Source organism: Lonchura striata, chromosome 1, assembly GCF_046129695.1.
Source record: "Lonchura striata isolate bLonStr1 chromosome 1, bLonStr1.mat, whole genome shotgun sequence".
Classification (NCBI taxonomy): Eukaryota; Metazoa; Chordata; class Aves; order Passeriformes; family Estrildidae; genus Lonchura; species Lonchura striata.
In genome coordinates this window covers 33,174,901-33,319,079 of record NC_134603.1, presented here as the reverse complement: position 1 = coordinate 33,319,079, position 144,179 = coordinate 33,174,901, and the positions used below count along the sequence as shown (strand labels likewise).

The window sequence follows — 144,179 nt, the reverse complement described above, 5'->3', positions numbered from 1 at the left end:
CCTGAAGGCACTCGGTGGGGGAACATTTAGAAACTGGGAAATTAACCTGGCAAAAGCAACCTGGATGGTCAACACCCGGGGGTCTGTCAATCGAGCTGGCCCTGCTCAGTCAGAACCCTTACACGCAGTAGATGGAGATAAGGTCCCTGTAGTACATATGAAAGGTATTTTAGGGAAAACTGTTTGGATTAATCCCACCTCAGGCAAAGACCAACCCATTCGTGGGATTGTCTTTGCTCAAGGACCTGGTTACACTTGGTGGGTAATGCAGGAAGATGGGGAGACCCGCTGTGTACCACAGGGAAACTTAGTCTTAAGAGAGAACTGGGTGTAAGATTTCATGGTGTGCAGATGGAAATAGAATAAGGGGTGGATAATGTCCTGGGTTGTAAGATAAGCTTGTATTCCATTTGCCATCTGTCGAAGGCGAACCGGTTGGACAGGTTTTTTGTTATCTCTCTCAGAGACAATGGTTTGTGTATACACCTTTGACTGATTCAATGAAAGGCTGAAAAAATGTAACGCCGTGAGGGGTCCCACCCAGAGGGGGGAAGCAGCTCTCTCGCTCTCTCTTCGCGGGATTCCGAGAGAAGCAGCTCTCCCTCTTCTTTGCGGGATTCCGAGAGAAGCAGCTCTCCCTCTTCTTTGCGGGACTCCGAGAGAAGCAGCTCTCCCTCTTCTTTGCGGGACTCCGAGAGAAGCAGCTCTCTCTCTCTTCGCGGGATTCCCGGGGAAAGCAGCTCCCTCTCGCTCTCTCTTCGGCGGCACCCGCAGCGAAGCAGCCGGCGCGCAGAGGCGACGGCAGCGGAGCTCAGAGGCAACCCCGGCGCAGAGGAAGACCGGCCCCCACTGCCACCAGATCTTCAGAGGAAAATTATACCCTTCTAAAGATCACCACTTCAGCTGCAACTCATCAACTATTGCAAGGGAAAGCAATTGTCCCAGCAAAACCTGATACTGGCATTCCTCAGGTTCTAGACTTTTTCTTTCACTAGTTTTGTTTGTACCGATTGCATTTTCCTTTTTAAATTGTTGTCTAGTTTTCTCCTAGTAAAGAATTGTTACTCCCACTCCCATATCTTTGCCTGAGAGCCTTTTAATTTAAAGATCCTCGTAATTCAGAGGGAGGGGGGTTTGCCGTTCTCCATTGCACAGGAGGCTTTGCCCTCTTTCACAGACTCCTGTCTTGTCTAACGAAGACACCCTACAAGAGCAATTGGCTCCTTTGCAGACCTGCTTACCTCTGGCAATTTATCTGTAATGCCTCAAACCTCCATGTGTTTGAATGATTTGCATGTATTTTGCTCTCTCTGCTCAGGGACTATGTAGAGGATCTGAGAAACATCCAGCAAACTGACAAGTGTAACAAACTTAGTTCTCAGTTTAAGAAATTTGGGGAAAAAAAATTGACTACAGGGTGATTTCAGAGCTGAGCTCATCACACTATGATTGCACACATCTCACAGTAAAATGCACATAAAGACTCAGGCTTCTGCATAAAATTCTTTGGGTCTTGTAATCACATGCTGAAAGCTGAGCCAGGCTACTGACAGAATAGTTTGCTTGCAGCCATAAATAGTCTTATATGGCTTCCTATAGGAGATTCTTTATTACCCACAAAACCTGGACAAATCAGACATGCATATTTTTCAACCACTCCCTCACATACTACAGAAATCAAATCTGTATTATGCATACAGTAAATTTTAATTTAGTACTTAATTATCTCATTATAAGAGAGATATTTCTCTGTCCCCCTTTTTTGGAGGGGGCGTGTGGGGGATGTCTTTTGTAGATAGGTACTCTGATTATGATAATACAAGGTTCTGTTTTATGTGTAGGAACATGTTCATCTACTTTGAGAGACAGTGGCTGCAATTCAGTGGCTTTTCCATTTTGATTTGCATTGGTGAATATTCTTAATGCCAATTTATCTGCAGGCAAAGGTGAATATTGAGGCAATTGTCTTGGAGCTTTATATTTGATAACTTTCATATGTTTCTTCATAGCTTCAAAAATGCTAGTAAGTTTTACAACTTTTCATCCTGCCACTGACCCCAGATTTGCCATCTTGTGCTGTTCATTACTCATGCTAATTAACCCCCTTCTGAGTAAAGGGATTTCTAACCAAGAGGAAGCCTGTGTAATGGTTTTACATTAGGATAGCATTCTTCCAGTCTTCAGGAAAAGACAGCTGAGCTCACACAAATTGGTGGGCACTCCTTTTCTAGTGATTATTTAGCAATACAATGGCTCACCAGCTTATTTTTTTGCTAGTGTAGCTGAGCTCTATTAAAAACAGTTTTCAGTCACCTGAAGCTAACTTGCAGCCTAATTCATAACATTTTTGTGATTAACAGTCTTTGCTGTCTGTCCCCTTTGTTCTGCTTCATCCCTCTCTTTTAATCACTTCTTGAGAACTGAAAAGTCAGTTTATATTGGTGTTTAAGCTAAACTCTCAAACCTATCATGTCCAAATTGGTTTGAAATTGGAAAAAATGAGTTTTTATGGCCCAGCTAACATGCCTACCCTGCAGAAGGGCCTGAAACTACCATGGTAATTGTTTTCATGTTATCTGTACTGTAACTTTCCAGTGATATATTTACTGCCTGTTCTGGCAGAGATACAACAGCTCTAGTGGACAAGTACATGTCAGACATTCCTGTATTTGTAATTATGGTTCCTTGCACATGCCAGATGAACTGAAGCATGGCACAAGTGCCTGTGTGTTTCTTCAGTTTAAATTCATACATTTGCTCTAAGCTTTTACCAGCCTGGCAGAGGAATCTTTTGTATTCAGCCTTTTCTCTTCAGGATATATAAATTTTATTAAATTACAAGAGTGATGAAATGTTGAGACTGTCTTCTGCAAATTTGATACAAACCAGGAGGCCAAATTTTTACTCACATGAACAGTTCAATTACTTTTTGTGGGTATTGCACATAAATATTAGCAAAAATTGAGACTTGAGTTTTTTATTACATTTGCTGTGAATGAATGTGACATAGATAAAAAAACTGGGAAGTGAACTTAGTGAAACTGTTTAGTATCATAAAGAGTAGTATAAGGGAAATCCTTGTTCCAAAGGAATTAATGGGAAGCCTGATGTAAAGGACAAGCATCAGAAATATGGTGTATAACCACAAGAATTCTCAGGCATATGCTCTTAGTTAAACAGTTTAGAAGTTTTACTTCTTACATAAAATCTAATATTAGGAATATTTGTGTTAGTTTAGAACTCAAATAAGTTGAAGAGGGCTTCATTTCAACAGATTACCTTTCACACAGTGGGTTCTCTTATTTGTGGTGGAAGACTAAAATTTGTTTCCACTGGAGAATATAATTGTGTTCTGTGTGAAGTACTGTAGGTGAATTGGGAATATATGATATTTTTTCTAATTAGAGCCAGGTTTTTGCCTAATTAGATCTGAGTAAGGATTTTTAAACTTGGGTCTGACAGACTTTGTGTGTGTGATAATTTTATTGTGGCAAATAAATTAGTTTCAGAGTCATTAAGCTATATTCACTGCAAGAAGATAGAATAGGACAAAGTGATATCTTTGCAACTGCTTACAAAGGAAAATCCTTGTGAAATTTAGTAATCTCAGGTATATTTTGTAAATATAAGACTACAGTAACCTATGAATAATCTAGGAAAAACCTATGAATGCCTGTGTCCATGTTGAGTTGGACGTTGGAGTGGTGGATCAGAGCTGCTCCCAGATTTTCTAGCTATTTCCCTTTTCCAGCTAATCCCCTCAAACTGGATATTTGCTGAAAAGCCCTGGGGGGTCTGGTTTAGAAAAAAACATGTGAAATTCCTATATGTTGGAGTCTTTCCATAAAAAAAATTCCCATTTTCTTATGCTGAATATATATATATATATATATATAAATGTATTCTGATAAGTATTTGAGTTCTCCTTTCCATAACCAGAGAATATTTACAATTATTTTTAGTTCCTCATAGTCTAAACAAATGTACTCATTAGAAACAACTGAGTAATGAAAACAAACATTCCCAATCATGTAAACCAAATGCAAAAAATCTGCCAGCCATTTGTGAAAATGGTTTTCATTTGACTATATCTAAATTGGTGGCAGTATAATTTTCCCTCAGGAACACTGATGTGGTTTTACATGAAGGGTTTAATAAAAGAGGTGGCATTTGAGAAATGCAAAAAAAATGTGTCAGGATTGTTATTTTTCACTTAAAAATATTGAGACAAAAATACAATGGACACTGTGGATTTTATTTTTTTAAAAGTAAATATATTCTGTACTATCTTATGCTAGAGGAAATCCAGACCTACAGGGATAAGTGCTTTAATACTTAAATAAATATTTAACATAAATTTTGCTCTAATACTCTATTTTTCCTGTAGCACACATGCAGCTTACTCCGAGTTGGAGCACACCAAGACCAGACTATGAAGGATTCCAGTGATCTTGATCATGTAAAACATAAATTTTATCCGCATGTTCCACAGGAATCTCTCCTGGAACAAATACCTGGGAGGTTTATTTGGAAATTTTGTTAACAATTTTATCTGTGTGTGAATTGCAATAGAATTCTCTGGTTCATGTCAGAAAGATAATTTGGTTGTTACAACAGGTTCGTTTAAGTGATACCTCTTTATTTGTTATTATTGGACCAAAAGTAAGAATAGCTGAAGTATTTAATGGTATGAAAAGTGCTGAACAATTTGGGCTTTTGATTGTTTGGTCCACCAAGAAGGTGGGCATTTTTATCAGAAGACTACTATGTTCCTAAGTACGACTAACATATTTTGAATTTATAACAAGACCTTGTTTTAGATAACATCAAAGTGCTGCACTTCAAACATTTATTTCAAAACAAATATATTGTCTTCAATTTGCACTGAAAAAATACTATTTAAACATAATGAGTTACAATAATTCCTACTGAGTCATTTTCATTTCAACAAAATACTGTATTCTGTGGAGCAAATGTAATGGTTAAAATATTTGGCTTTTAAACACATTTCCTGCAAAATAAAATGCCAATTTTGCTTGTTCTGTGCCTAGTATCTATATTTCTATAACTTTGTGGCTAGCTTTGATTACAGTTTTCTAGTATTGATGCCACTCAAATTAGAACAAGATTTAATTAAGTATATTAACAAACATAGTGGGACAAGCCTGCACAAATCTGGAACAAGATTGACTGACTTCCAGGAAGTCCATAAGGATTTACACTATTACCAACAGAGCAACATTTGGCCCTGCTTCTTTGCTATATCCACATATACAAATTATAAATCTTAAATCTGGACTCTCACAGTCCTTCCACATATTAATTTCTTTATCTGATCTCATAAAGGTGTCTAAGGCTCCTCATTGTGGATACAGAGAGTTTTCTGATGCAAAGTTTTAAAAGGTTGTGTTTATATCCTTCGGAGGTCTGAAGGGGCATTGCTGCCACTTTGCAAACACAATTCATCTGCAGTGGGACTGAAAACCAGCCCTGCTCTGTTCTGCAGGCTCTTTGTGTCACCATGGCTGTCCCTGGAAAGAACCTTCATCTCCTCTTTCCCTCACACCGTCCCATTTTGCCAGCAGTCAGCACTCAGCAACTCTCCTGCACCCTCAAGACATAACAATTATCATTACCATGTTTTAAGAAGATTTACATGTTATGAAAAAGTGAAATCAGAATATCACATCAGAAAATGGGTAAAATACCACAGCCTGTGAGCCAAACAAATCCTTCCTCCTTCAACGGCATCAATGATTTCCAGCCAAGTTAATGCCCAGTTGCACATGTCTGCAGTAAATCTTCACCTTCTTCAACACCTATGCATGATTTGCTGTCTTTGAGTACACTGACACCTTTTCTCATGTGAGAACTTTATGGCTTGATAACCATAAAGGGACAGCTGGCCCCACAGAGTGGTTACTGCTTACACTCACCTCCTAGTTAGTAGGAATCTAAATATATAGAAATGCATGTACAATTCTCACTTGTAACCTGATCTATGGGAAATGTCTAAGCTTATTACTGCAGGGATATGTGTCTTAGATCAGCAGTGGCTTTGTAAGTCCCTTTGTAATAATATAGCTATGGCTCACTCTGAGCAGCCCCGAGCTCTGAAGGAGGCTGAAGGTAGACCTCAGTCTGAGCCAATGGGTCAGGTCTAATTCCAGCTTTGGCTGCCTCTGTTCATGCTGTACAGAAAAATCAGTCATAGGTAGGTATTATTTAGAAGAAATATCTAAATTCACTGTGCTGAAAATGTGTTTGTGGCTGATTTTGTAAATATGGAAAAAATCAAGACATTAAGAAAGTTCTCTTAATTTCTCCCTCTTTCTTTCTCAGTGTTGTCTTGAAGATGTTAATTTTGGAGGTGATGCATTCAGAGCCCTCTTGCCATGGGGCTGGGATGCCCTGTGATTTCCTGTCTGCAAGAAGAGCAGACTGTCTCATCTTTACAGGCCAGGCAGACCTGTAGGGACAGTGACAAATGACCTTCGTTTATCATGCTTCCTGGCATCCTTTCTGATAATCTGATCAAAATCTCCTACTTGACAGCGTCACAGGAGTCATCAGTTCACAGAAACACCAGAGAAAAGTACTGAGATTTTGGGATCCACTATTGCTCTGGCCAATATGGTATTTAAATACTGCAACACAGAGGGAAAATATTACACATGTGTCAGTTGCTAATAAAACATATATCTTTAGTATTGCCTTTATAAATCCTGAAGTCAAAATAATTCTAGCTTTGTGGTTCCCTCATTTCACTGGTATGGGAAAGAATAGACAATACAGGAGAACAGTTGTTTTCAGGTATCTGGGAAAGAAAGGATGAGGGAGCAAGCATGCATGCCTGAAGCAACCTGTTGCTAAATGAACTGCTTTTCTTTAGTTTTCCATCAAAATTAAGGCATTCTATATATGGCTTTTTCCACAAGGTAATTGTGAAGACCAGACACTAGCTTTTGCCAATGAGATTCTGTTGGAATTTTCCTCCTCTCCTGCCACTGAAGAGAGGTCAGATGGAAGGTGTTCAACAGGGCCATAAAAATTTGCCTTCCTCTCCTGTGGTACATTCATGGGAAAGGCAGATTCACATGGGGATTGTGGCTGAAGAACATCCACAATGGATTCCTTATCATAAGAAAGCTTTTTCCTTATTGCCACCTTTCAGCAGGATGAATCATGGAGAATCTTTGAGAAAAAAAAAAAGAAAATTAGATGGAAGAGCTAAAATCAGAAGTGTTATATTTCTCAGAAATCAGAAAGCCATCACCGTTCCCAGCAATGCAAGGACACACCACAACATGATAATAAAGCTTCCATGACTTGATGGTTTCTGTGGCAAAAATTCCTACAGCTGGACTACCCTGACATTGTTTTGTGAAGTTTCTCAAAAATTACTTTTTTCTGCCAAATTATTTGTACCTCTTCTCAAAGCTTGTCTCATGCCATCATGTTTTCTTTTCAGTTCAAGACATGAGAAATATCCTTCTTTGCTTTTACAAACATTTTATTAAATTCTTCCAAGTTCATGGAACATGCCTTAACTACTGTATATTTGTTTCATTAAAATTTCAGGTGTCGCACTCCTCCCTTAGTAAAAGTTACAATCTTCTATCCATATCCAGATCCTTATTAGGGTTTTTTTCCTTATCTGAATGAAATGTTACCTTGCAATTCCAAGAATCTAAGAAACGTAATTCTGCACTTAACAGAAGACTAGATTAAATTGTGCAGAAGGCATCTTTCCATCTGTTCACAGATCTTTCATTACTTTTTACAAAATTTACCCAAGACAAGAGTCAGTCTTCCTTTAGAGAGAGTTGTATTTTATTGTGCTCATTCTTTATACCATTAATCTCAGCTTTCCCCCTTGTAATCCATTACTTGAACAAAGGACCTTAGCATAGTAAGATACTTATTTTTCAAACATGAAAATGAAATGGTAAAAAATATATTTCCAATTGCAATATTCCACAAGAGAAAAAAACTCAGTAAAATTAATAAGTGTTTTGAGAGATTATACTTTTCTATTTTGCAAATTCTCAAAATGGAAAACGAATCGGTCCATTGACCTAAGATCCAAAATTTCATTTATTTAATCTTCTAGAGCTCTGCTAAATATATCCTCAGCCATGTCAGTAGCAGTGTATGTCTATAATTTTGCAAGTCATGCACTGCATGGTATTATGTTACCTCAGTGCTATATTTTGAATCCCACACACATCTATTACTGTAAAATAGGAAAACACTTTCCTTTTGGCTATGCCCTCTTAGATATTTCCTTACACTTGACTGAAACTCTCAAAGACTTATTCTGTTTGTTAAATACATATTTATAATTTAATAATACATTCCAAGAGTGATCACTTAAAGCATTCAGGTACTTGGATGCTTTTCAGAACAAAGCCAGTACATGTACATATTTCATGACCTTTTGCCAACATACACTTTGCTTTCCTTTACCTATCCCTTGCTTTTACAACTTAAAGCAGAGCTTTCACGAGAAAAAATGCTTATTTTTGGGATCACCTCATAATTTGGAATGTTATCACTTGGACTACAGTGGCTGTTTGTCTCTTGCTGATTTTCCATTCCTTAAGTAGGTAAGAACTGTTTGTGTCAATACCATCCTATGTTCCCTAGCAATTATTCTAATGCAGTGCAATTTACACTAAGGTTCTACCACTCCCAGGCTTTTACACAGGAAAGAAAAATGCAACATTAATCACACTCTTGATATGCCTCAGAATGGTAACAGGAATATGGCATCAAAAGAAGCCAATGAAAAAGTTCCCCATTTCCAGGCAGAGGGAGGGGAAAAGTATATGATTATTTATACAGCTCATTTAGAAGGATATTTTGCTATTACCTGGTCTGTTTTCTCTTTGATACAGGTAAAATTCGTAAAGAAAACTGAAGTGGCCAGGAAAAAATAATAAAAATAAATATGCAACATAAGACTGCAGTACAAGTTTTTTCCTGACCTGTATTTTAACTAACTAAATGAACTGGAATGTCTGCAGTCAGTAGGGCCGTGCATTCACAACAGTTTATGGTAAGAAACAGAAGGTAGATACCTTTTTGTGTGATTTTATGGACTAGTCAAAGTTTCACTGATTTTAGAAGAAACTTACATCCTGCTCCCCGCTCTGCTATTTCATAAACTCAGACAATTTTGTGACATTTCATGCTCAGGGTTATTATCACAGATAATCAGTGGGGTAAGAGGACTTTTTCCTGTCCAGCTCTGCAGGGAAAGTTTATCTCTGAAGGAGAGCTTAATTTTTGTACATGATAAAAGTTGTTTTAAATTTCTCAGAATGGTTCCAGTTCTTAGAAGGAATTTTAGGAAAGATGGATTAGTGGATATAATGAAGCTAGCAATCAATCTAAAGTGTTCTTTATTACTGAGGTAGATCTACAAGTCCTAAATGCGACTGTATGTTTACAGGCGATAACACCTTAAAATTGAGTCACTTTTTAAGAGTATAGACGTGGCTCTCAAAGTGAATACATTTGGCCTGAGTTTACATTGTTGGCCTGTGAATACATTTTGCCAGAGATGGGGCATTCTGACAGGCAGCCAGGGAAGACAAGCTCATGGCTTTCAAGTAACAAAATGCCTGCTAGTAGTGCTTCTCAGGTTTTTTGGGTGGAGGTGAGGGACAGAGGGTTGGGTTTTTATTTTCATTTCTGTAACAGAGGATGAGAATAATTCTCCTGAAGGATGCTCATTCCAGGCAGTCTGAGCCAGGCAGGCACTGTATTTTGTTCTCCTGATGAGAAGCAGTGATGGCTCACCACATCTGCTGCCCCAGGAAGGGTAGGAGATGCTGGTCATGCTGTGGAGAGGCAAGAGGCAGCCTGTGGTTAGGGCTGGGATGCATCCCAGGAATCTCACCCAGCCACTGCCAACTATGCAGCTCAGACCAGCAGCAAGGTCAGAGACCCAGGAGATGCTGGCCATCACTGATGATTGAATTTGAATTAATCCATGTGGGTGACTTCTTAGACTTTGTGGTTAACCCAGGTATATCACTATAGTCCAGGGGGCCTGAGATTAAGAACCATGAAATCATTTCATCAGATCAGAAACTAAAACTCTGAAGCAGTGAATCTCTGAAGAAATTGTGTTTCAGGATTCAGATTGTGTCAGTAGTCATCAGCATGCTACCTTTAGGTATCACAAGAAAATTTTCCACTGTAGAGAAAAACTAGCAAGGTTAATTTTTTATACTGAGAGATCATCAAGAAAAAAATAAGTTGGCAAATACCTGTAAACACTCCTTGTCTGCAGGTCAGATATCCTCAAAACACTGTCAGATTAAAAAAAAAAAAAGCAAAAAAAAAAAAGCACAGCTTTGAGAAAGCTCCACTCAAAATACTGCCACACAATCCCAGAAACTTAAATTGATTTAACCTGACTGCACGATTTGTGTTACTCTTCAAACACATCTTTTTCTTGCTGATAACACTTTTTTTTGGGGAATTTGTTCATTGAATTGCAATTATTTTAATGTATTGAACCACAGGTTGTCAGTAGGTTAACCACAGGTTTATGACTGTGATAGGCAAATAAAGCAAGTGCAGCAGCTTCCAGGGGATTCTGCTGTCCCTTGTCCTGGTTTGCAGGAATGCTTGAGCACACTCTGGTCAGCACCCTATGCAGATCCTCACTGATGTCATGTTGCTCTGTGATGGTGGGCTGAATCCAGGGAGTTCCTGCTGCAGAAAGGAGACCTCCTGGGACAGCAAACACAGTCTGAGCAATTCCTTATGAGAGTTTCTCAACATTGTTTTATCTTCTCGTAGAGTTTCTTTTAAATGTACGTGGAACAGAGGAAGTTAGAAGGTACCAAGTCATAGAACAATAGACTAACAGAATAGTTTACTTTGAAAAGGACCTCCAATACCATAGATTCCAACTGTTGACCCAGCACTGCCAAGTCCATCACTAAATCATGTCCCCAAGTGTCACATCTACATGTCTTATAAATATTTCCAGGGATAGTGATTCAACCACTTCTCTGAGCAACCTGTACCAATACTTACCAACCCTGTAGGTGAGAAAATTTTCCTAATATCCAATTTAAATCTCCCCTGGCACAGTTTGAGGCTGTTTCCTCTCATCCTATTGCTTGCCACTTGGGAGAAGAGACTGAGACCTTGCTAAGCCTCCTCTGAGGTAGTGCTAGAAAGTGAAAACCCGATGTTTCCTCCCAAAATTGTGCAGTCAGACTTTGCTGTCCCTTTCTGTAAATATTTGCTTTGAGTTAAATAACTCAGAAGAAATCTACAAAAACTGTTAAAATCAACTAAAGCAGTTAAATTTCTGCCTTGAGATGCTTTGATGCACTAGCTGAACAGCTCACTGACTGTAGGAAAGTGTCATTTCAATAAACACTTTGGGAACTCCAGGTGATCTGAATGACTTGGCATTTGGTGTGTGCAGGCATGAAGAACATAGTCACTCAGAAGGGGGAAAGTCTGGCTTCTCTCATGGATGAAGGTCATTGAGGCCCAAGACATGAAAGCAAGGGCAGGACATCCAGTGCATGAGTACTGCTTTGCCTGCAGTGGGACTGCTCCCGAGCTGGGGGTGAAACCAAAGTTAAATGCTTTTCTGGGCTTCTGCTTCACCTTGCACTTGTTTTTAAGGCATGATTTGATTTTTTTTAAGCAACAAACAATACTTCATGCTATTGCAGGCTAATGTAACAAGACGGGTTCACTTTATACACTAAATTAAAAAAATAAATCTATCCTCAGTTTTCACCTGAATTTGACATTTCCCTTGTTCTCTTTGTGTTTAAATTTAAAAGTGGTAGCCTAAGGGAAGGCGTTTGAAGAATTCTGTGTTTATAAATGGTCTGTATTATATTTTATATATGTAGGCAGTAGCTATAGTCTTCCCTTTTAGGCCTGAGGGGAAGGCAATGGTTTCCTGCATGACAGAGCTGCAGCTCCTGTCTGTAGGCAGGTACACAAAGCTCCCTTTAACTGCCTGGAAGGAGCGGTGAGATGAAACATGCCCGCTGATGGTTAACAGATCTGTCCCTCAAGACTGCTTTTCAGTGAACATGGCATTTGTTTACACTCAGCTAAAGCTTTTAGCATTTTTGGGCCTATAAGAGGATTTGGCTGGTAGCCCTGCTGCTGATTGTCATATTCCCTAGCTAGAAACGTCAGTTACCACTTCTCTTTCTTCTTCCGTTCATTAAACTTTTTGTATATTTTCTCTGTCTTTCCCAGGAATTAGTGATGACATGTTCCATTTGCATATTACTGTAGTTCTTCCAGGGGATGTGAGAGCACACAGAGCTTGCAGCTTTTAACCCACTAGGGATTCAGGGACCGGGAGCAACATAATATCATCAGAATATTGTTTGTAGCATCTTGTGTATAAAAAAAAAAGTGAAAAAAAAAAGAGCTGTTCAGCTGGAACTGAATATACACACACTCTGCTTTTCTTTCATGACCTACCACTGAGCATGTTCTCTGCAGATGACAGGAAGGTATTTCTGGAAATCTGTCACAGTATAACTATCTGAGAGGAACTCTGAGCTAAAATTGTTTAAAAACTCCCCTTTTATTACTGTGTGGTGCTGAGTTGTCACACTGGCAAAGCAGCTGATTTCTCAGGTTTGCCATTGAAGGAGCTTCATGAGGTTGTTGCTTCACACTGCCTGCCTAAGGAGTTACCATGACGTTACAGACGTCTCTGCTTTTCTTGTGCCCACATACAGGGGAGAAACTCTCTTCCCCCTTTCCTTAGGTAACACAACTTTCACAATAATACAGAATACTCTGCCATGCAGGGCTGAGGCTCAAGACCACATAATTAAAACTTCAGTCATGAACAGATGATGTTGTCCAGCTGCTGTCGATCCACATTTGTGGGTTTCCACCCCATGATGCCATTTTCTGTTCTGCCATTTTTTCTCCCTGGTTCATTCACAAACCCAGAGTTCATTGACACACAATCAGAACTGAGGAGGCAATAGCCTCAGGGAGGTGGGCAGTAGCAAGCAGCTGGGCATCAGTAGCTGTTGACTTAATTTGCCTACCATAACTGTCTTGACTTGTTGCAACAATGAACTGGAGGGATTTAACCACACCGGAGTAATTTCACATACTTCTACCGAGCTAAAAATTATAAACTTGTCCTAGCTCACAAGCTAAGCTCCTGCTGGTGTCTGGAAAAGAGACAAGCACCTCCAGAGGGAATTTCTTCTGTCTTAGATGCTTTCAGAGCAGCTCATCTGACTCTGTCTCCCTGGATGATGGTAAAAGCTACAGATTAGGGCAACTAGGCTGTATGGATTGATCTGGAGTTCCAGGGATTGAAGAAAGCTTTCAAGATACTAACTTGTCCAGATTTCAGTAACACAAACTGATGCCTCGAGAGGAATACTTAATGCAAGAGATTAATCTAGAATGTGTCTTCCTCCTTGATGTGAGTCTTAGCAACTCCAGCTCATTTCAAACCTGCAGCAGGGCAGGAACTTTCTGCCCATCATGCTCCCTGACATGCTTGCCGTTCCCATTATAGCTGTTAATTAATCTTGTGCTCAGAGTCAAGCTGTCGTACTGCATGTGTGTAGAATAGACTACCTTGGAAAGCTCAAATAGTTAAAATCCAGGGAAATTAGGTGCATTTTAAGGGATAAATATGGCATAGACATGGCAACACTGGCTTTAAAATGGATAGCTCAGAGAAAAATAGCAAGTAGCTATAAAAGCAAGGACCTCAGTTCATGCTGAAAAACCTGCTTTTATAAAAAATGTTATCAAATTCTTATACCAGAACTCCATTCAAGCAGGGCTACATCCACAGCAGTATCAATTAGCTACCCAAAACCTAAGACTATTGCACAAGTTACCTATGCAGTAATGAAATGTGCATGATCTTACTCCATGTCCATCCCAAATGAGACTTAGTCTTTGACAAAGGCTCTAGCCTAGAAAGGCTGTTGTTTATTAAAGACCTGCAGTAACCCCAGCTCAATTTGTGGCTGGTGTTTGGCTTTTATGTATGATGAATTAGGAAGTGGGATGGTTCCTCCTCACACTACAGGTTTCGTTTTACTTTTCTTTGTGAAAAATTCCTTCCTTTCAACCCACAGACCTGGAAAGCATTTCAAAGCCTATCTTATTCATGTGATAGTTTGGTAACTGCTCAAGAACTGGTGAATTTAAGAAGTAAGTTAAAAGTTTCCCCCATTCAATTCTGAAGCATATCTCAGGACCACTTATGTTTCCATTTTGTACCACTTCTGGAATTTCAGAGATCGCATCTTTGATTTTGGCTGGTAAAACAATGTAACTACATTTCTAATAATTCAACTGGATCAGCTGGGCACTTTCTCTGTCAGCATGAATACTGCAAAGGAAAAACCCATATAACAAAATTTTTCTTGAAAATGCCCTACAAGACTGAGGTAATTTCAAGTATATACATATGTTTAATTTTTTCAAATTACACCTTGTTTATTTTCTTTTTTTTTTTTTTTTTTTCTGTGAAATAGTCCTTTTAAAAAAGTCCTCTAACTGTTTTTTAATTGCAAAGTGTTACATGCATGCCAGGCTGTACATCCTCCTGTTATCCTCTTGACAGTCCAGTGAAATCTCTGCTAGACACACAGCTGCTGTAGGATCCAGTTTCATTAGCTACTTCCTGCGGCTCTGTGCTGTTGCTGGGGCTCTCAGCTATTCTTCTTCCCCTTCTTTCAGTTTGCTCCCCCCTCATTTATTCTCAATAGAGTCATATACTGTAAGGTACATCAGCTCTGATGTCTTTTCTGAAAAGTTTTCAAAAGAACTGGTACTCTTAAAGCATGCAGAGATGAATGTATCTGGTTTCACCAAAGTACACATAATTGAGGAAAGAGGGAAGTTTCAGGCAATGGCCTCAGTTACAGCAGTAGCAGAGCTGCATTTGTATCTTGCTGGTCAGCAAATTATTTACACAGCCCCAAAGCGCACTGCAAGCATTGATGTAGAAGGGAAGGGACTGCCATAGTTTTAGAGTAGGGACACACCATTTCAGTTAAATTCAAAAATTACAGCCATAATTCTGCTAAGATACTTTGCAAAGTTGTTAAATTGTACACATTTCACAGAGTGGAATTTGGCTTACTGTATATCATTTAGTAAGTTGTTTGCAGTGGTTTTGCTACCTTTGGATAAAGAAGTTGTATTTGATCTGTTTCAAACAGGGGCTCTTCAGTGCAAATGGTCTTTTTTCATGAGCGCACAGTCTTAACCCAGTGGAAATGGATGGCTTGTCAGTGCTGTGTGATAAGGACAGTAATGCTACTGATTTAACAGAAGCTTAGAGCTGATAGGAATTTTCTTATTTCACATTTAATCTTTCAAGCTGGATTAGACTTCTGAAGGAATGTTTTGCCTTGCCGTCATTTATTTGTCCTTTTCCCATTCATTTATGAAAAATTATTTATTTTAAAATGCACAAAATAATATTTTATAACAGATATCAACATTCAATTTTCAAATCAGCCGAAGTTCTAAGTTTTTCTTGGATAAGATTTGGATTTGGCACATAGGGAGCTTCATGGTCTGAAATTTTTCAGCATTTCAACAGCCTAGTGAATGTCTATTTCCTTGTAACTAGATTATCACAGTTATGTGGCTTTTTTAAAAAGCACAAAGTGATTGTTTTCATAACTAACTAATTTTCTCCTGTGTCTATGCATGCTTGTGTAAGTAACCTTAGAGGAGTGTTCAGTTTATGAGGCTTGGACTATTCTAGTAAATTAAAAAGTGGCAAGGGATGTTCCCAGGCACTGTGCTTCAATTGCATTTACTTCTAAATTTTTAAAAAGGTCCCAGGAATGGTTTTGGATCACACTAAATATCCAGACATGATTTGAGGTTGAGAAAGGGATGGAAAGCCTTCTGAGTGGCAACCTGAATGCAGGGACCCCACTTTGAAGAGCAAGAGTGTGACAATGTGAACCCAAGTACCAGCTGTGCTCATTGCCAGAAAGTGGTTCCAAGCATGTTTAATTTATTAGTTCAGATACAATTTGAGTGGTATTAAGGGTCATCTACCTCTTTGGTATTTGAAGGGTATTTAAGGTACCTCTCTCATTTCAAAGGAACCGATAATGAACCCACAAAAACTTTGATATACAAAGACACTTAACCAAGTAAGTAGTTCTGTGATAGTCAGCAGTGTAACTCATATGTTTGAGGCCAGCTCCATCCTCATCACGTCTGTGGGCTGAAGCCTAAAGTATGTAAGTTTGGAGCTGTATGGCCTCACTGAAGTTGAATCTTCACAGGATGTCTCTTGTTACATTTTGAAAAGTATCTGAGGAGACAGACCAGTTCAGCCCAATTCCAAACATTAGGTCTCTTTTTAGTACAGCCATACTCTCTATTCACAATGAAATATTTGGTTTCTGGCCCCTTGCACAGTTACTCTTTATCTAACCTACATAGTGTGGAAACAGGAAAAGACACCAGCTGGTGCCTCATGTCACTTGTCTCAGGAGGCTGATGACAGCACCAGTGCTGTCATCCAACTTAGCATCTTTAAAATAGCACAGCTTAGGGACAAAAACCATATAGATGACAGTTGATATGTCTGAATCAAAACTTGCATGTGCTATTCATATCTTAAAGATATAACGGAAAAATTGGTATATTTGTTATTGATGAAAAAAGAGAAAGTTTGTATGCCTTTATTTATCATTTGAAAGCTACATCTCTGACCCAACATAGCTTAGGTTTCATTGGAGAGACAAACAACACTAAAGACACCTCAAGGAGTGGTCTTGAAATGAAAAGCTTCTGAATGGACCTTGAGGTTTTTGTTCATTAAGTACCTGATTTTACATAGCTAAAATAGAATCCTACCTTGACTCATTACATGAGGATTTTTACATCTTTCTGGAAAATAGATGCTATTTCAGTTAGATATAATGTGTCTGGAGTCATTCATTGAAATTCTGTTGTCTGTGTTCATATTAGAGGAATTTAACAGCACCTCTGTGTTTGAAAGCTACAGGCCTATGAAATCTTGCAGAAATGACACACACTGAATGACAGAAGCAACAATTAAATAGGCAGACTGAGATGGCTTTGCATGATTTTGCCCACCACAAACATATGGATCACATATTCAGCATGAGTATTTGATATGGCATTATTTGGTGTGGGACAGACTTTGTGCCAAGCTGCCCTAATGACAATGTTGTTTTCAATGCAGGGCTTGGTTGTCCTCATTGTTGCTTCATAACACTATGAAGTGTTAACAGAAACTTTGCCATGACACAAAGGAATTCCCAGGAAAATAACAGAGCTTTGTTGTTTATTTATTCACATCAAGCTCTGGATGTGGTGACAACTCCAGCAGAATGAGGGTAAACAAGCACTCACTGCAGTAACTAAGCAATACAGCTCAGACCAAGAAGTGGGCATCTTGTTCTGTGATGGATTAGAAGGGCATCTGAGAAAACTGACAGAAGATTTGAAAAGATAAACTTTTTTTACCACTTTTATCATCATTTATCAACAATGACAAGCATCCAAAAAGTGAATTGTAAATCTTGAGTCCCCAGAAACAGAAAAATAAAATCCAGGGGGAAAAAAATAAAAGTGTTGTCTACAGGTAAGCCCATTGTTCAGGATCAAGGTACAAAGTTGCTACAAAGGAAATGCAGATAGAATACCTCTGTCAAAAAAAAAAAAAAAAAAAGCAGCAAAGAAGGTCCTGGCTATTTATTCAGACCAGAGGTAGCCCAGAATATTGTAGGCTAGAATGGCATTGCTATGAGGACCAGGCTGGTGGACATCCTCAGCACTGTGCGATTTCTGTCAAGTGTGCTTGCAATGATTTCCATAACACCAGTTGCAACGGGAACAGTCGGGTAGGTTGCACAGAGGTTACTTGGTGTACCTATCATAGTAACAGGATACCAGTCCAACCTGATATAGTAACAAGCACACAGTAATTAGTCTGGGTGTGAAAAAGCAGCCCTGCCAGAGTTGTATATCTTGACTATAAATAGGTGGGCACATGGACTTCTAGTACTTATTGAAGACATTTTACCTCTCCTGCTTTAGATTAAAACCATCAAGTTTAGAAAAAGCCACCAGCAGCTCAGTCAGACAAGGGTTTTTGAGTCCAGAGACAACAAGAGCTTCAAAGTGGGAAGCAGGACATTTAATTGCTGCTTCTTTTCTCCTAGGCCTTCCTGTTGAGCAATTTGTCATATCTGATTGAGGCTGGCTGATTTTATAGTGCAGATGACAGGTCTAGGCAGGCAGCGCTGCTTGTACAGTAGGACCAGGAGGAAAGCCCAGGTAAATCTGTGCCAGCTCATGAAGTTAAAACAGTTTTGCATATGAAAAGGAAACCATAACTAATTAACACCAGGCAGGTGGTCTAGCTGGAAAACTAAAATCCAAACTAGGTCACAAGGGAATATGGGACTTGGCAGATGAAAATGTAACTGAAATCATCTCCTAAGACCAGCCAAGTGAGAGCAGAGCCAACTACCCTGATGAAAAAATATGCCTGTGCTAGTTATTTCTGGGAAAAACAAGCCAAGGACAAATGACTGCAGCTCTCAGAATGAGCATGATTACATTTAGTCTTCAGGGCTTTGTTTCTAAAATAGTTTTTTGTTAAATGCTAATCTTATTTGGTCAGATTCGCAGTGAGATCAAAACCAGTTTTCATGGTGCTTTAAGAGAATCAGCAGGGAAGATGATTGGGGGTATCAAGTATTAAAACAAAGGGAAGGGTGTGAAAATTTATGTCAAATTTTGGTGGGACTTGGAGGAAGCAATAGACCCTTGCTGAGTTATGAAAGCAAAAGCAAATATCAGCAAAATACAGAGCTGGCTATGTATCAACTACAGTATCAGGAACTGTAACCAGAACAGTGGGAGAAGGTTTTGTTTGGAGGAAAGAAATGGAGAAAGTGAGATTTGTGAGGTGAAAGATTCTGTTCTTTCACTGAAAGCAATGACTGAACAAATACAAACACTGTGTCTTAAAAGTTACCATGAGTAGTGTATGGACTTTGGGAAACTGAACACCCAGATCACATATTCAATTGGTGGCCCTTAGGGAAACTGAAATTATTCCGTCCCCTTAAATTCCTGAAATGCAATCCTATGACATACCTAAATGTTAAAGCAGACTGATGGAGACTTACCCACAAGCTAAAGAAATAGGTGATAGATTTGGACTTTTAAAAGCTTATGAGAGCTTGCACTTGTGTAAGGTAACAATGCGTACAAAGTCCCAGCTATTCCTGCTGCTGCAGGTAGATTATTCCACTCAACTCACTGTACCTGTGGTCAGAATATGTCTAATTCTCCATGTGAAAATCTTGAGCTGTGCATTTAAAACACACAAAAAATACAGCCTGTAAGATCAATTGACTGTATTTTAATGGCGTTCCTTGGCAAGCAATTCAGTGAAAAGCTAATTGCAATCAGCAAGCAGAAGTAGCTCTTTAGCTTTAATCAGCCTCATGGTACCATTTATACCTCCTACTATAAACACTATTATGGTAATTCTATAACAATTCTCATTCATGCTTCACTAGGATCATGATTGTTCTACTTTTCGCAGCAACGCTCACATGTAGTCACTTATATAACATTATACACATGCCTAAAATACAGAGGCCCAAGTTCTTACTTGGTCAATAACAGTGTAAACTACTGCTGCCAGGTAAAGCCCAGACTCTTGTATGAAATCCCTGCCTTTCAAATATTTTTTCAGCCATATTTAAGTATGTACAAGGCAAGGCATAAGCTACTAAGGGATCACAGTTTGCTTGTAAAGAAAGTCTGGGACATGGAATGATGCATTCTGCCAGATCAAACTAGAGTACTTGAAGACTTAACTGTCCTCATTTCTCCATTGCTAGCTCAGCTGAAGCAATTGCCATTGCTTCAGCTCTACACTATGCAGGCCACCCAGAGTAAATGAGCCCAAATAAACTTCCAAACTCATCAATGTGGTTGATGCACTAACCCAGTGCTGAAGTAGATTAGGAAAACCTCCCCATGCTTACTGATGAGACTGTTGGCATAGCAAACATCCGTCAGGGTGAGTAGCATCTTCTGGTACCACAAGGTTTGCAAGGTAAATGTGTCATGTATAAGAGAAATGAGCCCAAACATAAAAAATGGTTCTTCCCTTAGGAAGACAGAAAATAGAAGTGATTTGGCACAAAAGGCTCAGGAAACTATTTCATCTAGAACACAGCAGCGTGGAAGAGAAAAAAGTTAAGACTGGGAGGACATAAAAAGGACAGAGTGGATACCAGAAGTTAGAGTGGCAGCATGACAATGTATTTTATAGCTCTTAGTGCATGAGAAGAGCTGTCAAGTTTTTGCATCAGACTGGGAATAGACCATGCAGGAGCTAGAATCCATTTCACCAACACAAAGGGGAAGTTTAATCCTCCTTTCATATCATGTTCTCACTAATTAACTGCTCCCAAGACATTGTGCTGCTAACTTTTTTCTTGTATCTCTCCAAAAGTCTTCAGTTAATGAAAAATAAACAATTCAAAAAATGAAAAAAGACAAGTCTGGAAACTGATCAGCCAGAATCTCTTTTCTTTACACATTCTACTTTAAGCAGTACACTGTCCTTCCAACAGGCAAGAATATTCTCTGAATGAGAGCTAAACCAGCTGAATACCATTGTCTAAAAGCTCCATACCATCACTGACCTGCTTCAGTAAGCTGTCTGCTCAAATCATGTGGGAGTCTTCTATAGTTTGTGCAGAGAAGAATGATGGACTAATTGATACAGTCATCATAGTCTCTATAGAAACACTTCTCATTGTCTTGAGGGAAACATATTTGAATCTGTAAGAACCTTTATTACTTATATTAAAATTATTCTCTTGGACAATTATCATATTGACTTGGGCAATGTAGACTTGGGCATTAAGTTGAAACCAAGCTATTAAGAAACCACCCTGAGGTGATTTTTTGTAAAATTTTAATTATTGACTTAAATAAAACATCAGTTATCTTTCAATGAAATATGCTGCTGCATTTAGCCTTTCCCTTGGGTTTAAAAGGTGTGCTCAAATGAACACTCAGAGACAACTCTGTTATTATAATTTCTATATTTATATTGCCAGATAAGTGCTTGTTGTAGTCTAGAGAGGGACAGATAGTAGTCTAAATATGCTTGGACTACTCAGCAATGCAAATGAATATCACAGGAAAAGAGGTTTTGGGAGAATGAAATAGAAGAAGGTCGGTGTTTGGCTCCCATAGAGCAAAGCTGACAGTCTGTGTTGCAAACTCACTGCATGGCTACAGGAAAAGGCAGGCACTTTAATAAGAACGTCAAATGTTCAGCCTGGGTCACCTGGGCAAACCCTGTCCCGGACCAATTGCAGGCAGGTGCCAGACCTGAAATACTCCCAGACTACAGGAAAGGAATGCCCAGGGCTAGACTATTCCTCTGCCAGGATGCAACTGCTGTTCTTATGGCAGTCAGCCCAGGCACACTGAGAATTCCATTATGGCTTTGTTGTGCATGCAGTCCAAGGGAAGACAAAATGGCCTGGGAATCACATTATGGAACTTCACGAGATTTGCCTTAGATGCTCCCATTCCTGTCAGGGCACATGTTGACTGCACATGTTCAGGGCCCTGACTGCTGCCAGGGACAAAGGCAGCACTGGAGACAGCCCCTGCTTTACGAAGCAGGAGTGGTCCTTGGCAGAAGAGCTTCACTGTCATAAAGCATCTTTGTCTTTACCAACAGCAGAGTGACTGGATAACATCTTTGTTATCAGAGTGCTGCAAAGTGTTTTGTAAGCACTTAAAGTGAAGACAATGGGTACCCTGAAAAGGAAGCAATAGATGATACATGGGCTACTGCTAGACATGGCCCAAGGCACACTTTGGGTGAAATCAGAGTCATCCCATTGGCCTCCCTGGGATTTGGATAATGCCATTTTGGCTCCCTGACCACCAGGCACAGTTTGTACTGTTCCTGTAGATTATGTTGTTACCCTTTTCAGCTTGATTAGCTATACCAAAAAATTGGAGGCTTGAAGGTTATTCTCTTTAAGAGGAGAAATTGATGATGGAGTCAGATAACTTGCACACAGTTCTCTCTGGCTGCAAGCCCTGTGTTCTGAAACCCAGGTAATATTATGCAATGTGGGACAACTTTGGTTTTGGCCAAACACATTAATGCTTTTGAGCATGATCTTACACCCCTTTGAGTAGATCACAGGCTTGTGTTCTGAGAGGCTGCTATAATTTCTTTTACACACTTACACAGAAGAATTTCATAGTTCTTTTTCCAACCTTTTTGAAGGAAGGATGGCAGCTTGGTCCACTTCCTTCAATGAAATCATGCCCACCTCATTTCAGTCTGCGTGTTTCACTGTAGCCGTTCCTCACACCATGTGATTTTCTCTCTCTATTGCTCTTCCATTTGGTATCAAATTTTCTGCACATTTTGTGTATTTTATGCACAATGAAAATCAATAAAACAGATTGAACAATGAAATGTTAATGAATAACAACTGAGAGGCTGCAGCTGTTTCATTTTAAGATGATTTTAATCTCCATTACCATAGAAAGCAACATGCTTTTCAGCGACAATGGTTACCAGGACAGATGTACCATCTTCATCAGTAATGATAAATCACTGAAAGACCTACTCAGCTGCAGCATTGCTGTGAATGATCTGAGTCAATTAGTTGAAGCTCCTACACCAAAATCTAGGAGTCTCTGTGCAGCATCACTTTCAAACACTCAGATCTATGGAATTGTTCCATGAAGTGACTGAAGCAGTGCAGCCCAGGCTCTTTCCATCTTTGCTTGTCTGCTTAGGGACACAGGGGAAAGTTAAGGCAAGCCAGCTCAAGGTGGGAAGTACTGCACATAAATTACAGCATGCTAATCCCTTCCACAGATGCTCTCATTTAGGTGTAAAATGGTTTAAGGTTATTGAAGTTCCATGCCACTGGGATTTATTTACATTTCCTGTAGGAGGCTGTGGTTTGATGTTACAAAATGGACAACAGTGATACCAGCTTAAGAGAAATTTCCCCAGTTACAAAAGGAACAACAAAAATCCCCAAAAGAACCAAAGCAAAATATGGTCCGAAGTTTTTTTAACTGATTTTGCAAACAGATTAGTTCACCAAACTTATTCACAATGAAGTCACACAAATAGCATGCCAGAAGCTTTCCTTTTCTTTCTGATAAAGTTTGTTCTAGAAAAATTGAGGTTTTATGTCCATGTTTTACTGTTAGCAATTAAGGATAGTCCAATTGTAATCAATTTTGTTCAGTTCTGCCCTACTAACTAGCACAGTAATTGCAAAAGTGATTTCAAATAACTGTCTTAATTAGCTAAATATGTACATGCATAGTTAAGGCAGAAACATGAGAATGTCTATTCAAAATTTTCCTTCATCATCCTGTACTTCTGCAAATCCTTTAAGTATTTGCACAGTTGCCAGGAAGCCTAACACAGAATTAGTGAATAATATTAAGTCAGTGAATTCTCTCTGGTTTCTGAGGTACAATCCAAGAAGAATAAAGCTCATCTCACTGAGATTGGTGCATTTGGTCAGTAGGTACCCTGGTCAGGTAACAGAAAATACCTGGGATTACAAGTGTCTGAAAGCAATGTTCTAGCTCTGAGGCCTATCTGGAGATAGGAAAGTTAGGACCAGAAAGGGAAGACTTGGAGCCAGAGTGTAAATGAATGTGCACAAAGTGGAAGGAAAGAGTGAGACCAGTTTTGAGTTGTAGTACTTAAAATCCCCCTAGGAGCTCCAGGAAATGGGCCAGGATTTGGCAATCTTAGGAATTAGACCTAGAAGTGATCTCCTGACATGAAGATGGACTGAAGCTTCTTTGTGCAGTAGGAAAAACCTCAGTAACTCTACAAAAATGCAGCAGGAACTATTGAGTGGTACTGCCCAACCAAGTAAGAGACAATAATCTTTATTCTGCACTTTTCTGTGGTTGGACACACTGGATAGATACTGGCAGATCTGCTGTGGAGGTACCTGGGACAATTCAGAAATATTAATCTCCATTTCTAATGAATAAGTCAATGCAATTCCAGTGTCCTTTAAAGTGTTTGAAACTCTTTAAAAATTTACATTCACTAAACCTATTGTCTATTTAGGATTACATCAACATTAGTCAGTAGCATTCTTTGAACAATAAACTAGAGTCCAGCTCCCTGGCAAAACTCACCTTGATCTGTATTATCATTTAGGCCGCACCTGAAAACCTCATTAATTCAAATAAGCAATAGAAACTGAAATAAAATTCCATTCATGCTTAATTCTCCAGTGTGGTTTTGAAAAATCTTTCTTCTTTAGCCAGTCTTATGTTACATGCTGGATGGTCTTTGCTTTGACCACCTCATAAAAAAAGGCTCATAAATACTTTCATGTGTTATTTAAACTAGCGGTACTCCCTGAGGCACCATGCTTTTATTTTTAAAAATCCTTTGTGTATTCCTAAAGCATTTCTAAACCAGTAGCAGAGGTAAATGTGTATTTTAACCCAGGCAAGCCATGTTCTGTCAATATCAGAACACAAATTTTCTTACTCCATGCTGATAAGAATAAAACATTTTTAGCAACTTCCACTTGATTTATGTGCTTCCCTCCTAAAAGTCAGCAATTTCTGATTATGAGTGTAAATAGCTGATTTTTTTTTTTTTTTTTTACTAGATGCTTTCCAGAATAGAAAATGAGTTCCTAGTATGCTATAAGCAACACACTGGGAGGATCTCCCTTTCTGCTTGGGAATTCTTTGAAAGGAGGAAGGAGCATCTGGGATGGGTGAGACCTTGGCTGGAGAAGAGTGTCAGTAGTACAGGTGTGGGGGCAGTGACTGTCGGCATGTGGAGCAGCTTTTGTTTTCCCTAATTGACAACTATGGATAGCAGTGGAATTAAGTTCTACTGCAAGCAACAAAAAAAAATACAGCAATACCGGTGGAATATCACATTTAAAAAATCAAATGTAAAGTAGAATTTAAACCAAAAATATTAGAAATTACACAGGCAAAATAGGCATCAGGCAATTGAATAAACCCAAATATTCTAGAAAAGCTAGACTAATTCTTTCACATTCCAGTTTTGCTCTCAATTTGTCTTTCAACAGGCAAGGAAAACCCCCAAAAAAGTCTTTTTGGCTCACAGCCTGGGCATATTCTTCTTGGCAATTTATAACCTGTGAGCTTCTTTGCATTGTCCTAAATTAGTACAGGAATGACATCATCCTGAGTGAGACAGGTATTTTCACCCCAACCTCCTTCAATGACCCAGGCTGTAGTGCCCAATCAAAAATACTGACAATAAAACCAAGAGAGAGATGATTTCTAGATATTTTCCTTAAATTCTGCTGTTGTGCTGGTGCATTGGGTTTACATGGCAGGTAGAGGAGGGGGCTACAGGAGTGCCTCCTATGAGAAGCTGCCAGAAGGTTCCCTGATATCTGGCAGAATCAATGCAAAATGGTTCCAGAATGGATGTGTTGCTAGCTTGAGTAACAAATTTAAGAAGAAAAAAAAGTTATTGGGCAGATGTAATTGTGCTCAGGGAAGAAAAGAGTGAGAATATGTGAGAGAAACAGCTCTGCAGATACCAAGGTCAGTGCAGAAGGAGGAGCAGGAGGTGCTCCAGGCACCGGAGCTGGGATTCCTCTGCAGCCTGTGGTGAAGACCATGGTGAAGCAGCTCTGGCCCTGCAGCCCATGGAGATCCATGGGGGATCAGATATTCACCTGAAGCCCACACTAGAGCAGCTGGATGCTCAAAAGAAGGCTGTGATGCCTTGGATGGCCCACACTGGAACAGGCTCCTGGCAGTGACTTGCAAACCTTTGGAGAGAGGAACCAGTGGAGAAAATTTCCTGGTAGGACTTGTGACCCTGTGGAGGACCCACACTTTAGTAACCTGTTCTTTATGGACTGCATCCTGTGGGAAAAGACAGGATTGAACAGTTCATGGAGACCTGTTGCCTGTGGGATGGACTCATGCTGGAGAAGTTCATGAAGAACTGTCTCCTCTGGGAGGGACCCCACTCTGGAGCAGGGGAAGAACTCTTATCCCTGAGCAGCAGCAGCAGAAACAATGTGTGATGAACTGACCGTGACCCCTGCTCCCCATCTTGAGAAGGCAAAGCCCAGGAAGAATTCTGATTGGTAATAAATTCAATTAATATCCACAGGTTGTGCCTGTTTTGTCCATTATGGCAATTAGTGAGTGATCTTTCCTTGTCCTTAACTCATGAATAATTTGTAATATTTTCTCTCTCCTGTTGTGGAGAGGAGTGATAGACCATGTTTGATGGGCATCTGGCATCCAGCTGGGATCAACCTGCCACAGCTGGAATCTCCTTGGACATATGAAGATCAGCTGGTACAAGGAATAAACTTTTTGTTCATGGAGTTCATGTCAGTGCCTGTCAGGTCTTTAAAGGTTCACATTTCTTTATTGGATTAATTCCTATTTTGAGATTTTCAGGAGAACCTGCCAAGCACTAATTCTTGCTGAGATGCATCACTAAGACTCATTTACCACTTTAGAAGCAGCCGACCTGCTAGATACCATATTTTAGAACAAATATCACAGAAAAGTGTTCACATACCCTTTTTAACAGATGTTTAATCAAATGCTCATATTGTCAAGACTTCCTTTCATTTATCCTCACAGTTTTTAAAAAAACAGACATTGAGGAAAACAAAATAAACTCTCCTGATCCTTGTCCAGACATCTCAATTACTGGGTAGCCTATCAGGCTTAAAAAAGGGGTGAAGAAAAAGAGGTTTATGAAGAGCTGAGAATTCAATTTAATCTGGGAAGGAGAAAAGTGGCATTAGAACTGGTCTAATAACACTGGATTTGAAGCAGCTTTTTCTTTAAAACTGTTTCTTCCTCCCTCCCCCACACTCAGATCATTCCCTTCAGACAAAAGCAAACCTTTCATAACACCTTTACCATTCCGTTGGCACAGCAGATCTAGGATTCAATTCCAGTTCAGATGTGAAAGGCTGCTGGACAGTAACTATCTGTTACACACCTTGACAGTAGCCAACATGGGAGCCATGGACAGGAGCAGAAGTGGACATAGGAGTAGGAAGTTTTGTAGGAAGTAGAAGTAGAAGTTTGTAGGAAGTTTTCTCCTCCAGACATGTTACCAAATTCAAGAGGTTCCTCCTTCCCTGCAGAGCCACCAGCCTTGAATTTAGAGGTATGGGAGAACAGGACATGTCATCTCCATATATTTTTGTGGTCACTAAGGATGACCATTTTCCCTATCTCTCATTGCATCCCATGCATCATTTGGAAAGGCAGAGTTAAGTCACAGTGGTACCCTCTAAAAGGACACAGAAATTAATCAGGAGAAGGATAAGTGGGACTGTCTTTAAAACACCAAGTCTGTTTGACCCACTGGGATCTGTGGGAAAGAAAAAAATAAGACAATTAAAATAGAAGTAATACTACAAACAGTACTACAAATACCACAAAATGAAAATGTACATACAATAAAGTATGGACAGCACCGAAGCCATTTGACCTTTTTGTGTGTTGGAGAAATACAAATTACAACACATCTGTAATCTTTCCATTGTCTCAACACTGGTCTAATGTTTTTCTTACTAAGAGGTAAAAGACATCAGATACAGTAAATCACTTACCTCACATGACATAGGGAAATCAGAGGGTACAGTCTGGCTGTCCTAGATATTGGAGTTGTACTTGCACTCTTTCCAATAAATTGCTGTTGACCCACAAAACACCAGCTCAAACTGGAAAAAGTATTTCCATGAGGTGCATTGGAGGACAACAGTTGACAAGAAGAAGGACTTTTTCCTGCTGCTATATACACCCCTTACTTTCCTAGGCAGCACCCAGGGGATGCACATGCTGTACAATTCTGCATGGGGTTCAGTATTTTAGCTCTGGTGCTGCCTGGGCTCAGCTGTCCCTGCAAGAGCAGCAGAGGTGTAAGTGAAGATCCCCAGTTCAGAGGAGGGTCATACATGGCTGTGCTGCCATCACATAAGCTTGGCTGCTCCTGCCGTGGAGCACTGCTTGCTCTTCTTTCCAGGGGATTGGTTAACCCCTAGACAAATTATGACAAGATATTTCAGCTAACATGCACTCTGAAATGAACCACAGATGCTGGCATGGCATGCAACGTGCTCTCTAAGCCAAAGAACATCTCCTAGCCTGGCTGATCCTTTCTCCCAGACTGTTGCCTGTCTTTTAATTTCTGAGAGACAAGTAATGATTTTCCCATCAGTTACATTATTCAACCTGCTTTTTAGCCTAGCCTGGCCTGGCCTTTTATTTTTAAAGATCCAGAATGGTTTTTATACACCATGCATCCTAAAATACTCTTAAATGAAGGAATAGTAGAATGTTTGCAGACTGATGCAGACAGCATTTGACAAACTTAAATGCTGTGGCAAAGTAGCAGACCCCACAAGTTAGGTTTGTGGGCAGAGGATTTTACCATTACCCTATCTGTTTTTTGGGTCTTTGGTGTTTTACATCTGTCCTGATTAGTGTTACTAAAGCATGGTTCTTTTAGATTTACTGTCTGTGCTACAGACCTGAAAATCTGCGGAGTTCAGGCAGAAATGATCATCAGTGCTGGTGGATAAATAAAACAACACAGTTGCACAGATTCAACTGTTGGCTGTGTTGCTTCAAATCATAGAAGTGTCTTTCATTCCTATTTTGTTTTCCTTCCTCTTTGACGCAAAGAAAACTACAAACCACAGTAGATTTATAAGAATATATAAGGATATCAGAGTTGTTTAGTTTGACAGCTATGGCCCCATAGTTAATTTTTTTAATAGGCTATGTCACTAACATCACAGTTAATATATGTTTTGGAGAATTGATGATTAATTTTATTTGTAAACTCAATGCAGTTGTTTCTTCCTGGCATTGTATCTGTAGACAGGCTTAAATTTTGCATGCTGTTGTTAAGAAGTGCTGTAATGAGTTTGAAACAAAACCTTTCTTCTATCTATAAATATAAATACATGGTAATCTGTTTATTTTATGCAGGCTATCTTTTGGAATCACTGAACATGAAGACAAAACAGAAAATTCTCCTTCAAGTGAAGATATAAAATGAATGAGTCATAAGGACCTGACATGTGACTCAGTGACTTGATTCAAATTTAATTAATAGAAATCCAACCTGTGTAAAAGAGATAATATGCCATGACAACATGACATAGCTCTGCTATTGCATGTTCTTGCAGCATTACTACAGGAACTGTGAACACAGGGAATTACTGTTATATAATATCAAAAGCCCACGGTCAATGGAGTTAAGGCATGGACTCTGCAGATACATGAAGTAGGGCTGCCTTTGGAACAGCCTGAGCCCAGCTGTGGCAGACCAGGCCCTGCATACCTGGTCTGAGGCTGCTAATGAGCAGGATGGGCACAGAACCATCTGCTGATGCTCTGGTGCTCCATTCATGGTGTCACCTGACTGATATGACAGAAAAGCACGTGATGGGTGGCTAAAATACTAATTTCTGCATAAACATGGAATTAAAACAGAGCGTCTGATGATGGATGGGCAGAACACATGGCGGTACTGGGTGCATTTGGGAACTCCACATATCCACACTGATCCTGACCACAATTAATGCTGGAAGTGAAATCCAAGTGGCAGGGAAAGAAGCACACAGTTTAGAGCTCTGAGGAACACTTGTTACATGCGTTTCAACATGTTCATGTGCCAGTTCTGATGCCTAGAGAGGCTACCTGGAACCAAGGCTAGACAGAGCTAGAAGAATAAAGTAGGTATTTATTAAAAAGCCTTCAAAGGATACACCTTGGGCAGTACAAGAGCCCGGCCAGGTTCTGCCCAAGATGAGCCCGAGATGAATGACCAGTCATGGGTTTTCACACTTTTATAGGTTTTGGTCCATTTACATATTGGGGTTAAGAGTCCAACAGCATCAGGTTATGAAGTCCCATCCTTCCAGATTGTTCTCCTCAATTCACTGTTTATACTTTTGGGCCCAAAGCTGCAACGGTGTCCTTGGTTCTCAGGCTGGAAAAGGATGGTTTGTCTAACTCGACTGTGAAGAGAACTTGCTAACACTTTACATGAAGTTCAGAGTCAGACTCTAAAGCAGTACAGAATCTGAAAAATATTAAAGCTAAAACTTAAGGCATCAGTTTTGCCACAAGAATATGGCATCTTTCTTAGCTTTTCTCTCTTAGTTACCCTCTTGCAGATTAAAAGTAATATCATCTGGTTATTTAGGTGGATTAGTAAATCTAAAGGTCAGAATCCAAATCTCAGTCTCTCTACCAAATTGTTGAAATAATGGGATTTAACCTCAGACTGCAGCTGTCCCTCATTTTGATTCAAAGTATGTTTGAAGGGGGTCTACTTTCCATTTCTATTTAGAAAGGGGTTGATTAAATTATTTTTTTCCATTTATAAGAGCCAAAATTATACTTTAGACTTCTGAATGAACAGAATGTCAACTCACAAGTCTAAGGAAGTGTAATTAACAGACTGATTTGAAGGCAGCATTCTTAGCTCATATTCAGATTCATGTTACACAATGATGCATTTACAATGGTCTATTCTTCTTTTACATAACAATTAGGTCATAATTTCAAATAAGATTTTTATTTCTACAAAATTGCTGGCAATTAGTTTGTCATCTGGATAGTAAAACCATCTGTCCAGAATTATTCCCACCAGGAAACTGAGGGTTTAGAAATCCCATGTACTTCCACACTTTAGAATGATACCACAAATATTCACCAGAAAGCCACTGTCTAAGAATTAAACCAAGTGCCTTGTGGAACAGACTTCTTTTGCCAGCATGTTTTCAAAATTACTAGAATGGTTTTAGAAACTTGACCAGAGACAACATAACCATTCAAAATCCTGCCAGTAACCTACAAAAGGTTTGAACATCAGTCTATATTTGGTACAGATGAAAGAGTAATTAGAAGGCTGTGGAAAATATTAGTATCCAAACTGTAACTTCTTCTCCACATTTCAGGTGCAGTACTCTCCATCTCAGAAGAGAAGGAAATGCATTACATACTCTTATGGAAGTGTCAAATGTCTCAGATGTCAACATTTGAAACTTTGGAATATCATGGAATATGGAGGAGGGCATTGCATGGATTAAGAAAAAGTTTAAATGGCAAGAATAAGGTCATAAAAGATCAGTCCTTCACAGACAAATATGGGAGAAAATATGTTAAAAAAATAAGAAAAGAAAGGAAAAAAAAAGCGAAGCATGAGATCAGTATCTTCTCTCATCACCCAGTGTCCCAGCTCAGGACTTGGACTGCTCAGCAGGAAGGAGGATAAACACCAAACCACATTTCCAAGCAAAACATGATTCAAGAACTAAATAAAAGTCTCTAGTCAAAGCTCTGGCTTCAAGCTGCCATAGTACTCATCACGTTTGCCATGCTTTTATTCCTAGTGGAAAAAAAATGGAGCAAATATTAAACAAAAAGTCCAGTAAGCTTTAGGGGTGTACTACAGCTACAGATCTACACAGTCGCCCATAATTGAAACCAATGGGCAACCCAATGCCTAGATTTTTTAATAGACAGTTTCTCTTCAGGTTTTGATGGAAATGTAGTCTTTGACTTCAAGGAATTTCAATTCTTCTTATCTGTAAGAAAGAAAATCACAAAAAAAATGAGCACAGATATTGAATTTCTCAGCTGCCATTTAACACACACCTGTTACCTGTGTTAAGCAAGAACAGCCAAAAGTAACAAGGGCACCTTCACTCCCAAGAGGTACTAACATTGCCTCTGTTACCTTCTTGACACACCCATCACCTCTTTTGGTTCTTCTGCATGGAAATGCCCAAGGACAATCAGCAGAATCTTCACATCTGCTGGTTCACACAGCTACTGGACCAATGGAAAGAGGAATCAGGCGGCATAAGAGCAAGTATTTGAGAAATTCTGGACAAAAAGCTTACAGAACAGTGGATTACACCTAGACTATAGAAATATCAAAAAGAATGCTAATATTCACAAAAGCTGAGCTTCCCCACCACATAACTGTTGTTTAAAAGGGATATTTCAACCTTCCTAATTTTATTTTGCTGAGTTTTCCTTGTCTTCTAGAGAACTAAGCATATAGTTCAGGGTTGTTTTTTTGTTCCAACTCCCCTTAAAAACTTTCTGTCTTAAAACAAAAGGGCTCCAGGAAAGCTCTTATTAGGTATAAATCTGTATAGTTTAAATTGAATTTCAAACTCTCATTTTATAAGAAGGTATCAGGAGCCATCTGAGAGGATTTACCTGCTGTGTAGTGGAAATATTACTGGGCAGACCCTCTGTGACCCCAGATTAGTGACAAATACCAAATGGCATGTAAGTAGACCTCTAATATCTATGATACAGATGCTCTACAGAATTTTAAGTGAGTCACATATAAATAATGACTGCACAGATAGATTTAGGAGCTGGAACGTGAATTTAATGCAAAGTTAATAATCCCTTCTGGAATTATAGCATTTCTTGAGGTAAAGGGGAATGTAATGGTTTTGTTTCTCTTCAGTTGCTTGTCTTGGTACTGAGAACTGCACTTGTTTACTCTGGAGAGGTGTTTTGCTGGTTTTGGCTGGAATAGAGTTAATTTTCTTCACAGTAGCTTGTGTGAGACTGTGATTTGGATTTAGGCTGAAAACAGTGTTGGCAATTCAGGGATGGTTTATTTATTGCTAAGCAGTGCTTGCACAGAGTCGAGGCCTTTTCTGCGCCTCACTCCACCCCACTTTGCCAGTGAGCAGCTGGGGGTACTCAAGGAGTTGGGAAGGGACACTGCTGGGACAGCTGACCACAACTGACCAAAGGGATATTTCATACCATATGGCATCATGCTCAGCATATGAAGATGGGGAATTAAGGAGGCAGAGGGGGGATATTTGGAGTGATGGTGTTTTCTCAAGTGACCATTATGTGTGATGGAGCCCTGCTTCCAGCTGGGATGGCTGGACACCTGCCTGTCCATGAAATCATTAATTAATACCTTGTTCTTCTTTGCTTGTGTGCACAGCCTTGGCTTTAGCTATCAAACTGTCATCTCAACCAATGAGTTTCCTCACTTTCCCTCTTCCAAGTCTCTCCTTCATTCAAATGTGAGGGGAATGAGTGAGTGGCTGTATGGGACTTAGTGACCTGCTGGACTGAAACCACAAGAGGAAGGAAAACAGGTAATCAGTCCATCCAGTGGATTTTTCTGAGGAGAGCTAAGGATTTGGTAGTGTGAGCACATGCCTCAGAGACAGGAGCCCTGATTTATGTGCCAGTCCCCAGGACTTTCTGTACTTTGCATTAAGCAGCTACAGAGAAGCAAAGTGTTTTTGCTCTGCAAACATCATCCTTGTGTGCTTCACTGAGAGCCTGCACACTTGCACTTCTCTTTTCTTCTGCTCCCACGGAACTCCTCTGGCTCTCTGAGAACATTAACAGCGTGCAGCCTCCTACATAGCTCTGGAGAGAGTTGAAAACAGACTTGGACTAAAGTCACCTGTATCCTGTGCAAGTGGTCACTAATCACTAAGCTTCTGCAGAGGGTGAACAGCGAGTGCTGCACAGGACACGGACAGCTCCTGCCATGTTCCTCAGCATGGGAAGCCTCCTGTCCCGCACAGGAAAGGATTCCAGACGTCACTTAGGGGGCAAGAAGTGGTGCCCAAGCTCCTGGTAAGGGCAGGATTTTGTACACAGTTCTGGTGCCACTAGCTGGCTTCAACAGCTCCTCACTGTGGCTTCCAGTTCTCTCCATGGAGAACATGCATGATCAGTGCAAGCGCTGGATGTCCTGCAGGTGGCCCGCCACAGTGGCACTTAGCTTCACTGAGCCTGAGTCCTAACAACTCCTGGATTATTCTGTAGCAGAGCTAAGAAATTAATTTGCCTTCCCAAACATAATTTTCTCCATTCTGGACAACTCAGCATTCTTCCTCACTCCTTGCTTTGCATTATTTTCTCCCAGATTTATTAGCCTACATTTCTCAAATCAATTTATGTTTTGTCTTTTTATTTCTAACCACTTTACACCTTCTCTGCACTATACCATCTATCACTACAGTCTCAGCTATTAAATTAATGCACTATCTAGATCTCACTTCACTTCCATGTCAAATCTGACATGACTTGGCAATGAATAAAATGAAGCAGACTGGAGCTTCCTTTGCAAATTATTCGACTCCCACTTTAGAAAACAATTCACCTGTGCATAAGAATGGAAACAGCATAGTGTCAAAGGCCAGCCCTTCAGGAAGCAGCAGAGAGCAGTCCATGCAAAACATCTCTAAGTGAGGGTAAGAAACAAAACCCAAGCCACAAATCCCTCTTCCCAGCCGAAAAACTGCCAGTGCTGGAGAAGTGATGGGAAGGGCAGATCACTAATAGCATACTTGTACCTACGTCTGACTTCCACGTCAGCTGGCAACATCATGTGGCTTCCATGAGAGCTGGCATATCTGTATTTAACTTTAGATAAATCCAAATATTTTATTTTTCTTCTGCTGCTATTCTATTACCATTAGCAGGAAACAAACAGCCACTTAAAAACCAGAAATGGCAGTATAGAATATTAGTAAAAAACACAACCAAAAAAATTTCCCTGGTGTATCAGAACTGGTGGAAGTTTATTTATACTCACACAAACTTGAAATACTGACAGTTACAAAGGTGGACGATTTGAGTAGTCAAATGTAAGAACTTTATTTATCTTTCATGACTGTGCTGGAGAACAAGAGTAAGGGGTACATTGCAAACCATTTGCATAAAGTTGCTTAGGCAACAGGTTAAGTGATACAACATTTTAATTTTGCTGTCATAACAAAGCTCGACAACAAATATATCTATATTTGTGTATCTAGCTATATATCTATATGTATGTGTATGTATGTGTGTATATATGTGCACATATACAGTACAGAGGAGCTCACCCAGTTAATAGGCTGTGGAGGGAATTCAAGACATGTACTCCAGAGATTTCCATCTTTGCTGTGTCCTTTCTTGCACATGAAGGTGCATGACAGCTGTATAGAGGTAATGGGGACAGGGCAAGAGCTTCAGGAGGAGCCAGAAGAGGGATGGCAACCAGCCCTGCCCCCACTGATTTACACCATCCTCCCCCGAGGTCCAGATGGAATTATGTGCTGCTGCCCACTGTGCTATGGCCAGCCTGCCATCCACACCATGAAGCTGGTGGGATAGGGTAGCCAAGAGACTGTGGCACCTCTCACTGGTCCCTTGCCCCATCAAATTCTTGAGCATAATCCTGAGCAGCTGCTGGGCACCCATCTAGGAGTACTGGGTGCTCCAGTCAGCGACCCTTTCTGGTTACCTGCAGACCCTCTTTGCAGTTGCAGCCTTGTAACCCTCACACCTCTTCTCTATGTTTTTTTCCAGCCTGGGAGATGACTGTTTCCCATGGATTTTCCCATTTCCTTCTAGCCCTTTGCCTGCACAAGCCAGCTGGACAGTTTTGGTAGAGCCAGTCCTTGGCTAAACAGAGAATGGCAAAAGTGGCAGCTGTGCAGCCTTACCATTGACAAAGAACAGGAAGACTGGGATAGGCCTGTGCTTCTTCCTTGGCATATGACACAAAGAAATGTGTCTCTTGATATCTATCCTCTCCTCACGTTGCAGGGCAGAATTCAACACTGAGAGAAGCAGAAAACTGAAGGAAAAGGCAGGAAGAATTTCTAACAATATTTTATTGGCTTGCATTGCAAGCAGTTTTGAGACAAAGGTACCACTCAGTAAGGATGGATTCCAGTCATGAGAGACATAAATAATAATAATTACTATTTTTAATTTCACTTTCTTGGCACTACCTCAAAGTTACATGTGTGTTATTCTTAGAATAAAAACCATTACAGCTGAACATTTTTATCAGTGAGCATCTAAGAAATGGAAACTTCAAGCAGTACTGACATATTTCAAAAAGTGGACCCCAATGTGCTGCCTATATGATTTCCTTCACTCTATAGGACTCCTTGCTTTCTTACAATATTTTGATTTAAGAAGGGTTTTCACATGATGCTCCTTAAATTATTATATTTTTTTTGAAAATTTAGGTGCTCAGAAAGAAAGACACTGACTTCAGGGGGCATTTAAATGTTTACTTCATCAGACTAATTTCCAGCATCATTGGTCTCTAAGCATGCACCTTCCATGGTGGTGCCAAGTATGTAGAAGCAGATCCTTGGTTTTGCTTCCATTTGTTAGGTCTCACTAGACCAGAAAGTGAGAGTAAGGAATAACCTGCTGGCAGCCAAGGCTCTCACTGATGGGCAGAGAAGCAAAGAGGGATCTTCACCAGACCATGTGTGTACAGCAAAACTATAAAACTGCTATAAAATGGTGGTCACTGGCATGCTTCCTAATTTAAAGGGCAGCACTGCTCTGTGCTTAGTAAAGTTAAATGCCAGTCCTGAATTCCCAGATGTTCAGGCCTGTTAAACCTCAGAGGATGGGACTTGTAGCCCTGAGTGAGATGTCTGAATGGGAGACTCATCCATTCAGCACGTGGATTGCTTTGGATGATAGAGGCACCATGAAGTTCAGGCATTTGCTGTGAGTCACTTAGAGACATTTCCAGGACACCAAGGCCTTATTCTGCACTGATCTTCTCTAGCTGCTGCTGATAAGCAAAACAACTGCTGCTCATCTAACTGAGCCTTCTGTAAACTAGTTGCAACTATTCTTTAACCTATTTAAAATCTCAGCTGGGCACCACAAGATGAATAATTTCTGTGTCTTGGGACAGCAAAGAGATGAGAGATGTCTCCTCATTCCCAACCCAGGGGGCAGACATATCACAGATTTGCATACAAGACAATTGTTTAATACGTTCACAAATCAATTTTATTAATTTAAAACAAAATTAATGAAGAAAAATTCTGTACACAATTGTGGACACAACACACTTTTTGTACAATAAGGCCCAGATAAATTTTGTTATGTTTTTCAGTCCATGAATGACTAAAAATTGAAAAGGGCCAAAGAAAAAAAACGACAACCAATCCCCCCATCACTGTCTATTTCTCTTGAAAAATGAAAAGGCTAATGATAGTCTCAATTCTAAAAACGATCCACAATGTGCTTTATGCACATATGTGAGTACTGCAAAAGTTGCAGCACTCAAACTGGGTAAAGTAAAGCACATGTGCAAGTCTTGGTAAGATAAAAACCTCTCTGTTGGTACTAAGGCAATCCACAAATATTTTATTCTAGCAGCAATGTGATTCCTCCAATAGAGAAGGGTGTTGATTTGTACCTACATTGGTGCTCTGTAGCTTTGCAGGTAGCTGTTTCATGGCTGGTGTTTTTTTTATAAAAATGAAAAAAGAAAATTAACCAACAAAGGTGAGGTTTCTTTTTAATAAGATAATTAACTGGGCCAAGGGAATTGGTACAATTCAAGCTAAAAAGTCAGACTAACAGTTTACTTAACCAAGTAGCTCAAAGCCTTCAAGATCAGAAAAGTCACAAGTCACAGACAGACATGGTCTAGGTTTGTCCTTTAAGTTAGTACAGACAAAAGCAAATTTTAACTCCTTGGTGATAATAATTTCAGCATTTCCATTGCCGGCAATGGATGTTATATCTTAGGAAAATCTGACTCCTGGTGGAAGAGGACTAAAAAGCTTAAATGTATATGAGCATTCTTGCTTAATTTCTCCAAAATATTCTCATTTCTAATTTCTAAAAATATTAGTGATGATAGATTCCTTTATTTTTGGATGAGGCAAAGGCTATTCAGTACCAAGATTCCAGTTTAAGTTACATCTTAAAATATATTTGTGTTCTTTCTCTATTTCTTCATGGAATGACTCTCCTAATTAATCTTTTAATACTCTAAAAAAGAGTTAATATGTTAACTTTAAAAGAGGAAACAAAAATACAATAAAGACCTCCTCTTCACTTGGGTTTTATCTGTATTTGCTTCAACCAGGGGGACACAGAAAATCAATCTTTTCATAATCAGAGTGGGTGAGAGAAGAAAATGGCAGAGAAACAGCTGAGAACAAAACCCAATTCCTATTGACACTTGACATCCATGCTTTTGGTCTTGACAGATTTATCTAAAAAAAAATCCATTATCTACATATTTATATCCAACACATTGATAAGGCACTGCACAAATTTGTGCACATGTGGCCTCAATCTTCACCAACAAGGCATTACTATCTTTCAATAGCATTTACCTTAACAATATGTAAAAGAATCATTCATTATTACAAATTTACACAAAAAAAAATCTTCCTGTACATGATTGTCTCAGTGATGTACCTAATAGTTTAAATTAGACATATTTTAAACTACTCTGTAATGTGCTAAAATCAAAAGTAGTTGCTGTACCATAAGGCAAAGGCTTATAATAGCCTTTAATCCTATTATACATATCCTCAGTTATATGATGTCAAAATACAGTCTGTTCATAAATAAGTAAAGATGTACAGAGTACCCTGGGTATGAGAAACCAAAACGTAAACCTTCTTTATAAGAAAATTACTCCACTGGTATTTTGTAAAATCTCAGTCTTCATTGTGCAATCAAGTTTGCTGTGTTAAAGAAATTGTGTGTGTCACATTAAAGAGGCTAAAAACTACAAAGCATTTGCAGGTCCTTTTTCTTTTCTTCACAGGTATGAACCTCTTATTTCCTTTTCTTTTCTTCTTCTTCTTTTTGTTTTTCTTCCCATTTTATTTTTCCCTTCTCTATTTCTTTTTGGTAGCAAGTATGGTAAAGATGAGTTGTTCAAACACTCGCATGGCTTGTTTTCGTTGGACTCGCAGCACCGGAGCCAACAGCTGTTCTGAAGAAAAGGACGTGCTCCTCCGTTCTCTGAAAGGGCAAGGGGTAAGACCAATTGCAGCTGTACGTCAACATGTTGAAATCACAAAGTTCTATAGTCCAATGCTGACACAAGACACAGGCATCTCATCCACGGGCAGAAGGAGGCTCTGAGGTTTGAAAGTGCTGCTAAGCTGCTACAAGTACTCCAGTTCCAAGGCGTGGTGAAGGGCCATAAGGTCAGAGTGGCTCGAGATCCTCCAGAATGGCATAGCATGCTGTGAACAGCACAGACAACATGTAAAAATAACCCCAAGCATTCTGGTATTTAGACGCACCCTTTGTCTTTCACAGGGATAAGAGAACATTTAGGGGAGAGAAAAAGAGCTCTTAAAACCTTGAGTTCTTCAGTCTGGTCTCTCTGACCCACCCCCTAAACATAAATTCTCAATAACAGCAAATCTATTTACAGTAGGAACTACAACAAACACATCAGGAGGTCATAAGGAAGGGAGGGGATACTAATCTCTTTATATGAAAAACAGATTTCAGAACATTGCAGAAGAAAATACTACTTCTGGAAGAAAAGAAACCAAATAACATACGCATGTGAGTAGTTTGAGGAAGGGAACAGAAAGAAAATAAAGAAAGTGAAAGTGTTGTTTACTATCAAAATGTGTTTTCTCCTTGTAAAAAACTTGGCAGATGAGTTAGGAACAGAAAAATGGTGATTCAGAATAACTCGTGTTATGTGTGATGTGTCACATCACTTTGAAAAGATTTTTATACCAGTGACTTGTATAACACTGGTCATTGCTAACACTGATCTTAGAGCATCTTTTCCATATGGGACATTAAAATAAATACATATTTTTTTCCTATTAGTTGTAATAAAATCTGACTGGGGCACAAATACTTTTGCAAAGAACCTGAATAAAACAAAAAACATAAATCCCAGGAAAAAGTACAGATTACCTCATTCATGAAGGGGCAAAAATCTACTTAAGAACTACCTTTTTACTTGAAACTAGGGGTTCTAATGTCAACAAGAACTTTTGCATATATTTAAAAAAAGAAAAAAGATAACCATCTGCTTTGGTCAGGAAATTATTCTATAAACCTAATGGGAAAATAGTTTCAATTCAACAGTATTCTGGAGGCTAACATGATTGTGTTCACCTTTTCACTGGGTCAGTTTGTGTCCTGGCATCTTTAGGAGGCAAACCACAAGCAATTTATTATCACATTAGCTTCTAAGTTTCCCAACCATTTTATCTATGATTTCCCAAAGAGGATTTCATAATTCTACTTCAGCAGCTCTTGAGTAAATTCCTAATTCCACTGAAATCAGAGGCAAAACTCCATCTCCTCTCCTTCTTGCATCATCTTCAGGAAATGAACCAGCAAGACCAATACGAAACAAAAATTACTAGTCATGCCATTCTCTGGATTTTGCAAAAGCTTCCATGCACCTATGTCTAACTTAGGCTGCAAGATCTTTCTGTCAGAATTTGAAATATCTGATAGGGGTACTACATCAAGCACAAAGAGTCGCAGGTGCTTGCAGCAGGTCCATGCTGTGTTTGCCAAATGACTGCTCAGGTCAGCAATGCTCAGCAGTGCTGCCTCCTTTTCGTGGGAGGTTGCAGCTTCCCTCTTCTCTCTCAAACCCCTGTCAGGTGGGACACAGCTGGTCTCCCTGACAGCCAGCCATAGCTCCCTGCTCCTCCTCTTAGTCAGCTTGGCAGCACATCTGCTTTAGCCACTGGGTCAGGGATGTGTAAACAGCACACCTATGATGTGGCTGGCAAAGACTTTGGTGGACACCTGCCTTTGCAAAGTGTCTCTGCAGAAGCCAAGAGTCAATGACATGGATGCCCTCCAAGGTCAGGTAGCAAACCAATGAATAGGGAGAATTATAGGAATAAATTCTTGGCTTCCAGCTCCCACTCCATGCAGCTCCAGCTTTATAACTGCTTCCCTAGTAACAACTTCAGCATCACAGAGCATACACACACCAGGCAGATAGAGCAGTTAAAGACTCTGATTGATTTAACAGAAGGTTTAGCTTCTGCTAAATCAAATTACAGCACCTCTTGCTAGATGCCCATGTGCAATATCGAGTATCGGATTACCCTGTTTATGGGTCAGCTGTTGATGATCAGGTTTTAAACCAAAACTGTAAGCAGCCATAATTTTCACTATATATTTCTATCTCAAATTTAGTTAAGTGTCATCTGCATTATTTATGTCTGTCTGTGAAAGGAATAAACCTGTATTTACTCCATGCAGTTACAGCAGTGAAGTGTGGAATGACAATAGTCTTACAAAAAAAAAAAAAAAAGAGGTAATAATTGTGTAATTCTCAAGATTATAATTATTTTCAGTGCTCCTTCATGTAGGTCTAAAGGCCAGATGCACAATCCCAAGAAATAAAGCATGCCAGGAACATGGTGGCTGCATGGGGCTGGAATCTGCTCTGACGTCCTGGGCATGGCTGAACGTGCCAAATTCAGATTTCTATCAGTCTGACCCTACAGTATGGCCTTCAGAGCTGTGAGGAGGCAAAACAAACCTGATACAGATCTATATATATCTGTATGTTTGTGTGTATATATAGAGACTCACACATATGTGTTCATATATCTGCATGTGTTTTCATGAGGTATGTATGCCAATTTTCACCCCATCTAAGAGAATGATTGTATGAAATTGGAACCTTTAAAGTAACAAAATTATCATGCAAAACCTTATCTATTATATCTGTATTAACATGCATTGCTGATTCACAATTATTCAGCCATGTCAAAAGTGGCAACACACCCACGAGATGGAAGTAAATTTTCTCTTGCCAAATGACTTGAGATCATTTGAGAGAGTAAGAGATCCTTTGTGTATATATATATATGTACAAAATATTGCCTTTAACGAGCCATCCCTGCCAACATTTAGCACACCCATGCCATGCAGAACACTTCTATTCTGAGCCAAGCAAGAAATGTTAATCTGGCATTTGCTACTGCAGGAGAATGGATGACAAATGCTAACCACTAATAAATAGGTGGTGAAACTGGATGCATCAGTATCTAATGGAACTCTAAGTCTACTATTTCAACATCTTCCAAGTAAATATGAAGCTTTTGTGTTTTAAAAATCATTAATTGTTTGGTAGATGATACTTAGCAATAAAACACTTATGAACTTTTAAATTATTTAATTTTGATGACATTTTGAAATTAAATGTGGTGGCAAAATTTTGGTTTTGATGTAAAAAGCATAAAAAATGAAACTACAAATTTTGTAAGCCTAATAATTAGAGTATTATTAAATAACCTAAGTTATTAAGCTATTTTATTTCTGAAATAGAAGTAATTTTATTGTCAGCATGTACCTACTAAATGTACAAAACTTCAGCTATTTTACTACACAAAATAGTGTCGCTATTAATACACATGCAAAACAAATCCAGTTTTTGATAGCAACACCAAAAGTGCAGATTATCCCCTATCCTCCTTCCCTTAAATGAATACATATTTATACAAAAAACTTACTCCTGAGATTTGTGATGGATTTGAATAGAAAACTCATCAGTTTTTGTCATCTTTCATGGTATTTTTATTGTATTCCTGCCAGATTTGCTAAGCGGCCGTCTTTACTTCCTATCCCAAACCTGACAGGCACAGTGTGACTCTGAGCTTAAAAGCAATGGCATATTGGATACCCATTTATATTCTATTTATTGCTCCACAAAGATTTATGATTTTTCCTCCAAGTCAGCATGACCATTTTGGAGACAAAGGAGAAGACCATTTGCCTAGGCTCTCCTGAATCACCTGATGTAAAATCCAGCTCCTCAGTGCAGAGGAGCCTTTGTCTCATCTCACAAATTAGAAATGCTTTGGAGAATTCTCCTAAGCAGAAAAACTCAGGAGTTGGGGTTTTCCTGTCTTATTAGTATTTCCTGAATGTATCTCCAAAGGCAAAGGCAAAAGATGAGCACAAAACAAAACCAAACACAACAAAACAAAACAAAATAACCTCCAAAACCAAAACACAGCAAACTAAAATACAATGGAGTTTCTGGCAGAAACCCCCAGGCCCTTGTACAGCTGTGTCACCGCAGTGGCACCCTGAGGCGCTGGCTCTGACACGCACTGGCACTGCTGCCAGCACCCAGAGCACCCTTTGGACTTTCACACTGGCTTCTCTCTGCCCTCCTCTCCCTCTTTTCACACACCTTTGTGTGAACCCTGGTGTTACAGCCAAGTTCACTGGTTGCTGCACTGACCCAGAAGGGTACAATCATTCCTCAATCCACACTGCAAACATCCTGAGAGTTTTAATTGTCTCATCAAATATTTTGCTGGAAGTGACAGCTAAACTAGGGTGTCAATATCATAGTTCGACTAATGCTACCAGAAATGCAACAGTGTATTATGTTTGCTTACATCAACCAAAACAGGCATTTTATGAACAAACTGTTTATCCTAAAAATGTTTCTTAATAAAGCAACGATCTTTTAAGTGGCGTTAGAAAGTTTCCATTATTGAATTTTTATACTTATGACAATAATAAAAAGATTTCAAATGTTTCTTTTATTTTCCTACTGCTGTATTGACTCAATATTTTCAATGAAGGAAGGACATACATGAAAATCTTGTTTTATGATGAAGGAATTGATAAATGATCGGTAAATTATTTTTAATAATAAACCTTAACTTTCTTACCTCCTAAGCTGGAAGTTCAACCATTTTTTTTTCTCCATTGAATGAACATAAAATAAAAAAAAAATCTCTAATTAAATAGTCTTGAAAAGACTTATTACAGTTTACATGTAAACAATGAAGTGCTATCTAAAGAAGGTTGTACTGTTTATGCTATAAATAGTGTAAAGAAACACACATGTGCTAATGGCTTCACCACAGGCCAAAGTCCTACAGAAAAGTGCTGTGCAAAGGGGTAACAGAAGACCTGTCCCTTCTCTGGAGAATAAAACAAAACCTGACATGCTGATGTGAAGCAAGGAGAGAAGGAACCAGCTACCAAAATTCAGGGGTAAGCATGACAATGGGGTACATCACAGGACACTTATGCCACTCTGGATTTATATGGTTTGGGTAGTTTTGGGGAGGCAAAGCTTCTGCTTTGTTTGTGTGCTCTCCAGAGAAGATTTCTACTCTTGCAGGATGTGAAGGAAAAAACTAAAAAGGTAAATCCTGCATTTACAGTGTGAAATGGTGATTTCTTACTTGGTGGAGTAAGAAGCAGGACAAGAAACACAGAAGCATTTTCCTAAATCAGGTTGATAGTTTATGCAGAAAGGCAGGGCTGCTGGTGTACTTATTGACTTCTCTGGCATTGCTGCAGCAGATAATTTAATCCAGAGCATCTAACATGCTTTCAACCTGAAAATTCCTTCCACCAGGAAAGAATACACACAAGTAATTGCACAAAGGAACTTTCTATACTGCTACTCCTCTTAGCAACTGGAAAGGCTTTCTCTTATGCTTTTCTGAATCATGTTTCCTGTTGAAAAAAACAGTGGAATAGATAATGTTACCAAAAGGACTACTCCTGCCATTATCATATACAACACTATTTCACTGAGCAACAGAAAAGGAACAAAGAGAAGGAATTTCTTTTCCCCCGATCTTAAATACAGCTTTTAAAATGTAATCATTTGCAGCGGGAAAACATTTCTCTGCAAAGATGAAAGGCATTTCTGAAGGAGAAAGGAGCAAACTGTTCCCGTCAGTCCGCCAAAGGGATATATGAAACTGAGACTCTGCAAAGTGCTGGGACGAGCAGGGAACCTACCCGCAAGGCTTCAGGGGCACAAAACCCAGATTTCATGAAGCAAAACCAGTCAATGGTTGTTAAAACGCCATGTGGACTAATTAGTTTCACTTCTCCAATTTAGAAAGTCACAGTGGAAAGAGATAGAAGTATCACAGAGAGTTTTGTGGTGAAAAAGCAGCTGTGTAAAAGCAATTTATCTGTGAAAGGAAACAAGAACAAAAATGCCCATTTTCCTGCTCTTTCTCTTATTATTCAAATAGCCAAGGTTATGCCTCATTCCTCCAAGCAAAGAGTGTGTATCTGCAGACTACCTTGGGTAGTTTTTCTAGCAAGACTACAGGTAAAGCCTATTATTTGTGAATGGGAAGTGTTGCTTTTTATACTGCTTAATTCACATTGAAAAAAAAAGTGATTTTTTTCACTTATTCTCAGTGGAAAGCAAAAAATAATACACAGTCAAATAGTATCCTCTGCTCAGTTATCTGAGATTATGAATGCATGCCAAGCCACAGGTTGCTGTCTGAACAAAGAATCCAAATTATGGGCACACAAGAAAACAGAAATTCCTGTATACCGACTCCAGTCCTACATGTCTTTTTAAGGTGTGACATATATGTATTTCATATAGTCAAACAGCACATTGCCTTTGATCACTAAGAATCACCATATTTTGCTTACATTCATAACATCCTATGTGGTATTTTGGGTTGCCAAGGAAAACAGAACTGTTAGTTCTTGGCACAAAAGCCAGGGCCCATTTTCTGGCCCCTTTTTGAAATGTATCAAACACACACAGTTTAATGTGTCTTTTGGAGAACAGCAGGGCAAATCATTATCTATAATCTTACTCGGCTTTCTACTAGATATAGTCAACATAGATTTTGTAAGGCAAAGATATCCAACCTAAATGTCAATGCATGCTGTCCCATGCTGAAGAAAAGACAATTTTCCAGACTCTTGAAACCAACCCCCATCAAAAGAAGGTCATTACCTTTTTTGCTCCTTGTTCTTCTTCGACGCCATCTCCTATAACGACATACACTACTTTTCTTCCAAATCTTTGAATTATTCGCTCAAAACAACTTTCCTTTCCTGAAAGAAAAAGATCCGACTATTCAAGATAGGTGGTGATGGGATGTCATCAAATAAATAACTTTTTAGCCTGGATCTCTCCAGTCCTTGAAATTCTTAAGTAGAGCTACAAGATGAGAAGAGTCTGTCCCTCAGGATGGTGTATCAAGGCCCATTGCAGCATAGACAGTATACTAGAGGTCCACACATGACCTTTATTGTCTCATTCACTAATATGACACAGGTTTTGTGGTAAATTTCACCACCAGGAGAATTATCTACCATTTGTTTATGACCAGTAGCTTGATTTCAGTAAATGAATTGAAGCTGAATTGAAATTCCAGCCTCTTCTCCAAAACCTGTGATATGGTTAATCACAGCTCCCAAAACAGTAGTACCCTGATTCAGAAGATCATGCAAAAGATTAAGATTTAAATGCCTGTAACACAATACATGGGGCATGTCCTTGATCCTGCACTGGGATCCACTCATATGGGTCATTCCTTCCCCACACACATCTAGGGAAATTATCTCAGTGCTCCAGACCTATGCACAAGTACCGCAGAAACACAGAAATGCTAAGGGTTTGGAAGGGACCCTAAAACTCATCTAGTCCCAATTCACCCTGGCATGTGCAGGGACACTCCCACTATATTAAGTTATTTAAAGTTATCCAAGGTTATCCAAGGCTATCCAGGTTATCCAGGCTATCCAAGGCCTTACCCAACCTGGTCTTGAACACTGCCAGAGTTGTGGCATACACAACCTCCCTGCGCAACCTGTTTCAGTGTCTCACCATCCTTACAGCAAAGAATTTCTTCCTAATAGCTAACCCAAATTTCCTCTCTTTCAATTTGTAGACATACTGGGAAGTTTCAGGTATGGTACTGAGAAGACAAAAGAAAGCAAAAGCCTAAAATTGAGTTTTCTCGAAGGTCCCCATTCTGAACGGACACTTTAATCAGTCCATGGGACATGCTAACCTGTTTGCCTACAGCAGTGGATGGGGAAATTGTGTTTATTAAAATAGTTATTTCCGCTAAAAAACAATAAAAGCATAAGAGAAAGTCAGCTAGAAATTAAATGAAGTCTTCTAGCCATTAAAAGCCAAACTACTTAATGATGTAATTTAACAGTAGCACTATGCATAGGAAACCTCCAACACTAAGCTGAAACAGTGTTTGAATATTACGAATCATGTTATGTTACAAAAACCTCATGGTTTCCTGTGACAGCCAGTGACAGAACACATTTTTCCAAAACCACTCTTTTATTCCATGTATGTGAAGTCACAAGTGAAGATTTCTTAAAATATGTTTTAATTAAAATATGTATTTAAAGCATTATATTTCAAAGCTAAAATGTACTATAAAGTTTTGACAGAGGGCACTGTAACTTTAATATTCAGGAAACATTTTAAATATTTTATAGGAATGCTTTCAAATTTCTCTATAAAACTCTGAACCAATTTTTGTTTTGTCTTGTTAAAAAAAAATCCCACCATTTGAGCTTGCTGTATTATAGATACTTAAGAAGACATGAAAAATGTGTTCTTGTACCCCACAATTATGAGGGAATCTGAGACAGAACAGATATATCATAATCACATTAAAAACTACAAACACCATCGCCATCTGGTCTGGGGTACTTCTACATACTCAGAATAACATCTTTTATACTGAACCAGAAAACAGAAATAAACATTTGCCTGGCTGAAGCTTATTACAGTCAGCATGAAGAAACTTAAATAATTACATTCTGCCGCAAAACATTCCTGCTTCTGGTAAATTGTTTACCAAAATTTTCTCCAGAGCCCATGAAAACAAATGAAGCCAGGGCTTACCTTTACAGAATTTCTCCTACTGCAACACTAGGGAGGCTTCAGTGTTCTGTACTTACCGCTTGTAAAAACCCTTCTCAACTACACAGCCTGACAGTTTTGAGAAATGATGAGAAAAAAGCAGCTACATTTCTTCCTAATAGAGACTGTACCATTGTTAATAGAGCTATACAAAGCTTTCTGTGCTGGATCATCATACATTTGAAAAGCACTTTCAGGATGCTTTAGCAACATTCCATGAGGATCAGGTGTTACTAATCTCTGTATTTGCTACAGTGAAAGCAAGTTAGAATTGAGTATAGGCAACAATAGTTTTCTTTTTAGACATGCAGCTTTAAATGTATCACAACATGATGAAAATAGCTCACCTATTTTAGTTGCACTGTAAATATTCTCTATGGGAAATACAACCCCTAGTCCATACAACAAGACTTTTGCCAGAGCTGGAATTAGCTGAGTAGTTGTTACAAGAATGTTCACACAGTTTGTCCTATGGAAGAGAAAATGCAAATATCCTTTTTTAACTAAACAGGAAAAAAACAAACAAAAAAAAAACCAAAAGGAGGAAAATCTTACCCCTCCCATAAGAACCCCTCAACATTATTATTACCATTTAAAAAGAACTTTTTTTTTTACCACTGTCTTGAGGAACAAGGTGTGGCATGGTCAGATCGGAATAAAAAATGAAGATAAGGTCCTCCAGTTTCAGCATTTTGCCCACACCAGACAGCCTCTTCCAGATCATCATCAGACACCCTAGGAGCTTCCTTCCTACTTTTAATACTCACCTTGAATGTATGAGGGTGAGTGCTTTCAGTGCAAGTGTTAACCAAGAATCTGTCAAAGCTTCAATTTCTGCTCTTAGTTGTAACCAAGCCTCTCTTTTTGCTGGACCAAGAAGACCTGTGGAGTAGACAAGGGCATGTCTGCACTGGTATTAAGTAGTACTCCATCATTTTCCTTTGCTTTCACCAGCTCAGACAATTTTCTGCAAGCTGCAAACTAAACAGTTCACTAAACACTCCTAAAAAGGAGAAGAAACCAGTTCTTCCCATTTCCGACCTCTAATCTGTGTTTGTTAGACTCCCCAGAGTCACTTGCCTCCAACGTTATTTTTGTAGGTGTTGTATATTTCTTTTACTCGTCTGTAGCGGAAGGCCAGTTTCCGCATCCAGTCCACTCCTCCGCGCACGCCGGTCGCCAGGCACAGGTTGGCACTGGTGGCAGCCGCGGGAAAGCCGTCTGTTCCGAAGTTGTATGTGCTAGGCAGAGATAAAAACCCCACAGATTAATAAAAGGCAACCTGTACATTGAACCACCAGCTACCCGCTTGGCTGGGTTGCAAAGAAGACAGTTAAAAGAGAGTGGGCTGCTGTGAGCATTCCAGCAGCTCATCCCTTGCCCAGGAAGGAATTTGCAAAGCAACTTGTTATCTTAATGAGTTCTCTTGTACCTTAAATCTTGACCGTTGTCATCCGAAGACACGTCATCGATGTGCACCTGGTCACACTCCTAAGGTGACAGAGAGATTTTATAGTTTTCTTGATTTTGCTAATCTTGAAAACAAAGCTACAAAAAAAAAACTATGAACAATTTAGTCATCAGGGATATTTTTAATTGTGGAAATCAGTAGATGGCAGTCTTGTTAAAACAACTATTTTACCTATTCCTTGTGCTAATTTCTTAGAATAAATGCACACCGTCATTAGCTACTACTGTTAAACCGCTTTCCAAAAACACATTTTTGTGTTTAGAAAGGAAAATGGTTAAAAACAATTATCATATGTGTTCCATAAACATTCTTGCAGCCTTTCAGGTACCTTAAAACATCATGCTGCTCAAAGCTGATTCAGTCAGTGCATAAGTGTAACTGAAACCAGACATTTTGGTAAATGTAACATATTAGAAAAATTAAACCTGATGCTAACCGCCAATGAAATTATGACCTCTGATTGCTGTTGAGCCACACACCAACACAGCCTGAGGCCAGTGTTTCAGAGGAGTGCAGATGAAAAATCTGTTCCTAGTTTGCCATTCATTTGAGAGTTGTGAGTTTCCTTCTCTCTCTTTGGTCTTAGTGCATGAAAGCAGCATGCAAAGATGATGAAAATCTGAACAGAAATACCCAAATCAAACCATTTTTCTTCAGCTGCTTGTCTGCAAACTAATGTGATACATTAAAAATTAGCTTTGTCCATCACTAAAATTAAAAATTGCAATGTATATTGTTTATCCACAAAAAATCCATTAAAACATTACTATTAACATTTTAACTGTTGGCAGGAAAACAAATAAACCTCTGACACTCTAGATCAATATCAATTCAATGCTTGTAACAATAATGGATTTAAAATATTTTTAATAATTTCCCCTTCTCTCTCCTAATGTGAAGTCCTATAACAAATATGATCTATTTTAAAGATGAAAATGCTGCAATCCTTTATTTTTGTGTTGCTCTCCTCTGAACAAATTTTTCTTTCTCCATGGATTTGTGAGGAAGGGAGGGAAGATAGAAGTGGAAAGAAACTCAAACCAGCTGTTCCCTAACAGAATTAAAATCATGACCCTCAACCCTTTTTCTAAAACATCTATTTTCCAGCCAACCCTCTCCCAGCAAGCAGCAAGCTCCAAGGAGGAAAAGACTTTGACCCTGTAACCTTCTCCTCCTCTCCTGAGGTCAACAACCTCAGATAAGAAAAAAGCTGAAGAAGCCTATGTGGCCTCACATGGTGGCTGTGGATTCTAGATTTTTAAAACATTGGTTCGCAAAAAATGCCTCAGAAACTTGAAATGTTTTGAAGAAGAAGTTGTGGTCTTTTGCACTCATGCAACATATTCTTACTATAATGCTTACTCTTCTGTATCTTATGCATAGGTAGCTTGTGCCAGCACAGGAGACACAATACTATATTTACTCATATTTAACCAGCATACAGTGAATTTCCTCCTTAGGCAGACAAAATGCATTAGATGTAGAGACACAGCTGAAACTCCAAGTGTGAGCATATGCTGCCAGGCTTTGAAGATCAACTTGGCTGAAAAAGGAGCCAGAAGCTTCTTCAGCAAGTTATCAATATCACATAAATCTTTACTGCTTTTCTGTTTAAAACCTAGAGCAAATGCCCATCCAAATGCATACCACATTAACAATTCAAATATGAGCTGAGTGTAAGCTAAAGGAGTAACACTCTCCTGAACTCATTAGTTTCCCACTTTAGTTACTCTTCTACTGCTCAGTTATTTCTCCTTCCCCAGCTTAGAAACTATGAATGACAACTGCAACAAGCTGCTGGAGGACTCAAAATAGAAATCTGTGTATAATAAACTAAATTTTTTTGTAACCACAAAACTAAAGGAAGGAGTAGCAGCTTCTCAAAGGAGCAGATGGAAGGATTAACTCAAAAAAATTCCAAATTCAACTCTCTCAGGGAAAAGATAGAGGTAGGAAGAATGAGACCACTACATCTTAGATACCATAGTTAGAAGAGAACCTGGGGACTTGGAGCTTTAATACATAGCACAGAATCTTAGGACCATCACAAGCCTTATATCAGGACATTCTCCCCTTCTGTCTAACCACCTGCATGGTAGGTAGAAAGCAAGAACCACAGTGATACAGAAATTGTGGCATCAAAAGAAAGAATTATTATGGACAGAAAAGCCCAGAAAATAAATCTGAGACTAAAAACTGGTACGGCAAAGGTACAGAAGCAGTGTCAAGAAAGCAAGAAAAATGAAGAAAATGCCACAAGCACTGCAAATTTTCAACAAAATATGACTATAATAAGAGCTAGATAGTGTCCTCTTTTGTCAGGAATAAAAGAAGGAAAACAAGTCAAGAAGGGAACAAAGCACAAGTGATACATGTTATAATTTGGAAAGGATTAAAGCCTAATGTGATTGACACTATGTTACAGCTAAAGGGAGGTCACAAACAGTGCACGACTGTTTTGTTCCTTTTGAGTGGCAGGGCACGGCTTTGAGGCTAAATGTGAGCTTTGAGTGCCAGGTATTTTTTCACACTGTCTGGCTGACTTCGACTTTGGGCTAATGAGTGATGGCTGCATTTTCCCACCCCTTAACATGGTAAGGAAGAACATTCATTTAGCAATTGTTCTTTTAGCAAAGAAGTTATTTAAAAGTAATTCTTCAAAGAAGCCAATTACCCGCCCATCATTAATTGATGTGGTCCATTCTTCCATCAGAACCCCTTGTATTTGTTTTCACCTGCTTGGTTTGTGTGGAACATTATATTTGTGAGCTACCTGAGACACTGCTCAGTCCTCTGATTAGATATAAGCAAGCACACACAGTCAACAACTTAAAATAGCAATTAGCTCAATATGCACCATAATCAGGGGTATGGTGAAACACTGCCCAAAAAATAAAGTATGCCCTTCAAGCCAGAACATTTTCATAAAGGTGTATATATACACATGGACTCTAAAATCCTCAAGTACTTCTCAGAAGAGCTTCTGTGAGGGGAAATGACTTATAGCTAAATGGCCATCCAGGGGAAAAAAAAGTTTGTTTGCAGGCTCACCATTTCAAACTTCCACAAATGTATTTTTGTAAAATTTTCATAGAAAATACAGTACTAGAATTCTCCCTCTAATTCTCTGACAAAGTGAGATCTGAAACAAATACTGAGAGTCTCTGTAGAAACACTGTTATTTATGCAGATGTATTTTATTATGACAGGATCAGTTTAGCAGTCAAGTCCAAAGCACAAAATTAAAATGGTGGGATTCTCTTACAATAGGCTGAATTGGCAAATAAGGAGCAAAATATCCTGTGGCTTACATATAAAGCCTATGCAGCTAGCTGTGTTTGTTCCTAAATGTGTTGACCTTGCAACTTCAGTGTATCCAGTTTGAAATCTTCAGGAGGAACTACAAGTGATAACATGTTTGTACTGAAGATTTGTATTTCAGCCAGACAGGCTGAGACGCAGCTCTGCAGTTTTGGATCAATCCCTGGAAAGCAAAATGCACTTGGTATTGTTTAGAAACAATATTTTGAGGGAAAATGGGATTGTCAGCATGTGTAACCTGGCAAATCTACCAATAGTAGCTTAAGAAGTTACTGCCCACGCTGTCCTTTTTTGCTCTTTTACACAGCTGGCTTGCATGGATCCATGTGTTTCTGTCCCTCAGACCTTTCTGTGCCACAGCTGGTAACTTATATTGATTCTCCTGCAGCAGCCCAATTAAACTAACAGATGTTGCATGGAATAGCTGAGATTTGTTTCTCCATTCCCTTCTATCAGCTCTGCTTTGGGGTTCGAAGCAGCAGCAGATATGTGCTTGCAGGAGCAACTTAAAGCTGCTGCAACCATTTGCTAAGTGAGTGTCTCTAGTGAAATTCAGCAAGCCAAAGACAAACAGCAATCAAAAATGAATGACTAGGTGAGTCTAGCCTAAGATTTGTACATGGAAAGCTTATGTCTTCTCCCTCCTCTATTCCCAAAGCATTTGTTAACTTCTTCCTGCTGAGTTTTTCTCCTTCTCTTTTCTGTTTTTGTATGACAAGCCAAACACTGCCAGAGATGCTCCACAGTCATCATTCACAGCTCTTAAAATGCCTGGACCTGTGCAGTCCTCTGGAATCATTCCTTTAAACTAACTTAGGATCTTTATAAAGATTCATATGCAAAGCATTAACTTATGGCAGAAATGTTCTGCAAATATTTATATTACTTTGCTCCTTCACTACCACCCGTCAAGTTGTGTACTTCTGCCATAATTATGTAAAATATGCTTCACTACTCAACTTACTGTAGGAAAATTAATAACAATAATAATAAAAAAAGATATGAAGGCTGTTATAATACTTCTTTTATCTGTGCCAATACTACAAGCCAAGTGGAGTGACGCAACAGCTAGCATGCTGATCCTCTACATTTCTGTGTTACAAAACTAACAAAAATAAATCTAACAATTCTGCTGTCTTTGAATAAACACTGACATAAGGTAACTCTGGAAAAGTCTGCACATTATAGAGAGGAATAACGTGAGTAACATTAACATAATCTCAGAGGATGCCAAATCTGCTGATTGTAGCTGAGATACATTTCCACATTTGGTTAATCTGCTTAATTTACCATGAGAAAACTAACACCACACTGCCAACTAATTGTTCCAATACCTTAGTCTGCAAAGTCAAATGAGAGAGGGGGGGAAAGAAAACCCCAACCAACAACTACCCTTCAGAATGAGCTATTTTCATTTTGCCTTTACATCAGCAGGCCCATTGAGACATCCTGGAAGCTGGCCAACTCACAGGAAATGATTGCTGGGATTCTCTGTTCCTCTCATATCTGTCATTACGCAATTATATCCACTGCTTCATTTTCCCTACTGAACAGTAGAGAAATTTGGTCATGTACATGTGAGAACAGATCTAGCAAAACAAGTTAAAGATGCAATCCTTTATAAATATGAAGTATCTGTAAAAAAAAAAAAATTTAAAAAAATCCCCAAATGTACACTGCTGTGATTTTAAAGCAGCTTTTTATAACAGCAGTACCTCTGTTTATGTCTTTTCCAGGAATTATATATATAGATATATATACCCTTTCAGTTGCATATACCCTTTATGACTACTATCTACTCCACAAATATTCACCACTCCTAATAGCCATCACAATGTACTTCTTTCAGAATCACAATTACAGATTGTCAGATTTTTTTTTTTCCCAGACAACAATTACATATTTCAAATCTAGATTGTGAACGCCCCATGCCCCCATTTTTTACTCATAGTTGTGACCACATGCACCACCATTATTTGCCAGCATTCATTAAGTTTTAGTGGTCAACCTCTGGTTTTCACTTTACTAGAAGGATAAAATCCCTGGTATGTGCAGGTTGGAAAATTGAGCAACAGCACATCTACATCCTCTCTGTGTGTGTATATCTATTAATATACACATATATATATAGTATGAACTGTGCCTAATGCTTCTCCACTGTACTTCTGTGCTTGCTAAATACACAAAACCCTCTGCACTTCCTTTCAAGCCCAGGCAACAAAGGCTGAAGCGCTGATCTTCCTGAGCCGTCATCGCGGAGCGCCTGCAACGCACAAACCCCTGTGAAAGAGCAGCCACCGCGGTTCGCAGCTTCTCAGCGCTGGCGCTCAACTGGCAGGAGCTGTCATCTCCGTCTAGCCTGCACTTTGTGACCCTAGCATTTTCTCTTCTTTCCCACCACAATTATTCGGTGCTGAAGAAAAAAAGGTGCAGATTACCTGTGGGTCAGGCACAGGATATTAAGAACAAAGAGAGTTCTTGAAATCCACTTCATTCTGTCTGACAATTTGTGGATGAACAGTCGAGGAATTAAATTGGGCTGTGAAGGCTTTCAAAATGCTCCCATTTTAAACTTAAGACTATAAAGAGAAGATTGTAATTTTTAAAGAGTCCACAATACCCTACCAAAACCCCCAAATCCTATATTTCATTGTTAAATAGAACATCAGAACAAAAATTAAATTTATTATCTATATATAAATTATCTAATAAATTTATTATCTATATAAATTATTATATCTATATTAGCTGTTATAAACACTGAGGATAAGAACTGGAATTATTTACAAACTCTTTTTCATAGCAAATTACTTTAAAGTACTCCCCTGCACCAAATATAGCACCCTTTTATAGCACACAATGGATGCCATTTTTTTCTAATAGAAAAAGTGATTAAAATCCTATTTTGCTTGCTCATATCAACAAATGCATTTGGATCAAATATGATACCCCTAAAGTAAACAGTGTATATTCCAAAATACAGATCTCATTGTGCAACTTGTGTTTATTGAAGTAGCTATGCTAAAATCAACCGTATCTGGAAGAATCCAATTTAAAATAAAACATGACCTAAGGAAGTATCTATATAGCAACTGCAGTGGATAGACTAGAGTGTCTCTCTAAAAATCAGTTCTTGCTCCAACTCTGACAAAGTAAGTTGTTTTTTTCTATTATGTTATTCTATTTATGTATATTTTGCAGGAAGGGAAGAGGGGGGGGATGTCAAAGAAAGAATTTTACCAATAGATAGAGACAGCTGAATAAAACTCAAGTGAATATACTTGAAGGGTGTGTTTTATTCCTGGAGATAATGGTGTTAAATTTAAAGTGTCAAATTAATTGTATTTTAAAGGCCAGCACTTCACATATAAATACTTTCTTTATTATATGATTCCTATTATCTGCTAATATATGCTTTTGCAAAGAGAAAAAAATTCTATGGTTAATGGGAGAGAGTGAAAATAAAATATGAAGATATTTTAAGAAGAAAAAAAGCCATGAATCTCATCAGAATCTAATTAATTATTCCCAAATCCATTATCTTGAAAGTATACTTTTAGGAACATATAGATTTTGTTGAAACTATACACACTATATATTTAAAATTTAAAAAACCTAAAAATGAAACTTATGATACGAATGTTTTTTCCACAAAAGCCTTAAAATATCTCATTTCTCTGGAAATGAGGGGTTCATGTGGAAATTTTCACAAGATGACCTAAGCCGAGTCTTTCAGTTCCACATGACCAATTACTTCAAACTTGCAGGGTCTTGATGCTGTTGATAATATTCTAAATGCATATGTTTAAAATAAAAGCTGAAATATTTTAAGGAAGTGAGTCTCTCATCTTTGTAATCGTGTGCTAATGAGACAAAGCCAGGCTTTAAAATTCTCTTTACTCGCCTTGCCAGTAAGGACAGCAAAAGCATTTTCTTCTGTGGGCAGTCTGAAAAATCAACACTTCGATTTTTCTCTTTCCTTTTCTTTCCCAGTCCCAGTGTTGTGGGGCAGATGTTGGCCCTTGTGCTGCTGCTCAGTGGCAGAAGTGGGGAGTGAGCTGACCCATCACTGCCTTGTCCAGCCAGAGGACAGCAATCTTCTGTCAGAGCTCTAGGAGTGCCAGATGGAGAAACAAGAGTTTTTGTGTCACCTTACAGCCTGTGGTGTTTTAACCCCTGCTGACAACTCAGGGAGAAGAAACAGAAAGGTGAATAGAGTGATAAAGTGATGATATGAGCATGGGAGGCTCCTGGATATTTCAGCTCAGCTGTACATCTGCAAAGAACAACCCATGTGATTCTCTTGAGAAAGGAAATTGTATAGGCTCTATTTTTAGTGGCACCTAGCATGAAGGTACTTGTCATTTGCCATGTGAAAGAAATTAAGTGGTTAATAAGTTGCATAAGCCTATAGGAATGGTCTTCTCAAGTGAGCAAAGGAGGTATTTGTTATTCTTTGTAGCTCTAACACTCAGGAACTATAGCAGCACATTCCACAACAGGCAGGCATCTTGCATTTCAGATAGATTAAGGCTTTTAGATGTGCTTTGCACACACCAGCAAAGCCACAGTTCTGCCTGAATGAAGACTTTGTTTTGCATTTTTGTTCATTTACCTACAGCTACATGTGCGATGTAATTTAGTCCCACATTCATGATGTGGAACTTCATGAACTTTCTGTAAGTCACCCATGGTAGTAGTATCACAGATGAGAAACTATTTCCAGTCATTCCCTCACACACATATTTGGGAAAACTCTGTGCTGTGGTTTGCACTTCCTTTCCTCTCTCTACCCTTCCTTGCTGCACTGCAAGTGAGCTGTTCTTGAATTGCTACTGTGGAAAATTAAATGCAAATAGATGGGTTTTATGTCTCAGTCTGAATGTTCCCTGTCCCTCAGCACAGGGAACTGCTCTGATGCCTGCTGGAAGGGAGTTCACAGTAGACGAGTTCCTTAGAAAGTGAACTTGTCTTTGTCAAGTCTTCACAGAACTTATAGTACTTTAAAAATAAGGGTTATATCTTTGGAATAATTACATGTAGCTTTCCCAGAACTCTCCATTGATGAAGAACTATCAGAAGGTAAATCACATGCTCCTCATAAAGCATCCCTAGCCACTATCTGGTCAAGAGGTCCCCATTACAGATATCACAAAAATCAGGAGGAGGTGAACTCTTATTTCAACCAAATGAGAATAGTAATTTTTGAATAGGTATTCCTCTGTAGGGACCTGATGACTCTACTCTGGGTGACCAAAGATTTGTTCAGCTGCCCTCCTTATGGTGTTTGGGGGTGGGAGGAAAATAATTCAGTCAGCTCTGTTTGAAGCTTTCCTCTCCCTGAAACCATTCCTTGTGTCTCACCAGGAATAAGGCTTATTCAACAATCTTTGATGTAATTGCTTATTTTTTTGAGTCTGATGGCCCAGAAATCTATGTTCAGTATGTTCTACAGTCCTTTCTATGTATGGTATTTTTTTTTTTTAGGAAGTGACCTCAGGTGTCTCTTATTCAACATCTAGCTAACCAATTAGGAAATGAAGAGCCAAAGGTTTGCTAAGACTTTCCAGGATCCATTCTCCAACCACAGCCAAATCAGACCAACTTTGCCAAAACCACATTTGTGCCTCAAGGAAAACAGGTATTTTTCACAGCAGCAGAACTAGACCTAGAGGTCTGAATATGAGCTTCTGTCCATTGCTTAATGCTAAATGAAGGTCATCTGGTAAAAACAATCATGAATGATTACATTAAAGTCACCAAGAGCTGATTCCACTTTCAGCTCATCTTTAACTATTATACTCTTTTGAAAACTCTTCTCAAAAAAAGTTTTTCTTTTATAGATTGTTTTTAAAATATTTCTATTGAAGAAACATTTCTTAGAATTTTAAAGAATGCACACATTTTTCTATTCTGAGAGAATGTGAAATGTAACTTTCTAAGAAATTTCTTTTCTTTGACATCATTGGTCAATATTTATTTATCATCTTTGGTCAATATTTACTTTTAGGCTGGTAAACCTATCCCTTTATCTCAACAGTGGTTGACCTCCACCTATAAACAACACAGTTGCTTTATACTGGTTTTTTTTTATTTTTTATTGACACATCTAGGTTGATTTTCTTCCTTGCTGGCACATCATTGGTGATCCCAGCACAACAAGCCAAATTCACATCATCATGAAAAAAAATGAGGTTTTGCAATGCTCCGAGATAAATTTACAAACTAAATGCTTTAAATAGAACTGGGGTAATTGTCCACGAGGAAAACAAAGAGCAGGAAACACTCAAAGCAAAGGAGATGTGTTTACTTCTTAAAAGAGCTACTACCTATTTAGTTTTTTAAAAAACCCCAACCAAACAATACAAATAATAACGCCTTTCATATTCCAACAACTTAACTTAGGAACGCTGGGACAACTAAAACCCACAAAGTTGAGCTATGATTGTAAGAGAATCATTAAATTCTATGTAATGTTAATCCTCATTTTGAATGGAAGACAATACCAGCTCTACTGGTGGTGCTGCAGAATTAATCAGTGGGTTAATCTTTTTAGCATTCTGAAAGGTTATCACAAACCAAATGTAAACAGGATAACTGTTAATACTAAGTTCATCAATATTTTAATGCATTTTCCATCACAATTTTCTTCTAATAACATAATTTCAAAAACCATAAAGATGTGAAAAATAAACAAGTGATACAGGAAATAACAGAATTTATTAAAATTATAAATAAAGTAAATAATTATAAAATTATATTAAATTCTGATGCAGCGATTCTTTTTTATCTTTCTCCTGAATTATTTTAATTAATATCTACCAATATTTTATGTTCTGCCATTGACTTTGGTATAACTTTGAGGTAATTTTACTGATTTCTGAAGCATTTTTTTACACCCCTGCAAATGAAAGCCTAGAAGTCTCACTTGCTTTATGGTCAAGAAAAATGAGCTATTAAACAATACTCACAATCACAGGTAACTTGTTTTGGAACAGCAGTACTTAACAAGAGCAATACTCTGATTTACTGTTGTTCTGATTTCTTCTTCTTCAATGGGTTACCACATCATTTTGTAAACATAATTTGTCACCAACACCAGCCAGAGTTCTCTGTAGCTACTTTTTGCCTTTCTTTCAGATCTGTTATTCCTGCTGAGAGAATCTACTAAAGAAGAATTTTTCATACTGACACCAACTGTAGTCTTGCTGTGAATAACCACATTCCCATAAAAATCATTCCATTTATTGCAAAGTTGTTGGCAGACCATAGGAATAATAGTCAACTCAGGAAACCTTTTATCCTGAAATCACACAGCTTAACCCTTTGCATGACCACATGTAGTTCATACAAAAAAGCTATATTACCACACCGCTATTTAATTTCATTGTAAAAGCCTTTCTGTTGCTAGCAAGGTTTTGAAATTATTTTTTCACAGTACTTCATTTAAGTAAAATTTAAATAATAATTTTTAAAAAGACTGAATTTGAATTAATCAAGCATTATTCAGGGTTTTTCTCAGTATACATTTTTGTATTAAAAATTAGATACTCTTTCCCAATACATGAAATATTACATACCATTTGAGTGTGGTTTTGATTATAAAGTAAAAATTTGCATCCATACAAAACTTTTTTGCATTTTCTACCCTCCTATGATAAAGAAAATTTTATAGATTTGCAATATAATTAAAAAAATAGAAATAAAACTTGTTTGCTTTATGATTTTTTTGTGGAGGATACTTCTGCTGTGTTAAATGCCAAACTAATGGAGATTAGATCCAGGAAAGAGATGTTCTGTTAGTTAATCCTGTTGAGAGTTTGGGAGTCAGATGTTGTATTGCTTGCATTCAAATTTCTGTCTGAATTTATTAAACTGACGAAACAAAAAAAAAAAGGTGGTGTATGTTTTCACTGTCTATTTTGTTCTGCTTGTAAATCCTTGTTTGTAGGTAATCATGGCTTGATTTATGCTTTATTCATTCAACCAAGGCAATAATGGGAGTTTTGGACTTGTGAACACAACTTCAAGAAAAATGTATACATTTTGTTCCAATAAATGAATTTAAATATGTGTATTTTTAAAGTTTTCTAGAGCCAAAGAGAATTCCTAGAAACTGTCTTTCTCGTGTTCTAACTGCTGCTACAACTGTCTCTCCCCCTTGCCCAACAGTGCTAGGGAAGAAGTGATTCTCCTGTGTATCCATACTTCACATTCACACTGTGAATTATACAAATATGCAGAAGAAAAAGGTGAGATCTTTTAACTGATTGAAGGGATTTTCTACCATTCAGAAAGTATAATTTGCTTAGATAAAGCTGATCTTTCTCATGCCAGCATATCAGCTGAGCCAGTACTCTGTTCCTGCTGTCAAATTCTCATCTCCTGACTGCACAGTGCCACAGGTAGCCTTCACACAGTGCCTGGACTGCCTTGTTCTGACTGGATGAGGATCTTGGAAAACCAAAAAAAAATAAAATAAATGCTCCATTCCTTCAATGCTTAATTGTTTCTTTGGTTAAACTTTTTTGTCTACAATTTTTAAAGTCCTTGTTAAAGCCTCATGCTTTAACAGTACACTTTAGGGTAGTTTGTCTACTATAGGATCACCCAGCCTCTTGAACATATCTAAAGAAAAATTTTATAAATGCAATTAAAAACAGTCAAATCTTACTTTAAACCACAGAAAAATAGAAGTGATACTGCAATGAGTAAAGGAAATAATGCTTGCTCCCTTTCTTTACAGTTTCATTAGACCATTGAACTGGATGAAATTCAGATAGAAGCCTTATTGTAACCACACTGAAACAGTAGAAATCTCCTGAGACTGTGAAACTCAAACATTTTGGGAACCAACTTCAAGCACTCTCTTTGTGCTTTTAAAAGAAAATGAATGAAAGAAACTTCTAAATTTTTTCCCCTGTGGAAACATTTTAATATAATTGCTATCAAAAAACCCAAAACAAACAAACAAAACAACCTAAATCCCCAGCACAGATATGTTTAAAATTCATATGTATGCATATTTTCATAACACTTAAACTTCAGTTATAGCACTCACACATAACCACACCAGCACAAATGGCTTTCATGATATTAAACAACTTGTAAACACTTTTGTAAATCCATGCCAAATTTAAACCTAGGCTGACAAGAGTGATAGAAACCACCTACCATGCATATTGCTAAGATGCTTAAACTGATTTCAAATCTTTGTACTTATGTGAGGATTGACTAAAGTACTCTCACCCTGCAAAATAACATGTAAGGATGACACTTAGTTTCACCTAGCTTTCCTAAAATAATTACATAATTTTCAGAGATTAATCCACTCAAAAAATCAATCTGAATAATTAAAATATGAGATTTTAAAATGGTTCCTACATCAATCAGGAAATATTTTTTTCTAAAGGTTGACAATTACACTCTCTTCAGTTTGTCTTCTGAGTTTTTGCATTGGAAGAGTCCAATGAGAAAAAAAACAACTTTTCACAAAGTAGTGGAATCAGCACAAAATAACTGCATTACGTGAATAGAAAGGGCAGGCTGGGAAAGATATTTGAGTGTAAATTAATGTTGATCTTAGCTGGAATAACTTGCACTCTTTAGCACTCACAGCTGCACCAGGGACTTGACTGGCTATATGAGATTTTACACATCTGTCAGCTTAATCAGAGACCAAAACACCAAATCTACTGTTCAGGAATGTTATTTTAATTTATTAAACTTCTTAGATTGTAAACTAATAATGGAATACTTAGTGCTATGAACAAGTCTTGACATCTATAATGCTACATAGGATTTTGTTCAGTGTTACCAAATTCATAATATTTAAATAAAATGTTTAAAAAAAAGTTGTTCACATCAGTTGCATGAAATATTAAAAGCCAAAGTGAATCCTCTCCCCACAAAAATAAAAGGAAAACATTACCATAATTAGTACATTAACTGCTTTTACTGTTAGCATAAACTATTTTTTAATTTATTTGACATTACTGCTCTATTGTTTCAGATAATTTAATTAATAAAATGAACTTACTCAAATCTGAAATTACAATTCTGGCACTAAGAGGTCTCCAGGATGAATCACATTATTACCTAGTTTTGGATCTAATATGATGAACCACCAAGCAGTGAATCGTATCTATGCTTAGGGAATGATTTGCATTGTGGAAAAGCTCTGTGGCACATAACAGCAACTTTGCAACCACTGAAAAATAAAAATTCATTAAGGACATTTTTATGTGTCAGCAATATAACATAAGACAGTGTTTTGATATCTGTTAATGGTTGCGAAGTTCTCAGTCTGTTACATTTCTTGCAGTCAGTTTTGCATCTCTTATTTTCCATTTAAAACAATTCCATTGTTTCACTACTGGCTGTAAGAGAATTTTCAAGGCGCTGTCTCATGTCCTTCATTATGCAGCAATCTGCACGTTGCCTTTCAGAGCTGCCTCTGCAGCCCAGCCCTGATCTTTCTGCTGCAATTGAAGCTGACATACGTGGGGTGGATCTGGGATTCCAGTAACACACCCTGCCTACACTCAGCTTTGATACAGGTATTGCAATGGTTTCCAGCTGCTTACCACTGTCCTTCAATACACTATCTCCTGAACTAGCTGATCCTAAACCTGATATTTCAGACTCTGCAGAACCTAGCTGTAACAGGGAGGTACAATTGCTACCTGAAAAGTATGCTAGCATGAATGTTAGTTCTGTCACTGGAAGGAATACCTTTGAATATTTAATTTGGGAAAATATATAGACAAAACGTGTTTTGATATTTGGATAGAAATTTTAGTCTACTATCTTGGAGATGGGTCTAATACCACTAAAAGTTAGCGTGATGCCTACCACAAACCTTTTTGCACTAGCATGCATTCCACTGACAAGTGGGATGCCATCCAGAGAGACATTGACTGGCTTGAGGGCTAATATGAACTTAATGAAATGCAATAAAGTGCAAGGTATTGCAGCTGAACTGCAATAATCACCCATCACATATCAGTACAGGCTGGGTGGTGAACTGAGAGAGAGTAGCCCTGTTAAGAAAGACAGATTCTTTCTGCACCCCAGAAAGCCAACAGTACACAACGTTACACCAAAAGAGGCCTGAAGAGCAGCTGAGGGGGGTGATTTTCCACTTTCTCTTCTCTGCCATGTAGAGATCCTACATGAAGAACTGTTTGCAGCTCAGAAGGCCTCAGCACAGGAAAGAGAGGCAGGCAGTGAAGGCAGGTTGAGAGAGCTGGGGCTGTTTAGTGTGGAGAAGAGAAGGCTCTGGCTAATTGTGGCTTTTCAATATATGAAGTGGATTTAGAAGAAAGATGGGGACAGATTTTTTTACCACAGAACAAGGAATAAGGGATAGGAAAGAGGACAGATTTAGATAGGTACATGGAATAAATTCCTTACTGTGAGAGTGGTGAGGCACCTCAACAAGCTGCTCAGAGAAATTGTGGATGTGGATCCCTGGAAGTTGGATGGGGATTTAAGCAACCTGGCCTAGTAGAAGATGTCCCTGACCATGGCAGTGGGGTTGGACCAGGTGATTGTCCATCCAAACCAAACCATTCTGTGATTCTATGAAATACCCTATATTATACTGGGCAATTTGCATGTCTGTGTATTTCTTCACAAAGTGTGCCTGCCTAGTCTTTAGCTGACTTATACTGCAGCAATATATAGGTATCCCAAACAGAAGCCCTGGTACCAGCTGACTGCATGGAGTTCTTACTAGCTACTAGCTCCCAAGTACAGACACCTGAAACACTGCCATGACTAGTGTTGACTGATGTCCTTCTGTGCTAAATATTGGGATGTTTTTTAACCTGTGCCTTTAAAAACCAGACCTTTCTTAAAATGTTTTAATAGCTCAAACTCATTAAAAAACAAAACAAACAAACAAACCCCCTAAAATTCCCCCAACAATAGAAAAGAAATTAAATACAACAGAAAACTGGAAAGCTTTATTGGCTGACTATTTGAAATTTTTTTTCTATTTCTTTTCTTTTCCCTTGTTTGAATACACATATTTCCTAATTGTGTCAGTAGAGAGAGAAGTTGTGCCAGTATTAGTCCTGAGGACTAATATGTTAATGAGACCAAGTTGAAGCTTTGTTAGAAAGACAACTACAACTGTACACAATAACAACTGCTATAATCACCAGACTCTACTGCTGCTTTTCTCTCTTGAGCACTTTATGACAGAATTATGATCCTTGTATCTGTAAATATCATCCTTATCATCACCATGATGAGAAGACCTTAGTCTTCTAGGTACAGTGATCAGGAATTACAAAGTATTGGCAACGACAAACACAGACCTTGTGTTGTGTTACCTACATAGATATATCTGTGAAATATGCACAAAACAAATGATTAGTACCTAATGCCAGCAAAGGCTCACCCTGCCAATGTTCAGGGCTTGATGTACAGCTTTAGACACACAATGACTTTGATCTGATTTTTATTTTTTGGAGAAGTTGAGAAAACTTTTCTCTCTGGTAATGGTGTTTCACAATCCTCCTGCACTTCCTTGGTCTGACTGCAGATCCCCCAATTCCAATCACTGACTGTAGATCTCTGTAAATTGAGGCAATGTCATACCTGCCATGGCTGTCCAAAGCTGGCTCCATGACATTGCTACAAAGTGTGGAACAATAAATGATGGACTTCTGCACTGCTAATAGTGACCAACCTTCTCTCCCAGCTTGCTTTGGAGCTTGCTCAAAGTCTGCACTTAAGAGCTGGCTTGCATCCAAGCACTTCATTTTTTAGATTATTTGAATCTAGGACCAGATGTGCTAAAATGCTTTCAGAAAGAAGAGCATTTTATCCTACCATGGTCATGGTTCTTTGAGATGTGCAATAATCTGCATATGGTAAGCCTGCTGAACGCAGTAATTAATTCAATAATGTGTATTATCATAATGCCCAGAATCCCAAATCATCCTTTGGAGTGCTACTGTGCTAAAAGTTATCAGTCAGAGTCTGTGGCATATTAAAGTACCCATGTCTAAGGGTAAATTATTTCTCTTTCTCCTTCAGATTAAAGAAACAGAACATATGGCTGTATTGCTTCAAAGGCATTCCTACAGGGCACTGTGTGGTACACTGGGGACACAGCAGTGTGCACAGTCACTGAAGGACCTGAGAGGAAAGTCACTTAGTCTCCTGTGGTGTTACTGATACCTACAAAGGAGAAATGTTCAGGCTGATGAAAAGAGGATATATGTCCCTGTCATGAAAAAAAGGTCTCCTTGAGTGCCAGAAGTGATTTATAGGGTACATTTGCTTCCAGCAGCAGGGAGGCAGCCAGGTTTCACCTGTAAGAATTGAAGGCAAAGACCAAAAAGGAACTAATGTTCAAGGAGTTCTGCTCCATGATCAGACTTTATGGATGCTGTCCTGGTTATTAGGTGTTCCCTTTCTTATCCCTGAGCTCTGATGATGATCTTCCTGATCTTGGAAATCCCTGCAGTGCCCGATGTTAGTACAGACTGCATCCCCATCTGCATCCCCATGGGAGTCTGCCTTGCAAAGTGGGCCTTAGTGGTCCTTTATGTTCCTTTAGGGAACAGAAGGGCTCAGCATACTGCTGGATGTCAGACATCTCCATCACATTTCAAGTAAAAAAGCTGTCCTACACAGTACTGAGCTTGAAAAGGAATAGAGGGAGAGGTAGAGGTGATAAATACAGTCTAATGACTGGGGCCCACAAACAAGAGCAAAACTTCCACATAGTCAATTATACAAGAAACAATTCACAAAAAGCAGCTTTCATTTTAAAAAATCTTATCATTAATTTCTCCCTATCAACTTCTAGATCTGAGTAAATTCATTTATATATTTGTCAAAATTATAGAAATGAAATGACTTAATAAGTGACATATTCAGCTTCAGTATATACCTCTAAAGGAGTAGATCTAATGAGATGGTGTCATTTTAGAACAAAGTTTGCAAAGAACTGAACTAACTTTTTCAAAGAAGATGTTCCTAATAATTCGCTGTCACCAATACCTAGTTATGCCTTTAACGTACCTACTTATAATACCTGATATGCCAAAAAAATGAATAAACTTTTAAAAGTATCAGTATTAACATATACAATCTTTAAAGATGCAGATATAATCACAAATTGGTTTTGGTTGGAAGGGACCTTAGAGATCATCTAGTTCCAAGCCCACTGCCATGGGCAGAGACACCTTCCACTAGACCAGATTGCTCAAAGCTGCATCCAACCTGGCCTTGCACCCTTCCAGGCATGGGGCATCCACAACTTCCTTGGGAAACCTGTTCCAGTGTCTCACCAACATCACAGTAAAGAATTTCTACCTAACACCTAATCCAAACCTACCCTCTTTTTAAAGCCATTAATCCTTGTCCCGTCACTACATGACACCTTGTAAAAAGTCCCTCTCCTGCTCTTCCCTCCATGGAAGGCCACAATAAGGTTTTGCTGGAGCCTTCTCTTCTCCAGGCTGAACAACTCCAACTCTCTCAGCCTTTCTTCAAATGAGAGGTGCACCAATCCTCTCATCACCTTTGTGGCCTCCTCTGGACTCACCCTATGCCCTTCTTTAGTTGGGGCCCCAGAGCTGGACACGGTAATCCAGGTGGGATCTCAGAAGAGCACCTCCTCAACCTGCTGGTCATGCTTTTGATGCAGCCGAGTACACAACTGGTTTTATGGGCTGCAAACGCACATTGCCAGGTCATGTTTAGCTTCTTGTCAATGAACACCTCCAAGTCCTTCCACCCAGGACTGCTCTCAATCCAGTCTCCTCCCGATTTACCCAATCCAGATGCAGATTGCTGAAGAGGCCAAAGTCTTTCTTCCAAAGTGCAGGGTTGTGAGCTTCCTGTGCACCCTCCTTGCTGCCCCAAGTACCTTAAAATCCACCATTTCATGGTCACTGCAGTCAGTCCTCGAGCTTCACATTTCCCACCAGTCCTTCCTTGTTGGTGAGAACAAGGTCCAGCATAGCAACTCTCCTTGTTGTCTCCTCCATCACTTGCAGAAGGAAGTCATCATCAACACATTACAGGACCTCCTGGATTGCTTATGGCCTACTGTGTTGTACCTCCAAGAGATATTTGGGTGTCTGAAACTCACCACGAGGAGCAGGAATTGCTAATGTGAGGCTGTTCCTACCTGTCTATAGAGAGCCTCATCCATTCAGTCTTCCTGGTTAGGTGGTCTGTAGCAGACCCCCACACAATGTCACCTGTTCCCTGCTCTCCCTTTAATCCTGACTCATAAACTCCCAGTTGGCTTCTTATCTATCTCCAGGCAGTGCTGCATGCACTCCAGCATTGACATCCACTGACACAGAGGGTTACAGGCCCTCCTTATCTCCCCTGCCTGTCCTTCCTAAACATCTTGCATATTTTCATTCCAACACTCCATTCACAAGAGTCATCCAACTAGTCTCTGTGATGCCAATAAAATTGTAGACCTGCAGGCATGCACAAGCCTCTAACTCCTCTTGTTTACTCCCCATGTTGTGTGTGTTTGCATAGAAGCATTCAAGATGGGCCTCTGATGTAGCAGCTTACTGGCTGGAGTGGCTGGAATTCCTTTGTCCTGTTCTTCAGGTGTGTTTCTGCTGACCTGTGACCACAGGTACCTGACTCGTAGGAGTGGGATGGATTGAGGTTCCTCTCCTCCAGCAACTTTAGTTTAAAGCTCTCTTCCTCAAGCCTATGACTGAAGATGCTCTTCCCTGACAGATGGAGCCAATCAGCCCCACCAGACCAGGCTTCTCAAGCAAGTCCCATGCTCTAAAATACCTGAACGTCTCTCTGGAGTACCAATTCTGCAACCAGATTTGACTGGCCCTTTCAAATTTTTGAAATGTCTTTTTTATGGCTGGGACGATTGATGAAAAAACTACCCACACTCCAAAATCCATTACTGCTGCTGCCAGGGCTCTGTAATCCATCTTGACTGTTTTTGTTTCCTCAGACTGTTTCACTGGTGCCCATGTGAAATAACAGCAGCAGATAGAAGTCAGAGGACTGTATGAGGCTTGGTAGTTTATTGGTGACATCCTGTCCTGGGGTCACAGTCCCAGAGACACACCCCTAATACAAGGCTCTGGCAAACATCACATCTGTCTAGAGAGCACCTGATGCTGGCTAATAAGACTCTCAGAAGTGAGTTACCTACTACTATCACCTCTCTCCTTCTCTTAGTTGCTTTCATTGTTATATGGGGGGGGGGTTATGGGGTCAGGTTCCTTACTCAGCTCCAGCATCTCTCCTGTATGATGTGTCTCTCCTTCTCAGTCTGCACAGCAGAGAAGCAGTTCTGCAGGGGTACCTCAGGATTTGGGGAAGCATCTTCCTCCTGCAGGTCCTTGCTTACTTTCGGCAATGTTATTGCTCCTCCTCCCTTCTGTGTGTGCCAGTGGGGGAGGTTTTGGCTGTTTGGCCATGGGCTGTGAGTCTTCTGCAGGCTGCACTTGGAAGCAGCTATGCAACTCCACCAAACCCAATGTACAACTCCTCAGCCACCCTGATGCTATGCAGTCTTCCTGCTACCTCCTGCAGCTCAGCCACCTGCCACAGGAGCTCCTTCACCAGCATACCTTTGGCAGGCAGGTCTGCCGTCCTGTCCCTGACCCAGGAGAAGCCTCTATTCACTTTCTGCAGACTGAGTTCTGCACTTCATCAGCCCTGTCTGCATGGAGGCATTGGCCACTGTCAGGACAGATGGTGCAGATCCCAAATCAGAGCTGCAGCCTTTGCTCTCAGATGAGTGCCCACCATTCTGCTTTGGCAGTCAGGTGGGATGAGTGCCCCTGACCTGTGTAGATGGCTACAAAATGTGCTTGGTTGCTTGGTAGACTTCACTTGGCCTGTGGATGTCCCTCTCCTGAGTCGTCACCGTCCCTGCACACCCTGCTGAGCAAACTGCCACACCATGACCTGTCCACCTGCCCTGGCCACAGTGCTCACCAGGGCTGCCTGCCTTGGGAAGAGGGATTGGCCACCATTAGTCCTGGCCTCACACATGCCAGGAGAGCAAGCCACTCTCCCAAGAGCAGCTGGCTCCTGGTGGGTCTCTGTGCTCCCCTGGGGCTTCCCTAGATGAGGAACCCCCCTGACTGCCACATTCCCCTGCTCTGCTGTAGAACACACCTGCACCACAGCTGATTACCTCAGTGGATGGCACATTTCAGTCCTATCATCGAGCTGCTCATTTGCCTAAAACACTGGAGCATACCTCCTAAAATACATATGTATAATTGCTTCATATACACAATTAAAATATTATACCTTATTATCCCTATCACAACATAATCAGCATGCAAAATCAAACATTCTTTTCAGATGTGGTTCTCTTGAGGGCACTACATCAATGTAGTTGTTCCCTCTTGCACACAATTAAAATTCAACTATAAAACAGAGAGTATGAGACATTTAAATAAAAAACTTCAATACTGAAAACCAAAAGCTCTTGTTTGGAAGCCCAAATGCTGATTTTGGAATTTAAATTTTTAGAACACTGCACTATCTTCTACTGTTTAACCTAGTACATTTCTATAACTTCATTATGAAATTACTGCTAATGCATGAAAATACTGTTTATTATGTTACTTAGATCAAATTTTGCATAAGTAAACATTACTATTTTTCTTTTTAGTATGTTAAAAGTCTTGTCATACCCCTTTAACATGCTGTTTAAAGGAATATTCCTAAAGATTGGAAATTATTTGCTATTACATCACTTTGAAATTAATTGTTCCAAATAAATCTGTGCAAGTGAAGGAAATAAGCAATTTGTTTTATTTTTTCAAAGCAATAAAGTAAGAATTAGTACAAAGGTGCAAATCTAACTGTAGTTCACCATCCAGAAACAGAATACTGACTCCAGAGCTAGATAGTGAGATCAGACTGAAGTTTCTCCATGAATTTGAAATTTTCAATTACAAATATTACTATTATTATCATTATTATTATTACATAAAGAACAACATACATAAAAATAAATTATTCATTTACCTGGCTGTACCCCCACTAAATTCAACTGATACACATTGGCATTGATTTACTTTACACTTACTAAAAATTGATTGCTGAAGTTTAGAATTTAACCTAACAAAATGACTAAATCTCTAGGCTGAGCTTTGAAAAGCCAGTCAGGTCATACATAAATCAAACTGTGCTTCAGAGATCACTGCTGCAACTCCACCCTTTGCATTCAAAATGTTCAATCAGTCTTTAGCATTTTATAAGCAGAAAAAGTATTTTCACTTGGATAACAAGAGAGCTATTCTGATTATAGAGTTTTCAGGAATGTGTTGGATGAAAGAAGGTTTTTTTAATTTAAAAACATTAACTTGTGGTATCTGGAAAAATGTGCATCATAGGCCAAAGTCATGACAGATGATTGCCTGCCTTTAAATGCCGCCTCTCTATGTGCCAAGAAGGGCTCCCTCTGAGCCTGGGTGAGACAAAGGGCATCAGCTTTCACGTTCCCACTTTGAATAAGCTCAGGCTCAAAGACACATCTACCCTGTGGGTTAGATATATTCCAAATCCAGCTTTGCTGCTCTTCATACTACTGCTGGGCAAGGATACCCAAGCTCTGCAGGTCACTGGCAATGGTGCCTACAAATGTTTTCAATCCCAACAGCCCAGACACTTGTGCCTATGGACTGGAAAGCTTCAATCTGAGCTAGATATTTCAGACTCAGTTCTTCATCAGTGAGAACTGATGCTTTAAGCATACTAAAACTAAGTTGTCCACACTTTTCCTGAAAGCCTATCAAGCTGTGAGCAGCCTGAACTTCCAAACCACCAAGCAAGGAACTTTTGAGTTTCTGAGATGGATGTGAGGAATCTGTCCTGAGGTCACAGCCCTTGGGAAGCTGGCAGGGCAAAGTGGCAGGCCCTGCTAGCTAAATGGCCACAAACTGTGGCTCCAGGTGTCCTTCAAGAACACCATATTTCTGTGACATGTTCTAAAAACTGTGTCGTTGCTGGTGAACTGAAAGCCTCAATCTGTGATGAGGCCCAGTCCTTACATGCTGTTTCCCACAAAGTACAGGCTCTCTTACGTGCTTTCACTGTGCACTCTGAAGGTTTGTCTGTGCACACTGAATGTGCTCTTCACTCCTTGGACAAGGTATGATCCCTCAGACTGCAGCTCATGTTCCCCAGACATAAAGATTAGGGCTCCTGTACAAGGACACGTGCACAGCTGCTCACTCCTGGGTGCCTCTTGGTATGAGGAAGGCAGACCAGGGTATAGACACAAACTATTACACTTCAGTTTGGACATACTACATAAGCTGGCTTGTTGTGGTGGAAATGCAAAGAATCAGGCTTATCAGTGAGCTCCTCTACCTTCATGAACCATCTGGAGCAGTTGTTTTCTTATACATAGCTTCAAGATTCTTGAATGAATGAACAACTGTGCTGTATTGTTAAGGCTGAAACATGTCTATTAGCAGAAAATAATCTACCACCCCTAAGATGTGATTGATTAACTTCCACTAAAGTCAGTGAGGTTGACAATTGTGTATGAAGTAGCTACATATCTGGCTTTGCAAAACAAATGAAAACACACTGAACTTTACTAAATATACTTAAATACAGAAAAAGTATTACTTTTTGATTCTGCTCTGGTTAAAGTGAAATATAACCAGAAATCAGAAACAGAGTTGGAAAATAACTAGCCTTGTTATATTTTTAGACAAATATGAAAAATAAGTCTTATACATGCAACTCATTGATGGTGCTTTTTATATCCAAAACAATTATATATTTAAGTACAGCTACCTGAATGGAAGAAAACGCTACTCTAATTTAAAGAAACCAGCTATTTTACTGTAAGTATAAAAAATAAATACTCTAAGGAATGGAAGAAAAAAAAAGCATGTTCAATAATTTCATTACGTTCTAAGATGCCAAATCATCTGTGAGTGGTTTCTTTTTAGATGAAAAGAAATCAAAATATAGGACAGATGTTGGACAAACCACATTTGAGGTCTATCACACACTGGCATTTTTCAAATTATTTTGGCTCATCTATTGAATAAGGTGTATTTTGCTTGATTTTGAAAAGGGAAACATCAGGAAATATTTAAAGGCCAATTGCTGCCAATTAACTTTGATCAGCAAAAGTTGCATTTGAATCTTTTAGATTCTTTTGCTGTCTGGAATAACACACTATTCTAAAATCTAGCAAAACAACAACTTGATGATTAATGTGTGTTGGCAGCCCCACCACAAGCTTGCTTAACAGCTGGATTTTAAATAAACAGCTGTCTTCACTATGATGGGAAAGAAATCTGACTGTTTTCATGTTTTTGCGTTATTAAAATGTGATCAGAAATTGCTTTTTTCCCTTTTAAGATGAAACAGCCAGGCATTACAGTGACAGTCTCTTTCAGCAGTTTGGAGAACTCTGGAACAATCTCCCAAGCATTGCCAAACCATAGGCTGTGTAGGCTAAAAAAGCCCTTGGCAAGGCACCCGCAGCTTCTCGCTGCAGGCAGAGGCACCCTGGCACAGAACAGCCCGTGCTTGCTGCAGGCACAGCAGCCCCGGGAACAGCTCACAGACAGCCCATACAACATTTATGATGTCCCTCGGGGCTAAGGTAACATTCACCCACCGTGGGATGTAAGCAAGAAATCTGTACCCAGCCATCAACGGTTTATAGAAGCTGGAGTTTAATATTTAATGGCCTTTGCAGACTATTGAATTCTGTATGTTTATAGGTTACTTCGGTGTATCCACTTCTGAAACTGTCTACTATCATCACAACTGCTAAAACCTGTGAGGAGAAAACTCTACCATTTAAACGGTAGTAACTTTTGAAGGCCAGTTCAGACATTAAGTATAGTTATTATTATCTACCCTAATGACTAAATGATATAGCTATTTTCTAAGCATTTCCGTATTGAAACTCTGCAAATAATTGTCAAACCATTTAACAACACATAAAACCAGACAAATATTAGATATTAGATAATCTCTGTGTATTTTAAAAGAATGAATACTTACTTCTAAATCGTTAAAGAACAGATGTGTGTCTGCCAAATTGAAAATCATCTCTTCCATTCGGAGTCCAAGGGACACAGAAGTGGGAGGATCCTTAAAGAAGAAATTAAGCAAGTACATAATCAATACTGTGCCTAACATACATACCCAAATACAGACTGGAAGAACAGCTTTTTATAACTACAACACTTCCCAGTAACACTCCAAAATATGACTTAAACTCAACTGACTCCTTGATTTTGCAGTGGGACTTCTGTGGTCACCCTCATGCATCCCTGGCACTGGCTCTTTGCTCTCTGTGCAGAAAGGGAAAATCCATTTCACATAAACCTTCTCCAGATTCTACAACTGTTCCAAGTTTTATGATCAATCAGTGGTATGATAATACTATTGTTACTAAAAATAAACCGATCACAAATAACAGGATTCAGTTCTGGGAATACCTAGTGACTTTAAAGCAAAGAACTATTGATGTTTTATTTTCAAATTGTAATTATATTCAAAACCACTCCTTGATTGTCAAAAAAGCTTTAATTATGTTTCCAGTTTGGCCCACCCATGCAGAGTGAACAAAACTATTGTTTGTTATTAATACATAACACACTAACTTCTCTACAGAAATTACCGTAACAACTTACTCCTTACTGAGCTAATAAACTCAAAAAGCATGTTCAGCATTGTGGTTACCAAATGCATTACAGATGTTTGTCTTGTTTTGATTTTTTTGGTGTTTTATATATTTTCAATCTGAAAAATCGAAAAGAGAGCCTAATACATACATTTGATATAGAGTTTCTCATTTATAATGCCAAGTCTATCCAAGAGCACAGGAGCATGAGTTTGGAAGAAAATGCTGTATTACCCCATAATAGCCTCTATTAATAATGTTAGTTTGTTAGGAATTATATTTTAAATAGAATTGAAGAAGTGGCAACCCGTATTTTACTTAAAATTCAAAACTTGATGACAAGTCACAGTTAAAAAACAAGATATGCAGTCCTCAGTTTCTTTTTCCACCTCTCAATCAAATTAATAGGTGCTTCAACATGATCTCTGAACTTTCCAACATTTTTCTGTAACTACTGGTTAAAAAGACAAAATACGTCAGTAGTAGAGTGCTGGAAAAGAATGGTGATTTGGCAGTCTGGTTGCCTTCTGGAAATGCCAAAACCCAAGAACTGCTATCCAGAGAAAGAATTTTTGAAATTTCAAAGCAAAGCTACATTGAGCAGACAAAACATCTATTCTTGAACTCACATTCATTAAGAATAAGTTTTAAAAAAAAAAAAAAAAATAGCCCTTATAAACAGGGAAAAAAATTGCATCATACTATTTTGATGAACTTTGCCCCTAAAAATAAGTCTTTTATTTAAACTAGCACAGCCAAAGGGAAAAAAAAATAAAAAGGAATTTTGGCTTCTTAGTTCAAATGGAAAGACTTTGAAATATGAACAAAAGTATTCTGTCTCTCTCTTAATATTGCTCTATTTGTAGACCTACTACTTCCTCTGCTTTACTTTAGTAGGCATGTGAGGTGGAACACAGGTGGTATTTTCTCTCTATCTCGGCCTGAGGCTTCTTCTCCCTTTGACTTTTCTGCTTATCTTTGTGCCCAGTTAGCAGCTCATCATCCTACACAGTTCATCTGACTTCTTTTTTTTTAACAGACAAAGATTTCTGTTGTACCTGAGCAGTAACAGAAGACACCTCAAAGGAGCCTCTGCTCTAGTTATTAAAGGAATTAGATGGGCTAAAGGTCTAAGATGCAAATGAAGATTACTAGCTACATCTTGATTACCAACTACTAATGCAACAAGGTAGAAATAATTCCCTTCTGACTTCCATCCCTAAATAGGAACATCATTTTGAAAGCAGAATAAACGGGCAACAGAGCATAACTAGTATGAACACATTTGACTAATTTTAAATGGATGGCTGCAAATATATATATTTCACATTTCAGTGTACACAACTTGCTTTTTTATTATTAAACATTTTTATCACATTTCTGAGTCGGTATAAAGGGGGTTTTGTAAAGCTTTCTACCCATTTTAATCCAAGGTATTTTTACATGGCAGAAAAAAAACAGGACGGTTTTCTCCAAACTAATACTAAAATTAAGTAATTTATTAGGTTAATTTAATTATGCAGAAAAAATATAAGAAACTCATTGGCACCTACTGAAAGTGTCAGATTAAATAACACAAACTAAATGGATTGCTTTACAAATACAGCTTAACTCTTAGTTTAAATACAATCTTTTTGTATAGGAAGTTCGACTTAACACAAAAACTATGTTAAACTGCGGCTCTCGATAGCTACATATTTAATGGAAGCAAAAACCTTATCTGCATTAGCGTTTTAAATATCTGTGTAGTCACACACTTGCAATTGCTCTAATGAAAAGAACAGGAACCTTGGTTTAAAGCATCATCCAATATTAAACTCTGCCATCAGACATTACAGTGGGGGCTGTAAACTAAAAAAAGACAAGGCTAGAACAAGGTTTTAAAAAAATAATCCCATACCCAGCCTTCTTTTGCAATTTTAAACCACTAATTGCTAACTAATTATTGTGAGGTGTCACACAATGAGTAGGAAAGCTAACAATCTCTTCTTGTGGCCTGGGATTTGCAGGTTCAGTCAGTGTCTTTTCAGGTATGGTCAAAATCAGGTACAAATCTCTGAGGGAGGTACAGTTTAACTAAAGAAAAGAAATACCAATGTCAAACTGCTTAAGTAGGCCTTTTGTTTTGAATACTGGCATTGGAGCCAAAACATTGCCTGTATGTCATTTCTAAATTCTACCTACTTGATTTCTTTGTTTTGTGGAGAAACAAGAAGCTGAAAAACAGGAAAGTTCACTTTGGGTACCAGGCTTATTTTCCACTTAAGCCTACAGGTCACAAATGAAGGGTTAAGTGAAACCAGGCTTTGTTTTTCTCTATTTCTAAAGTATATTAAACCACAATAAAATAGCTTATAATTTAAAGGAAAATTCCTTTAAAAACTCTGCATATAACTGCTTTCACTGAGGTTGGAAATGTAAAGATCACAGTATTCTGTGCCAATTCTGAGATGTATTTTCACCTGCTCCAAGATCCTAAAGGGCTCCAACTTTTTCCAAATGCCCAAACATAATCAGTCCTAATGTCAGTTAAACTAACAGGTAACTTTATATTTGATCAATATATATCTCTCTGTACATATTTAAAAAATCCAAAAGCAAATTAAAATGTTGTGGGTTTTTTTGTCTAATCTTCTGGAAGGGCAGATTCTTAAGAGTTTCATACATTTCCGTTAAATTCACTAAATTCAAATAATCTTTAAATAAAAATGTAGTGCTTTATGGAGTAATTTTTGCCATGACTGAGCAAACTGAAAAATAAAGGTGTTATTTTGTTACAACAAAACTGAAGGAAAAAAGCAGGAAGAAATTAGAGCACAACAGTAGCTAAAGGAAGGCAGGTGATAAAAACAGATGAAAAGTACAAAGATACAGAAAAAAATGGCACAAGGAAGAAGTTAGGAAGAATGAAGCAGGGTATTAGGCAAAGAAAATCAATCCCTTCAGCAGCAAGGCTGCACATCATTCATAGTCATTCACCATGAAACTTGCTCAGGCATTATGAAAAGAGCTGAATGCTAAGTTGCCAAATCCCCTATTATTTAATTAGGACATTTTTGTTTGTTTGAAGATCCAGCTTTTGTATTTTAATGATTATGTGATCACCCTAGATTTATTTTTTTAAAAGGGCATTTCTAGCCCTCACCATAGTGCAGATTTATAAGAGAACATGATGCTAGATTGCTCATAAACAAGAATACAGGTGAAAAGAACAATAATTCCCCTCAACATTCTTTTTTTCTGATTAACTTATGATCTGGATTTCTGATTTTAAAGGTCATTAATCACAGGAAAACACTCTTTTAAAAACATGCACCTTCTGATGCCACAAATAAATCCTAAAATTCTCATATTTTACCATGTTTGCTTTGAACATTTGATACTGTCTTTCTCTAACATCCTTGGATATTACTAACTGTTGTCTGAAGCTGTCAATAACCCAAGAGAAACTCTGATTTGAATGAACCCTTAAGAAAACAAAACCAGAATGGCAGTTTCATGACATCATCCGAGAGCCATGGACAGGCATGTTGCTACCCCTCACCAAAAGATTTTGTACTTAACCAAAGATTAAGCAGTAATGCTATCATTCCTCTCAACATCAACAGTTGGCTGTCATTTAAAAATGCAGGAATATTACTCCAGATGCCATGTAACCAGAGCCAGCTGGGCAAAAGCTACATCTTGTGGAAACAGTGCCAACAGTGATGGAGCTGCAACCAGGAGTCAGCCCCCTCCTTGCAGCGAACATATTTATATCTCTCTGCAACTGAATCCCAGCCACTTTCCTCAACTTCAACCATCCAGCAATAAAGTGTTTATGTTCAGGCCACAATTAATGAATCCACTACAGGGAACTAGTAACAAATGGAAAAAATATGCTCACATTAGTACTTCTATGGCAGTGACTAATTAATTAGGCTTTTCCAGCACTACTCTGCTGGCCAAAAGCCAGTGGTGAGATTCTGTTGTCACTGAGCTTTTTAGTGAGCACTGGGACTTTTCTCCTCATTCTGAACTAAATTGTCATAGATTTTAGGATACCACAGAAAAGCTGGTTTTAGTTTGAAAAATGGAAAATAACTTTCAGTAAATATTTAATACTCTTCTACAGTGCTTTTGTCCATACATATCCATACAACAATAGTCAAAACATTTAAGTTCTAGTTTCTTTTTACTATCTAAATATAAACTAACAACACCTAGGAAACCAAGGTTGCTGAATTAACTAAATATAAACTAACAACACCTAGGAAACCAAGGCTGCTGAATTCACTTGCTTTTCTGACATCTAATGACAAAAACCTTATTATTTTCCTTAAACAGATACACTGTTATTACAGTAAACGCTTCTGCAAAACATCTTACCTGAACAAGCAAGAAAGTAGTAGTGCTTTAGATTTACATAGTACAAAAAGCTATTGAGAGAAACTCAGAACCTGACCCAGGCACAGACTGAACTGGATTTAGCTTTGCCCTTCACTCGGCTGGGTGTAGGGTAAAATCTTTTAGTGCTAAATAGAAGTTTTACAAGAAGACAGAGGCATTACATGAAGCCAGACAAAACTTTGTAGTTGTTCTTTACATGTAGAATTTTTTGAGGTTAACAAAAAAAATCACATTCCAGTTCTAACTCCCAGGAGGTGAATGTAAAAGGCTACAACAGATTTTAGCACAAGCTGTTAGCTTTCAAATACAATCCTGACAAAAAGAAGTCTGATCTCATAAGGACATACCATTCATAAACTGTTCTTATTAACCTAAAATCATGTTTCTCTTCTGAGAATTACCAAGGAAATCTGCTGTCTGTAGACATATTCATCTGTTCAGTTATGATTTAGAGAATGTGCATAATATAAAGCTTTGACTCATAAAAAGACTTTTGAAAACATCAGCCAATATTTAGATTTAGAAAAATATCAAATATTTATATTTTAAAATCAAATATTTAGTTTTTAAAAAAAATAAAATCAATCAAAGATAAAAAATTTTAGATTGATATGGCCATATCCAAAAGCATTCTTCCTCTTTCCCTCTCAATACAGAGCACAGCAAATCCATCATAGCAATCATTCCTGAAAGTTCTTCACTCTCTGAGGGGACATAGACATTTGCAGATTTTGATTATATCAACAGGTTTCAGACAACCTGTATCTACAAAACAAACCTCAAGTGTTCAAAGTATTACTCCCAATGCTATTTAAATATGTACTGAATACGAGAGCTGAGTAACTGCAAAGCATGGACATGTGAAACAGCTTGATATTTTTTGGTCTTGTAACACCAGTTTGCCTCTAAAAATCAACAAATGTTCTGGTATTCCTTGTGTATCAACCATAAACCAGCAAATATTACTGAACATTTCCATCAGTTTCTTGACACTTACCCTTCCATATCTGTTAGCATAGGACCCTGTAAGCAAGGAATGGAAAATGATGATTGTCTCATCCAAATCCCAAATGAATACTCTCTGTAAAAAGAGAATCAAATCAATGTGTTCCTTTGTGAAGCTAATACTTGAAATGGAAAGTTAAAATTTGAATCAGTAAGCACACAAATGGGAAAATTGAACAGAAATGGTTGCATATCAAAATCATAGCTTCCCTGCCATTTATTTTTAAAACTAACAAGTTTTTGTTTTGTTTTTTTTTTTCTGGGGTAGGATAATACAATCTCTTAGCTTTTTACTACAATTGCTATTAAATCAAATCCTTCTATTAGACTAGAATTATAATATAGTCAGATTTACACAGAAAATGAGATTGTACAATGTAATTTTTGAAGCTTGATCTGAGATAGAAACTGAAATAAACAGGAGAAGCATCTGAAAATTAAATCTTCAGGGTTAGAATTCTGTATTTCTTACAAAACAAAAATCTTAAAAAATTCATGTAAGTGCCTTTAAAAATTATGTCTAAAACCAAAACAAAGCAGATTGCTGCTAGGCACTTTATTTCCCTTAACTTATGTTAATTTCAATGCATTTGAGGCATCTGAAGAACAAAAACTATGAGCTTGGATGATGTATGTATAAAACTTATGGCATCAGCAAATCTTTTGCTTAGAGACAATGGAAAATACATGTTTTAAATTTGTTCTCTGACCACACACAAAATGATAACTTAATGAAAAATAATATGTTCAAATACAAACATTTTAAATCCTGGTGAGATTGTATTTCCCATGATGAGAAATGGGGTGAGCTTCTGGAAAGGAAAAGTAATGCAGTGTAGACACTTATAGCTGTGGTGTGTCATTGGAGATGTGTTCTCAACATAAACTATGGGCCAGTGGGAGGAATGCAAGCAGAGCATGAGAGAACAAACCCCACTATTGTGCTAGAAGTGTCTCTTGTCCAAATAAAAACCTTTCTTTGCCTTGGGAAAAGTTTGCTTTTTTTTTTTTTTCCCTTTTTTTCCCCTTTTGTTTCATTTTATTTTGTTTGTTTGTTTGCTTTGTTTAATCAAAGGGAGAAAGAGAGACTCAGTATTTTTCCAGGTAAGTAGAAGCTCTTCCTGAAATAGATTCTTTAGAAGAACAATCCCATTTTCTATGAAAATACTGTCAGAAAAAAGGGAGTTTCAATGCCACTTTATTTTTGATGCATAAATAACACTTCTTTGTGCAAAATAATGATAAAGTTCTGTAACAGGCCAAAGACATTTAATATATAGTACCTCCAGATCAGAGTCAGGTGGTGGAGAAGGATTGTTGTTTCTTCTGCCACGTCCACGTGATTTCCCATCTGAGCTACGACGCAATCGATCTGAATCTGAATCTTTGATGGGGGTTGAGGGACTGTGGATTGTACTGTATTCTGCCGTGGTAAAGAAAGAACACTTTTACCTTTCAGCTCAATGTTCAAAATGTTCAACTTACTTGCTTACACCAAACCCAGTTCTAACTAAAAAAATTATATATAAAACAGTAAGTGGTCATATTGATTCATAAATTAATTCAATCTAGCTCAAATTATATGTAAAAAGAGTGATAAATGATTTCAGTAAACACCAATAAAAAAACTTCATTGCTTCATTCCTTCAATTATTACAAGATTAAGCAAACAATTTTAAGGGATATCAGTTTTTCATAAAACAACATTAATTTAACTCTAGCTTTTCAAACTTAAATATCTTAAATGCTTTAAAATAACTTTCATGATGACAGGTAAGAAAAGACCAACCAGGTGTGAAAAAAACCCAGACATATATAAACTGAAAAATTTTCCAAATTGCCTGGTTGGAGACTCTTTTAGATTGCTACATTTGAGCCATAAGAATAGAATTACTCTTAAATATAGCACAAATTAGAATATTTATTTTCCTAATGTAATTTAAATTAATAAGCATTAAATATGTATCAACTATGAAGATGACATTTCTAGTGTTTTTCAAAGGCCTAATCAACACTGAACACTTCTAATGAGTACCTTCAAGACAGGATACAAATCTTTACAAACAGTATTGCATGCTAATTAGTATGCTCCAGCAACATTTATTTATAAGAATATTTACTGGTATTGAACAGGTGAAAAAAGAGTGATGATTCATGTAGTTAAGAACAACAGCTTTTTCTGAAAACATGCAAGTTTGAAGGCATTTTGCTACTCTTAACATCCATAGACTCTATCACAGTGAATGCTTGCATATTAACAAAGCAGATATTGAGCATCAGTCATCCTTCCCATTAATTTAATTAGCAGTACCATAGTCCTTAGAAATGCAACAACACATTTTTAAATCTCTTTTGGAAACTTCCTTTCATAGTCTGAATTTAATAAATACTTTTATTTTTATGGTTATCGTGATTTCTTTTATTTTTTCATAAAAACACTACTTTAGTGAAGGCAGCTGCAATTTTTATGGTTCTCAATTTTACTGCTCAGTTAAATATTAACTACTCTTTAGAGTTCAGTAGATACAAAATTTTTGTTTGAATCTGCCTAGACCACGGCATTTCAGCTTGAGCAGACAGGTATACTTCTCACACAAGGGATTCTCTCTCCTAGGAAAACATCCTGTTGAGGTCAGAGGTTAAATTAAAGAGGAGACTCCGGACATCTGTGTAGCACCACATATGCACAATTACTCAAAATAATAACAGTTACTTGTGCTGAATGAAAGGAAAAGGTCTTGAAAGTCTCATGCTCAGCCTTCAAATCCACACTTATTGAGAATTAGCACAGCTTACATATTTCACATTATAGATTTACCTAAATACACCAGATTACATAAAACAAAGCAGAACAAATTAAGATGTAACCCAAGGTTAAGCACAGAATCTTCTGAAGACACCTGACCTATAATAAAAGAGTGATTCTGCATGTGTCAAACAACAAAATTATCCAGCTACATTTATCTACACATCCCAATAATATGCATATTTTCCTATGACAATGCACACTGCAGAATATTTATTTGAAGTATTTAAACTTTGAATGCTGACTGCTCTTTCACCTACTGTACTTAACCATAAATAAGAAATTGTCACAAATAGTATCAATTGTCCCAGTTAATTTTTCTGCTATACACTATTTTGATTATTATAATCTTAAATAAAAAGAGAAAGAAAATTATGCACAAAAGGCTTGAAAGAAATTATAACCCCATAAAATAAACAGACCAGAATTTCTTCAACAGGTATACTGGCCAATAATGTTCTAAATATGTACTTCAAAACTTAGATACAATGAAAAATTGCATTTCCTATTGACTAATTTAAATTACAGCTGCTCTTGGTCTCTGACACTGTTTTCAGGAGTGTGGCTTTAGTTCCCAGTTTTAGAAATGTTTCTTACAGATATGCTATGCCTAAAAGTTTTAAGTATTAAACTTGCTGGAGTAATACTAAAACAAGTAGGGAACAGGTAAGATGGAAAGAGTATAAGCAAAACTTCATGACAAATAAACAAACAAGGAAACCTAAACGAATGAGGACGCAGAGCAGAGCATGGTGAGGGCAGGGATGAAAGTCTGTCTGTAAGAGGCATCCAGCTCTCCATGTTTGCAAACACCTTTCACTTATGAATACTTCATTCAAAATTTCAAACACAGGGCTGCAGGTTTGGGTGGAGGCTCAATTCCATTTCCACTTCACAGGTAATCTGTGTGGATGCACCAGACTCTTATCTGACAGAAAGACCCTGCCTCAGGACCCCTTCTTGGGACCACTGTACTTCCATCATTCCCAAGAAAGATTTTTCTGTCCTGCTCTTACGGATCTCTCCAGCAAATCTCTGCTGCTTGGACAGCTGTGTCATCAGAACATACAACTTCAGCATTTATTACAGCAGTAGAAGTTTAATTTGTGAAAGTAGGGGGGAAATTAATTCCTTCATTGTATCTCGATGCATTTGAAGACTGTCCACAGATCCCCTTTGTTGTTAACCCTTCCCTATCAATCTTCTTTTTTAGGCTCTGATTCTCATTCTTTACAGTCTCACCAAACTGGACAAAATAATACAAAGCAAAATCAAACATAGCTTGACTTCCTGAAATGTTCCACAGGCTACCCTCCCCTGGACACCACTTGGCCAGAAGAAATTTGCATTTTCTACAGTATTTCCATAAATATTAGATTGGGCATTCCTAGATCATCCCCTGAGGGGAAGAAGTGACATTGAACTGTTTCTTTCCTGAATACTTGGCCAAACCTTGCACATGACTGAACAAGCAACATCGCCAATACCTGCAACTTCTGAGCCTGCTCAGGAGATCAGTGTTACAAACAGCGTGACAGACAGCAGTAACCAGTGGGGGAAAACATGACATTGTGTGCAAGAAACTTTTTCCATATATGTGAAGGAAAGCTTCCCTGTGCATGGCTGCATCACCAGCATCCAATGGTCACTCTCAGGGCCTCATAAGGAAACCCAGTTAAAGAATTCAGTGTCCTCCTGAGCCCTGAGCCTTGACAAGCCCAGCCCTGACAAATTCTGGAAAAAGAAAAACAACAGTGGCTGAGGGTACTCTGTGTGCCACTAATATCTGGAGCGCTGAGAACAGTCTGCAGGGAAAGGTAGAGCCTGGAAGAAGCTGCCAACATTCCCCGTCCCACATTTGTGCAGTTCATCATTCCTGCCTAAATGTATACCTCACACCTGCTCCTATTCAGATCACATCTCCATATTTTGAGTTCTCATCCCATCTCCAAAGGCCTCGCAGCCCCTCTCAGCATGGTGTCATCTACATATTTAATAGGCAAACACATTCTGTTCCATCACATAATGATTAATGAAAATGTGGTCTGGTGCTAGGCCCAAGGCAGACACTGAGGAATGCTGCTGTAGCCATCCCTCTGTTTTAACAGTGAGCTCTCACTGACTCCTCTCTGGACATGATTTCCTAAACAGCTTTTTATGCTTCTGCTATAATTCCTGCCAAACTGCTTTAGCCTAGCTTGCTTTTAAAATTGTTAAGAGAAAAGATTTAAACTGCCAGGGCATCAAAAGACTTGCTGAAGTCAATTTACATACCCACAAATCATGTTATCACTATACTCATTGCTCTATGATCATTGGTTAATTTGTTCAACTTCACCTGATTTCATGGTACCAGACATACTTTAATACTAGCCAAGTGAAATGATGATTTTTCTGAAGCACTGAATTCAATTTTATCCTGTCCTTGAGCATCACAAACACAAGAAAGTGCAGGAGAAAACCCTGCTCTCCAAATAATCATGAGCAGAGAAGATGGTGAGGATCAGATCTATTGCCTGTCCAACACAAAAGCAAGATCACGGAAGGGATCTGGCAGCAGCCTGATTAAATACGAGTTCAGGTAAGAGCTATAAGATTTGTACACATTTTGCCAAAAAAAACCCCATGCCAGACTCCCAAAATATTACATGGGTTCAAGAGGGGCCTGAAGACATCCCTGGAAATGAAGCATTCAAGGGTGCTACAGCTGCACCACATTAGCAAGTTGGATCTACGGAATCAAGCAAGTGGTGATAACTACATCAGGCTCTGCTGGCTGTTTCTGAGAGGTTATTGCAGTGCAAGTGAATTCTGATCTAATCTCCTGGGCATCCTCAGTAGGGGCTGGAGCAATTAGTTGTTCTGGAGGACACCTCCCAGGTTAGCTTTGACTGGCAGGACTCCACTTGGGTACCCTAGGACCGCTCTGCTGAGCCAAAGCTTCAAATCAAAAAAGACCCTACTCAAAATTAAAATGCTAATGCAGGCACACCCTAAACACATGAACAATAGCAGGTCTGGAGTTCCCCTGAGACAAAAATGTCTGGGATCTGGAAAAGTGCTTAGGGCAAATCTTACACAAGCCTAGCCTGTCCTTGATGCTCCTGAGATGCCTGCTGATGGCCCCTGCAGCAGGCAGGGCACAGCCTGGTGGATCCATCAGTCTGGACTGCCACAGCCAGTGCAGTGGCTCTGGGTTGCAATGCCTTCAGAAAATCGTATCAATAATGCACCAACAGTTATTTTTCTGCATCCATCATTTTAGATCTCCCTGCTACAGCAACTCTCTGTTCTCTGTTCCAGGCAGACACTAAATGTTACAGCTTATTTCTGCTCCACAGCCTCTTCTGAACCTTGGGTAAGTGTAAAAGACCCACTCTTGACTTCTACAGTCAGACAGAAAAAAAAAAAAAAATAGGCCCAGATTCTATAAATATCTTATTTTCTAGGTGAGACTGTTACTCTCCGGCTTCTGACCTAGTAGCAACCCCTGTAGCATACAGTGACATTAAGCCTGACAAAAACATAATTGTGACGATTAAAATATGTTTAAATTCTGGTTTAACTAAAATACATGAACCATACTGTATCAGATTTTCCTCTATGCTTCAAGGCACCCTAAAACTGCAACTTGACATAAGGGTTCATCAGCTTGTACTTCCCTTTATACATCACTGGACAGTGTTGATGGTTTTGTCACACAGAACAATTTTCCATCATCTCAAAAATAAAAACATCTTGATTATTTATGAACAGACAGTACAGCTCCAAAAACAGCATTTGCAACACCATATTCTGTAATTAATTTCTGTTTGTTATGAAAATCCCTCCGTAGTAATTGCTGCATTTTCTTACTGTTGATTTTGATGTAAAGCAATAGTGTTCAATGACAAATCTGGGGCAAACTGGCTATGCCAGAAAGCCCAAAATCAAGTGAGTCTCTAGATAAATCCAGATGGTGTGTGTGTGGGTAGAGCTTTTGCTGTTGACAAAGGCATTGCAAATTTTATCAGACTTTTTCCCTACTACACTGAAAGGTTATGCAAAAAACAGTAAACATACATTATCAAAGTAATCATATCTCATGTCACAATGTAAATTACATGCATGAGGTGGGTCCAGGATAGTTAGTACAGTCAAATGTCTCTGCAAGTAGCTATGTACAAAAAATTTTCCATTTAGATTGTGCCAAGATTAATGGCACAATGGCCCTTAAATCTTATATTTAATTTTGCCAATGTTATTTCAACTCCTGTGTACCAGAATAAAAATACAAAATTCAAGTAATTTGAATATGCCAGTCTCACACTATGATTTTCTTACTTTTGCATAATTAAAGTTTCTTTTTGCATAAATAAAACTAAACACAAATACCATGAGCACCTATACAAACTTCTACTTGCATACAACTGGACCAATATTAAACAATACAGCAGAATCAAGTATATTTGTGGATGTTCTTTTTTCACTTGTCTATAAAAAAATAGTACTGTATTAGTAGTAAGTAAAAGCACTAAGAAATACACTAATGCCTCCTGGCAGGATCACAGAAATATATCTCTAGTGCTGTTTTGACAAAATGTCAAAATCTTCACTTGAAAAACAAATTAAATGTTTGTATATTGAGAATTAAGAGCATGGTACTATAAACTTGACAGAAGCTCTCAACAGTCTGTCAAAAATAGTGGCAAAAATGATTATTTATTTCAAAGCCTGGTTGAGGTTTTGATTTAGGATTGCATATTTAAAATAATTACAAAATATCATATATAACAGTATTTATAAACTATATATGACCACAAGCTACAGTGGTCTGGATTTTTTTTCTCCAGAATTCTTTGTTGAAGAAAAAAGGTGAAGCAATCTATAATGGGCCAGTAGTACCTGTTATCCTTTGTAGTTATTTCTTCCTTACTCCTTTGTTCAGTTTTCAAACAATTTGAAATCCCACCAAAACCAAAGATAAACATCCCAGGAGAACAACCATTATGAGAAAAGCAAAACTAGTACTGCACTTTGCCATTCATCATTGTATCCAATTTAATTTCTTTTTTTAGAGAATTTTCCATGATTTTGCTTCCTTGTATAAATATATCCTCTAGATTTAGTCTTTATTTATATTTATGAAAAAGAACAAATATTAGAATACCAGAAATGTACTGTGAATATAGCTGCATTTCTTTCCATACAGGTATTAGTGAAAAGTTGTCTATATTAACTATTTGCCCTCTCACTTTTCTGTCTCTAATTTATTGTTATGAAACATGATAAGAAGAAACTGTAGAAGTTGCTTTCCCTTTTGTAATACTAAAGATTATATTGTACTCAAGGAAAAGTTTAGCCTTTAAGAGCAAAATAGTGGCCCATGTCTGAGACCAAGTTTTGTTGGCTGGCATAACCCTTGTGAGGTTTTCAATCTGCATTGTGAAGTATGTGAGTAATACAAAAAAACCCCCAAACCTTCCAGTAATATATTAAACACACTTATTACAGAAACCAAGAAAAATGAAAGAGATTGAATCTCAAGAACAATGCAAACCTCTCTTTTGAGAAACACGGTTTAATAAATTATAAATACAGCATCATGTGAAATAGAAAAATAAAGTCAGCCTTCCTTATTGAAAAAAAAAAAACTGCACAAATCAAGAACTTTTTATTACCAGTTGTGATGATGGAATTGAAATATTGCAAGATAAAATTATTATTGCTTAGGAAAGGTAGGTTTTTCTATACTAACTCCTAGAAATAATGTTATGAATGTTGCACTAAGAATTTTTGATCATCAGGGTAGGCATAGTAGATGGCGGCATAACTCCATCTCACCAGGGTAAGTTTCAACATTGGCAAACAGCTGGAAACTAAGTAAGAATGCATAAAAAGGACAGACATCCACACAGCGCTAATTCATCCCCAGTCTCCAGTGATCTTGTACATCAAGAATTTCTTGTCTCTCTAAATTTAATATTTGAGCTTGTCAAAGTTATGCTTGAACTGGCATAAACTTCTTGCATCCACAACATCCACCAGCAAAGAGCTACACAACTTACTTACATGAAACATAAAGAAATACTGCTTTTGTTCAATCTCAACCTATTTTAATGAATTTAAATATTGGAAGGGAGAACAAATATTTCCTAATTTATCTACTTCTATTCTCTTTCATAATTTTAATTCTTATTACTTCTCTTAGATATTACAGGTTAGACAAAAAAATCAGCAACTTTCTGATTACATCACTAAGAAAAATACAGGCATTTGTTCACAAGAAAATAACATTAATTTGTAGATCTGATTTATGGATACAAAGACTATAAACATCTGGGCAATGAATGATGTTATCCTGACTGTGGTACAATAAAGTTTCAAATCCTTAAAGTGAAGAGAAGGAAGAAACACTGAGCATGGAAAATCTCAGGTTTTTCTGCAAGAATCCTTGCATGTTCTGGATTGCATGGCAAAAGCTTAAAAATTTAACTAGTAACTGAGGAAAATTATAAAAGGATTATTTTATATTTGGACAAGGAACTAAACATATTTCAAGTGAAATTATCTGAGATTTCTGAGTCGGCAAAAGTCTACTAAAAATGTCACAAGCACACATAATTACTTTCTCCCTTTCACATTTTTCTTACCAGACTCATCTGTTTCACTTATTGGCCCAAATTCATAGAAACCACCTATGTCTGTCAAATTATTCTGGTGCCTCTGTAAAGTCTGAAGGCTGTTCTGTGCTTGTCCTGGCATAGCTCATAACCATACGGATTACATATTTTTTTTAAATATAGAAGATGTCTAAGGATAGTCAGCTGCAATTCAGCAGCTGGAGCCTATCCTACTACATGTGATGGCTCTGCACTGCTCCCCACCATCCCTCATATAAAGCATTCCAGTTGTGGTAAAGAATCAGCAGCCTAACTTGAGCAGATGTGGCAAAACAGCCTACAGAAATTTTACTATCTGTAATAAAAATGTGTTTTATTTGCTCTTTTGTTCTGTGTTTTTGACCCAACTATGGATTTCCTTCTGTTGAATATGCTTTCCACTTGTCCCCACTCCACCAGCATTCCCTTCCTACATGTTGATCCCTCTTTTCTTTGAGCCCAGCCTTGCTTTGTCTTGCAAGCAGATTGTGTATGAGCTCAACTGAGGGCTAGCAATAAACCACAACAAGAAGAAAGTACAACCATTTACACTATCCAAGGAGAAATGGCAAGCACAACATTGATTCACTGATCAGTCCTTCCTTCCTTTCTACCAGCGTTGAAGGTGAGGCAACAGAAGATTCTTGCCTAATTTCTCCTTAGAAAGCCAGCACTGGTATGTCAGCCACTTTAAGCTGCTTTCATACCACTGGAGAGGTTTTGACATCTCAGGATTAAGACTGTTGTTAAACTGAACTCTAATTAGAAGTGTTCATCTCTCTCCAGTCAATACAGAAGGAGCCTAAATGGGCTTGATCCTAACTTAACTGCATAAAGAAAAAAACTGCATAAAGAAAAATGGAGAAATTTGGCCCTATACCTTCTGCTGATTGCAACCACATTGATGGAGATTACTTTGATCAGCTCCTTCTAATAGAGTGGTCCCCAGCAGGTACTTTTCCTCTGGTAGAGGCAGCCAGCCCATGATAGCCCCATAGCTACATTAAGAGTTGCTATTTGCAAACTGTTAGAAGGAACATTTTCAGAATTGTCAAATCAGTAACATTAAAAGAAATGGAAGTCCCAGCAATGCCAGAGGAAGGTGTGCACACATCTGAGAAAGGGCTAAGCAAGCACTGGTAGAGCATCCATGCATGTACAGCTTTAAACACATGAAATAACAAATTTGAAGGATTAGGTGCAAAACTCATCCATGAGAAAGCTCACCAAATACTTCCAAACCTTTAGACAAAACTGTCATAAGAAGAACGTGGAAGATGTGACCAAGAAAAGAAAGACTTCTTAAAAAGGAACTAAGAAAAGTTCTGTTTAGGTTTATAGGGCACAGAAAACTACTTAAATAGGAAGACAGCCTTCAAGACACTAAGCTTGAGCTTGGGAATGTTATACCTCTTCTCTTCATATGCACATATACTATAGCTTTTAGGAAGTAAATGCTATACTAAAGATCAATGACTTTAGAAAAGCACATGCAAAGACTTTGCAAAAGATCAAGACACAGATGATATAACGATTCAATTTTAGTATTTGATAACAGCCAAACTTGATCACCTTAGGGTTTTGGACTAAGAGGAACTTAACTGCTTCCAACTTAAAAATAAAAGCAAACAAAATCACAAGAAAACAAAAGCAAAAAAATTTAAAAAGCTAAAAGCAGGATAATTATGCACACATCAATATGCATCCATACCTAAATGCCACAGACCCCAACAGGCATTCATAAATTTAGAAGGATTCCTTTCTCAAATACAGTGCACACACATGACCTCATGTATATAAATGCATAAACCAGCTGTATTTTCTTCCCTAGTTGCAGCAAATGTCTCAAAAAAGACAACATTGCATAACATTTTCTTCAGGTGCACACTCATGTAGAAAAGCAACAGAAGCCTAGCAAATTGCAGTAAAATTTAGCATTGCACATGGAAGATCAGTCCCATAGATTGCTTCAAGAGAACTAAAACCAACTACATCCCAAAGAAGTCCAAAACAAAACCACCTGATATCACTGCCAAATAATAAGTGCTTCTTCCTGCATTACTAAGAAACACATCTGCAACCTTGGAATTTCTCTCTGACAGACTTCATACTTCTACCATCTACTAATGACTGATATGCTTGATCTGTTAAAAAGATGGATTTAAACTTTTTTTTAATAATGAGAAAAGTATTTTTCACCCCTCATTTCCAAAAACAGCTGGAGCAGTTTGGCATAAATGTTCAAAAAATATCTCAACTAGTAAAGGACTGCCAAATTCCACCAAGAAAGGTAAAATGACTAGGAAAAAGAATAAGCCACTGAAAATCTTTTCTTAAAATGGAAACACTTGTGCAATTTCAACTCTCCTTTGCAAGCATTATTATGTCCTGTGAAATCAAGAACTCAAAAGCTCCATTTCAAGTAGACAGTTAGGTTATGGTTTGAAGGCCTCTTGATTTCAGTCTTATTTAAGAAAAATCAAAGGGGTTTATCTTAATGAATACACACCTTAAAAGCACCAGGTTCTTGTTTATCATAAAGACTTATCCATACCCTGCAAGTTTTAACACACTTTACAAATAAATACAAACAACTTCTATTCCAGATAAGCTTTAAAACTCTTACTGATCCTCTTTTTTCTTTAGTCATTTTCTGTTAAAATCTGTCCAAGATATGCCACAGGCTCAGGATTAAGAAATAATAATTTTAAAAAATCAACATCTACACCAAAAAAAAATCCAATTCAATCCCCTTTCAACTTACAAAAACGTGCCTCATAGGGACCATAAAATCCATGTAATTACCTGCTGCAGGATCTGTAACTGCTTGACTGGTGATGCCAGATGGTGGTTCTTGAAGCTGGTACGTTGCATTTGTGGAGGGTGTCGTAGGGCTGGTGTTGCTGTTTGTCATGTAATGTGAAGGGTATGGTGAGCTATTATAATACTGTGCATATTGGCCCTGGCCAAAACTGGGGTAAGAGGGATATTCCTGCAAGACAAAAAAAAAAACAACTGAGTAGTCCATCAAAATTTTGCTACTTTTTTAGTATAAATTACAAAATATAACTACAAACACATGTCAGACTTTGAGCACAGGACTTCCTGGACTTGACGCTGTAGGACCTAAAACTGTGAGGCAATAAAATTAAATCTAAATTACACATAATTTAGTATGTCTTCTCATACAAACAGTTTATTAGACACACTGCTGAAGATGTGTGAATCAGAACATCGACTTCTGACAATTAGTTCTAAGATGACAGATTGAAGAAAAACAATTATGAACTTTAGTTTAACTTGAAAGATGACAATTTCTTTCAGCAAGCTATTTAAGAGCTACATTTTTGCACTGGATGAGAATTCTAAGTTTGCCAAAGTTTGCTGAACTCCTATTTACAAATTTACCTGCTGTGAACTATTAAATCCAGTAGAATTTGTGAGTGAATTATTTCCTGCATATATTCCTGATGATGTTGTAAAACTGCTGCCTGAAATGAAATGAAAAATTATGTGAATTACTAAAACAAAGTATTGGAAAATAACTTCTTTCACACAATTATATCATAATATTATAGCATATTTGTAATATTTCCCATATGTTGACCAGTTCAGCTTTATAACATGTTAATACATAGAAAGTGATAATTCATAGTTCTTACACTCTGTGTTTCATTATTGCAATAAAAAAAATCCCCTTGAAATTTAGACTGGAATTTTGGACCCACCTCAGGTCTGATTGCAAATTCAGCTATTGCACCCCTCTGAATAACATTCAGCACTGTGGAAGTAATGAGGGCTTCTTTACTTCTTTTTTTTCTTCCCCCCCCGCTTTTTTTTTTTTTGATGAACAATAAGGGCAAGCCTTGTCCCAAGAGACACCATCGCCCCTCATGAAAGTCTGGTGGCTGTTTCTCCTGCCATCTTTGAGAACTATGTCCTCTTTTCTCCTCGAGCCTCAGCGCCTCACAGGAGCAGCAAAAGCCAAAACTCCCTGCTCCAAACAGCTCAGTCCGACTGCAAATCCATTAGGACTCACTAATCGATCAGAGACAGCCTTGGGCTGCAAACCTTTCCTCTTTTGACAGAGTGTGCTCGGCATGACACAAGAGAAAAAAAGTACCTCTCTGAAAAGGGAGACCCAAGATGGAATTTAGCCCAGAGACTGAATTACTGCCTTTATCTCCCTCCTCCGGCTTTCATGAGCCACCAAAAATAGACAGATGGGGCTCTCGTTTAATACCCAACCTGAGAAGCTGTTCCACTAAAAGGGCAGCAACCCCCTTTCAGCTGTCTTGCCCTGGCTGGCTGTAACCCAGGAGTGACACAGCCACCAGCTGAGACATATAGATGCCCAGGGTGAAGCTACATAAGCCACCACAAAGTCTGTAATGAGGCAACCTATTGAACTCATCCATCAGAAGAGCACCAGTCAGTGCAGGTTATTAAAGTGCACAGGTTGTTTACAGCCTCTCTCACCATCAAAATCTACCTCAGTGCAAAGATATACTTTGAGGCCTTAGGAGCAAAACTTGCAGATGAGCAAAGGAGACGAGGGATGAAAATCAACAGGGAGACAGGCACACAGATGCACCAATCTTCTGATGTACCCAACACAACCCAATTAACAACTAAATCCAAAAGGAGGTTGCTCACTGGGAGAAGCAACATTTCTTGCAACTCCAAAGAAGACAGAATGCAGACAGGGGTCCATACTTACTACAACCCTTGAAGGACATTTGTGCGCTATTTAGATTTCTTAAACAGAAAACCATCAAACCAAGAGGTATTGTAGCTATGAGAAGTCAGAAGGAAAAATATTTAAATGTTTTGACTGCAAAATCACATACAAGTGAAGTCTCAAAGAAGTAGATGAGAAGTCCAACAGCAGTGGGAGTAAAGGATGAAGCTTAAACTTAATGTATGAAATTACTATAAACATTTATCTTCTATCTTCTACTAGTGCAAAATCTCTGATTGTTGATAGATGCTACTAATCCTGTGAACTAAAATCAGATTACTTCAGCAGAAGAGTTGACATCCAAGTTTAGCAGATAGTACAGATAAACAGTACTAATGAGAAAAACATGTTGTTTTAAATTTAATTTAAAATTGGAAAACAGATGTTATTTTTTTATTGTGACAAACACAAAAGCCAAAATACAGCTCAAAAATATTTTAAGTTGTAAAACTTTGAAATAATATTTTATTTCTAATAGTGCTCTGACTGGAAAAATATAAGTCACTGTGTCTCTTCTTATTTCTGTAGGGCTTTTTAAAGATGCAGTAATACATTCAAACTCAGGTTTTAAAGGTGCACAGTTTGAGCCAATCTAAAAAGATATAAAAGGTCTCACGTAATTATAAGTAGAAAAGCTCTAGACTTCGTTTGAGGAACACATTATCTTTCCTCAGAAAGTTTGGAAAATAATTTGCAAGAGCAAATGAGAAAAGTAATTACATGCCAGCCATCATCTCTCCCTCTCAGACAAAGACACACACACATACTAACATGCAGATCTCTCTTTCATCTCATGGTCAGCACTGGCTTCTAGGGAGGAGGGGTAAGGGTCTCCTAGACCGTAACAAACGTGAAGCAGGTTTCTCAGAAACAGCTCTGTGGGCCACCCAGAACTACAGGCCTGAAGCTGTTTTTTAAAATACTCATGATTTTGCAAATTGCTTTTTAAATATTCAGCCATAACATGGCATAGAGCCGCTATCTTGCCTTAGCTGAACAAACACAAAAATAAGAATCACTACAAAACACGCAAGATTTAGTGCCCTAAGTTAGCCGGCTACATAGCTTTAAAATGTGATAAAAGCTGTAAATTGCAGGTCAAAGGTCTATTTTGCAAAGAGCTCTGACCCACATTAAAGCTGGGAATCCCAGTCAGCATGGGAAGGCGGCCGGACCCTGCTGGGACTAGGGCGCGCTCCAGGTGCGGGGCGCGCCCCGTGCCGCCGCAGGCACGGGATAAGGTCCTCCCCCGTGTGCTGGCCACAGAAGCCCATTTGCTTCCCTAGCTCAGTCTCCTTGCCATGGGCTATGTCTATCATCAGGGTATGTGGCAGAAGTTTAGTGCAGCTCTCTTGGGAAAGCCTTAGACGGCCAGATGGGCTATTTAAACTCAAGGTTTCTTCCATTTGCTTACAGTGTTTAAAAATCCTTGGCAAACTCCCCCTTGTTGTCCTAGTAACTGCTTAGCCATCCAGCACAATATTTTTATACTGTATAATAATAACCAAATACCTTAACGTTTACTTTTTTACGGTTGAATTCCCAAACCCATGGGATAATTATTCTCTATCATCACAGCCTTGGTAACTAAAACAATGCTAGTGCTCATCACAGGTCTAGCACCCTTCTAGTGGTAGGGTACTCAAGTGGAGGGCACAAGCCATGCTTTTTATCACAATCAAAGGAGACCCAAATAAGACATTTGCAAATGGAGCTCTTTTCTTACTGTTTCTCCCAGCCCTTCTCCACTCCATTTATCCTCACTATGCTATTCCTATAAATCTGCCAATATAGGAACAACGGCCCATTCCCACAGCTATTAGTCATGTAAGTGGTCTTTCAACATCTATGAAGCAACTTATATGAAAAACAGCTTAAGGAACACACTCGTTAAATAAAGTAAGGTGGGGGGAGAGGGGAGTGGGGAGATGCATGGTAGAACTGCCTGAGTCCTCTTCTCACCCTCTCCCCTATACACAGTCCCTTATTGAGATTATAAATTTGCGACAAACAAAAATCCAATTACCAGAACCAATTTAGCAAGGAGTCACAGGCAGCAATTCTCCTTATAATTTTCATAAGTTGGCAGCCTCTCCCCCCACTATTGTTCGGTGACTAATGACGCTGTAATCTTAGCAGGGTCAGGAAAAGCACTGGGTTTAACTGGCTGCACACACACCGCGAGGCAGCGTCTCCACATTGCAGGGAGACATTCATCCCCGGGAGAGGAACCAGAATTAGCTCCAAAGCTTTGGAGCGAGAGGTAACCCCAGTCAGGGAACACGAGCAGGACAACTGCAAGGCCGCTAGGAAATCCCCTTTGCCGCAGGCAAGAATGCCAGCAGGGCCCCGAGCCGCTGTCATGTAGCTCGGCTGCGGAGTAGGTTGTGGGATCCATTATCTCCATTTAGCAGCTCAGCAGCTGCACGCAGGAGATGAAGAACAGCTATTGCAGACTATGACAAGGCTGAGGCTGCAGCCTGCCCATATACTGCTGGAGGGAAAAGGGAGAATAAACTCATGTTCCTCTCTGGAGGTTTCTGCACAAACAACTGAACAGCAGCAGTACTAACCCCGTCCTCTGTCATGAGAATTAATTTTCTCTTTAAATAATAGTTGAAATTATGAACAGGTTCTCCTTCCAAAATTAAATCAGGAAAGAGAAACAAATGTTCCTGTTTACTTTTAACAGCTGTTCAATCAAAAGGAAGAATTAAGTAAATTTAGAGTTGTTTCAAATACACAAGTTTACTTAATGAAAATATTACAAAGACATATATTCTCATGTGTAGTATAGACATATATTGTCAAACATTTAACTGCAAGAAAAACCTGCTCAGAAATGTGATTCTTTTCTACTTAGCAACTAACAACTCCTCCAGTTTTTTCATTTGAAATATTCTCCTTATTTCCATTCTTATGGTCTCTAAGGTTTCTGTAGAAGACCAGTCCTTCCTTCAGCCATACATTGTGCTGCTTATGGGCACAACAGAAAGGACATACACACGTCACAGGGATGCTCCAAGTCTGACCTGTGGCTCTTCTGCTCAAGCCTGATTGTTAGTGATCCACTGACTTCCACAGGCGGGCAGGTCTCAGCCCAAGCACAGAACAGCTAGAGCACAACCCAGGCTAAGACTCCCCCCCCCACCCCCCCCAAGCCCTGCAGACAATTCCATCATTAAATCAATGCTTCTGATCCTTTTCTTACGAGAGCTTCACAACTGGGTCATCTTTAACATATTTCTTTTTGCAGAAAAAATATAAGATCCTTTCCTCTCAAAGTATACAGCTGAAATGCTTTCCAAGATGTTACTGTTCCATCTCTTGACAACTGTCACCCTTTGCTGAGGATGACAATTCTGATGTTATACTAATTTTGCATACAGAAAAAAAAAAAAAAAAAAAAAAAAAAAAAAAAAAAAAAAGCAATACCCTTTATGGCAAACTCTATGCAGTCTATTGGCAGAGTCCTAGCTTTGCACTACTAATGCCAGCATTCACATTACTTACAGCTTTCACTTAAATTTTTCCAAGCACTCTCTACATTATCCTATGCTGCTCCCTCTTCCCTCCCTCTATTGAATGAGTTTCCAATAGACATCTGCAAAACTATTTCCCTGTCCTCCCTAAAATCCCATTTTATTGACATCCCTCTGCTTGAGATCTTACAAAAAACACCTTTACAGCAGTTAGATAACCAGTATGGGGTGCCAGATGTCTATTATATATAAACAGTGTCAGCTTTATTGTTTCATTAGGCTCTTCTAGCCTGTGTATTTAATTTTAGCCTCCAGCTTCTATGGACTATATTTTTATTTGCCTGTAGAAGTTAACACAACAGCATCCCAGTATATGACTGTGGCATGAAGGCACTACTGAAATAGAAATTATAGGCAGCAGAGAGATGATTTTTCAATCATACTATTTCCTAGCAACTATGAATTATCAGTTCCTTAAAAGCTAAAATGTTGATTCAGAAGTTCATTTTAGCTGCTGCTGGCAAGGATTTTGCACTTTCTCCTACAGAGAGGTGGGTTTTTTGGATGGGGGAAGGTGGGTGTGGAGGTGTGTTTGCTTCAGTTCTATTGTGCAGCTGCCTGCAGAAAGCAAAACCATTAACCTTGTTTGGCTATATTTAATTTCATGAGGAGAAGTTCATCACTATTCAGCCTGTAGATGAAAATCCATGTGCTACTCTGTTCCTGTCCCTCTTGCTTGTCAGAGCACACCATAAATCAGCAATATTTGAGAGGTCAGATGTTCAGTTCTGCCCTATGGAGCTACTCAACACACAGTTCAAAAGGACACTTTAAAAATGCAACAAAAAACATCTCTCTTGTGTCTAAGCAAAGGATTGTATCAATATATTCTTAAAGCTGTGGAACAAAAGCAAAATCTTATTCACTCAGTCTCTGAAAGCACTTTTGCCTCAAGATATTTTATGGAGTGTTTACTTGGTGGCACACAGTTTGGACTGAGCTTGATAATATACAAAGGTGCTAAACTTATAAGACAATATGGCCCATTTCTTTGATTGGCGACTTATGTCAACAATTCCAAAATCTGTAACACACCTGATAACTACTGCTAAATTCAGGGGTGAAAAGGCCTGCAGCAGACATCCCAAATTAGCTATTTCTGGTAAACAAAGATTTTTTAAAATATCCGTTAAGTGGTGAGCAATCCAGAACCAGGCACACCCAGTGACTTCTCAATACAGAAGAGGGGAAAGGAATTGGGAAAACAAGGTGGAAAGACATTACAAAAACTAAACAGGCAAGTACAGCTACAAAATATAATTGATAATAATAGCCTGCACATACAAAGACTTACAGCTTTTAAATAGACTTCAAAGAAACAGACTTCAATCATTACTTAGCTACCTCCACAGCTGCAGTAGGTATTTTTATCTTCTTCTCCCTCCTCGAACATGCTCAGGTGTCAAATTATATTTGGCACTTCCTAAATTCATAATCCTGTCACGTTTTACAGGACTAGTTCTGTCTCATTCACTATTTGCTAAACTATTGCTATTCAGAGATACATTTTTTTTACTGTAATAACAATAGAATACTTCACTGTTTAAAATTTAATGAAGCAAGGGGTCTTCTAAACTGCTGAGAGCTGGCCTGTTGCTCTCTCAGCAAAGGCAATCATCATTTCATCTCCAACTGCAATAAAATCAGAGTTAAGTGCTCAAGCAAACATTCATTTTTATTCTAGGAATATAACAAAATAAGGAGGAAAAAACCCCACTACAGCATTGGCTACATGCTATATCTAATTAATGGTAATATCTGTTTATACAGACCTTGCATCTGGTAGCTATAGGGAGCCTGTCCAGGTTGAGGTGTGCTAAAGCTGGCACCGTAGCTTAGAAATCCTGTCTGTCCAGGTGACTGTGACTGTGCCAATCCACCTTCTGTCTTGATGCCTGCCCACAATGCACCTAAATCAGTTAGTGACAGCAAATCTATTTGTTCATATTCAAACAGGGCTGGAAAATAAAATCTTAATTAACTTAACAGCCATTTTAACATATACCTACTATTGCCTCAGAGAACAAATATTGAGAGCATGCACAAATTAATAGGGTAAGGGCAGTCTAAAAGCACATTGAAAACTGAAGTTCACCAGGGAGAGGTTAAATTCAAAACTGTGTTTCCAATAACTGCAAAAGAAATTTATACATGAACAGGAAGTTGCATTATTCCTTTTTTGCTTTCCTGCCAGAGGCAAACTTTTCCATATATTCATGACATTACACAGAGGTAGATTAGCAACTTTATATGAATTTAATGAAGCATAGCATAACCAGGCTCTCCTGCCATCTACCCATTAATGACATAAATGAAAATTGCATTGTATATTATTCCTACATGAAAATTACACAGCTCCAAGAATTGCTTTTTTAAGAATTAGAAGTGGACAAAGAAAACTAGCAGTATTAAGTGCAATGATGATTTTTCAAAGGCAATTAAACACTAATTCAGTTCTTAACAAATAAGCACCTAAGAGACAGGAACTATTCCTGAAGCAATCTTCTGAACTGGGTAAAACATAGCAAAGTCATTAATCTGCACTGATGGAGAAATCCATTACCTACCACATTACTTTCTCCTTTCTAAATTTAGTTATAAAATAATCCAAAGTCTGATCAGTGAATGACTTGCTGTCCAGTTTCAGTGATTCTTCCCTCAATTTGTAAGGCAATGAGCAAGCAAATATCAGCAAGCAAAATACTGAGGAAATGCACACAATTCAGCCTCTATCTCTTAGTTTTAATTGTAACATTGTCCCAGCATGAACTACAATTTTAAAATAATTAGAGCCGAAGTAATGGAAAAGTGATACAATATTCTTAGGTTTCACTGTGGCATTCAGTGATACCTCATTGTTCAGAAACCAACAATATTTGAACTGAATTAACTAAGTGTGAATTAGTAACATTCCTTTGAAAATTGCTGTTAATCTAAATCCATTTCCTGGTTGGATTTTTCTTTAGACGATATCCAACAATGTTTCAAGGTAGGAGAGAGATCAGAAGCTATGCATTGGCAAAACTTCAATACCTCCCTATATACAAATGACAGCATATTTTCTACCATCTAAGTAATTATTTTTCAACTGTTGTCATCAATTAACCTCAATTCCTTCTGCCAGACCTTCTAACTGCTGAGCTAAACCTGTTTGCTTGTTTTTCCCTGATGCTTACTTGATTCTTCTGTTTCATGTTACAATTAAGCAGTTCAAATGACAAATCTTGACACCTCATTTCCAAGGGGAAACTCCTGCTGTGGATAGTTTGATATCAACAATCCCTATTTGTTGTCTGTTTAAGGACTTCTGAAATGCTGATTAAATATGGCTTAGAGAAAGTTTAACTAAATAAAGCATTAAATTCCTCATCTAAATTTCCTTTCACAGCCTGATCCAACTTTCAATCTTGGACAGAGCAGGAGATGATCAAAAGCAGCAGTAGGAGGATGCCCCTTGAGTGAAGACAACTTGGCACTGACGTGCCCTTTTGCAAGCCTCCATGCCATGAAGAGCCTTTCATCTCCTGGGGCTTACTCTCACAGTTGCTCTCATCTACAAAGCCTTGACTTATCAAACCTTGATGCTCCTTTCTCCCAAGTCTAATGTACTCAAAGAAGTGGGAAGAGACAGTGACACGAGAGGACTGCCATGGTCTGGAAGGTAAAGAAGTTGGTAAGCAAAGCCTTTGCTAGATGCTAGTGCTGGAGCAAGCAGGAGGAAAGAGCGTCAGGAAATTCTCCAGCCTCCTCAGGGGCTTTGCAGATGAAGCAGAGCCAGGAGCCCCAGGGCAGCAGCTGTCAATGGCATTCTCCTCCACCCCCCTTCCTGCCTGCATGGCTGCATGGCTGTGGAGGTGAGGAACTGCAAAAATGAAGAGGCTAGAGATACAGTTGAGACAGCACCTTCCCAAACTCCACTCTAGAGAGAAAACCTGAGGCAGGCTGATACAGGAACTCATGAATACTCTTTCTTCCAGTAGATCCAGAGTAAAGAAACAAAAAGAAAGAGGCCTCAACTCTGTTTTCCCTTTCACATAGGCATAAGTCTTCTCCCTTTATACTGCTATAAGATTTCTGCCTGGATGAAAGGCAAGACAGAGGGTACATGGGTCTAAACTGCAGATTAAAGAGTAGAATTTTGGCTCTAAGCAAAGCTTCAGCTCTTGCCTATTGCAAATGAGTGTCCTAATGCTCCCCAATTTTATCTCGGAGCATAGATTATATGGCATGCCTTAAATATGCAAAAAAAATATGTTAAATCCTAAAACTTTTTAATAGTTATTTGCTTTTAAATATTACTCCTATAAAGTACATCAGCAGGGAGCACCTTAGCGTCAGCCACAAGGCACAAGTCTGAAAAGAACAAAACACATAAAAAAAGAACAAAACACATTCTCTTGGCTCAGATGCTGAGGCTTTCAGTGGTCAAAAGTAGTTCTGCAATGTAAAACATTGCAAATTTATCTGAAGTCTTAGGCATGGGGGATGGACTAGGCAAAAAACCAAACCAAAACAAAAGAGCAGGCAAGCATGTTAACCCCCACAAGCAGTTGCCAAGTAAAGCAACTCTCAATTACAGCTCCGACGACAGTGAGACAGCTAAACTCAAGTAGTGAAATCAAGGCCTGGCTGAAGTCAATGGGAATTTTAGAAGTGACTTCAGTGAGGTCAGGATTTATTCCAGAAGAACCAAGCAAAAACCAAAAAGTCACTGTCTGGGCTGCCCAAGCCTAGCAGTCAGCCAAGTATGAACAGGAGGTGTCCACAGGAGAAACAGGTCAACAAAAGCAGGGTGGGGAAAAGGGCTGTCTGTTATCATCCCCTCTGATCCAGGTGGAATTAGAATTAGCAGACAAGCTCTCATCAGCAACAGCAGCTCTCGTGTGTGCGTGTGTGTGTGTGTGTCCAAGACTCCCCATCTCATAGTGTAAGTTTAAAATACGTGCATTTGAACTGAAACATCCAAATTATACTTAAAAACCTATTTTAAAGTAAGGGGTGAAATAATGTATTTTACCTAGTGTTCACCATAATCTGCCATAGGATATACTTGAGATCCAGTGGATTTTCAACTTGCAGACTTCAAGATGAGGGATTCACCAGTTTTGCACTAAAACTTTTAATACTTTTAAAGTGAACAGCCTATATGGTGAGTTCTGTCCATTTGGTATAAAACTTACATTATATGAACATATTTTTACAAAATATACTGCTCAAAGCATGTGGATTGTATATTTTTAATATATTCCCCCAGAGAAATATAAGACCTATTTTCTAATAATGCATCCTTGCTGCTGCATTGCTATGTGGTCTGCCAGCAGACAGTCTGGCAGGAAAATGGTCTCACCCATGGCAGCTTGTTTTTAAATTAAATTTTTTGGGAAATATTTGCTACTTAGTACTATCTCCTTCATCAGGCAGACAGAGCTTTAGTGGCAATTTACCTCAATTTTCACCTCCAGGGAGTTTTAAAACATTGGAAAGAGAGGATTTTTTTGATGGAGGCACTTTTGAATCAGTTTTTTTTTGCCTTCTGAAAATCAGCACAGCCTTGCAGATTCATCTGGGTTCTAGTAATCTGTATCAGCTGAAATTCAGTCCTTTACAACCCGATGTAACCTCATGCACTGCTGGGGAGCAGAGCCCTGAGCAAGTCGCCAGGGGCTGGGCCTGTGTCATGCAAACCCAAAATCTCTGTTCCCATTTCACTGGTGTGTTTTTGATGTCACCAACAAGATGCTAATGATGAGCATCTCCTCCTAACCCCAAAATAGGCTTATTTTCTTGAGTACCCTTTTAGCTCTTTAATACATACATTAAGCATCACTTAATCCAAGGTGAGAAAACTAACAGTCCTCCACAAGAAATGCTCTACAGCTGTCCCAGTAAGCACTAACCTAAGGGTCACACAGGCTTGATCTAAAGAACATTTACCTCAGGAATAAAAGAGCACAGCTGTGATTTCTTACCATAGGAAGGGATTCCGTAGGGCTGGCCGGGCTGGGGGTAAGTGGCATAGGCTGTAGCTTGCTGCATTCCCGCTGTAAACTGTGTCTGCCCATAGGCAGCCATCGTTTGTGAAGACGGGGTAGGGAGAATATGTGGGTAGGGTCTGCTATTGATTACAAGTGACAGAAAATAGGACAGACACTGCATTAGACAGACATGCACGTAGTTATTTTTAGCCTTATTATAATCCTACTGCTTCATTAACACATAATCATAGGCAATGCTAGACAATGGAAACTTTAAGAGACAAAATAAGAAAGAACTAATAATATAATAATAAAGAAACAATAAGAAATCAATAATAAAATAATAAGTGAAATAAGAACTTTACAAATATTTTTCAAATACATTCTTAGCATTTAAAAAAATTTCCCTAGAAGCTGCTGCAGTTTAAATTATGGCTTAACAGATGGATTCAATTATTATTTTAAATGAGGTTGAAATCTGCCTATTCCAGTTATTATTACTACTACTACTATTATTATTATTTTAAAAAGATATCATACTTGGAAGGGTAAATCTGTGGTGGGGAGAACTGGTGTGTTTGTCTTGGGCTGAAACCACTGCTTCCAATTGCTGCACCAAGGAGAAAAGAAAGCATACAGAAGTGTAAATATACACACCAAAGATAAATATTATTTTTCCTAATAGAATTTCAGAGTATTAACAAGATTTTAATTAAATTCAAATATCATTGATACCTTAGATAGAAAATACTATTTTATGAGGAACTATACAGGAATTCTTAACATTAAAATCTTGATTGCAAATCTCAAATACTAAATTGCCCCTTTGTACAATTCCTGAGCCATAGTTTATTCTTTGGTTGCACACAGGCAACATTTTCAATGCAAACAACCTATTTCCTAATGGAAACATTTCTCTTCATATTTTCAAAGGATTGTTGGTATCTCAAGTGCAACATTTTATTAACTTTTAGAATTTTTAAGACCTACACTTTATGAAGGAGCTTTATGCGTGCCTCGATTGAAAACATATGGCCCACTTCAGAGCACGTGCCTCTTTTAAAAAAAAAATTCCTAATACAGACTAAGCATTACCTTATACACTTCTAGTTTCTTCTACCTTATCTGCTGTCTGAAATGCTTTCAGCCCTTCAAATCAGTATTGCAGAAGGATGCCCAAGGTGCAGATGCAGTTAGTGAAGCAGGTAAGCGGAGGAGGCTGCGTGAGCCGCTCCCCGAGCAGCCCCAGCAGCGCTGCTGACACGGAGCCTCCCCCAGCACAGCTCACTTCTGTCAGCATTTCTGGGTGCTGCTCAGAGTGTGGCAGCTCTGCTGGCCTCCTCTGCTCAGGACCATATTCCTGGGAGCCCTTCCCTCTCTGGTTACTGTCTGGGTGTCACTTCTCCTCTAGGTCCCAAGGTGGGCTTGGGAGCCTTTGCCAGGAAAGGGTCAGCAGCAGGTTATGAGACTACTGTAAGATCAGACAGCCCGAGAAAAAACAGGCCTTATTGCTAAGTACTTGGAAATAAACAAGGCACACATAATTACCCCTCACCAGCTACCCCCTTCCTGGCCAGCTACAGTGAAAATCCATCATCTTTACACTCTGGGTGGGAAGCAGGGACCCTCTTTCTGTGCCTTCTGCATCCGATAATTTTTCTTTTCTGTGGCCTGTGAGGCTGCAGATATGCCAAATGTTACACTCCAGCCTTTACTCAGATCACCACAGATGTATGTAGCTACAATATTTATTTCTTTCAGAGAATTAAAATACCTTAGAAACCTTTCTTTGGGCTTTCAGGCTTGATGCTTTCAAACTCAACCGCCTTTACAGAAAATGGAGGCTGTGACAAGACCAGGAAAGGGCTGGCTACCAGGAGTCTGACTGGTTGTCAAATTTTGCTACTACTGAAATACAATCCCACAATATATTATTAGATTCTTTTCAGATTTGATTTGCACAATAAAACCAAAATGCTAGAAACACCACAATTAGTCCACATGTGTGCAAAACACCTTAGGTTGTTCTCACAGTGTTTGTATCTTGTATGTCAGAAGCATTTGGCTTCTTCTAAGAAAAGAAGCCTGACAAAAGAATGAATACTTTGGTAATAATAAATTACATTAAGTGAAGAAGACCTACCCCTCAATTAGAATAATAATCACAGAGGCATGTATGTTTTCTCACAGAAAATAAAAAGTAATTACTCTGGGCCAGAATACTCCCCAGTGAGACTCCCACTGAAGACTTCAATGGACATTAATAAGCCTGATACTGTAATGCTCCTTACTTGGTGAAAACGCCTGTCGACTTAGACTAAAATGAACAGAAATAGGCATAAGATGGAAAGTACAAAAGGCTTTTTAGGAGAGGTGCACAGGTTTAGATCACAGGGAATAAGAAAATAATAAATGAAAAAAATGCTGAGCTTAAAACTTTTTCTTATTATTTTCTTAAAACTTTTTTCTTATATTCCTTACCTGATCCTGAGAAATTGTCTAAAGACCCGTCTGTGGCAGTAGTAGTAGCAATCTCACTGCTGTTCATTGGTTCTGTTTTAACTATAGAAATATAAACAGAAGATATTCTATATGCTCCTAATATTCTTGCAGGCGCATGCACACACACTCACTACAAACACAAAGTCAATAAAGCAAAAATCTGCCAAAAATGTTCTAAATCATGGCTATCGATATTTTGCATTTTATGTACCCGTGTATACAAACAGTGCAAAATATTGGCAGCTATGATTTACACATAAATATAAGATGATCAAGAGGGTTATTCCTGTCCCCAAGGAATAAGAGCCACTGTAACAAACCAGAAGTCCCCATGCAACTCTCTGCACCTGTCCTGATTCCTCTTAATCCTACAGACCCAACAATAAGGATCCACATTTAGATCAGGTCACCCAGCATTTACAGGCTTGAAAAACAGCAAATTGAATGAGACAAAAGAGAAAATATTTTTTAAATGGTTTTTGCTGAGGACTGTTCAAATTTTGTTTCCAATTAAATACTTTTTCAGAGGAAAATTAAGGATTTGTGATGAATTAAAACACTTTTCTTGTGGTGGATTTCTCCTCTCAAAATGAAAACCAACTTTATACTCAACAACCCTGAATAAAAAAAGAGGACACAGTCTTCATCAAATATTTCAAAGAATGCTTTTACACTTTATCCCTCTGTATCCACAAAGTAACATGGCCGTTTGAGAGTAGAAAAGGAAGAGACCAAGAGATTATTGCCTGGCTCATGCTGATTCATAATCAATAATCAATTAATGACTTTCAATAAAACCTCAAGTAAATAAACAATTTATCTTTCTTTCAGTCCAGTGCAAAGTCTGTAATGTTAAGATCAGGACAGTATCCTGATCCAAAGAGCAAGGATGGGGCTGACTTGGCATGGATACAAAATAGGCACCAATAGTTCCTAGTTTGTCATCTACACATGTGTGTTCAGGAATTACAACCATCACTAGCACTAGCACTTTGGTACCAACTCTGAAAAGCGTGAGGCAGAGGGACCTCTTTTCATAAAAGACCTTTCCTTTCATTGCCAGTCCACATTCTTATTTCTGCATGTTTTATATCCTTCACCAAGCTTCCTCCATGGGATTTGTAAGAAATCTCTCAAGATTTTACTAATCGTTCAGTATTTTCTTTTGACTCTCATGCAGGATTTCTGCCTGCTAACTTGGGAGGTCAAAGCTTAGCTGCACACAAAGAAATTCTTTATTCTGAGGGTGGTGAGACACAGGAACAGGTTGCCCAGAGGAGCTGTGGCTCCCCCATCACTTGAAATGTTAAAGGACAGGTTAGATTAGCCTCTGAGCACCTATTTGGATCTTTGTTCAAGATATCATTTTCTGACAAACATCATCAAAATCTAATTTCTGTTTCTATGACTAATAAGCAAACTGTTGCACTTCTGTGCAACATAGTTTTAAACTGAATGCTGTTTACTACACGTAGTATTTTTGAAAATACAGGAAAACATATGAAATACAGTGCAGTGCCATCTTCATGGGAAAGTTGCTGACTGAGGTTCTCAACATTTTTTCATAAAAACTTTATGTCATCTCTCAGGAGATGTTTTATCTCCTGACTAAAAAAAAAAAAAAAAAAAAAAAAAAAAAAAAAAAAAAAAAAAAAAGATATAAGACAGGATGTTCCTATTACTCCTGGATCCCTGGATCTGGATACCCATTACTACTTGGGTGATAATAAATATGCCCTAGAATGATGTTTTTAGAAACAACCACAACCTTAATGAACCTTTGTGTCACAGATAGTTGGGAATTTAATGAAGATGAATAGGTACTGAAAAACTCTCTATTCCCCAAGCACTTTAATTAAAATGCCTGAAAATTACTGCATATTTCCTTCTATCAGTCTAAGAATATTTAAGAGGATGAAATCTTGCTATACAAAGAAATAAAATGAGAAGAATAGCCATGGGTTTACCTATTGCAAATATTTACATACTCTTACTGCTAAGGAAGGTCTCTTGTTTGTCCAAGACAAAACTGACTGGCCATGGAGCATATTTTACGCCAGAATCACAGGGAAGAACTGCAAAGGCACTGCCTAAGAATTCAAGTCTCACAGCCTATCCCAGCAGCATGAGTCATCCATATCTATGATGAGAGACATATGGAGCTGTCCAAGGAAGCCAGGCTTTGGGCGGGCACAGATCTGGCCCTACCACATGCTGCTTAAGGGTGCCCTGGAGTTCAGCTCTTCACATTTTCCATAACAATTAACATTTCTGGGACATGTCCTAAGCTTTCACAGGATGACACTGGGAAATGTGTGGGAATATTGCCACATCTAGACAACACACATTGAAAGATTGCCAGTAACAGCCAACACCATGCTCAGTTGTGGCAGAAACTGTGGAAAGTGACACAGGAAAGTTCCCATTTCTGCTGCTCTATTATCAAAACTGACCTTTACAGAGATGCAGAATCATCAGAGTTGAATTATAAGGACAGACTTTGATTTAGCAATGTACTACTAAGTTTTAGTGCCACCCAAACCACTCATGTAATAGATTATCAAAAAGAAGTTCAAGAAGCAGACTAATGTCTTCCTAATCTGTTGTTATTTAGAATTAGTGATTTAGATTTGGTTTATATATCAAGGAGCTTAACCAACTATATCAACAAAGAGATTTTTTTCCCCTTATTTTTTGTTCCTAGTCATTTGTGAGATTCTAGAAAGACCTAAAAAGAAACTATGTAAGAAAACACATGGAACAGTAGAAAATATAGGAGTAGCAGATAATAGCACACATGCTAGCTTGGAGAAATAAAGCAAAAAAATTCAGAGATGTCACAACTGCTGGTCCAATGTTATATAGACCGTTAAGATTTTTCTTCTAAAGAAAGATTGTGAGTGCAATGTTCCCTGTTTTGTCAGCTGTATAGCAAAAGGTGGTTTAAAACTACTTACATGGCAGTTTCTGAACTCTATTGAGAGAGAGAACTTCAGACCAGAACCCACAAGTTTGTGTGGTTCATTGGCCAAGTAACAACTTTCTGAGTTCACAGTTTGTCATGGAGTTCCTGGTATACATAAAGAGTAACACCCAGTAAATAGTGTTATGAGGAATGAGATGCTAGCTATTTTAAATATGGATTTTGAGACCTAATATTTGGCTACTCCTAGCACAGAAATTCTAGGAATACTTCATAAAGATTTCAAGCATGCAAAAAGAAAGATTTTAAAATATCTTTTTAAAATTGCTTTTATTACAATAAATACATATAAGACTTGCTTTACTGAACTCATCTTTGTTAACAGCTATGCCATATATATTAAATTAGAATAAAAATATTGCAAACATGCCTGAAAGGTATAAAATAAGTTTTAATTTTGCAGTTTTAGGATTGAATTAACACTACGATGCTATATTCTTTGCAATTTACAAAAAATTGGGCAAAAATAAATTATTCTTGGCTGACAGCTCTCTGTGTTCATGGGCTATAAGACTCAACAAAGTGTGGTAGTTTGTTTATAGACATACATAAAAATACAATCTCTTGCCCTGTTTTGGCTGGCATCTTCAAATAATAGTAGTAACTAAACACCATGTAAATCTTGATAAAGTACTTTATGTATAATCAGTTGCTATTCACACACTGTTTTGCTTGACATCGTCCTATTTCTGTACTCACTATAGAAGCCCAAAGTTCACCTAGAACATAAAGATAATTTTTTCTAATAACAAGACAAAAATTCTACCTTGAATCATTAAACTGATTATATTTTTGATTATTTTATTCAAACAGCCCTTTGTTTGTAGTGAAGAATCTTGCAATTATAGAAAGGTCACAGATTACTACTCAATTATACTAATTCATATCCCAGATATTATTGTCTCTTTCTAAAACAGATTATCAATTCATCAGCTTCTGACCATGAAGCCTGATAAACTTACTTGTTAGTGCTCCTCAAAGAAGATAACTCTCCCTGAATCTCATTGCCTGGAAACTACCAGAAGGTAATTTCCAGCCTAAATTTTTGTATGGTTTTCAAAAAAAAGTCCCTGCACAAAGCAGCACATTCTAGTTCAAGCCCAGACTGTTCCCTGCTTTCCCCTCCTCTGATGTGAGAGGCTTCAAAACTCCTCCAATAATTGGCCTGTGATTAACACTTAGGTTTTACCACATACACCCCCAAGACCCTCATCTTCCTCTTATGTTATGAATTTCAGTTTAAAGAGCTTTAACATCCTTGTATCTCCTCATCTAGCAATAAAAACCTTAAATTTACAAAGAAATGGTGTCATTGCTACAGTGCAAAATCAGAAAGAAAATTCAAAAACATATGGATAGAGACAAAGGTGGAAAGTATTTGTAGCTGCTAAGGAAGATTCAACTTAGATATTTATCTGACAAGTACAGTTATGGGTTAAAATTCACTGCAACTGGGAGATGAGAGCATTTGAGTCAAACTAAGGCTCTTATCCTTTAACGCTCATATTATACCAAATGTTTGTATCTCTCTCCTGCAAATGGAGGCAGCATGTATCCCAAGCCAATCCTTTTACAAGTGTCATGGACTATCATATTTCCTTTTATACTTTCCTCTTTTCAGTTGGGAATCTGACTATGCACATGTTTAACAACTTGCAGTGTACCCAAACAGTATTCATATACTTTAACCAAAGCCAGACAAAATGACCACAGGTCATCACAGGCCCAGTCATTATAGGAAAAGAAGGTTGTCTTCACTACCTTCTGGGAATATGGAGGTCTACATGTGAACAAGAGAGCAGCATGGAGAAGTCAAACCTGCTCTGCCACTTAGGTGTACAAGATACACAAGACTATCTCATGAAGACAGAAGCACAATGACAAAGCAGGTGGGACTTTTCATAAATGGGAACCCATATGTTCTACATTTGGCCAGTGTCTGAGCTCCAGGACTGACAGACTTAAAGCCAAATTCACCTGGACAAAGAGACAAGTGGTAGCTTCTGTTCCCCTCCAGCTAGCACCAGCAGCAGCAAATTCCCTAGCTCCTGTCACCATGTTTCATCGAACATGGTGACACAGGTTCACTCACTGACCAGGGGTCAAAGGACTCAGCTAACCCAAAAGTGCAACCAAGTTCCATGCTTTTTTATCTACCTGGCAAAATCCATCAGAAGATTGTAAGGTACAAATGCTAAATCATCAAGCCACAAGTCTGAAGTTGCTAAGGCTCTTCAAATACTACCCTATTAAGGTGTGATCTTTGACCGAGATGTTCTACTTCTGTACCTTCTGCAGGTGCACAGTGGCAGCTGGGCCTGGATTTCCTTCTCATCTGTATTACTGGCCATACGACACTTCATATGACATTTTTGTATGGAATCACACAATGGTACACACACGTGCATAACAGGCTGGTCCCACAGGAAAGACACCACCCCTAGAATGATGTGTTGTTGGCTAGTTTTGAGAAAAGAAGTGGACATCCTCACAGGCCCTTGAAACCCCACAGCCTGTGCACAATCACTGTGCAGGTGGAGTTCTGGGGTCCTTGGAAACACTCAGAGGGTGCTCTCACACTACCACGCTTCATCCACTGTCTGAAACAGCATGTGTTGTGAACATCTATATGAGAAGCTTTCAAAATAAATGTTATTAAAATAATGGTGTTTCTAAGATTTTCCTTTTTTTTTTTTTTAAGTAATTTGTCATTTGGAGTATTTTGTTTACCCCAAATGCCCGTGGGAACCAGTATTGCTATTAACTTCTCATTTAAGGAGGTCCTTTCTTAAAGGAAAGACTCACCAAGGAAACTGAAATAGAGACTCTTTCAAAAATGGATGCACATACATATAGAAAAGACAGTAAGTAAATAAATATTTATTAGCCAGTCTCCTCCCCAGGACCTTGCAACAGGAGTTGCTCGACTGAGTCAGCAGAGAAGTGGACAAGTAATTTCACTGGCCAAGTGCCTATGAAAGAGGAATAATGGAGCATTATGCTACATGTGCTCAGGACAGAAAGACTCTTGGTGAAGCAGGAAAATAAAAGCACAGGTAAGACAGAGTCTGGAAGGAAGCCAGTGTAACACAGCAAGGAAAAAAAAGATGAAGAGGAGGAAAGAAAAGATAGTCCAAGTCAGCCCCTTGCCTTCACATAAATAAGCTGCACCTGATTTTTATCCTCCAGAAGTGACATCAGGTGGGAGATTCTTACTAGCCCCTAGAGACCCCCAGCTTGCTTTCTGGAGCCCAGGAGCTCTGCAGGTTTTGCCTCTGGCCAAACAATGGTTCTCTTGCACTCTTCTGGGATAAGTAGAGAAACAGCATCCACAGCTCTTGATGCTAGTACCTGACTAGAAGGCAAATATTACATCTACCTTTAGTATGCTATTATTTCAGGATGTCTAATTATGGAGGTATCAATTACAAGTTTCATACCATCAAGCTCCTTAGTGCAAACACAAGTGTAAAACTTTCAGCATACATAATTAGCAGGAACTCCAGAAATGAGTAATTAAAAGGTACTGGAATTCAACTAGAATCACCAGAAGAAGCATATTTTTGTCTGATTATTATCACCTACCACAATTTTGCATCCCAAAGCACACAAAAAACCAAAAAATCTAAAAGAAAATAGGAATAAATTAAAAATCATTCACTGCCAATGTGAATTGCTTAATTGCAATAATGAAAGATTATTTGGAGTGTGAGAAAGCATGCTAGAATTTAAAGAAATATAATTTATAGAAATATAATTTACTTTGAGAAATCTACATCACATGCCATAACAACAACCAGATCTACCCTCTCTATAGATTTTAACATCTTACTCCCCCATTACTTTAGGAAATACTGAGAACCATTTTTTCTCCATTCTGTAATACTGCAAGTTGACAGCAAACATACCACATAGTGCTGCCTTTTGAAACCCCCAAAGATGGATTTATGTTCACCAGACTTAAAACAACCTTTTTAATGGCCACAAATCAGATAGTCTCGTAGTGGAGAGCTTTGACTGCCTTTGTGTCAGATCTCATTCTCATGTTGCAGCAGGTACTTAAAGAGTGAGAATAATTTTTTTCCAAAGGATTTTTGATGTCCAACTCCCTTTGAAGCCTCCCTTCCTATGTATCTTTGAAAATCTGATCTTCAATTTGTTATCCATTTTCCCTTCCCACTTGATATGACAATGCCTTCCCTCCTTCCTCCTTAAACACTCAAATAAAAGGGCAGTAGCAGGTCTGTACTGCTTAAATGAATGAAGAGTAGTTGCTCAGAAAATAAGAGCTCCTTCTCCCAGTCCTCATCTATTCTTTTCCATTCCAGTTGCATAAAACATCATCATGATGGGCCACAGGCTTCTGTTTCTCACTCTATGCCATGCATCAGATTTGATTTACATTCTTAAGATAAAAGTAAAGATCACCGTAGGCAGAAACTGGATGCAGTTGTCTGCCATGGAAAACACATTTCCTACTCCTTTCAAGTTTACTGATTACTCACGGCCCTTCCCCTCTAAAGGGTATCTACCAAAGTGGGCACTGTGTTGGAAAAGCCACCAGCTGTCTGATAAAACTTAATGAATGGCAATTTTATGAGCTTCTGTTGTTATTGTTCCTTTAACTCCTTCAGTATCAACCCACCATGGCAATTCACTGACAAAGGAAGATTAGAGATAAGGCAAAACTATGAACATTTTGATCCCTGCTCCAATAATTTTTTTAAGAGGTTTTCTTTGGCAAGTTATACAAGGCCATAATTTTTATAGTGTCCAGCGCCTGCTACGATAAATACACTTAAAGAGAACACAAAAACCTCAAATACTGTAGTATTCATATAGTCAGCATCACCTTGGCACACTAGGCCTGATTTTTCTGGGTGCCTTTAGCCAGACATTTTAGTCCTCTGCATTTGATCCTGGGAAATTTCTGTCTGGTCAAGGTCTGTAATTTCCTTGTTACTTCCTCATCAGTGAAGACCATGCTGCCTGGCCAAGAGAAGAATTTTACTCTCTCAAGGTGAGATTAAGCACACAAAGAGTTATTATATATAAGCTGCATGTAGAGATTAAATTCAGACTCAATCGTACAACTAAATCCCCATTCAGTGCTTTGAAAACTTTCAGCTAAGTGTGAAGCTAAAAATATTAGCTAACAAAGTGAGCTATCTTCCAACCACATCCTCTTGCAGAAAAACATCAATAGAAGACAAGTCTGAAAATAAGCCTTAGAGGAATTAATGAACATTTGTTTGAAATGCAGCCATTTCACTTTGGGACATGTATTTTTTTTTCTTTCTTCTTTCTTCTTCCCCTCCCCTCATTTAGTGAACATATCCTGTGCTTCAGGGTATGGAAACCTGTCAAAATCACACCCATAGTCAAATCAAATTTAACATATCTTTACAAGATATTTATAACATGCAAATACCTAGAGGCCCAGCTTCTTGGCCACATGAAGACCTCTTATGATAGAGAAGGAAGGATATTTCATGTTAGTGAGAATGTGTCCATGGTAGACCAGAAGCTGGTTTCAAATATTACATTTGACATGTGAAGATTCAGCAACCCACATCCCCACTCCATGTGCAACAAACAAGCAAACCAGACTGCAGCATCTAGAAAGAGGTGTTCAGCAAGCCCTTACAACCACATCCTTACAATCAGCCACTTATGTCTCAGCAGGATTCTGCCTCAAGAATCCCAGAAAAAATAATTTTACTTCATCCTTCATTAAAAAAAAAATGAAACTTTTGTTTCATTCACTCCACTCCTTCTTAAGTCTCTTTAGCAGCTCAAGGATCCTAACAAAACCTTTTCTCAAGAGAAAACAGATTAGCAGTAGAAATTCCACCTTCAGAATCTTAGGCATCTGCTTCACTTGTAAATTTTGTCTCTTGGCACACATCTCATTCAGAAATAAATTATTCTGCTAGTTTTTTTGAAAAACTTTTCCTTCTTTGTCACTTAAGAGCAATCAGAGACAGGACTTTTCAAATTAGAGAGCTTAGAGCAGAACCGCCAAGCACAAGCTGTCTCTCAGGACACTTTTGGAACAACATCCGAAATTGCATGCTGAGTGCCCACGCCTGCTGCGCCCACTGCAGCACCCAAACCTGTGGGGCTCTGTGTGCTAGGGCTGAGCAACCAGTCTGCAGTGCTGAGGAGGGTCATGTCACCTGAGGGAAAAGGGCAAACAAAAGAAAACCGTTTGGCTTTATCTCAGGAGGCAAACATCTATTGCAAGTTAGAGCTTTCTGGGTAGAATTCACTCAATATTCTTTTAAACTGGAAAGTTCTAATGTCAGACAAATAAGTTACCATGGTTTAATTGACTTCCTTCAATAAACTCTGATACCTACCTAGAAGCTGAGATATTATTTCCAAAATTATTTTCCACCTGAGGTCAGTGCATTAATAGATATAGCATATACCTAATTTCCTGATGAAGAAATATTAAGCATTTCTCAAAGTGGATGCACACAGCACTACATGTCAAACAAAAACTCAAGTCAGATGATGAACATCTTTCAGTGTTTCAAGGAACACCCTCTATTTTTTTTTTATATGAAGAACCTTCAAGTTATATAGAAAGTAGAAAAGCTCATGAAGTTTACAATAAAGGCTTCTGTGAGCTAGAGGAATTTTAATTTGAAAGGGCAATTTTATTCTGTATCAAAAGTGGTATATACTTGTTAATATGATATAAAAATAGAATAACATACTTGTCTATTTTAAAGGAAGAAGATTCATTTACGGACAGAAAATATTTTCATGCTTAAACTCCATGAGCACAGTAAATACTTTATTTATCCTTTAAAAAGTTTTTTGGTTTTTTTGTTTTTTTTTTTTTTCCAAAGTACTTAATATTTGATTGAAGCAATACTTTTACAGCAATAGCAAAAAGTAAATTACACACAAGCCTGGCACAAGTCCCTGTTAATCTGATAACCTATAAACTGTCCCCACTACCAAGGACTCCAATTACAATGAATAACAAAAATATTTGGGGAATTGAGGGGGGGGCAACATCTGTTTGACTGACATGTGCCTTTCCTGAAAAAATGTGATCCATGTCCATAATCCTGAAGAGTTTGACAGCATTACTACAACCCAGTCCTTAGGAAAAAAAGGCATATCTTTGCTACAACAGTTGTAGCAGTTTACCTATGCATTTATACTGAAGACCTGAATACTGAATCTCCATGACTGTCTTTTCTAGTAATGTATTAAGTCTCTGTTCACACAGCCAGTTAAATATCATGTATGATCTTTCCCACTATTGACACAGAAATGCTACAGGAAAGAGCATTTTTTGCTGCTTGTTGCACAAACCCTTCTGTATTTCATTATATGTATTATTATATGTATTATAGATGTATTATATTACTGGCAAAGCTGTTAGGTTGTTCTGTTGTTAGTATTCTACTGAGAACAAACATAACTTATCAACTGCCTGACTGCTTCTTGAGAAATAGGTATCAGTTTACTCCATTGAATTACTACACCTGTTTGAATTTTGGCCACTCCATCCGAGCAGCAAGCTAGCCTGAGGAACTTTCAACACTTAGTTTTATTAGCCTATTTGACAAAATTCTCAAAGCCTTAGGAGGTTACAAAAAAAGTGAGAACATAAAGAAATACCAAAATAGTAAAAAAAGACTGAAAAATTACATTTTGTACTATGGCAATTGTAAACAACTACTTTTCTCTCATCATTAAACTTCCTTTTCCGTTTCTGGACTTGTTTTTTTTTTAAATTTAAGCTCTGCTCATACTACCTGCTTAGTCCATTCTAACTCCATGAAAGAAACAAAAACCTGTCATGAAAACTATTGCTGAAACTTGATAATAGTAACTACTGATAAACATTGAGCATTGCCTTTATATACCATATGAATAAACACAGAACACCTAAAACAGTAATACATTATGTAAGAACACCAAAGCAAAAAAGGAGAAAAAAGAAATTAAAAAAAATGGGAAAAAAAAGTCTGGCTCACCTTCTGTGCCATTGGGTGTCATGGAATTATTATTTATATGTGAGTTATCAAGTTTTGGACCACTGGGGGATTCACTACTACCACTTAGTCGTCTGTGTGGGCTGGCTAGATCCTGCATTTCCATAGACCTGAAAACAAGATGCAACTTGTTTTAGTGACATAAGTCAACATGAATTACAGAGAAACTGCCTTTATGAGATGCAGCCTGCTATTTATCAACATCCCAGAAACACTTAGTAAAAAATTAACTACTTTTCCCTACTTGATCTTTTCCCGTGCTTAACTCATGTTGTAGCCCCACACATGAGTGGCCAGCTACCGGAATTATTTTCGCAGCTTGTAACTAAATAAAACTTAGATCCAAGCACGGCGCTTTCAAAATTGATGTAATCTCATATTTTTAAAATATGTACAAAGATGGAACCACCAACATATGAAGACATATATTCGCTTAAAACAAATTAACACTCTGCTTCTTCAAGATTTACCACTCAGTGGCAATATAATGGGCCTCCAAAACAAATAAAACACTTGAAGCAATTGTGGAAAGCTATCATCTACTGACAGGGAATGAGATATTCCTGATGTATGTGTTTACTCTGGCAAACTACTTAATTGTTCCTCTGTTTCCTTTGAAACAAATGCAGCATTAAAACATTATTATGTCTGCTCACTTGTTTGCTTTGTGGATTACATAAAGCGTGCCCAATTGGAAAGGGATCTGACCGACATACAGCAAGTCCATAGAGGCGTTAGTGTGCCTTAGCACTCGGCTGTACCTCAGCAGCTGTCGCTTAGTCAAAAGGAGAAAACAGCAATTCCCATCTAAAGCAAAAATTAAACCTACAAGCGGCACAAAAGCAGCTGAATATTTAAGATTTGTGCTTTCAATAGCCCTATAATAACAGACCAATAGTCATCATCACTATGACATATCCCTTAGCTGGTGTTAGGGCTTATGACTGAAGTTCACTATCCTTCTGTTCCTTTATACCTAAAACTTTTGATAGTGTTATTTGATGTACTCATTTCTAAGTAATTGCTCCTAATAGAAACTTCATAGGTTACTGTGCCTCCAAGGCATTTGAACTAGTAATTTTTCAGTTTAAAAGAAATGCTTAGGTTTTTTTAAAGACTATTAAAATTATATATAAAATTACTCCCGCAGTAATGGTATAAATATTCTGAGCGTCATTTCAGGTATGAAGCTTTTGTATGTTAACTGAAATTTTACCACAGATTCTAAATATAGATTCTTCATTTAATATTTCTTTACCTGAAACCTTCTACACAAAAAGAGGATGATACTGCAATGAGTTCAAAACGCCTACATGAAATACAAACTCTAACAATTCAGTGGAAAAGTTATGTGCTCACGGTTTACAGACTCGGTTGCACACACGTAAAGGCTAGGCTCCAGAACTTACTCATCTGCTTAATGTGAGAAACAAGAATAAATATTTTACTTATCTCTTGAAGTTTAAAAAATTCCCCAACAATAGAAGGCTTGCAAAAAATTAACAATTTTCGGTCAAATTCTTACCTGCAGCTTGAGGAAACAGCAACATCTGAACTGGTTTGGGACTTCTGCACCTGTAAACCAGGGAAACAAACAGAAGCTTCTATTACTCCAGTTTACTATGAGGCCTTAACTTAAAGAAAGGATATCACTATGGATGACAATTCTGTCCTTTAAATCCAAAGGGAGAGGAGGAGGGTGCGGTGGCCCTGAAAGGCATATTGTCTTTAAATTGAAGGCTCAACTGTTGTTTCCCCGGCAGGTCTCTCTCCCTCCTCCCGCGCCAGGGGCCGGCAGCCAAGTGACGGGATAGTGATTCATCAGGGGCCCGTGACAGCTGCGGAGGGCTCACTCCTCCCCCGGCCCGGCCCGGCCCGGCCCGGCCCGGCTCTGCCCGGCTCGGCTCGGCTCTGCCCGGCTCTGCCCTGCCCGCAAAGGTAACCCCGGCGCGCCGCCCGCCGAGGGCAGCGCCAGCTGCTCTGCCCGAGCCCCTCAGCATCCTCGCCTCCTCTCATCCCTCCCTTCTCCTTCGGTCCTGGCACATTCTTGCCCTCATCATACTGGTTTTCTTCTCCCTTTGCTCTTCGCCATCCTTCCTCCGTGCCTGGCCCACAGGGAACCCAAAAGCCAAGCTCACCCCAAAGGCAAGCTGGAGATGCTGATGGTATTCTTCGGGGAGGAGAGGTAGAGAATAACAAGGAACAATTCTACCTATGGTAAAGACCTTCACTATATAGCACACAGCCTTACAGAACCACCTCTAAAAGAAGCCCATCTCCAGCCAGGTCAAATTAAAATAAAAGCTCCACAAGTTATTGCGTAGTCTTACTTCTAAAAATTACAGGTGCTAATGAGATTTCTGATAAAATAAATGGGAGGAAGCTGTAGAATTTACCTCTGAGGTCGCTCATGAAGAAAAGGAATCTTTTTCCACTGGAAAGGCCACCAATAATTTTTTAGTTCATTCAAGTGGTTCCTTTTATAACTCAGGTGAGTAATAGTTTTCATATTCCACCAGAAAAACGCTGGTGCTTTACTAACAAACTCTAGGCAGTAACAATTCTCAGGTGATAAAATTCAGGTGGAAATACACTCCTAGACACTGTTAGCTTAAAAGCTTCTCTGGGCAAGGTATATATCCTCTTAATGTCTGCAGTGAGGATCTTTCTTGTGCGTTTCCATTCAACCTGAACTGACATCTCTTAAATGATCACAGAGCAAAGACATAGGACATGAGGCATTTTAAGTGCCATAAAAATCATCCGAGCAAATCCTACTTATGTGTCTGTAGGGTGGTTTTTTTGTTATTTTTAATCACAGACAGAATTACTACTAGCAAGAGTAAACAACTGCTAGGGGCAGTCAGGCAAGGAAGAACATTACAAATGATGTCAAGAAGCATGCAATAATGCATGCTGAAGAACATCAATCTTTTTATAACTGGGTACTTAAAGTACTGCATAACACGCTTTTCAATACATCGTTGCATGCCAAATCAAACTAGACTAGCAGATAGAGTCAAAACTGTGCATTTTGGTTTAAGAATTTTTTTCCCCCTTAGTTCTTTACCCCAGAAACTGCTGCAGAGTGCCTTAGGATATGCTTCTGCTGTTACTTCTAAACACCTGGAAAAAATTATAGGTGAGAACTAAGTTTGCCTACAGAGCTATCTTCACTCCCTCTTGCACAGGATCTTAAAAAACCCATCTTTTATAATAGAAAAAACTTTCTTTTTCAAATGGATTTTTTAACTAACCGATATTTTCCAACATGAACTGCACAATTATTCATACTTGATTCAAATTTTAAAAAAATGTCATTCTCACTATTTTAAGTACCAAATTTTTACAAAAATAGCAACTTCTGTACATTTGAAAATATATACATTATAGACATATATACATGTTCATGTATGTGCATAGCATGAAAGATCTCATTTATGTATTTGTGTGACAGGGCAAAAAAAATAACCAGCTCATTCACAATGAATTAAATATGTACCTTAAATGTCCTCCAACACTCTGTGATTTGTGAAAGTTCATATCCACAATTTTCATTTTCATTAGACATACTTTAGATATATTCCTTTGTGTCTCAAGGATTATTTAAACCATGTGTTGCACGTTACCAAATTTAAAAATGACTCTTTAATCAAAATAACTTTAAAACAACTAATCCTCACTTAGGCTGGTCAGCTGAACCCACAGAGTGGTCCAGGAAAAATAAATCTACTCTCAAGAATGCGAATGCAGACAACAATTAGACACAGATGTGACTGAAATTAGTTACAGTTTACAAAATGCTACACTTCACATGCTTTCAGTTTTTTATGTGCAGTACAAAATTACAACGTAGTAAGGAACCACACTTATGACGACCAGTTAATTAATAGAATAAAAACATTTCTGGGTGGTGTGTGCTTTTCCTTTCTCTCATATATTTCCATTTTGTCAACAGGTTTCTGGATAATTGCAGTTTGGCAACATAACTCACATATCAAATAAAAAGTAGGGGGCAAAACTAAAATGCCTGGCCTTATCCAGACAGAAATGGGTCACATTAAAAAAAAAAAAAAAAAAAAAAAAAGAGCTGTCACACCCCCTTTATACTCAGTGTTCTGCTTAAACTAAAAATGCCTTATAGGCTAAATGGCATACATGTTCTTCTTAAGACTTCAAAAACATTACTCTGTATAATTTGATTTTTGTCAGCAACATTCACATCTTTCTCCTTAATACAGACTGCAGATTGGGTACTATTCAGTACATGGTGAGAAAAAAAGGACAATGATAGCAAAGCTACTTAAAATTCATCCATTTAAGAATCTTAAATCAGTAACATCAAATTCTGATTAGTTAATGAGGTCTTTTAAGTTTGCCCTTTTTTCTAATTAAATTTATAATTCTTCACAGATGTAGGTTTTGTTGATGTTCAATTTGTCTCTCTCATTTTGTTAAACCTCACATAGTACTCCACCAATCCATTGAATAGCCACATTAAATCTGTTAATACCATGCTCTTCAACCCCAGAAATTATTTCCAGAAGGCAAACTTGCTTTGAGAGATCATCAAACAAGACTTAAGGTACACATTTTATCACATTTTCCCTACCACAGAGCTCAGGATGCAGAGGAAAATTCATGACTTTTGCACTGTTTATTATACTTTGCTAAATTACAAATCAAAAGCATCTGACAGAAGATCATGTATGAAGCCAAAAAGTTAATAATGTTCTGTGAAAAGTAAACTGTAAATGGGAAGAGATTCTAAATTTCAGCAGCACAGAGCAAATAAAATGTAGGTACTTGTCTAAATTACAGGTTTTCCACAGTATTTTTGCTTGCTAGGAGTAATTTTTTTTAATGGCTATAATTTAAAACATTTTTCCAGCTGAAAAGAAATTTTCAAAGTGAAAATAAGAATTTAACCCAGAAAACTATAGTCAGGACACACGTTTTCTCTTAAAATACAGTTCTACTTTAAAGAAGCAAATTTCAAAGACAATGGCAGTTTTCAAACGAGGGTGTTCCTTCTTAGGGGAAAAAAAAAAAAAAATCTGTCATTTTTAGGAAGGGGTGGAGGGAGAGAGGGAGGGAAAGGGACCTTTTTCCCAACAGCACTCTTTACCTTCCTAGAAGAACGACGCAGTCAGTATCTACCGACATAATGGCTTCAACAGCCAAAATGGTAAAAAACTAAAATGCGAATTGGCTGCAGAAAGGCACCTTGCTGGCAGCCCAGGAAACCTGGGAATACTTTCACTCTTCCAATAATCATATATTGCTGGGCTCCAAGGGAAGAGGTTGGGATTTTTCACTAGATATTCCCATCAAAGACAAATTTTACTTATTAAAGCAAAAGCAAGTAATTGCAGCTATTAAATTTTTAATTGCCAGTTTAAATTCTTCTAAAGTGATGTCCTGTGTGCTCATTTCATGCACTCATGAATGAAACATTTTGAAATCCCAACACTTTCTTCCCCTTAAGAAAGAAATACTACAATGTGACAATGCTTTTATTATGACCAGCTATTCAAGAATGTCTTTCTGATTTTCCAAGATGTTTTTGGCTCCTGAGAAATATTTCATACTTATTGCAATTCAAACAAAATGATTACTCATTCTTTTTTTTTTCCTAAGGTGAAGCATGACTCAAGCTGCCTGTCACTCCACAGAAATGCTGAGAGGAGATGGCTGCTCATTTCCAGACCCTTCCAGGCCTTGGGAAAACTCTGACAGCAGCGAGGTGCTTGGCTAAAAACTGCATGTCATAGATTTGTGAGCAAAATGAAAACGCTGTATGCGTAGGTGTTTATATACCTAAAATTCTGTAACGTATTTAAACACGCATATACGTACTTTTACCAATGCGTATCCATATAAATACCATCTGACACCTCAAAACAGTAGTCTGTGTTCTGGCAGATGCTTTGTGAACCATCTCAGTATGGGTTGGAAAATAAAATAATTTTTATACATGGTAGCTAATGTTAAAAACTTCCAATGATACACTACACCACATTTCCACTTCTTATTCCAAATTTCCCCCGGTGCTCATTTTTAAATTTAAACAAACTATATGAAACATATTATCATCTTTTTTTCCCCGGAAAGCTTTTATCTCTTCCGCTTACCTCGGTTTTGAATGTTTGCTTACAGAAGAAAGAAAAAACCACACCAAACCTCAACCACCTTCAAAGAAGCATTTTTATGTGCACTAACACCTTTATTTTTCCAAAATCAATCTTGCACAGTAAAGAGCAGTCCTTCCTCTTGGTGTTTGAAACACCAAGAGAATGTTTGGTGGGTCTTGGTTGCTCAAAAGGAAGATGTAAATTTAAGGAGACTTCAGAAGGTCTTTAACTTCCTTGTTCTAAGATCACCGTTCTGAATAAGCCACCTAAAATGTCAATAAAAGTCAAATATTTGAATTGTGTAGATGTTTATTCTGTCATCTTGAAAAGTTCTCCTATGGGGATCTGCATGTTTTCCTTGGTGTTTGGAAAATTTAAACATATTAAGCAAAAGGATTTCCTGCTTCAGAAAGCACTGTCAAAATCTCTGTCAGGCACTCTTCCTCCCAGTTTATTTTTTTTATTATTTTTCTCACGCTCTCATGTCTCTTTCAGCAAGGTCTGCTGGTTTCGTACCGTACGTGCCTATTTCCACCCCCCATTTAACATCTCCCCATCACGCTACTCCTATCTGCCGAACCATTAGCACTCGAGGAAATCAAACAGGAGAATCCCCAAACCTGGCTGATCACAATAAACAGAACCTCCCAACATCTGTTTTGTGGGAAGCCTACAAACCCCAGCCTGAACCACGGCCAAAATTAACTGCTGCACCCGGCGATTTATAATTGAGCGCCGCTCTCCTCCGGAGCGGCAGAACGCGCGGAAAGCGCCGCTGCCGCTCCGCGCTCCCGGGACCCCGCGCCCCTCGGCAGCGGCGGCGGTCCCCGTTCCCGGGGCTGCCCTCCCGGTCCGCCCGCCCCGCGGCCGCTGTCAGAGCCCCGTCCGTACTCACGGTGCCGGCGCAGCTCCGCGGTCAGAGCGCGGCGGCCGCGCCTCCCATGGCGCGGCGGGGCAGGAGCGCCCCGGGGCCGGGCCGCGCCGGGCCGGGCCGGGCAGACAAAGCGCGGCCAAGGGAGGCTGCCGGCAGCCCCGCCGTCTGTTTGCTCAGCCGTGTGCGTCTGCCCAGGCACTGCCTGGGGGCACGCCGCCGCTCCCGCGCCCGCTCTCCTTCTCACTCCCCTTCGCCTTTTTTTTTTTTTTTTTTTCCTTCTTCTTTTTTTTTTTTTTTTTTCTTTTCCCCTTTGGGTTTTGTTTTTGTTTTTGTAATGCAAACCGCAGCTATTCTCTTGTCCCAACCTTATTGGTTTAAAAGCGACAACTGCAATGAGGCTTGCGCGGTCTGAAGTCAGCCCTCCTGCACGGGCGAAACGCGGCCGGGGCTGCCGCGCTCCGCCGCGGAAACTGCGCGGCCCTGGCCCCCGGCCGCCCCCTCCGCCCCCTGCCCGGCCGACAGGGCCCCCCTTCCTTGCACCTTCCTCAGCCTCACCCCAGAAAAACTCCTGAAAATCCCTCGGGTTCCTCCTCATTTAGAAAGTCGAATTGTCCATAGATGCATTCCCTCTTTTAAACTGGGTTTAAACTAAAGCCGTCCTAATAGAATAACTGGAATTACACCAACATTATATCAATGAGAGAGGCTAAATAGGGATACTCATAGAGGCTCTTAAGCATACAACCAGCGTGCACGTCTGGACATGCCGTTTTGATTGGATATGTAACAGATTTGTTCTCAAATATCTGAGATTCTTGCAACCTTGTAAAGAAAGGGTCTGCTAAAACTATTTAGCTAGCCTCCTCCAATTTAAGGGTATTTATTAAATAAAATATCTGGAACTTTAAAAATGGTTTAAACTACTTAAACCATTAAATATATGCATGCCTAAAAACAATTGTAAATATAGTTAAATTCGTATTTTAATTATTACTAATCACTTACTAAAGTTTTAAAATTTGAAACTGTATAAAGGCTGTTTCCACAGACCGTATAAATGTTTCCAAAGAAGGGCGAGATGGTTACATAGAGTTAAATTTGTGCATTAAGTAACCTTAGCTTTTACCAATCAATAGGTAATTAAGTAATTTAATTAGTAAGCCATTAAACTGAAATGGGTTTATAAGGCTTTTCTATTACAGAACTTTTAGTTGCTCATAATTTAAAAAGGAAAAAAAACTCTTTCAAAAATACATACATTATGTTAAAAAACATTATAACATACATAGTAACTAAATTTGACCAGCACTCTCCAGAGTATTTCCACTATGCAGACAGTATCTTTCACTTCATGTAGCACTAATTTTTCTACAGTTTTTCAGTGCGCATAATCCAAATATGATGAGGAAAACAGCATAACGATTTGTAATACCAAAAAAGAAGTCTTAACCACGCCAGGTCTAAAGTACTAAATTTTAAAAAACCAAAACAAAACCAAAAATCAACAAACCCCCCAACTTTATACTGTATAAACAGATTGAAACAGAACTTTTTTTCTCTTTATAAAAACCTATGGTTATTCACTGCTAATATATCCTTACCTTCAATTAACTAATCTGTGAATGTGAAAGCAATACTTCTAGAGGAGAAATATCTTCTGGCTACTACATCCCAGTAAGTGAGACATTATTTCGTAGCAAGTACATTGGGAATACTTCAGGAAAGCAGATCAGTTTGCAAAGCTACAAGTCAACCTCGAGCTGAAAATGCACCTAGGATTTCATTTTGTTTAGCGGAGAAAAGGGATCTCGGGACAGTCACACACCATATATGGGAACCCAGGTCAAAATAAGCAGCTTTCGATTGGGCCCGTCTGCGTAGCCAGCACAAACACAATCCCATCACTTCTTCAGAGTCACAAACCACATCTCACGCCAAGAAAACTATTTATCGTGTTCTATATTAAACTGTGAAAGAAATACAAGTTACTTATTATGGAGCTACGCAGTTTTGTCAGGTAACAGTCATTGAAACCCTGAAGCACAAGGCTATGCAATCATTCTGAACTATGTGCTTTTTTGGAACAGACACGATCTTCTGGAAAATGCTTACTACTGAATTCTTTACCAGTGCTAATAAGATCATTTTTTACAAAGTCCTACCCAGTCTGATATAAAGATACATCTTGCTTCACTGACTGTAGGAGCTATATCTATTAAAAGTATAATATCAGGCACACACTTTAACAAGCAGAAGTTCATTTTTTTCTAGAATAAATCAAATAATATCATATTGTTGATGTGAGGTACAATCTAACACTGGAAAATGTAACTCGAAACCCTTTCTCAAAAATAGTGATATTTAAATGATGGTATGAAAATAAAAAGTTATTTAAAAAGAAGACTGACTTCAATGATGCATGTAAATTTTAGAATAAATCTATTTCATTCCATTATTGAAAAGAAAAACCAAAACCAAATGGCACAAATATATGATTAAATTTTAGTATTTTAAATGCAAAGATGACTAAAACAGGTTTATTGTTGTTTAGTTTATAGTCCCTACTTGGAGTTATATCTAAATAATAACTTCAGAAGTGTGCCCAGTCTTTGTATTTAATTAAAGTAAGACAGATCCCCACACACATGTACAGAGCTTGATGATGTGAGAATAAACATGGGATAAATTACACAGAGGATAAGATGATTAGAAAAAGAGTGTTGACGATGCATTACAAGAAAAGAATCAGCTTTGAATTTTTAATCTCTTCTGTAGTATGGCATGTAGGCAGTATGGGACCTGAAGACATATAAATGATCTAGATGGGGGATATGAGATAAAGTAGGGTCCTCTGTGTTTATACAGCCATTAAAAAGTGCCTTAAAGTTCCTTATCTGATGTCTGAAGATTGGACTTCAGATCAGTGTATATCATTATCCCATGATAGGGTCTAACCTATGAACTTATCCTACAGCTGATACCATGGACCAGATCCTCATTTGGTTTAAGTGAGTGCAGTTCTTTTTATTTCAATAGGTAATCTAATTATGACAGCTGAGTACTGCACGAATTTGAAACCTACTTAAAAGAGGTTTATTTACTTATCTTTTGGGGTTTGTTCTTCCCAGTAACTACATACCAAATCAGTGCAGGGTGGGTTGTTGGTCACTGGCACCCAACATCATTTTCAAACCATAATTGCACTAGCACTGGGCTTGGAACAGAGATTTCAGTGGGATTTGTATATGTTTTCGTCATGCCATAAATTCGTCCTGATTCTGCATTCCCATTAATGCAGCTGGCATCTTAAGAGTCCTAAGAAGTAAAGGACCGGGCCTATTACATAACATCAAATGCACAACAAGCTACTGGGTATATTATTACAACCATTACTCATGCAATATAGTTTTAACTTCATATGCAGTGTCACACACTTGTTTTAGCACAAGTAAAATGGGTCCATCTTGAACACAACATTTACTGGGCGCTTAGGTGCCACGATTACAGATGTTCTGGTAATTAAGAAAAATTAGATATAAGATGGATATGGAACAGGGGGATGTTCATATGTTTGTCTCCAAGTAGGAAATACTACTGAAATATTTAATATCAGAAATAGGCCTAGGAAGACCACACTTCACTAAAGCAAAAGATGTATCCCATTGCTCCTGAGAGCCACCACCTGGCTCGTCCCATAACAACTGCAGTGCAACGTCAGAGCCCTCTGAAGCAGCAATATGCCTCCCTCCTATGCCTCCCATACAAGTTTTATCTTACACATAGCAGCTGTTGCCTAGAGACATCCCTGGCTGGAACAGAAGTTTGCAGCATTTGACAGGAGCCCATATTGTCTCATGCTACTCACGTGAGCGAAAGCAGAAAGACCTTGGTAAATAGAAACAGGAAAAAGAGGCAGAAATCAACCATTTAAAGTGCTATGTCCAAAAACAGTGTGCCTAAGAAGAACAATTTAATTATATTCTTTCAAGATATATTGGATAAAATTCATATTGAACTAAGGTCTGTGTACAATGTGTTATAAGAAAAGGTATGTGCTGTGTTTGTCCTTAGCCAAACCACGTATGAACTGCTGGTCCCAGTTTGCTAGTTTTTCTAGTTTGCATGCAATTGTAGTTGTTTTCAATCCATCACTTCAGTACAAATTACAGAACCATTTAGTATAATTAAAAATAGGAAATAGTAATATTTATTAATCTTAAGTAGATGCTGCTTTAACTTTTTGAATGAATGCATAACTTACATATGATTCTGAAGTAGTAGTCAGCTATGACACAAAAGATGCAGAGACTGCCCACAGAAAGAGTTCGAAGTCTAGTTTGAAAGCCAATACCTTAGTGTATCTCAATTTTTCACTCTTCAAAGTGAAAGTATGCTTGTTTTTTCAGCAGATTTCTTGCCTCTTAAAAGCATTATGTTAAAGTGAGAAAAAATTGTGTGTGTGTGTGTGTGTGTGTGTGTGTGTGTATATATATATTTACAATGACCAGTAGTGTAAATTATATATATAATCAGTACTCTAAATGCAAAATAAAAAAGTAGTTTGGCAGGGTGAAGGAAAGGTTTCCTAGGTGAACTTAAATTTTAAATGTATCTAATACTATCATTTTGATTTGGGTATTTTTTTAACACTCTACATTACTTGTCTCTTCTAGAAATCTCATGAAGGCAATGATTGGCACACAAAAATACTGAAAAGCTTTTGTCTCCAGATCATCTGAAGTAGATGTTCTACCCACAAAAGTGATGGCTTTTCCTTGAAGACAAGACACCAGGTCTGTGACATCCTGAGGGCAGAGATCTGAGATCTACTCCAGGTTTAAAAGTAATGTACCTTTTGCAGCTACAACAGTCTTCATTTTAGCAATGTCTCAGCTATCAATTTGAACTATAGAAAATTACCTTCTATTTTCCAGTAAAGTTAAAGAGTTTTACAGGGGGACCTTTAATACTGTCTGCAGTGCCTAAGAATCAGTGGAGTGCTACTTTTATTCGCTGCACAAAAACCTCTGCTCAAAAGATACATAAACATGTAGCTATTTATAAAAGAAGTCCTGCTGAAGACAACAAATATGTGTCTAAAGAAAGTTATTTGAAGAATTATCAGTTGACAAGATAGGGGGTGAAATGAAGGGAGTAAATTGCAAGCTGTGAGCTTCCTTAAGAAACAGCTAATTTTTCTAATTGACATTCAGGCTTTTACTCCAGCTCAGCATGGAAACATAACTACCTAAAATTTGAAAATAATCATCCTTCACTGTGATATGTGAATAATAATTTGCTTATAAAATTGAACAAGTCAAATCACCGCTGATGATGAGAAGCAGCTTGCTTACATTCTAAGGGGTGACAGAAGCTATAATCAGTAGTTCCTTGGAAGACTGGGTTGCAGGAAGAGCACACTGCAAATGAGAGATTACCAGTGAGCTGACAAAATAATCAACTCCTGTTGTTCTGTAAAGACTATAAAACACACCATTTCACACACATACCATTTTTCCATAGTTCATCCTCCCATGACTGCTTAGGCCTTCCTCATCTTTCATTTAGTGCTACAAGAATAAAGGCAGAACTCAGAAACCATTGCAAATTTTTTTTCACAGCAATAACTTACATTTTTGCCAGTGATACAAATACAGTGCACTGTATGACATGAGTCAGCTCAGTAATACTAGACTGTCTTTTTTCCAACTTTTTATCACTAACATGACCAGAACCAGTTTTCTCAGCACCTCTTATAAATTGAAAAAGATTAAAAGTTCCTCTTTGTTTTTCAACTCTGAAAGTCATACTCAGAATACTTTAGTCTGCTAGAAAAAGATGTTTGTTCTCTAACCACAGAAATAATAGGTTTTTTTGTTGTAAATTCTATTTTGTTATTATTTCCTAAATGCATTTTGTATTTTTTTTTTCTGGAGTGTTATTCATGTCACTGTTCAACAGTAGATGGAGCAGTGGATCATTACTGTATTTTAGTTATTTGTGCCAATTATTACATAATTTTTCAGCTACTTACATATAAGGTTGCACAAAAAAACCTAAAAATATTATATAGAGAAAATAATTATTGATTAAAGCATTTCAAATTAGAAAGAATATTGAAAGAACAGCAACCCAGGCTCACTTTGACAAATTATTAAGACAAACCTGTATTTATGATTAATATAAGTGACACATAAATACACATTCAAATTACAAACCTTGCATTAGCTGAATGCAGTAAATATGTACATCCTTAACTTTGAAACATTCAGTCACACAAGTTTTCTTTTGGTGATCTGAATGTCCTCAAAATATTTTAAATATTCCCCACTGTGGGCCTTGTAAAGAAAAGGACAAAGTGGAAGTATAAGTTAAAATAATCCTGTGATTTATTTTATATTTGCAATGATGTTTTTTCCTAGAAACTGTTTTTAGGTAATTTAACACAATACATTATTCTAAACTTTACAGTAATTATATCTGGAGCATCATTTGTTCATCAGAAGCTACATTCCCACCTATATGTAATCACCTAAAATTAAGGATTTAGTCAAAGGTGATCATCCAAGCTCTCATCCTCAGGGGAGAGACACTTCCAGTCAATGCAGGGGACCCAATTTTGAGGTGTCACCTCTCTGCAGACACAGATGATGGACTTAAGATATTCTCAGGTTTTGGTGGCTACAGCTGCCCCAAGAATCCAGACTTTGTTGAACCCAACAGTACAGTTTCCCTTAGAATCAATTCAGTCTCAATACTAATTGTATTCACACAAGTTTCAAAATTGAGCATTTGGCTCTATTTTGAAAGTTTGCATAATTACTGACTCAGACTGCCAATATTTGTTGTTACAAATCAAGGCCAGAGGAAAACTTCTCAGATGGCTTCAAAGACCCAGTTCTCATCTCCAAGCCCAGCTCCCTCCCCCGCTTCCTTCCAGCAGCATTAACTTTTTCTCTGCAATCTCACAAAAAGGAAAAAGAATAACCTCTAAAGCTGTTTTAGACTGAAGGTCAGAATTCAAAGGATTGGTAACTTTATCCACGGAGCCTTGCAATCACATTGCTATTGGAAACACACCCAGAAGCACCAGCACTCGAGATGTTTTTATTAAGCAATGTCAATAGGTACAAAATTTGAAGGTTGGTTTGTTGGGTTTTTTTTCCATAGTGTAAGGTTTATCAAGATTTATATTTGCAAGAGATCAAATTGCTTTCTGCCACTGAATTTTAGTTTAATGCTCTCTCAGGTAAGGAAACTGGCTCTGTGTTACATGCTAATGAAAACAGCAGCTTTGGTTTGTTTATCTAAATACTTAAAGAGAGGCACCTCTTACAGCCAAAATGTAAACAAAGCTTAAACTCTTTTTACTGCTTGGATACATCCAGGCTACTAATAATGATTTTTTTTTTTTAAACATTTATGGCATTATACAGATTTTCTACATATATATCCTGCTTTAAAATACACCTTTCTCAGGAAATACTTAATTCTTAAACCAATTATTCATAATTATACTTTAAGCCCACAAACACAAGATGACAGATCCCTTTCAAACCTGGGCTCAAAGGGGGAAAAAAAAGTCACAGACAACAGTCAGAAATTTTGTCCCTGCAAACCTGTCACTAATTAAGAGGGAAACGGGTTAAAAAAAAATTCAAGTGAGTTTCACAAGAATTAAGAACAAGAAAAATTGTGATTCCAGCATCTAAAAAAACTAAATCCTATACCTTGCCCCTCTGTCTTGTACCACATCAGCATGCCCAAAAGAGTGAAGCATTCATATCCACACAAGCTATTCACCTGAGGAAGTTCTGAAAATGCATGTTTAGGGATGCCTTGCCTTGCACAATGCAGGAATCTCCATGCACAACCTCCTCCATTAAACAGTGCTGCTAAACTAGACCCAGACAAATGAAAATGCATCTTGCACTGGATGGCAGTTTATGAGCTGAGAGACACAGCATGGGTGCTGCACACTGGGCAGAGGCAGAATGCTTTTCTTGCAGTGGTACTGGAAGAATGCAATATCGTAAGGAGAACAGGACACACAGCTACACACAACAGCAGGCAACTGCATGAAGAACTTGAAGCAAAGTAGAGCAACCTGGTTTTAACTCTTATCATTTACCTTTTAAAGAATTGCAATCTGTCTGCTATTAGTATAAGGAATGTGTTGAGTGTCTTCAGTGAATCTAGGCCAATGTCATTACAAGCAGGGTATTTTTTTGTAACCAGGCTGATTTTTAACAGCTCTTTTGGAAAGCACAAAAGCCTAAATTAGAGACATCTTGGAAAATTCAGTAGCTTTAGTAGCCTGAAAATGCATTAGTTTGAAATATATTCCACCAATGTACTCCAACAGATGACTGGTTATTGAAAAAAAACTAAAATTAAACTTCTGGAGACTGAATGCTGCATGTGATGACTTATGGTGCCCAGGACACATGGGCTTCATTGCCCTGGCTGAGGACACCTCCTGCTCCACCAAGCCCCAGTGGGCTTTGGCCATACACTAAGACATCCCCAGCCCCTGCAGCCACTGATGAAGTGTTTACCACCCCTCAAGCTTCTAGAATGAAGGCTCCCCCTCCTGAACCTTAATCTGTATCTAGAATAGTTTTGAATTCAGAAATAGTCTCAGGAACTGTGTGGTGGTCTCAGGAACAGTTGAAAATGGGAAATCCAAGGGATGGAGAGTGGCTGCCCCTCAGCTGGCTCTTATTCTTCTGAGAAACCCCAAAAAAGCTGGCACAAAGCCTCAATGATAGCCCTAAAGTGCATTTCTCTTCTCCAATCTCCTTTCTCATAAAATACTCTTTATTTATTGTTGTTGTTTTTTGTTTTTTTTTTAATGATAAAACATTCTTAGTATCTTCACCTCCAAAATACTATAAAATGTTGTGTATACATCTCTAAAGCTTGAATTAAAACAGAATCAGCATCACGGTAATTAGTCTCAGGCAAATGTGGTATACCAAGCATAGCAGGAGGCTTATACAAATCTTTCTCTGCTAGCTGATGAATTACAGGATTTGCCTCTAGTTTTTCTGGTAAGTAAGTAAATAATAGTATATAGTTATCCAGCATGTGTATTAAAGCAGCAACTTTTAGGTCAACTATTTTTTCACATCAATGTAATGTAGGGTTGCCTAAAATTTTTTTACAATCTGATGAATGTGCAGGATGAAATGCATTTGAGCAGGTCCTACATTACAAGGTTACTGTAAACCACTGTCGGGGTCTGTTTCAGCCCAGGCCACTGCCCTGCAGTCCAGTCCAAAGGTAGACTGTGGTACCCATCTGTTGCCCTTCTGACCTCAAGAGGGCTATGTACTGTTGGCTGGAGCCTATCCTCACAGTCCATGTTGCTGCAAACTGGTCTAGTTATCTCATCATGTTTGGATGCACTGAAGACACCAGTTCCTCAAAATTTGAATGGGTAAAATAAAATAAAATTACTTGAAATGAATGGCTGTGAGAAAATAGCTGTAAGTTAATATGCAATAAAAATGTTTCCTATTAATTTAGTAAGAGAAGTGGATTTTAGAGAGCCTGGAAAAGAGGTTTGAAGACTTCTGTTTACATTCGGTTTAGAAACTCATGACTATGAATAAAAACCCAATGAATCACAGAGATTTAAGAGATTGGTTTGAGACACTGAGCTTTGCAAGACATAAGATTCTCTGGTTTAATAAAACTGTACTACACAGCTTAGGGATACCTGCCAAATTTCCAAATTTAGCACTTTTTAAGGACGTGTGGCTTTTCTCTTGCTAGAAAGATTCATGGATAATACCAATAAATCTTCCATCAAATAGCTGAGAACTAGTAGTAATGCAAAGTATGTGCAATCAGAAAGCAGTGATGTCATCTAACAGTCAATAAACATGAAAGTACATGGGCAGACATCAGTGGAAATGTGATAACCTAATATGTAATAAAAATAGCGATAACCAGACTTCATAAGATTTCCACATAGATGTCCTGTGCTCAGGGAAGTGACAGTTAATATCCCCTTTAGCATTTGACAATGTGTTTCTTTCCTTCCACCTGAGAAGAACTAATAACTAATAAGCCACAGCATTATGCTGTGCCTAATATCAAATGCCATGCTATCCAAATTAACATGTCTGTAGGGTTGGTTCTACTGAAAGAAGTAAATCCAGCAAATTTTCATCACTTGAATTGATCTTGGATTAGCTCCATTATTTGAAAATCCCATGTAATATACTTCCAAAGTGTGCAAATGGATTCAGAAAATAGAAATCAAAAAAAATGAAAAATAATTGAACTCCTGACTTCCTCGAAGTCTAAAAAACATAAATTCTGATTTATCATTTAAAATTTGTTTGGTTTCCTCACCTGCCTGCAATTACAACTCTAACTTCATTAGCTGAATACTGCTAAATGCATTCCAATCATCTTTTCATAACTGAACCCTGAAAGACTGTTTCATTTCTTCACTCTTGATCACCTTATCTGATTATTTCTCCATTTACATAATTCCTTGCTAGCTCCGGAAATTACTTTTCAGAAAACATTCATCACAGAAGTCAATGCATTGTCCAACACGCTGGTGTCTTGCCCCTAAGCTTGTTACAAATGCCTTCCAAGGAAATTTGTTCTACCACACAGGGATGACTGCCCCATGGCGTGTCAGATGCTTACTTACCTCCTCTTGACTCTGCAGGTAAGAGAAAGGAGTGCATGTATTTATTAGATAATTTCTGTGTTCACTCTCTCATCTCTCTTGATCTGAACCCCTGAAGTAGGAATCACTGATACTCTGAATTATACTGGCAGTGAGGACACTCCTGTGGCACCACAAGCTGGGTGGCTCAAGGTTTTGCTCTTGATTTGTTCATGAGCTGCCAGCAACAGCTGATGATGCCCACGTTCACCTTGCATAATTTTCCAGCTCTCACAATTTACTGTTTCATTACTCAATTTACAAAGTTTGTCCTTCTTTACATGAGCCTGTTAAAACTTCCTTCTCTGGGGGAATACCCACATGTATTTGCCAGGGGAATTTATTCTCTTAGATATACTATAGGATCAAGAAGGTGTTTCTATTTTGTTTGTGACATGTAGGGGATCACTCTCTCACATACTGATCAAATTGTTATATATTCCTCCTCACCCCTCTAACCATTCCTACACTGCATCATGCTAGGAAGGGTGTGAGACTCTTGGTCCAGCTGGAGATGTGATTGTTTCTTTTTTGAGTTTGGGGTCTTGGAAGGAATTTTGTTGCTTCACAACTTCAACAGTTGAGGATCTTTGGGTTCAAGCTTGTGTTATACAGAGAGAAAGCAAAACATTTCTTTTCTCTGATCTTTTGCATCCAGCATTCAGTCTATAGGGCAGAGAAGTTAAGACGAACTGACAAAGCCCATGACAGACTAATTGGTGACAGAATTACCTGGCAGAAGATTGCTGCTTGGTTTGACAAGACTTCAAAATATGAAAAGCACTTGGTAGACACGGAAAGCTGCAGAATACCTACTTTTCGTGCCAGGTTTTTTTAAGGGCTATATTGATTCAGAATTCTGCTCATTTTACAGGTGTTGTCATTTTTTGATCTGCTGCATCTGTCCTGGGAAGGCCAAGGTGGTACAGCAATTTATTAACAGCTGAAATTAACTCTGTGACTCTCGAGTTTTGGAGGGGATGGAGACACCATATGATATTTGTTTTCAGACATAATCACTTCATCTTTCATTCTTTCCCTGAGCTGAACTGACAATCAGAAGCTTTGCTTTGGATTTATGATGTTGAATGAAAGCCCAGTGGATAATAAAATTAACACCATTCATGACTTAATTAATGATAAGCACCATGTGTCTTTTACTAAGCCAGCAGTAACTGGACACAGGACACAGCGGATGGGTTTCTGCAGCAAATGCAGAGCCTTTCCTTTTACTTCCCACACCTTTCTCATATCATCCTGCAGTGCAGATACAGTCTTCAGAATACAAAGAATTCATTTAACCCAATATTGAGATCAAATTAAGACTCTGGATACATTACCAGAAAGTTGTTTGATACCTGGTGATGTGATTGACATAAACATCTCCTCTAGAGTGATGCAATAATCTGTATTTTGGGGGGTTTTGTACAAAAATGGGAGTAAAGATTTTAAATATATTTTTTAAACGTACGAGCAAGTTCAGTGACTTCATTAGAAAGTAAAGCAAAAAAAAAATATTCCATTCTAAATAATTGCTGAAGCAGTTTTCTTTTGTATTTAGCTACTTCATTCATATGTATTTTTTATTTCTGGAGAAAAGTGGAGTTTATGTTAGTAATTAAAAACATGCAAAATTATGTGAACATTTTGTATTTACATTGGTTTTGCTTCATTGTCTGCATATTATTCTGATTGCATAGAAACACCCAGGAAAATTTTCAAAGTGCTTCACAGAGACTACACTATGCAGGTCCTATTAATTTGAATAAATCACATGGTTATGTTCTCACATTCTAATTTGAAAATTTCCCTCCTGCTTTCCACCATCTAAAATAACTATCTAATTCTGGGTATGCACCATCTGCATCTCCCACTCTGCAGTTTATAAATACAGAAGGAACACACAGTCTTTCCATACAGATACTACAGGATACTCCATTAGCATTTTATACCCAGAAGAAAGTCTCCAGCCTAATGAGAGTTACTCTATTCCTTGTGCTGCTCCTAATCCTCATCTCTAAGGATATTTCCATTAATATTTTTCTGAAATGCCCTTTAGATGCATAGAGTATCAGTATCCTGGAAACGTCTAAAATAATTAGTACAATTACAAAAAAAAAAAATAGAAAAAAATAGGATCAAAAGAACCACTAAAACTAGAATAAGAGATAATCAACCTGTAACCCATCAAGTAGTCTGAGAAATTGTGCTTTGACATTCCAGAAGCTAATGACAGCAAGTATAAATGAAAGATTTTTGCATTTGACTATATTTGAACTTTCCCCACAATGTGCCAGGAAGGTCAGCCAGGGTATTTTAGAGCAAGGCTGTGAGTAGAGAGAATTACAGGCTTAGAGTTACTTACAGGGCCTTGCCAGAGATTCCCTCTGTTTTATAGCTCACAGGCTTCAATTTTCACAGTTGCTGCTTCTAGCTGGCTTTTTTACATCTCCTGAAAACCAGACTGGGGGCAGGGAGGACATTTTTCCCGACACAGATAACTTCAAGAGATCCAGTGCCCATGGAGCAGAGGAATGAACATGGGCAGCAGCGGCAGCGCAGCCGGCTCAAAGCAGCACTTGGAACCAGCCTGTAATCCAGTGGTGGAACAGCTGCAATGGCTTGGGAGCTTCCGTGTTGGGAAACTCAAAGAGAAGATCATGGGGTGGCTTAAGAGAAGAGAATCAAGTGGCAGGGAAGAAGGAGAGGTTTGCTGATGAGATTGGTGTAGTTCTGGAGAGGGAAGGGTCTGGCTTTTGGGACACAAGTTGCTTAAAAGTGAATTCTTTGGCTTGGAAGTCCTGAGGGTGCAATGACTTGGGGCTGACACAGACCAACCAGGTACCTCTTACCAACATCCCAGTTTGGGGAGAGAGACACATAGGGGTGGTGTCATCAACAGCACCTTTAGAACCAAAAGGCAGCTTGCCCGCACTGGAGACCGCATGCCTCCAACCATACCATCATCAGTATACAACAGCCCTATCCTACAGTTTCACAGATGTCCACCCAAAGGTACATTTGTCTTTAGCCTCTCATCAGCCAAGGACATTTCCACACATTCTCCACAATCCATCTTTGTGTTTTCCTAAAGCTTAAAGGAGTGTGACATGTGTGAGGTTAGCTAGCTTTCCATCAGACTGGATTGAGATTTCCCAAGATATTAAAAAGTTATTGTTAGGAGACATGCAGCTAGACAGACATACAAAGAATGTGGTTGCAAAAGCTTTTTTGCTTTAGGAAACCAGGTTATAACAAGAAAATGCCTGATCTCCATTTACAGTTCTGTTCATCTATTTTAATGAAGTTTTTGATTTTGCTGACAGGGCAACTTCATTTTACATAGAAAGACAGTTCCCCAGAGGGTAAGATCTGTCATTTGTCACACAAAAGCCTTTCAGTCCCTACCCACAAAAGTAAAACTGCACCTCAAGAAATCAGGTTCATCCTATTGAGCTGCTGAAGGAAGGAAAACAACACTACAGACAAAAATTGTGCATTGCTTCCTTTCAGGGACCAGCTATGACTGCAATCAAAAAGTCACTTCTTATTTATATTATAGATTGTTTGAATTTTTTTTCAATCTCAGACCTGGTGCTGTTAACAACTGGACTCTCCTCTCTCATATGTGGGTCAGATTAACTTTCTCCTCTTCACCACATAGCAGCAAGAGTGATGTCAATGAAGAGCATCTTTCTTCACCCGTTCTTTCAGTCTACTTTGATGGATACCAAAAAATAAAATCAAAGGCACTATAGCAATGCAGGGAAGGATGAGACCACCAGAAAAGAACTACAAGCTAACAACAATGGACACCATGCATGAGCTCATGAATAACCTGATTTTCCACCAAGTAGGACTTGACAAAGGCTTTGATACACAGCCTGTTGGAATGCCTGAGGCTGTCAGCTTGTTTCAAAGCAAAAGGGAAGACTGTTGGCAACTTCAGAGCCTAAAATGGTGGGAAAAAAGCTTTGCATCAGGGAGAGGTGAAGCAAGAGTCTTTTACTCTCAATGATCTGATGCTTAGATGATTTCCAGCTAGAGTTATCTGATTTGGGAAAATTATCAATGCTCTGTAGAAAAGGATTTTTTCTGGAAATAATCAAGTCTCAACTCAGGAATCTTTTCACCTAAACTATCAAAATATTTTAAAAGGTGTAAAAATAAAAAAGCTGAGAAGTCTTTGCATTTAGAATGTCCTAAAAAAATTACTGTATGGTGCAATTTTCTGAAAACCCATGTTTCCCTCTGGTTTTAACAAGTTTTTCCTTTTTAATATAATTTCCCTCATACAACATTATTTTTACTACTATCTTAACTCCTCTTCAGAAACCTGTTTCTAGTAAAAGAGTAATGAAAGGGGAAAGCACTAAACAAACAACAAAGGTGAAAATTTCACACCTCTAAGTAATATTAGTACTAAACTCAGCATATTTTTTAAAAATATTTTAAAATTATTTTAATTCAGAACCATATTAAATTGATTCAGTCCTTAATTTATAAAGACAAGTGGCCAAATATTATAACCAATTAGACTCGACCATGTAAATTGTTTTCACCATCAGTGTTAAAGCTCAAAAGTTGAACACAGCTGAAATCAGGAGATTTTAAAGATACTGATATCTACGCATTGTTCTATTAATTGTGGTCTTTATTAAATTTATTTATTAAATAAGGGATTTTGAAGAAAGTTAAGTCTTTAGCAAGATGTAAATAAAAAGCTTGTCTACAAGGTTTTCATACCAATGATTAATTCATCACTGAAATTCTACTTTTCCTCATAGATCATGTCTTTGCTGAAGTAAAACTGTCGAAACTTGTATTCAAAGTATTGAGAAGATGTATCAGAAAAGCCCTGCTCCACAACATAAACTTCTTTTAGGGTTTGTGTAATGCTTCAGCCTTTGAAGCTCTTAGAAAGCTCACTTTTTTTACCTAAAAAAAAAATGTATCATCAGATGAAAAAGGAAGAGAGGAGTATATGGAGAGTTGCAACCACAGTCAGTTTGCAAACACTGAAACTTTCATGCAATATAGGTGTAAAAATTGGATACACCTACCAGTACATCTGGCCTGACTGGATAGCTATAATTTAAGCAGGTGGCTGACAGATGTCATATCTCATGCATGCCTTTTCATGTTCATTTTTATTTTAATCTCATTTTCATGTCTCAAGTATGCATTTAAAATTATTTGCTAACATATTGTACTGTATAGTGTACATGATCCTTGAAGGAGATTTCAAAGAAGAGTTCAAAGCTGCCAATTGATTATACAGTGGGAAAAATGAAAATAACCACTGCCAATTTACCAGCCCCCAACACAGACAAAGATGGGCTGTTCCACAGCTAACTGCACCAACAAGGTTTCAGAATACAAAATACAGAAATCTTTGCCAAAGTTAAAACGAAATTTTTGCTGCAACTTGCTGAAAAATATATTAAAATGCTGCTTGTAGGCTGAGGAGATGTAGATGTAACTCACCCTTTCACTATTCAAGGATTTGCAGACGGCAATCTCATTGTCCTGCAATGTTGCAAAGGTTTTCCTGAAGGCACTATTTTTAAGCTTCATTCAGAGGTTTGGTTCTGCAGAGGAAGTTTCAGAAACCAAAAATTACCAGTTATGGTACCATCACTTGCTTCATATAAGATCTTGGTACTTTAACAGAAGAAACAACTTCTGTGTAACTACATCCCAATCTTACACATGACTGTATCTATCCAAGTGGGAGATGAGTGGTTATTCTGGAAAATATGACCTAAATTCTCGGCTGGCAAAAGCAGCATACCAAAAAGCAAACTTAAGTTCTGAATATCATCTGGAAAGTTGTCCTAATGAATATAATCTCCCTCACAGGAATAAAGCCATTCTATCAAACCCACTAGGGTACACTGAGATTTAATTAACTATCCTGACTTTCAGGAAGAAAGTACCAAATAATAACAACAGGTGACATTGATAAAGTCTTAAGTACAAAATACGACTGTTTTGCCAAATACAAGCAATACTCTTTTGTTTTTATTAACAGATGCATCATGTCTCATTCCTTCAAGATGAGGACTGAAATGCTCTATAGTAATTTGTGTGAACTTTGAGGCACATTTACTTAAATCCTCTAAAATATGCAGTCTTTTTGGCCAGTGAATTTCAAAGTTAATGAAGCAAACATCCTCTTACATGCATAAGTGAGGAAAAAAAGGAAATAAATCTTTCTGTTTGACCCCCATTCAAATCTGAACATGAAATATGAGCACTTTTAAAGCAAGGCAGACTTTTGCAATGTATTAAAAGCATATGCTAAAGCCTACTGCTACTAAAAAGCCTCTTGCTCCTCACTTTATCACTGCATATGCCACCTCACAGGTGTCTATGAGTATTTATACAGACACAATTTCTAAATGGGAAAAAAGAAGAATGAACTAAAAGCAATCCCATGATGACTTTGCGATTTATACAAGAAAGCTCTTTGAAATGCTGCCCCGAGCCACACAGAACTCTAGTTGAATAATTAATTACATATTGACAAGGTTTATAAAAGAAAAGCTCAGCGCCGTATTGACATTTATATCTTCTTCTTAAATTCATTAGAAAATGCCATTCTGCTTGAAAAAATTATTGGTAGCTTACAGTTTTTGCCTTCGTATGCAAATGCTTATCAAGAAGATATGACAATGTTTTATATGACTTAACAGGTTGCCTAAAATCGAATCTTTATGACTGTGTAATTTATATTACGAGAACATTCTATAAACAATTAAGAAACTATTGCATGTACTTAACAACAAGTCACAGCATGCTGCAAACATTTCTTTAAACTATTCTAATTGTGCTTTACATCTGAATTTTCTGTGCAATTAGGAACCATTAACACACAAAATACAACCAAAATCATGATTTAAAATGACTGTACGTGAATTTTATTAGGTAGGGTGTAAAAATGAGATGTAACAAATAATTGCAAAATATGTAATACTGTCAATGTTCTTTATTTCAAAAGGAGAGAGGATAAATTTTCATATTTCTGTCTTCCTATTACATTTACAGTTAATTGAACTAATATGGCATGCACATTTCTGCTACAGTTCTTCTGTTACAGTACTTCAGTTGCACTTAATAAATTGCACCTTCCATGAAAAGAAAAGGTGATGGATTGAAAAATGTTTAGCACAACCATGCATAATTGATAGGTTCCCTAGTGCAAATAAGTGTCTAATAAATAATTAAATTTAATCTCATTATAAGAGTTTTCATAATGGGATAATTTAATTAAATGAAAGCCAAAGGGTTCTTAGGGGTTGAAAGATGCTGCTGATGCTATATTTGGCTAATGGTCTGGGGATAGTATAGTGAAGAAGGGTAATTCACATGGGTACATGCATTATTTAATGAATCCCTCTGAGATGGAGGAAAGGACAGATCAATGATAACTTGTCATTTTATCATTGCTTACAATGCACATTTAAACAACCTGGGAAATGTTAAAAACAGAGAGAGAATCTTGCAAGCCTTTGCAGTGCATCAGGCCTTCTCTGCCAGACACACAGCAACATTGCCTTTTGCAATATGCAGTTTCACTCTCATCTAGCATTGTTAATTTTTTTCCTTCTTTCAGACCAAAAATAAAAGCAAAGCCTTACAAGCTTCTGTACAGTTAGGGCAAGCCTGCCCCTAAGTGAAAGTTATAATGGATACAGCATGTATATCTGATACTAAAAAATTGATAGCTGTGTCACGTGGGACCCATTAACAAGCTTTTTGAGTGGGCTGAGTTTTGAGCTTTAAGTCTCCAGAAGCACTTAGCTAGGGTAGGATACTAAAACCATACAAGTCTAAGTAGTTAGCTCATTTGCAGGTGATCAGTTATGAATTAATATGAATACTGAAGGTTATATCTTTACAGATAGGACAGAAGTGTCACCTTGCACACAATAAAATGTGAAAGACCCAAAAGCTAAATGGATGAGTTTGCAATCTGAACTTTCACTTTTCAATGACCATACACTCACAAGCATTCTCATTTAGAAACTTTAATCTTTACTGGTAGATCCTGAATAAAATGACTGCTGTAGCTCAGCAGGCTTGCAGTTTGTTTGATGGTACCAGACATTTTTATCAGAAAGATAACAATCACTCTTTTAGAAACACAGAGGGATACAGCTGTCCATGATTTTGCCTTCTGAAGCATAACGATTATGTAACATACCTAAAAAAATATTTTTATTACTGCATTTATTATCTGTTTTACCTTTGTTAGAATCCTTCTAAATTTTCTGAAACTTAAATGTGATTTTTCTTCTAACAGTAACACAGACCCATTACTTACACAAAGAAAACATTTTCTAGTATCAATGAAACAATTTTAATTTTTGTTTGGTGCTGTGCTATGAGTAGAAGTGGCAATGAGCTACACAAAATGATGTTCAAATGTCTCTAGGAGGTATGACTACAGCAGCTCACACTGTCCCACCAAATAGTCGGCCTCATATTTGCCAGTTATGAGGTCCCACAGAAGCTCTTCAGCCTTTCCTAATCTTCACCTAAATTATCTTGTCTTAAATTTGCCATCTCTCCAGTCATCTTATTTTTAGTTGATTAATAAGTACCTTAATCAAAGTACTTTAATTATAGATACTGAAGGTTTTGCACGATGAATATCAATCTCCTATTTCTATTTGTTTTTTATGCTCCCAGACACTTTTCAATCCACATGGAAGTTTAGCAGTAACATATTTCTTGAATTATTTCTTGTGAGAATATGAACCTTTATTAAAAAATCCAAATATACTGTATCTGTCTGGTTTTTGTTCACCTTCTCAATGACTCACATGAAGAATGCAGAAACTTCATTTTGTCTCACACATGTTCTCTGAGGGATTTACACTTCCACACTCACTGGTTACCTCATATAAAAATATGTCTCAGTGCTTTCAGTATTGTTACTCATGTTTTTTACCACCCCCTTCTTAAGCAGAACAAATACAATGCCATTTGGCTTTCTTGCTGCTGCTCTGTTGTTTGGTTTAGCACCTCCTTCAGCACTGAAAACACAAACAGTTCCTCACTTTGTATAAAAAGTAGGTGTTTAATTTTACACTAACACAAATGAATCATTCATGACTCATTACAGAGATGTAGTGCCTCTTTCCTTCTCAACTGTTATATTTAGATTGGTACAGTTTAATAGCCTTACTTATTAATGCTTTGGTTTTTACAAAAGGAGTAACTGGAATACAAAAGGTTTTTATTCTAGTGGGGATTTGCAAAAGGATGCTAACAAAAAATACCCCAAAATAATTTTTGTTATTTATAAGATAATCTCTTCCATCTATTTCTTTACAAAGAAACAAACAAAAATATGCATGTCTTGAGAAATTGGCTGCGTTTTCTGTCTAAGGTGCCCACAATTCAGTAGCTTGATTTCCATGAATGTTAGATATTCTTGGTATCTATGAAAGAAGTTTCAGAGACAATGTACTGAAATTAAGATTTTTTTTCTATAAATAAACTTATTCAGGCACAGTTATCTACTCAAATATTTATGTACATTTTATTACAGATTATTCAATTCAAATGGCTGGGAAGTAAGATCTCAGATGATTATAGTCCTTCAAGAACTAATGAAGTTCTCCATCTACTTCCCATCTTCTTTAAGGAGATCTGTAGTAAAAGAGACCTCCTTAAACCAAGCTAAAACACACAAGGCATTATAAAATTTAGAGTTTCTCTGGTTTATATAAAATACAGGACAAATGCAGTGGTAATTTACTTCCTTTTTCAGATTGCATTTCCACAATGTCCTACTGGAGCATAAATTCAATGCTGAAATA

At 38.1% G+C, this 144,179-nt stretch overlaps 1 protein-coding gene across 1 annotated transcript; it reads right to left on the bottom strand.

The window, feature by feature from the left end:
* Nucleotides 1–36,889: 36,889 nt before the first annotated feature.
* On the bottom strand, nt 36,890–139,933 carry EYA1 (EYA transcriptional coactivator and phosphatase 1). The gene is made up of 19 exons (XM_077783236.1): nt 139,834–139,933; nt 118,171–118,220; nt 116,628–116,755; nt 114,741–114,803; nt 105,621–105,701; nt 103,680–103,749; nt 103,134–103,279; nt 98,937–99,059; nt 92,290–92,372; nt 91,687–91,873; nt 80,718–80,857; nt 79,427–79,510; nt 73,416–73,505; nt 49,032–49,090; nt 48,680–48,840; nt 48,367–48,481; nt 47,947–48,068; nt 45,659–45,759; nt 36,890–39,146 (listed from the first exon to the last, which is right to left on the bottom strand). The coding sequence occupies exons 1-19, from the start codon at nt 139,921–139,923 to the stop codon at nt 39,066–39,068; spliced, it is 1,974 nt and encodes a 657-aa protein (XP_077639362.1). The 5' UTR covers nt 139,924–139,933; the 3' UTR covers nt 36,890–39,065.
* Between the last annotated feature and the right edge of the window lie 4,246 nt (nt 139,934–144,179).

Bases quoted from the DNA above. Each gene is read 5' to 3' on its own strand.
- EYA1 (XM_077783236.1), bottom strand. From the start codon at position 139,923: ATGAAGCTTAAAAATAGTGCCTTCAGGAAAACCTTTGCAACATTGCAG. The intron at 103,750-105,620 runs GTAAGGAATATA...TCCTTGGTGCAG, and splicing joins AGACAATTTCTCAGGATCAG to CAATTGGAAGCAGTGGTTTC. The intron at 103,280-103,679 runs GTATGATATCTT...TGTAATCAATAG, and splicing joins CCACAGATTTACCCTTCCAA to CAGACCCTACCCACATATTC.